The 144179-nt window shown below is 36.7% G+C and overlaps 3 protein-coding genes and 1 long non-coding RNA gene across 5 annotated transcripts; 2 read left to right on the forward strand and 2 right to left on the reverse strand.

The window, feature by feature from the left end:
* The first annotated feature begins 230 nt into the window (after positions 1-230).
* LOC106137444 (hemicentin-1) lies at positions 231-110642 on the forward strand. Its single transcript, XM_060949274.1, has 17 exons — positions 231-491; positions 21854-22144; positions 59180-59303; positions 86292-86500; positions 90715-90828; positions 91618-91803; positions 92348-92496; positions 93444-93588; positions 99932-100068; positions 102635-102794; positions 103434-103591; positions 104332-104488; positions 107236-107399; positions 107760-107952; positions 108725-108899; positions 109272-109450; positions 109831-110642. The coding sequence occupies exons 2-17, from the start codon at positions 22057-22059 to the stop codon at positions 109908-109910; spliced, it is 2418 nt and encodes an 805-aa protein (XP_060805257.1). The 5' UTR covers positions 231-491; positions 21854-22056; the 3' UTR covers positions 109911-110642.
* Positions 41033-102357, reverse strand: LOC132902823 (protein GVQW3-like). Of its 2 annotated transcripts, XM_060949275.1 has the most exons (3): positions 102146-102357; positions 41513-42068; positions 41033-41128 (listed from the first exon to the last, which is right to left on the reverse strand). In XM_060949275.1, the coding sequence occupies exons 1-3, from the start codon at positions 102233-102235 to the stop codon at positions 41085-41087; spliced, it is 690 nt and encodes a 229-aa protein (XP_060805258.1). In that variant the 5' UTR covers positions 102236-102357; the 3' UTR covers positions 41033-41084. The 2 variants fall into 2 exon arrangements, with proteins under 2 accessions (XP_060805258.1, XP_060805259.1); XM_060949276.1 differs by lacking the exon at positions 102146-102357 and having other exon boundaries at positions 41513-42277.
* Positions 110643-131131: 20489 nt separating the features above from the next.
* Positions 131132-133641, reverse strand: LOC106137415 (ATP-sensitive inward rectifier potassium channel 12). The gene is made up of 3 exons (XM_013338234.2): positions 133525-133641; positions 132707-132821; positions 131132-132438 (listed from the first exon to the last, which is right to left on the reverse strand). The coding sequence occupies exons 1-3, from the start codon at positions 133528-133530 to the stop codon at positions 131372-131374; spliced, it is 1188 nt and encodes a 395-aa protein (XP_013193688.1). The 5' UTR covers positions 133531-133641; the 3' UTR covers positions 131132-131371.
* Positions 133642-138488: 4847 nt separating this feature from the next.
* LOC132902835 (uncharacterized) lies at positions 138489-139774 on the forward strand. Its single transcript, XR_009657259.1, has 2 exons — positions 138489-138818; positions 139165-139774. It is a non-coding gene; the product is annotated as an uncharacterized LOC132902835 (long non-coding RNA).
* The last annotated feature ends 4405 nt before the right edge of the window (positions 139775-144179 follow it).

The raw sequence follows: 144179 nt of genomic DNA on the forward strand, positions 1-144179 counted from the left end.
TAGGGGTTATAAATACACAGAATCGCCTTTTTTCTGGAAAGGGTAAAAAGATACTACAGCTTTCCAGCTTGAGTAGGTACTCATCCATACAAACTGTTATACTTTATTTGCGTAAAATTTCCTACGGTCTAGGTCACCACAGCTGGTAACTAGACTAACTAACTATGCAATTTATTTATAGTGTCAACCCGCGCCGTGTGAATCAGGATGGTAGTTTTGTAACGCGCAGCGGCGCGCGCGCTCGTCTCGAACGGAAACGGTGTTCGGAATTTGAATCACAGTACGGAATTTCGAATATTTTCATCGATGTTTTAAACGTGCGGCAAATTTTGAAACTATGTGGAATCCGAACATGCACTAGGTGTTCCAAATTTGAAACTGTTCGGTATTTCGAATACTTTCTTGTTTTAAATGTGCTCGAATTAGTGTGTGCTTTTATTTATTTATTTATGTGATTGTGTACAAATTTGGATGAGGCTTATACTATACAGGTTTGTCCCTTTTTTATTTTGGATGATTTGGATTTATAATATTTTACTGCAAATTTTTTCATACAAAAAAGTTATTTAAGTATGTAACTGATTTTACATACATAAAATTACGTCTACATCTCTTAAGGGATAGACAAAACCAACAGTCTTGAAAAGACTGAAAGGCTACGTTCAGCTGTTTGGCTATAAACGACGGAATTGAGATTTAAATAGTGACAGAGTGCTAACCCATCGCCTGAAAGGCAAATCTCGAGTTTTGAAGCCTATTCCCTAATCGCCTTTTACGACATTCATGACATAGAAATGGAGTGGTCCTATTCTTTTTTCTATTGGTGCTGGGAACCACACGGCGCTACGGTTACTGATTTTGTTAGGAAAATGTTGCATAAAAATTAAATCAACTTGTTCTTACTGATTCATGCTTATTATACGAGCCAGGGCGAACAGCTAGTTATCATCGTAATAATTCGAGGGACTTTGTTAAGTTCTTCATCTTCATTATTAAAGTTTAACTTGCATTGAGCTAACTTGTTTGACTGAATTTATTAGGAGATTTTCTTACTTTTACTTAATTAATAAGGATTAAGTGTTTTGAGAATTAAGTTTTTTAGTTTAAAAGGCAAATCTGTGAATCATTAACACTCAGTAAACATAAATATGACGACACCATATTGTTCAGCTGTTAGCTTACAAACTTGGGATTCTTTTTTAGGCGATGGGCTAGCAACCTGTCACTATTTGAATCTTAATTCTATCATTAAGCTAAATAGCTTAACGTGGCCATTCAGTGTTTTCAAGACTGTTGACTCTGTCTACCCGGCAACGGATATAGACGTGACCATATATATGTATGTACTATATTGGATTACTATATTAGATTAGTGCCGTGTGGTTCCCGGCACCTTTACAAAAAAGAATAGGACCACTCCATCTCTTTCCCATGGATGTCGTAAAAGGCGACTAAGGGATAGGCTTACAAACTTGGGATTCTTTTTAGGCGATGGGCTAGCAACCTGTCACTATTTGAATCTCAATTCTATCACTAAGCCAAATAGCTGAATGTGGCCATTCAGTCTTTTCAAGACTGTTGGTTCTGTCTACCCCGCAAGGGATATAGACGTGACCATATATATGTATGTACTATATTGGATGTTAAGGTTTATTCACGATGTTTTCCCTCAACGTTTAAGCGTGTCTACTTACTTTCTTAAGACTGACTGACTCGACTGGTAGAGAATGCCAAACGGCATTAATTGCTTTTTGTATATTAAGTTTTTTGTACAATAAAGTTTTAAATAAATAAAATACTATATATGACGTACATAATTGTACATCTTAAGGGTCAGGTCAAGAGTACCCGAAACCGGCGAGCTAGCATAAAGAGAGTTATGAATGTGGATGAAGCGAAGGAAGTGTGCAGAGATCGTGGCAAGTGGAAAGATGTAGTCTCTGCCTACCCCTCCGGGAAAGAGGCGTAATTTTATTTATGTATGTATGACGTACATAATTGTACATCTTAAGGGTCAGGTCAAGAGTACCCGAAACCGCCGAGCTAGCATAAAGAGAGTTATGAATGTGGATGAAGCGAAGGAAGTATGCAGATATCGTGGCAAGTGGAAAGATGAAGTCTCTGCCTATCCCTCCGGGAAAGAGGCGTAATTTTATGTATGTATGTATGACGTACATACAATCAAGTCTCAGGGGTAAACAAAGCTAACACAAACAACATAAATCATGTACAAAAAAGAACATATATCTCAACAGTACCTTCAAAGTTTCCATTTCGAACTCACACCTGATACTTCGGAGACCGGATATGGATGTATTGTACCTGATGCGTTCAAGTCAAGTCAATTTTCGTCAAGGGCGATCCCAGAATGTTGTCACTGACACGTCACAGCGATCATAACACGCCTGTCAGATTGATGTATTGAGATCAAGGGGCCTGCGCAGATATGATATTGTTTAGACAACGAATGTGTAACTTAAAAAGTAATTGTAAGAGCATATTTTGAAAGGTATAGCTAATGATGTGCTGTGTGGTTCCAGGCACCAAAAGAAAAAAGAATAGGACCACTCCATCTCGTTCCCATGGATGTCGTGAAAGGCGACTAAGGGGTAGGCTTATAAACATGGGATTCTTCTTATAGGCGATGGGGTAGCAACCTGTCACTATTTGAATCTCAATTCTATCTTGAAGCCAAATAGCTGAACGTGGCCTATCAGTCTTTAAAATACTGTTGGCTCTGTCTACACCGCAAGGGATATAGACGTGATTAAATGTATGATTGTATAGCTAAAGGTTCGGTTTGAATCTCTATTCCAACATAAAGCCATACAGCTGAACTTGGCCATAAGTCTTTTGGTTTCATTCAGTCGACCATGTCATATCTCTATCCTTTTACGGGGAAGACGGAGCCAACAATCTTAATAGACTGGAAAGTCGCATTTGGCTGTACCTATTCATAAAAAGACACGTCAACCCTTGCAGGATAGACAGAGTTAGCAATCTTAAAAGACTGACAGGCCCCGTTCAGCTGTTGTGACAGGTTTCTAGCTCATGACCTGAAAGAAGTATCTCAAGCTTTTAATAATATTTCTTACATTTTTTTTGCACATGCCTTTTACGACATCCATAGGAAAGAGATGGAGTGTTCCTATTATTTTTGTATTCGTGCTGGGAACCAAACGGCATGGTGTTCTGTCCCGTATATATTTATTTATTTATTATACACTAGGGGCCACACGCGACTTCGTCCGCATGGAAACCCTATCAATCCCGCGGGAACTCCGAGATAAAAAATGTAGCCTATATGTTATTCTGGGTCTTCAGCTACCTACATACCAAATTTCATCGTAATCGGTTCAGAAGTTTTTGCGTGAAAGAGTAACAAACATACTCACATCCTGACATACTCACAAACTTTCTCATTTATAATATTAGTAGGATATGTCAATGTTCTAGTCAGATTAAATGGATTATAAAACTATGCGAGATCTATTTAAGAGTTTGTATGTAGGGGTTCAAGTTGCATGAACTCAATTTCTAGACTTCAATGGACTAACAAATATGGGGCGACCGTAACACGGCAGTTTCGGGACAGGCCCTCTTATCTTGTACTAGCTGTGCCCGCGACTTCGTCCGCGTGGAATAGTTATTTTGGGCATCATTGAATCCCTCAAGGATGAATAATTTTCCCCGTGTTTTCTTTTTCTCCCTATAGTTGCAGCGTGATGTTAGGTATATAGCCCAAAGCCTTTCTCGATAAATGTTCTATTCAACGCAAAAATAATTTTTCAATTCGAACCAGTAGTTCTCGAGATAAGCGTGTTCTAACAAACAAACAAAAAACTCTTCAGCTTAATAATATTAGTATAGATAGGTCTAGATAGATAGATAGATAAAACTCTTTATTGCACCATAAGGGTAAAACAGCACAAAAGAGACAGAGACGGTTTAACCCAAAGACACATCGAAAATAGATAGATAATAATAAAGTCTATTAATGTCTGCAATATTTAAGATTTTATTATGTTACACAGACTTGGGAGATTTTGGGACATCTGCAAAAGAAAAATCATTAGTTTAAAAGCATTTTTTCTTGATTTTGACTAATATATAATATTATAATAATATCTTTATTGCATTCATTAAATGCCATATCAGAAAAAATTAATTATAATTGTCTAAGGTCTTAATTAAAAAAAAGTGTATTTTCTTAACCTAGTTTACATTATTCTTTCTTGTTTACTTATTCTTCTTATAATTTATGTAGTTATTCTATGAATCTTTAAATTATTTAAAATCTCTCTTACTTGTGACGTTTTACCTTTTTTTGCCACACGCAATCTAGGAATGACAGAGAAAAGTATAACAAGGTAACAGACATTATGACAGGAAAAGTCAACGGAGTAATCTAATGAAACCCTACGATATAAATCGTCCGAACCAAAGCAATAAATCGAATGAGCCTGTAAAATGGACGTAAACCTCTGAATTTGATGTAGTTACCGTCTCAACGCAAACAAAGTTTGTTCATTTAGAATTGAATTAAATGATTGGTACATTGACCTTGTAAATTTAGTTTTGAAGTACAGTCAACGGCAGAGTAACCTATAATTCACTGCAAAATTTTTATTGGCGATGGGCTAGCAACCAGTCAAAATTTGAATATCCATCTTTATTAAGCCTAACAGCTGAACGTGGTCATTCAGTCTTTTCAAGAGAGATTTCTTCTTGCAATAATGTGAACATTATTATTCACAAATATTTTTACGTGTGGTTCCCGGCACCAATACAAAAAAGGATAGGACCACTCCATCTCTTTCCCATAGATATCGTAAAACGCGACTAAGGGATATACTTACAAACTTGGGATTCTTTTTTAGGCGATGGGCTAGCAACCTGTCACTGTTTGAATCTCAATTCTATCATTAAGCCAAATACTCGTAGCTGAACGAGACCATTCAGTCTTTTCAAGACTGTTGGCTCTGTCTACCCCGCCAGGGATATAGACGTGACCATATGTATGTATGTCTTCTAAGCTAATAGATTTCATAACAAAATCAGATAGTAGACAAAACCAGGTGCCGAAGCTAGCCAAAGTATTTAGCGGGCGATCGCCATCCGATGGCCCGGATAGGTTCATTAAATGTTGATGGGCGTTTCCTATCGCAGATTGCCACTTCAAAATGAGATACCGTCTATACGTTCTCTAGCATCTGTTCCTTAGTTTTTGATGAGGAAATAATTGTATTTTGAAACTTATTTTGTAGCTATGCCGTGCCTAAAAATAATAAATAAATATGTACAGGACAAATTACACAGATTGAGTTAGCCTCGAAGTAAGTTCGAGACTTGTGTTACGAGATAACTAACTCAACGATACTATATTTTATAATAAAAACTTAGACAGATAAAAAAATAAATAGATAAACATCCAAGATCCAGACCAATCAGAGAAAGTTCGTTTTCTCATCATGCCCTGGCCGGGATTCGAACCCGGGAAACATCATCATCACACAGATTACATCTTTCCACTTGCGACTTCATGCACATTCATAACTCCCTTACATACAAACATACCTACATACTTATGGTCACGTCTATGTCCCTTGCGGGGTAGACCGAGCCAACAGTCTTGAAAAAACTAAATGGCCACATTCAGCTATTTGGCTTAATGATATAATTGAGATTCAAATAGTGACAGGTTGCTAGCCCGCCGCCTAAAAAGGAATCCCAAGTTTGTAAGCCCATCCCTTTAACGACATCCATGGGAAAGAGATAAAGCTCCTATTATTATTTGTATTGGTGCCGGGAACCACACGGCACCGTCGTCGTCGTGACAATTGAAAAGATTTACTCTCTGCCTACTCCTCCGGGAAAGACACGTGATTTAAGTATCAACTAGGTCCCTAACGTGGTATCTAGTTACATTCAAAACCCCAATTCTCGTCTCGCGCGTGGGGGACCATCTGATTAACTCACGGCTTCCTTCCATCGCTAACCGGCGAATTCCAATCACGTGAGGTGGTTTGAACTGTGATAGTTCCAGCTGTTGTTCAGATCTCATCAAGGTACCGGCTTTTACCCGCGACTTCGTCCGGTATAAAATAAATAAAATTGCTGTTCTTGAAAGGTCTGGACAGCAATTTGTGAATACCACTTTTGAAATACTACAGTCATTAAATGCGTAGGCGTATGAAGTTGGGATTCTTATAGGCGATGGGCTAGCAACCTATCTTTATTTGAATCTCAATTCTGTCATCAAGCCAAATAGCTGAACGTGGCCTATCAGTCTTTTCAATACTGTTGGCTCTGTCTACCCCGCAAGGGATATAAACGTGACTATACTCGTATGTATGTATATATTGGGACTATATGTATGAATGTGGCCAAAGCGAAGAAAGTATGCAGAGATCGTAGCAAGTGGAAAGATATAGTCTCTGTCTACCCTGCAAGGGATATAGACGTGACTATATGTAAATGCGCACGTGTAACGTACCTTTATTTTATCTTGGAAGTCTCGAATCGTGTTACAATGGACCTCGATCAGCGAGCGACTGAGACCCAGCGGGCTCATTCAGCACGAGAATTCTGCTGCAGGCTGGTTGACTAAGCAATCATGCCGTGTGGTTCCCGACACTATAGAATTGGACCACTCCGTAATTCCAATGGATATCGTAAAAGGCAACTAACGGAAGAGCAACAACCTTGGGATTCGTCTCTGGCTAGCAACCGTTTCAAGGCAACGAACGAACATCTATACCTAATATTATTGTAAATTAAGTACTCATGTAAGTGACAACTTGTCTTTATGAGAATAAATGTCTTTAAACCAAAACCATAACCTGTCCTATTTGAATCTCAATTCCATCACTGCTATACAATTGAATGCGTATTTGTAGGTACATTTCAACAAAAAATAGGAACTTATCAATATTTATTCTAAATACAGAAGATACCTAAATAAATGGACTATGATTTCAATACGAATTATTTAATGTCAAGCCTCGAGTTTTAAATAAAACATATTAAAATGAACAGGTCAACGGCGCTAAGCCGGATTTGTCTCAGACAAACAAAATATTTTTGTAAGGCTCCAACTTAATGGACTGACGACTTATCTTCCAACAGTTTTATATTAATGCACGGTGTTAACGCCTCACTTTATTTTGTCGTTGTAACAAAAAAAAAATACTTTTGTTTTCAGCTCATTTTCGACTTAAATGTTTTGCTTTGAAATGTTTTTGTTAATAGTGCTATTAATAATTCTGTTACTTTGTCATGTACTATTGTTTGAATTGGATTTGATTTGTGTTATAAATTGCCGAATATAAGTGGATGTCAGGAGGTCTGTTTATTTCAATTCTCTTTTTTGACAAATTCAATTCTCTTTTTTTCGCTTTTTTTCCTTTAGCTTGACAATATCCTCTATAAATACATGTATATTATAACGTGTTTATCCCTTGCGGGTACGACAGAGCCTTAAGTCTCATTCAGTGAACAAAATAAATTTTCCAAGTTGATATATTTTGTATACTGTAGTCCAAAGATACCCAACGTAGAAATTTCGCAAACTTTTAAAAAACGAAATCATTTCTTTTTTATGGTAATCATAGTGCGCCGTGTGGTTTCCAGAACTCATACAAAAAAGAGAAAAGGACCACTCCATATCTTTCTCATGAATATCGTAAAAGACGACTAAGGAATAGGCTTATAAACTTAAGATTCTTTTTGTACGCGATAGGCTTTCAACGTGCCACTATTTGAATCTCGATTCCATTATTAAGCCATACAGCTAAACATAGCCTTTCAGTATTTTCAAGACTAGTGGCTCTGTCTACTTGCCAAGGGATATAGACGTGATAATATGTAAGTTGTATGTAATATTATCGCATGGAGAGTCTAGTGATAGTAACAAATAATTAATAGCAGGAAAAAAATCTTACGATTCTCACATTTTAATTATGTCTCACGACAATTACAAGATAACCAACAATTAGTTATGATCAGAGATTGTAATAGTCATGTATTAGTGTTGTCATTGATGAGATTTCTAGAAATTGTCCCAGCATTGTTCTCATTATAGGAAGTTTGTTTACGAGGAACAGTTTCGCACTTTAGATCATTTCTAGATCCTGTTAGTATAAATAAGTTTGTAATCTTAAAGGTTTATTATAATGGACAACGTAGTATATGACCAGATGAAATATTTAAGTGCCGTGCGGTTCCTGGCAGTGCCGTGTGGTTGCCACCAATAAATCTCATTTCCATGGATGTCGTAAAAGGCGACTAAGGGATAGGGATAACTTGGGATTCTTCTTTTAGGCGATGGGCTAGCAAACTGTCACTTAATGAATCTCAATTCTATTAGGTATTATTTATTATACCAGACAGCTAAATGACGCCTATCAGTCTTTTCGAGATTGTTGGCTCTGTCTGACCCCAAGGGATATAGATGAGATAATATGTATTTATGTAGAAATATAGACATATACATATATATAATATCTTTATCTCTTATAGGCTAGACAAGGTCAACAGTCTTGAAAAGACTGAAGAGCCACGTTCAGCTGTACCGCACAATAATGGAATTGAGATTCAAATAGTGACAGGTTTCTAGTCCATCGCCTAAAAGAATAATCCCAAGTTTATATGCGTTACTCGTAATTTACTTTTCAATCTCGGTTTTTTCTTCGCTATTAGACAATTAGAAGCTAAAAATGGAATAAATGAATAGAGAAAATACTTACATAAAACTGGTTACATTTCTTAGAATTATCACATACTCTTAAACGTTTTGCGACATAGCTTCTAATTAATGGCGCCATCTGAAGACAAAGCAACAGTTAAGACGGCAATAAAATTGCACATTCCATTTACATGAAGCCGAGTGCATAGCATTGGGTTTGCTATGCGAAATGTTGTTGTTTATCTTAAGCAATATAGAAGTAACATACATACATACATATAATCACGTCTTTATGCCTTGCGAGGTAGACATAGCTGACAGTCTTGAAAAGACTGATAGGCCACGTTCAGCTGTCTGGCTTTAAGATAGAATTGAGATTCAAATAGAGACAGGTTGCTAGCCCATCGCCTAGAAAAGAATCTCAAGTTTGTAAGCCTATCCCTTAGTCGTCTTCAACTACATCCATGGGAAAGAGATGCGAGTGGTCCTATTCTTTTTTTTTGTACTGGTCCCGGGAACCACACGGCACTATTACATGAAGATGATGAATTAATTTCACAATGATCTAGTACCGTAAAATGGGGGTACTTTGATCGATTTTGAAATTAAAATGACCATATTTTCTCAAAAATAGTCATACCGGACACGAAAAAAAAATGAGAATATCGGTTTTTTATTTCCTATTATTGGTGTATAGTAAAAAAAAAATATAGCTCATTTTTCTAAAATAAAAAAATCAAATTCACCTGATCAACTTTAAACCGTTTTTGGGGCTTCTTTGATCACCCTATACTTTATAACTGGATTCGAAAGTAAACCCATAGCTAACAACAATAAAAAAGAAATCAGAAGTATCTTCTAAAACAATTTTATTTTATAGAAAACACCGGCACGATGCAAACAATATGAACGCCATTTGCTTTTCGCACTATCAATTCTGCTAACCTAATAAAAAAATCCTGTCGGGTGCGTTCAGAAACCGATATATTTAAGTTTTATTTTAATTTGAAGTTGTTATCAATGTAACCCCGTAATGTCAAAGTAACCCCATTTTACGGTACCATAGCAATGTTGTAATTACCTACAATCTGTAAGATAATCCGCCTCCATTGGGCCCAATTGGTGCCGCGCGCGAGGTCGATCCCTTAATTGTGGTTATCTTTCGCGTTGACAACGACCTTTATGTAACTAACTAGACACGCCATGTCGTGGATTGACACGCGAGAATCGCGTTTCAGCGTTTGTAGTCGTATGTATGTGACGATAACAGTTTTGTCATTAACGAATCAAGCTTTTTGCATTGCGTTATTTTCTTTCAATTATAATTTTTTTAATACAAATATTAGATTACTGATAATAATGTGGAGTACGTTTAATCACGGACCAATAATTTTGTTTAACTTGATTTTGATCAATTGATTGTATATGCGAAAGATGCTGCTGTAAAAAATAACTAGTAACAAAATATGTACTTTCAGTAATCAACAGTTAATTTTTGAACACAAATTAACTCATCATAACACAAGTTTAATATTAATTATTGTTTTAATTGATGTGCATTAAAAAAGTTTTATTGAATTTATTATGATAACATTCATACATACATACATATAATCACGTCTATTTCCCTTGCTGACTAGATAGAGCCACTAGTCTTAAAAAGACTGATAGGCCACTTTCAGCTGTTTGGCTTAGTGATAAAATTAAGATTCAAATAGTGATAGGTTGCTAGCCCATCGTCTTGTACGATAGCCAAGGAATATCCCTTAGTCGCCTTGTACGACGTCCATGGGAACAAGTTGGGAGTGGTCCTATTCTTTTTTATTGGTGTCGGGAATCACACGGCATAATTATTTTAGTAACAGCCGTCCATTTTAATTTTGTTGCTACAAAATACATTATGTATTAAGACAAAAAAAAATCATTTTAAGCTATAAATAAAGTTTGGATTTCATACATAAAAAAAAACTGATGCCAATTTCACGATGATTATTGGATGATTAGTCTAGTGTAAATTTTGTAAGGTCCTTACAATAATATTTGTGAACATGTTCTTTTTATTTTGACACTGATAGCTTTATTGTGGTGAGTTAAAGAGTCATTTATCATTTTGTGGTATTTGCAAATCATCTTAGCTTCCTATGTTATGGTTGTGAAGCATTCGCCTCTCTGACCAACCATGAAATTGCTCTATTTTATCTGTGACTGAATCTTAATTGTTCTCCCTAGATTATGAGTTCAGTGCAATCAGTGTAGTGAGATTATTCTTACTAGTAATTTACTAACCATCTTTAACACCAGAATAGTTAGATAGAGTAAAATTATTGATATCATGTGCTATCTAAATAAATGATAAAGAAGAAGCTGGTCATTTTTTTTTATTTATTTTGATTGACTGACTTATCAATGCATAGTCTAAATGGCTTGGTCAAGAGATTTGAAATTGAATTATTCTGGTTCTGTTTTCCAAAATGTTATACGCCAGTGAATCCATTTTATTTTAATTATTTTCTATTTCATTCTGGTTCTCCCTCCCCATTGAATGAGGGAAAAGAACGGACTGTAAAATATTTTTTAATGGATCATCGGACAAAAGTAAAATAATTAGAAGAGTGGATCCGTTTGGGAGATCAGACCGGAATAACTCTAAACATTTGGTATAAAGATTCATATCTAAAGGTGTACTGAACTTGGATTTTCCTATGGGAATGGAAATTCACAGAAACATCTTGATATGCAATGTATAAATTGTAGAGCATTGACAATTTATACATTGCAATTAAGCGGATTCCCTGTTTTACGTTGTCTCCCCTGACGGCTGTCTAAACTGGCTTGACGTGACCACGATGTCAAATATTGAAATTTCTTTACATACCGTCAACGGTATCTCATCTACAGTTATTTCCTCTGTGAAATTTGAAAACGAGCATCGTGCTTGACCTATTTAGTCAACATTTGTGAACCAGACAAGGACATTTACATGTGAAAGGGATTCCACGTCTTTCAAGCTATTTTTGACCAAGATTTTATTCTTAATGTTTTCGTGGCTTAGTGTCAGTTAAATTGTCGTTTAGAAATTCGCAGTGTATTCTTTGTTTGTTGAATATTTTTAAGAGTTTTGCGGATGAAAACGTGATGGAAATTCTTCATTAGACAGGGTAAAGTCGGTATTTACATTTTTAATGCGAGAGTGTCCGTGTTATTTTTGCTGAAATCCATACTAATATTCGAAAGAGAAAAGATTTATATTACTATTTCTTTCTTCTGGATTTAGTCCCGGTTGCATTCTCACCTTTTTTGAGAGGTGCCCGGGGTATGCCTTTGACCATGGATCCTGGATTGGGTGAGTCAGAAGCGACTCCCATCCGACCTCCGCAATCCAATTCCATGATTACACATCCAGTTGTCTGAATGTGCACGTTTCTTCACATTGTTTTCGCTCACCGTAAGATCATCTAACCGATGATATTCAAACTAATGAACATAATTTTGAACAGTCATCGGTACATGGCCGAGATTAGATTTAAACCTGTGGCTTTCTGCGCATCACGCATTTTAACCAGGCACCTTACCAATTCGACCATCCAGCTTTAATATATTAACACCTAAAGCTTTATCTACTGATATTGGTATGAAGACGTGACTGTTTGTTTGTACGAAACGACAACTAAAAATAGTAGATCCCAAAAAACACGTAATAACGACAGACAGCCGTCAAGGGCGCACTAAACATCAGATCATTAGGGAATTCTATGCACCATCAAACCTAAAAAAAAGTAGGAATAAATATAACAAACCTAAACAACATTGCAATATAGGAAAGTGAACCTAAAGCTCATGTTCTTAAAGATATATTTAATGCAAATGAGATATCACACCAAGTTGTGGCAACGTTTGATGTTGATTCCTTTGATCCAAGTGACACTCTGTAAACTGAATATGATTTGCTTCGGTCGGTAGCACTTTCCACGGCTGGAATTGTTGTTCTTCTAATTATAGAGCAAAATTTAAAAGTCAGCGTGATTGATAGTGTGTTGAGGGACGAGGGTGTCATGCTTTTTGGAAGAGTTATGTAGAAAGGGTGAAAGAAATAGTATGATTGATAATTCTTATGTTTGCTGAAGATTGATTAGGTGCTTTTGGGCTACTGGAATAGATAGTTTGATTTAGATGCTTTTAATGTGGCCACATATGTTTTCAATTAGTTAGGTACTGAAAACAAAGGAACTCGTATTAAGATTGTATCTAGTTCCACGACAAAACTGCACCAAAAGTATTTCTTCGGCTATTAGTTTCTTTTTAAGTTTATTTTTTGTACAGTATAGTTTTCTATCCCATGGATGTCGTAAAAGGCGACTAAGGGATAGGCTTAAAAACCGAGGTTTTGCTTGTAGGCAATGGGCTAACAATCTGTGGCTATTTGAATCTCAATTCTATCATCAAGCCAAACATCTGAACGTGGCTTTTTTGTATGTACTACTCTGTCAAGAAAGTATCGGGAATGGATTATTTATTTATGGTTCCAAATTCAAATTTTTGTTTTTTTTGTTGTTGTTAGATTGGCACAACTGTTTTCCATTTTGGCGCGGAGTTTGAGTTGCATCTGTTGTTTACATTAAATACAGTGCTATTTTTAGTTATATCATATCTAGTGTGTATTGCTAATTTCATAATGGATAAAAACATCGAACAAAGAGTTTGTCTTAAATTTTGCATTGCCAATGGAATATCGTGTTCGGAGTCACTGAAAATGTTACAGAAGGCTTACGGTGAATCGACTTTATCAAAAACTCGTGCTTATGAGTGGTACAAAGCGTTCAAAAGCGGTCGAGATGTGATGGAAGATTTGCCTCGCTCTGGTAGGCCATCAACGTCTGCAACTGAAGTTAACATCGCAAAAGTGAAGGAAATAGTGACTGAAAATCCTCATTCAACTTTGAGAGAGATAGCCACCGAACTTTCTGTATCTCACGAGTCGATCCGTACCATTTTAACTAATAATTTGGGTATGAAACATGTTGCCGCTCGGCTAGTCCCAAAAGACCTGAATTTTTTTCAAAAACTCAATCGCATGAGAGTCGCTGAGGACATGCTAGAACGAGTCAATTCCGACCCAACATTCATGAAACGCATTGTTACTGGTGACGAGACGTGGGTTTACGAGTTTGACATGCAAACTAGTCAACAAGCTTCGGAGTGGCGCCTTCCAACTGAACCGAAACCGAAAAAACCACGCCAAAGTCGTTCAAAAGTCAAAGTCATTTTGACTGTTTTCTTTGACTATCGCGGTGTTGTGCACTCGGAATTCTTGCCGGAAGGTCAAACGGTAAATAAGGAATATTATTTGAGCGTTATGCGGCGTGTAAGAGAGCAAATCCGACGAAAAAGGCCAGATTTGTGGAAAGAAAATTCTTGGATTTTGCACCATGATAATGCACCTTCGCACAAGGCCATCATTGTGAACGAATTTTTAACCAAACACTCAACAAATACCATCGAGCAACCACCATATTCACCAGATATGGCTCCAGCCGACTTTTTTCTTTTTCCTAAACTCAAATTACCACTTCGTGGCACCCGTTTTCAATGGGTAGAAGACATAAAAGAGAATTCGCGGCGAGAACTGACCTCAATTCCGGAAACAGCGTTTAAAAAATGTTTTGATGATTGGATTATTCGTTGGCGTAAGTGTATCGTTTCTAAAGGAGCATATTTTGAAGGTGATAAAATAAATTTGGATGAATAACAAACAGTTTGTGTATTATTGATCTTTTCCTGCTACTTTCTTGACAGAGTAGTATATATTTTTAAGCGATTAATCCGCCTTATATACCACATAGCCTGTCCTTTTTTGGAAGCTCAGATTTATTATTTGGTGCATAATGAACTTTAATAATGAACTTTATGACAAGTCTTTTTTTCAAGGACCATATATATTTTCTTTCCAATTTTATTTAGATAATTATTTTCGATGATTGAAATGTCAGTCAGATTTGACAGGTTTCTTAAATGACATCATGTCATTTTGGAAAATTAAAGTTCATTAACCGTAACTAAAAACGGATGTGTTAAAACATTTACAAACCCGAAACTGTTTCGTCTAATTAGCGTCAAGCACGTCTATTTTGATCTGAAAGGGGATTTGAAATGTATTCCTTTTAACTATTAAATTTATACTCTGGAAATAGTTCGGATTCCAGATTGGCGCCAGCACAATTAGAGTTGATATGACAGGGCCTTAGTGGAATGTTGTGTCAGTACGTATTTGGATAAATAAAGAAAGTTTCAGTGAGTTTATTGAAACCATACATACATACATATGGTCACGTCTATATCCCTTGTGGGGTAGACAGAGATAACATTGAAACCATTAATGTTATTATATTATTAACATCCGAAGCCTCTTTCGCAAAAGGATAGGCAGATCCCAGCGCACTTCTAATGTTTTAATCTACATTCATCAATAATAATTTTTGATAGATCTAATTTCTGGTACTCGTGGCCCTTAAGTGCTATATTCTATAAAGAAAAACCCCAGTACTGCACTTTCATATATTCATTGACTCAATAAGAAAATCATTTTAATTTTACTATCTACACCAGCTGTTTACAAACTGGTTTTTTTTAAAACTAAAATATCAATTAATTACATCTTTGAGCAACAAATTAGTATAACACTCCAAAATATAAAATTTTTAGGGTCAGCAATGACTTGGTAGACCATAATAATTTGGGATACAATAAAATACATATAAATAACACTAAATTTAATAGAACCGACATTGGTGCAATGAATACAGATGACCGCAATAAAACAAATCACATAGTAATTGTTTATGACATCTCTATCCAATTTCCCTCAAACTTATGCCGCCCTCATGTTATTTATTTATCTGTAATTGTAAATTTATGGTGCCTTTGATGTGCTGATGATGCCGGTTGGGGGTTGAAAGGTCTTGTTTAAACAATAAAGCGAAAACCTTGGTGAATTCTTGTTTTTGAACGGTTTTATTTGGGGATTTATTTGATAATGTGCAGTGCGGTTTACAGCACATATAGAAAAAAGAATAGGACCACTCCATCTCTTTCCTATGGATGTCGCAAAAGGTGATTTAGAGACAGGGTTATAAATTTAGGATTCTTCTTTTAGGCGACGGGTTAGCAACCTGTCACTATTTGAATATCAATTCTATCATTCAGGGACTCTAACTAGATATAAATATGTATGTATGAGGACAAAAAATAAATACATTAATTCGTTCTAAATTTTTATCTTTATATAGATAACAATCAACATATTTCCGGAAATATAATTAGTACTTAAAAACAGGGGACAGACCAGTAGTAAAGCGCAATCGAAGTTAACAACGTTAATCGGAATAGATAACGGTTAACAGTTATAGTCACGCTATTAGTAAGTCACTAGGAAGTGGTTTAAAACTCAATTATTGATAACTTACTTTTACGTGTGACGTGTGGTTCCCGGCACCAATAAAAAAAAAGATAGGGTCAATTTCCCATGGATGTCGTAAAAGGCGACTAAGGGAAAGGCTTGTAAATTTGGGATTATTCTTTTGGGCGATAAGCTAGCAACCTGTCACTATTCTATCACTAAGGAAGACTGTAGGTTGTTGGTTGTAGACTGTCTACTCCGCAAGCTATATAGATATGCTTATATGTATGTGCATGTATGTATGTACTTTTAGGTACTTCTTCCTCTTTTTCCATTATTTTTATTTATAGGTACGAGTAGTTTAAAAAAATGTCGAATTAAATGGCCTATGCATTTAATTAATGCTTTAAGAATGCTTTGGCTTCCTCTCATAGACTATTTCGGGGAATGTCACAGGCTAAATTAGACATTGAAATCTGTAATTGGAGCGGCTAATTCGTCGGCCGGCCGCCATTGTTTTGGGAACTCACAAAAGGACATCATTAGAGCTTGCTATGTAATTCAACTGATTAGGACAAATACTGCCTAGTTCCTAACTATATTTGGGATTGTATGAATATTGTTAATAGGTATTACAACTTTTTACTGAATTATCTAGTTCCTAGGAAGAGACCCTTTCATGGGATAAGTCCGCCATTGCAAGTGATTTGTTTCTTTTATAACTATGTACTATTTTCTTGTTACTGTGTAAATTTCTATGCAATAAAGATATTACAAAGAAACAAACAAATATTTTGGAGCTATTAAGTAAATGCCGTGTGGTTCCCAGCACTGAATAATAGGATCACTCTATCGGTTTCTCATGTATGTCGTAAAAGGCGACTAAGGGATAGGTTATAAACTGTCTTTATTTGAATCTGAATTCTATGATTAAACCATACAGTGTAGCCTTTCAGCCTTTTGATGACTGTTGGCTCTGTCTATTCCGCAAGGGATAAAGACGTGATTACATGTATGTATTGTATGCAGGTCTTAATTATCTAGGTACAGTTTTTTTCACACATATTCTACCTCTCAAGGCGTCGGAATTAAATAGTCCAGTCAGTCAAGAAGTATATTACGTTCCTTTTTTTTAAAATAATATTGTTTGAAGACTTTTTTATTTTCATTAGTGACACCCTTAACACAGCTAAGAAACTTAATTTACGTAATGTTTATATAAAAAATAACGGCAAAGTCGGATTCGTATTGAAGTTTTTTTTTTGGACAAATTACACAGATTGAGTTAGCCTCGAGTAAGTTCGAGACTTGTGTTACGAGATACTAACTCAACGATACTAAATTTTATAATAAAAACTTATATAGATAAACATCCAACACCCAGGCCAATCAGAAAAAGTTCTTTCTCATCATGCCCTGGCCGGGATTCGAACCCGGGACCTCCGGTGTCACAGACAAGCGTACTACCGCTGCGCCACAGAGGCCGTTAAAAACAAAAGAAAGTGTTACAAAAAACAAAAGAATGCAAGTTTAAAAGTGTATTTCAATAGTAAACATACCATTTCTCAAGGCACACAATAAAACTCACCACACGCCGAGCATTTCGGCGGACAGACGGAAATACTAACATCTATTTATATAGTAATACCATGTTTACAAATACGGGATACCTTTTATTTGTATTTAAATACTTTTTATGGGATTTATTCCTTAAGGATTTAGTTAGGTGGCGTGTGGTTCCCGGCACTAATGAAAAAAAGAATAGGACCACTCCATCTCTTTCCCATGGATATCGTAAAAGGCGACTAAGGGATAGGCTCACAAACTTGGGATTCTTCTTTAGGCGATGGGCTAGCAGAGTCAACAGTCATGGAAAAACTGAATGGCCACGTTCAGCTATTTGGCTCAATAATAGAATTGAGATTCAAATAGTGACAGGTTGCTAGCCCATCGCCTTAAAAAGGAATCCCAAGTTTATAAGCCTATCCCTAAGGGGCCTTTTACGATATCCATAGAAACTTGGTGTTTTTATATTGGTGATGTTTTTATATATAATGCCGTGCGGTTACCATATATAATGTATATGTATAAATAAATAACGTATATGTATATATAATTTTCTTATATATTAGGTAAATTCTCGTGTCAAAGTGTTCGTTCCCGTACTTCTTTGAAACGGCTTGACCGATTCTCATGAAATTTCGTGAGCACCTTGATTAGGTCTGAGAATCGACTAACATCTATTTTTCACCCTTAACATTTTTTTTTAACTAGAAATTACTTAAAAAATATTTATATGGCAAAACAACGTTTGCCGGTACGGCTAGTGTAATCTATATTTTATTATTTATACAACTTATCATACAAAACGCCATCTGTTGACTGCAATAAAAGTGGTTGTCTGTTTGCATGTTATGAGAACAAAAACAGCCCTACACTCTAGGGTTCTCCACTGACGTTGATGATTGATTAGAAGCCTTATTAAACCGAACTAGGGTGAGGAAGTATTCGCTATGGTGTTACGACACATTCCTTTTTTTTTCACACAACTTTTATTATATATTTTTTTTGTATAAATATTTTCGTATGTCGTGTGGTTCCTGGTACCAATACAAAAAAGAAAAGGACCGCTCCATCTCTTTCCCATGGATGTCGTAAAAGGCGACTAAGGGATAGGCTTACAAACTTGGGATTCTTTTTTTTTTGGCGATGGGCTAGCAACCTGTCACTATTTGAATCTCAATTCTATCATAAAGTCAAAAAGCTGAACGTGGCCATTCAGTCTTTTCAAGACTGTTGGCTCTGTCTACCAAGCAAGGGATATATACGTGACCGTATGTATGTATGTATATATGTATGCAACTTATAATTGTGTTGAACAAATATTCTCGTATGTATCAAAAGTAATTGATTTTGAAGGGTTATTCCGGTCTGATCTCCCAAACTGATCAACGCTTCATTTATTATTTGTATGTTTGTTTGTTAACTGTTTATTAGTAATAAACATAACAAAACAATTAATATTTCTTTTGATTTTTTTTTTAATTTAAGTCCTCTTTTTCCGATCTGATCTGATCCACTCTGAAATATTTTCTGTTCCGTTCTGTTTCCCCGTTTAATGGGGACGGGGGATAAGAATGGAATGAAAAATATTTGAAATAAAACGATTTTACTAGTGCATCAGATTTTGGAGATCAGCCGAAATAAGTAATTTCAAAAATCGGTCTACTTTTTTTTGGGTTTTGTTTTTACACTCCACTAAACTATAGGAAAAAAAATTAAGACATTTTCCAGCTTTCTGTATAGATTGTAGGGGCCAATTAAGGGACTGGCTTTTAAATTTGGGAAATTATGTATGTATATGTAGACAAAGACAACTGCCTCAATAGCATTAAACGTATGTATATATATATATATATAGTATAGTGACAGTACCTGACAAATTGCTATTGAGGCAGTTGTTTTTGTCTACCCCTTAAGGGAAATAGACGTGAAATATGTAAGTACTAAACTACTCGGTCACCAATTCACCAAATTTCTGTATTATCTTACCTGAATAGAAAATAATAGATTTATTTTCTAAATTAGATACAAGGAATCACTTATTGACTTAAGTCTTATTATATATACTACCTCTTCTTCAGCGCATGTGTAGAAGAAGTTGCGGAACAAACTACACTGCAGCATTTTCACTGAGACTGGAACTATTCAAATTAACTAAAATAATATACACGGAAAGCAAATAAAATGCACAAAACAAACTTGGTGCCACCAACAGCTCATTTTTAACGTAGACATTGACCAAAGTATAAATAAATAGACGTAAAAATAAGGTTTATTTGACTATGATTTTAATTAATATTTAAATTGATTGTGCCCTATGGTTCACGTCACTTTAGAATAGACACCACATGTCGTAAAAAGCGACTAAGGGATAGGCCAGTAAATATGGGATTCTTCTTGTGGGTGATGGGCTAGCAACCTGTTAGTATTTGTATGTCAATTCATCATTTAGCCACACAGTTGAATCCTTTCCATCTTTTCAAGACTGTTGGCTCTGTTTGCTCCGCATGAAATATAAACGTGGTTCGTTATGTGTATAACATTTATCTAAGTTCAACGTTGTTACTATCAAGTATAAAATATGTAAATATACACAAACTTATCACCTTTTTTTTTATTTAAGGTTTTAAAAGTCGTAAGACTCGAATTGCGTATCTATTTCAACATATATCTGTCGCTCAAACTTTGTACACTAGAATGACAACCGCGCACATTTGTTCTCGCGCTAATTAAAAACATAGGAATGAGTTGTCAACTAAAAATAAATACAACTGCATTTCGCCTTTAGGGCATTTCTGTTGTTGTCTACGTGCGTTTGAAATGTTGACTGTTGTTCTTTAAAAAAAAAAGTAATAAAATGTTCTTTATACAAATTCAAAATAAAATGCAAACTGAAAAGAATTGGACGTCTTGTTTTTTTTTCTAAATTGCATTTATGTTTTTGAAATTTAAAATTAGAATTCAAAATTTTTAATCATTCTTATAAAATACTTCATACATACATACATACATAAAATCACGCCTCTTTCCCGGAGGGGTAGGCAGAGACTACCTCTTTCCACTTGCCACGATTTCTGCATACTTCCTTCGCTTCATCCACATTCATAACTCTCTTTATGCAAGCTCGGCGGGTTCGGGTACTTTTGACCTGACCCTTTACCAGGACGTCCTTAATTTGACCAAGATACGTAAGAATAGAATACTTCATATCACTTATTCTCATAATTTGAAAAAACAATACGATGCGCGCGATAAAATTAAAATTTAACCAACTAGGTGTGTGTGTTCTTTGAAAAAATATAAAATATGATTTTTCATGAACCTCATTATTTTGGTTTGAGGTACAAACATTATTTAAACATTGTAAAACAATTAAATTATGTGACTACTTAATTTCTTTTATGCTTTTATAATTTTTTTCTAAATTCAAAACCACAAAGGTTACAGACGTTATATTTAAATTAAAAAAAAACTAACTACCAAAAAAAAATTGACAACGTTCAATTAAAATTATCACACCCCTTAATTAACTTAAGATTAGCTTAATTAACTGACCCACAGACATTAAATGAAACTCGTAAAGTTAACACCAAACAATGACATGGAATTTTGGACAATTGGTGTCGGTTAAAAACCCGTTAATTAAATCAGTTAATTGCGTTTTCAAGGCAAAGGAAGCCCATCCGTTTGCCCCGGAAATGGGAGTTATTGCGCTTTTAGACAACAATTTAGATTAAAATTTGTAATGACTAAAATTCTCTTGACTAATTGAAAAAATGGAGGTGGAAAGATTTCTTCTAGAAATAAAATGAACGTGCCGTGTGGTTCCTGGCACCAGTACAGTGCCGTGTGGTTCCCGGCACCAATACAAAAATTAAAAGGACCACTCTTATTAGCCATGGATGTCGTAAAAGGCGACTAAGGGATAGGCTTACAACGGGATTCTTTTTTTAGGCGATGGGCTAGCAAACTGTCACTATTTGAATCTCAATTCTATCATTAAGCAAAATGGATTAACGTGGCCTATCAGTCTTTTCAAGACTGTTGGCTCTGTCTACCCCACAATGGATATAGACTTGACCATATGTATGTATGTATTTTTAGATAAAAAAATATAGTCATTATCTTTTAACCCTTTATTAAGTTTGTTTACAGTATCATAAAATGTCAAGAATTGTTTACATAATTAAAGATAATATTTTTCTTTGCAGGTTGCCGCTCCAGCCTACAAGAAATTTTGCCTAAGAAAAATATGTTTGGACGGTGTCCAAACAATATGAGAGTGGAGACAAAAATAGTGTGGTATTTTTGTCCAATGTAGTTGGTATTAGAAAAGTTAAAACAACATCAATGTTTTCGAACTGTGCGAGCGAGAAGGAAAATGTGATACGGACGTCGCGCGCGAGTTTTGAAAATGGCGGTAGACGCAAATTTTTGTGTTCTCGTGATTGTGTTCTTGGTGCAGACTTTGATACATACGAGTTTGGAGGTTGTGGATTCACGTGAGTATTAGTTGTTTTTATTATTTTTAATTATGTCTATCCTGGCGTTATCCCAATTGCACCCTCTGCCACTAAACTGATTTATTAGCTGATTCCATGGTCAACATTTTGTTTCATGGCATACTTAAATGTTAGTTGGAATTCAGTCCCGCTGACGCCGCATTCCATGCGTGTAAAAAAAAAAATTTCGTTCATACGAATTTTTGCCATTGACAGGGCTCATATGACAGGCACGTTGCATCAAGAACGTAGATATTCGAAGCTTTAGATGTGGCATATTTCTGATATGATTATGAAATATTTACATAAAATATCTTCTTAATTTAAAACACGGGTATTGTGACGGACACATCATGAGAAGAGAGGAAGGTCATGTTACTAAAAGAGCCTTAAATTTGGAAGTGTAAGGTTTAAGAAATAGGGGAAGACCGAAAAAGAGATGGACGGATGGCGTAAAGGATAGTTTGAGGAGAAAGGGAGTAACTAGTGAGATGGCAATTGAGAGAAGTAATTGGAAAAAACTAACATACTGTGCCGACCCCACGTAGAAAGTGGGAAATGGTGAAAATGACGATGATTGTGCAAATACTAACTTAATTATTAGGAACTTTGTATATTTATTTGACATAAGAAAAATGCGAAAAACAAAACTTGCTCCAAAAATAAAAAAAAATTAATATGATTATGTTGTGTTACAAAAAAGTACCTTATTATTGAAACTAAAGGTGATGCAAAGTTTATCAGATCTAGGTATTTTCTGAACAGCTTAATACGTCGTAGGTTGTGTTAGGTAGACCTAGATACTGTAAAATATTAACAAGTAAAACCTCATATTCACAGCTTATTTCTCCAAGAAGTAAAGCGACGAAAAACAAAACTTGCTCCGAAAAATAATTCGAGTAAAATTAGAAAAAGAAAGATATATAACAATAACAACCCCTAAACGATAAAATAGAAATGCCACGTCCAATATAAGTCATATCGTTCGGCAATTTTTCTAACATGATCTCAGCCAGAGCAGTTCAATTTGGCCGAAGTCCAGAATCGGGAATCGGGTCACCACTCGCGCTCCTGGGGAAGTTCACGGCGTGTTTACTACCGCTAAATTGGTGTGTCTTACTGTGAGATTTATAACTCTATGATTAGCTTTATTAAAGTGTCAAACAAACTTAAAAACTTGAACATAAATTTCAATTTGTTATATATATTATATTAATATACATTAATGCATAGGATCACTCCATCTCTTTCCCGTGGATGTTGTAAAAGGCGACTAAGTTGTAACTTATAAACTTGAAATTCTTCATTTAGGCGATGAGCTAGCAACCTGTCACTATTTGAATCTCAATTCTATCATTAAGCCAAACAGCTGAACGTGGACTTTCATTTTTTCAAGACTGTTGGCTCTGTCTACCCCGCAAGGGATATAGACGTGACTCTATGTATGCATGCAATTGATAACTTAAATTTCCAACATCCTGAGCACTATTTGGTCTCTTCACCCCTATAAATGCTTATTTGTCTCCAATTCTCAACAACACACGTAGAAAATGGACACAAAATTCCCTGCTGCCAACAATGATAGTTCGTTAGCCGCCTAGAAAATGGTTGCAGAGTTGACAAATTAGCAATACGCAGGCCACAATTAGACGGGGTTTACGACCTAGCTCCGCTTTTAGCTCAGTTCACACCTGTCCCGATGTTTGGTTTAGACGTGTTAGGGCGTGTTAAGACACGTTTACGCTTGGCATTTGGAGTTTCGTCGTTTGCAGAATGGATTGCAAGTGGAATTGGGGCGTTGAAAATTGAAACAGTGTAGGAGTAGATTAAGGGATGACTTTGATGTAACGTAGTTTAGCTATCATGTTACATTGGACTTTAATGAAATTTAGAAAAAAAAATCTAAATGGAGTTTAACCCTGTACCACCTACCACCTATATTTGTCACTTAACCACCTACGTGCGGTCTCACAGACTCCAGCAAAATTTGACCTTATTATTTAAAACTTAAAGGAATAATGAAATAACTGATAACATTTACGAACTGTGTTTATTCTTAACTTTAATTTTAGAGCCACAGCCAACAAAAATTACGTAAAAATCTAGCCATATACTCAAAAAACTAAATAAAAACATTATTATAAATTTTTCTTGACTTATCATAGAAAATGAGATCTAGAATCTTAGGAACATAAATGTTTAACATCTCTTTATTATTTTTAGTAACTTCAATCGTCCAACTATAATACTAAACAAAAAAAGTAAGTAAAAGTATGAAAATAAACAAAAATTGCAATGCCGTAACATTTAAATTTTTTCGATGCAATTGCAGCACATTTTATTGGAACACTCTAAACAAATTGGTTTCTTACACATGAAACATAAGAAAGCAGTCTTGCGCTTTTTTTTCGGATCACAGGTGATGCATGTTTTGCGAACTTCAAGTTTTTCCGTCGTGAAAGAGGTTGGTAGGTCTTCTGATATCTGCAGAACACGACGGATAGAATTTTTGACATCTCGTGGAATGTGATCATTTTTTACGCGACGTTCCATGTGTGGTTTCGTAAGCTGTTCGGCCAACTTCTTTATGAATTTAAATCGACTTTCAGTCTTCTGTGCTTGGTTGCTACAATTGATGACGTAAGCGTTTGAAACAGAGATGTCCAGCATTCTATAAAATATAGCCAAAGGCCACCTGCGCGTCCGACGAGCAGTGGAGTAATTTGAACATCTTTGGTCCAGTAGATCTACTCCAATTTTAGTTTGATTGTAGTATAATATATTTTCAGGCTTCTTTGTACTTTCATCAACACTTGCAGTGTGATGCATGCTTGACACCATAACTACTGCCTTGTTTTTCTTTGGTACGTAAGAAGACAACGTGATATCTTTGGTGAAACCGAAAATTGAAGAGCCTGTTGCCCGCGCTCGAGATGGTTTAAATTCTGGCGGTATTTCTCGCTTATTTTTTTTCAAAGTACCCACGAAACTAAGGTGCTTCTCTTTCAAAACATTGACCAGCTCGATCGAAGAAAACCAGTTGTCAGCAGTGACGTTTCTATTTGAGTTTTCGATTGGCGGAATCAGACGTAAAACCGCTTGAGTTGGTTTTGATAGACGCTTTTGTTCTTGGGTCAAAGTAAGCCCATCAGAATCTTTGCCGAGATATATATAGGCATTAATAAGGTAGCCATTTCTTGCATCTGTAATGCACATAATTTTTAGGCCATATTTAGCTGGCTTTTTTGGCATAAACATTTTGAATTTACAGCGCCCACGGAAAGCCACTAGCATCTCATCTATACAAGCGCATGTTCCAATTGAGTAAACGTCTTGAAAGTTCTGTATTAAAGACTGAAAGAGCTCTGAAACAGGAGCAGCCAAATCCTGTTCACGACGTTGTTCTCTTGTTTCTGCATCGTCAAATCGAATAGTATTTAGCAGAACTTCCAATCGATTCTTACTCAAAATACATCGGAAAATCTCTCTCCCAGTGCCATCACTACTATACCATGACGTGTAATGCTCATGATTTTCCTTAAAAATCGCTGTGTAAAACAAAAGCCCAATGAAAGCTTTTAGTTCTATAAGGTCCAAGTCTTGAACACACGTCTGTTTTTTGTATTTCGGCCTAATTCTTCTTATTTTCTCATTAGTATGAAGCACTATTTTTTCCAGCATCTCATCGGTAAACAAAAGACTCCATATATCCAATGGCATGGTAGAATTATTGAGCATTGCACGGAAAACTGGTTTTAGACCTGGCGTTTGATTTACAATATTATGCTGTGGTGTCCTTGAGCGAGCGATACTAGGCACAGAAGCCCACCGAAACCGATTTTTCCCAAAATAATTTTTCTTTCTTGGCCTACTTCTGGATTGTAATTGCGCAAGCGGAATATCATCTGAAGAGTCACTATCAACTTGAGGCGTCCTGGAACGCGAACGTGACCTTGAAGCAACTGTTGGTTCAGAATGAACTGTATTGTTGTCCTCTTCATCTCCTTCCAATTCCGATTCAGATTCACAGTCTTCAACCTGAGCGTAATCCTCACTTACATTATCTTCCACATCACTACAATCTTCATTTGGTAAATCTTCTTCATCTGATATCTCCTGCTGTAGCCACCTTTGAATATTCTCGTCGTTTTTATTCATATTGCCACTAAAACAGATAAAATGTATAAGTACAGTAAAATCCCGCAACCACCTACGTGCGGTCTCTGAGACCGCTGGCAAAAGATTTTCACTTACCTAGAGCGAACGCGCGCACATGTTCCCTCGCCGAGCGCAAGCGCGATACTAAGTGACATGTAGAAAAGGTACTTGGAAGCACGCGGCCGTACGATACCAACACAAAGAAAAAAAATGGTTCAAAAATACGTTGCGGTCTGAGAGACCGCACGTAGGTGGTTAAGGGTTAAATTAATAAGAGCAAAACAACGTAGTATGAGAAATAAGTATCGTAGTAGAAAAACAGATTAAACGGCAATATATTTTTTATTAATGATAGGTACATTTTCGTCCGCGTGGAATAGTTATTTTGGACATCATTGAAGCCCTCAAGGATGAATAATTTTTCCCGCTTTTTTCCACACTTTCAATTATTTCTTTGCTTCTTATAATTGCAGCGTCCATCTTCAAAATCAATCAAACATCCATACTGACATCCCGACATACTCACAAACTTTCGCATTTATAATATTAGTAGGATCTCGAAGTTTGTAAATAGTCAGCATTCCATTATACAGTCCACAGGTGTATCAACGGTGTGAATTGTGTTAAATTATCCTTTCAATGTTTAACAACTATCAAATATTCAGTATCACAAGATGGACGCCAATTTATATAGCATTCTAAACCCAACAACGTTGAACCCACGATAACTAAACCTTACAGTTTATGAACTAATTCGGAGGTATCTTACACAATGCGGTAAGACAAGTGTCGATAATTAAATTTATCTTTTGATAGATCCATTGAGTTCTGGTGTACATAGAGTTGACGTTAATGCGTTTGCAGATTATTATTTATGATAACTAGCTGTGCCAGCGACTTCGTCTGCGTGGATATTTATTTTGGGCATCATTGAAGTCCTCAAGAATGAATAATTTTCCCCGTTGTTTTTTTTCGCATTTTCCGTTATTTCTTCGCTCTTAATAGTTGCACCGTAATGTTTTATAGCCTAAAGCCTTCCTCGATAAATGGCCTATTCAACACATAAATATTTTTTTTATTCGAACCAGTAGTTTCTGAGGTTAGCGCGTTCAAACAAACAAACAAACTCTTTAGCTTTATAATATTAGTATAGATATTTATTATATTGACAGTCCCGGTCCACTCTATGAGCCAGAAATGATGTCACAATTTGGCTTACGTCCGTACCCAATATACGGTTAGTGTGTGAAATTAGCCGCAATGTACAAGTGCCTTTAGACTATCCCATGACGTCGTTAAAGGCAACTGAGGGATAGGCACATATTGGTATTAACTGTATCTCTGCCCGTGCAGATTGTAGTAATCATAAAAGGGTAAGGCTTTTAAGCTTTAACCAATCCATTAAAAATTAAATCTTAATCAATTAATCTGAACAATGTATTCTCTCGTCCACATTTCTATTTTAAGTTTGGACAGTTGTGAAGTTGACGTTGTTGAATAAAATGCTACAATGCAGTTGGTTATCTTCCACACCGTACCGCATCTTCTACACTGACGCTTTGGAAGCAGCAGTAAACTTAGTTTTAAGTAATTTATTTCATATCAACCAATGTTGTGAAACCAAAAGATATGAAAATTATTAAGTGATAAGAAGATGGTAGTCTGACCACAGCTACCTTTCCAGAGGAACCCGTTGAATTACTTCACATCCAGTTGCTTGAATATCCAGATTTCCTCACGGTGTTTCCCTTCATCGAATGAGAATCGTTCAGCATTAAATCAATGTACTTAGTGCAGAAAAGAATCATTGTTGCCTTAACACGTACGCATTTTAGACCGACGCTCTGATGCATTAATAGAACCTTCTAAGGCAAACATACATACATACATATGGTCACGTCTATATCCCTTGTGGGGTAGACAGAGCCAACAGTCTTGAAAAGACTGATAGGCCACGCTCAACTATTTGGCTTAATGATAGAATTGAGATTCAAATAGTGACAGAATGCTAGCCCATCGCCTAAAAAAGAATCTCAAGTTTGTAAGCCTATCTCTTAGTCGCCTTTTACGATATCTATGGGAAAGAGATGGAGTGGTCCTATTCTTTTTTGTCTTGTGTTTGTGCCGGGAACCACACGGCACCTTCTAAGGCACACGAGGAAATTACTATAAAAACAAAAAATGGAATAATTAAAAACATAAGGTTAAAAATAAAGTTTAGAATCGTAACTAAAATAGACTATGTGACAGCCATGAAAAGACACGTGACATCTACTCTTGGAGCAAAAGTTCTTTCTAAAAGTGCTGTCTAATTTTTCATCTTTCTGTAGTTTTAAAGAACAGTTCCATAGCTGTACACGGTTTCATTGAATCTCATATGTTTTGGATGCCATCTGAATATTATGGAATAAAATATACTTAGTTGGTATTAATATCGAGTTTATTATAGTATATTTTCTGTTACGAAATCATAAAAATAATTCAATAATTTTTAAACAAAATTTCATATTTTTCAATCGGCTTACAACACTCATGTTTTGCCGATTTCCTTTACATATAGTGAAGTCTCGCAAAGGGATATTGCGTGGTAGAGCCAATAGTCTCGACCAAATACAGAAAGGTCACGTTTAGCTGTATAACTTTGTGATCAAATATTGACAGTTGCTACCTCGTGGTCTACAAAAAGAGTTCCAAGATTATAAGCCTATTCCTTAGTCGTCTAAAAGGCGACATCTATGTGAAAGTTATAGGGTGGTTCCATTCTAAAATGCCGGAAATCACACGGCACTTTTGTGTTTTTTTTAATCTTCATAATCATAATGATTTCTCACGCAAGCTCAAATACCTATTCACTCTTATCTTGACAGACAGACAGACGCATTAAGAGTCTTACACACACTTGCTCACTTTACCTCTCTGTACGCATCCATGGAACTGTAGCTTAGCACGTCGATCGTTATACACCAACATGTGTCATATTCCAAAGATAATTGGGGATATGAACCCTTCAAACTGCTAATCCCTTTCAACCCCTTTTCCAATCAATATTTTTAATTTAAACCCCACGTCATACGACTTTGGGACACGCGCCAAAAATAGAAAAGTAATGAGTTATGGTATTTCTGCTTCCGCTGTTTAAACTTTTAGTGTCGTCACGCGGTAGGTAATTTTAGAAGTGTCGATCGCTTTGACGTTGATTGGTAACTAGGCACTTCTATTTTAGTGATTAGATTTTAATTTTTTCCTGCAAACAACTCTCAAGACCATATAATTACATCGTAAAGGTCGACTAAGGGATAGGCTCATAAACTTCGGATGATTCTGTTAGGCGATGGACCATCAACCTGTCACTATTTGAATCTCAATTCCATCTTTAAGTCATACAACAAAACGTGGGATTTTAGTATTTTTAAGACTGTTGGCTCTACCTACCCCGTAAGGGATAAATAATGATTATATGTATAAGAAATTAATGTAACTAGTAGTTCTTAGAACTTTTTTTTGTTAAAGCGATTTTTTTTTTAATTATCCTTTCAAAAATAAGAAGTTAAATTTTTGACAAACATAACATAACATATTATCACATTTGTTTGTCTTGCGGCATAGACAGAGGCAACAGTCATCAAAAGACTGAAAGGCCACATTCGGCTTCTTGGCTTAATGATAGAGAAACATAACACCTCTTTATTGGGCAGTTGCGTAAAGCCAAGTTTACGTGCCTGCTAGTTTCCGCTTGTATCTATTCCGCGCCCGCTTGAGGTTATATTGGAAATCTGGCTTAAAGCCAAATACTTACCGAACGTTTGCTTATAAATGGCAAGTTTGTACGATTTTATAAGATTGATTGATGGTTTTCAAGGATTTTCTATTTATTTGGTGTAAGTGCAAGATGTGTAACAATACAACATATGTACATACATACATTCATACATACATACAATCACGCCTTGAAAAGACTTGTCAGTCTCGGCCACGTTCAGCTGTATGGTTTAAATATGTAACACATACATGTAGTCACGTCTATTCCTTGCGGGGAAGACAGAGCCAACAGTCCCCATAGGCCACGTTCAGCTTTTTGGCTTGACGATAGAATTGAGACCAAAATAGTGACAGGTTGCTAGCCCATCGCCTAAAAGAAGAATCCCAAATTTAAAAGCCTATCCCTTAAAATGTAATTGAGATTCAAATAGTGACAGGTTGCTAGCCCATCGCCTAAAAGTAGAATCCCAAGTTTATAAGCTCGACCCTTAGTCGCTTTTTACGATATCCATGAGAAAAGATGGAGTAGTCGTTTCCTTTTTTTATTGGTGCCTCCCACCGTCTACTCTGGAGAGGAGCCCTGGGTTTGCCTTCGACCATGGATCCTGGATTGGGTGGGTCAGGTTTTTACACGAAGCGACTTTCGTCTGACCTCCGCAACCTTTGGTGGGAAACCTAACACATATAGGATCATGGTTACACATTCAGTTGCCTGAATGTGCAGGTTAATTACTCTAGCTTAACACAGCGTCCCTAAAAAAGTATATAACCTTCTACTTCGTCACATTTCTCAATTTTTTGAGACAACGGCAGAGTTTAAAATCGAGATTGATGAAATAAATTTAATTTTTATCACTGATAATCTATTTGTGTGTGTACCGTGTGGTTCTCGGCACAAATACAAAAAAGAATAGGACCACTCCATCTCTCTCCCATGGATGTCGTAAAAAGCGACTAAGGGATAGGCTTACTAACTTGGGATTCTTTTTTAGGCGATGGGCTAGCAACCTGTCACTATTTGAATCTCAATTTTATCTTACAGCCAAATAGCTGAACGTGGCCTATCAGTCTTTGCAAGACTGTTGGCTCTGTCTACCCCTCAAGGGATATAGACGTGATTATATGTATGTATGTATGTATATAATCTATTTCGGCGTCCCTCCTTCTGTCCTAAATACGGAATTGCACACAGCGACATCATATTTAGGGATCAGTATGCCTTGGCCCGAAGCCAAAGATCAATGTGACGAAATTAGCTACTATACTAAGCGCCATCTAAAAAAAAAAAAACAATATTGCTTAGAAGAACGTCTGAAACTGTACCGTATGGTTCCCAGAACCAATAGAAAAGAGAATAGGACCACTCCGTCTCTTTCCCATGGATATTGTAAAAGGCGACTAAGGGATAGGATTATAAACTTGGGATTCCTACTTTAGGCGACAGGCTAGCAGCCTGTCACTATTTGAATCTAAATTCTACCATTAAGCCGAGCAGCTGAACGTGGCCTATTAGTCCTTTTCAGACTGTAGGCTCTGTCTACCCCGCAAGGGATATAGACGTGATTATATGTATGTGTTTGATATCAAACTCAGACTTACATACATACATAAAATCACGTCTATATGCCTTGCGGGATAGACAGAGCCTACAATCTGAAAAAGACTAATAGGCCATGTTCAGCTGCTTGGCTTTATGGTAGACAAAGCCGACAGTCTTGAAAAGACTGAGAAGGGTTCAGCTGTTTGGCTTTATGATAAAATTGAGATTTTTATAGTGACAGGCTGCTAGCTCATCGTCTAAAAGAAGAATCGCAAATTTGTTAGCCTTTGTCGTCTTTTACAACATCCATTTTATGGTTGCATACACATATATAAAACACAGCTTATCCTTTACAGGGTAGACAGAGCCAACAGTCTGGAAAATACTTCTTCTTAAATTTAAGAGGTAGTAGGCTAGGTGTCTCTTGTCGATATAGCTAAGTGGATCTTCTTCCATTCATCTCTTTTCTCGGATATTTTTATAGTTGCTGGTATGGTGTTACGTTTACTTTTTGCTTTATTTGATCAAAATATTTCATTCTTGTTCTTCCTCTTCTTTTCTTTTTATATTTCCCAAAAATACTGAAATGCCTGATAGGTATGTCTCCAATATTCTTAAGCAAATTACAGTTCATGGCAAAATTTAAGCCCAAAAACCAAATGACTCATCTACATAATTATCTTTTACATACAGTCCATAAATCAATTAAATATTCCACAAAGTATGATTCACAATAAAACGCGGTGCTTAGCAATTTTTTACGACACCTAATTCGGTAAGCTTCGCATCTGTCAGCGATAAATTTTAATTACTGTAAGACCATCAACCTATTTAAATGAATTGATAGGATATCGTTAAATTTATTATGGTTTTAGTAGCGATATTCAGTAGCTGATATTTGGGGAAAGCATGGATAAATCTCTTAATAGATAATCACGTCTATATCCGTTGCGGAGTTGACAAAGCTAACAGTCTTGAAACGATTGGTAGGCCACGTTCGGCTGTTTGGCTAAATGATAGAATTGAGATTCGTATAGTGACAGGTTGCTAGCCCGTCGTCTAATAAAAATAATACCAATTTTATTAGCCTTACCTTTAGTCGCCTTTTACGACATCCGTGACAAAGATCGAGAAGAAGAGAAAGATATTTTTTTTCTAATAGTGCTGGGAACCACACGGCACCATCCTTTTCTTTGATTCTTGGTGTACATAAATAAACCTTTTTTTTTATTTTGTTATCAAAGATGAAACCTTCATACGGACAATCCCCCCGGGTCTTCACCCGGGAGAGTGTGGGACTCCTGGTACCTAATGTGTCAGCCTACACACTAAAACCCATCCATGCGTCATTTTGAGGGCATCCGAGTCCAAATAAAAGGATAAATTTGGGCTTGACCACGCGAGGGACGATATGAACCCAGGGTGTGCCTTTATAGTAAGTATTACATACATACATATAATCACGTCTATATCCCTTGCGGGGTAGACAAAGCCTACATTCTTGTAAAGACTGATAGGCCACATTCAGTTATTTGGCTTTAAGATAGGATTGAGATTCAAATAGTGACAGGTTGCTAGCCCATCGCCTAAAAGAAGAATCCCAAGTTTATAAGCCTACCGCTTAGTCGCCTTTTACGACATCCATGGGAAAGAGATGAAGTGGTCCTTTTCTTTTTTGTATTGGTGCCGGAAACCACACGGCATAGTAAGTATTCCAAGGAAAAAATAAGAATAGAACTCAAACTAAAAAGAAATTTAGTGCAAGGTCACTACTTGGGCCCACGACAGGAAAATGTTAAGAAAGGCTTATAGTCTGTGGACTTCCGCATGAATTAGCCTTACTACGATACGAAGTCATATGACGACGTAGCATAAGCGGTTTTTCCTAACATTAGGGTCAAAATAATTCAAAAAGACATACGTATAATAAGTGTAGTAGAACGTGGTATACATAAAACATAGCCCTTTACCGCGTACCGCTCTCGGATCTAATAACGTTCGTAGTGGTTGATGGGTTTCCATTGTTCCATACGACACGATAATATTTTAAAGTTCCTTTTTAGTTCCTGATATTGAATCTTAAGTATTGATAGTGTCGCTAATGATACTTATCACGCTTATACGCTATCGCTAAGCGATTGTCGCTGCTATCGATAGGTGAAAACTATCGACAGTATTGATCGAAGTTACTATCGGTAGTATTGATCGAAGTTACTATCGATAGTTTTGTAGTCTACGATATTATTGTACCAAACTAAGCTAGGGCTATCGATAGGAAAATTTCAGTGACACGACAATGGAGAATTCCAGTGACACGACAATAAAAAATTTCAGTGACACGACAATGGAACTTTCCAGTGACACGACAATGGAAACGAACTGCCTGTAACTGTATTCTCGGCGTATCCTTTTGATGTAACCGTGTAGACACGACCCTTTATGCGACGTCTCTTAGCAGCTCCTGCTAATGCGGCTCCAGTGACAATACAATACACAGACATAATCACGTCTTTATCCCTAACGGGGTAGACAGAGACGACTTTAAAAATTGGTGTTAACTATATTTTTAGATTTTATTTTTGTCAGAGATTAAGTGATTTGCGTATTGTTAAAAATTAACAAATATTTGTATAAAAAATTAATACATACATCATGCTGCAACTATAAGGAGCGAAGAAATAATGGAAAATGCGAAAAAAAAACGAGGAAAATTTGTCATCTTTGAGGGCTTTAATGATGCCCAAAATAACTATTTTACGCGGACGAATTTGCGGGCACAGCTAGTATTTGATATAATTATTACTGTGTCAAAACAATAACTGGGTTCTTAGAATCATGCCATTTCTGTATCGCTAATTTTCTCAAGTGAATCATATTGCTTCGTCACTTTGATATTTAGAGTCTCTGTTTAATTAGTAAACTATTTTAAATTGTCTTCTCATAACGGGACGTGAGTATATTGATTTGACAATGACTTTCAGTGCGAATATAGAGGAAGACTGTACATCAGTATATTTTTTTAACAATTTCCTAATTATAAGAACAAGTAATAAATCTACCTAATTAACTGTCTTCTCTGTAGTGATGGGATTTTTCTGTGACATGTAAAAAAATCTCAAAGAATCGAAGACCTAGAATTTATTACGTTACGATAAGACCTAGATTTGACTAGCTCCCGGTAGAAAGGCACGCGCGACGCCGTTTTTATCGAGGTGCCGGGAACCACACGGCACGTTCATCTCTAATGCTGTTATACTAAAATAGACTTCATCATATTCCTGAAAGATAATATCCAGTACAATTTCACCTGGATATGACTACGGGTAAAATCAGAAACGGCAATTTACTTCCAAGTAATGCGTATCTACGCATTGCGACTCGACCATAGATTGGTTATTGGATAGATTTGGCTTTAACTAATGATAACATTATTTGTTATTATTTTGAAAATTTCAAAAATCCGTTGGAGTTAATAAAAGAGAAGAAAATTTCGACACAAATTGTGATAAACATAGAAGTATTTTTTTTTTATTTTACAGGGCCATGGTTTCTTGACACATTACAAATAATCACGTCTATACCCTTGCGGGATAAACAGAGCCAACAATATCGAAAAGACTAATTGGCCACGTTCAGCTGTTTGGCTTAATGTTAGAATTGAGATTAAAATTGTGACAGCTCATCGCCTACAAGGACAATCGTAAACTTTATAAGCCTAAGGGATAGGTTTCTTGTTTCTTATTCTTATGAATGTCGCCTTTTACGACATTCATAAGAAAGAGATTGAGTCGTCCTATTCTTTTTTCTATTGGTGCCGGGAACCACACGGCACCTTATTATGAAGGTCTCAAATTTTGTTTGTTAGATTGTACTCATGTCACATAGAATTGAGTGAGAGCTAAATAAATTATCTTCTCTTACAAACGCAAGAAGCAGTTGATCTGATTATGCGCTTCGAGGAATGATAATAAATTAAATAAGCAGCAATTTTGGTGTAAGTAACACTTTCCCGACTCCATTTGCCTGATTGTCGGTATGTAGGTAACATTATTTTTGATATGCATTTTGTAAGACCACCAGTCAATAAAAAAAAAATCTGGTGTCAATTTTAATTCGAACACAGAATTCATTCATTCATTTGCCCATCACAAACGAATGGGAGCTGTAACTAGTAGCTTTCATAATTTATGAACCGAATATTCCTCCTCGGATTTGGACTCTCTGTCTGTAGCTCGTATTATTGAGTGCAGCGCTGATGAGATCAAAGAACATATATCTTGCGATAGCCGGTCTTTAAACATAATTTCCCAAAATATTCGCAGCTTAAACTGCAATATGCAAGATTTCACCGCCTTACTTCAAGCATCCGAGGTCCCCTGGGATGTTATAGTCCTATCGGAGTGTTGGCTACCAAGTACTAAACACATACCGAAGCTAGATAACTATATGCAGTTTACCACGTCCCGGAATTTCACACAAAACGAAGGAGTCACGATATACTACCACAAATCCCTAAATGCAACGATCGAAGAGCCCCCTGTGGAAGATGCAAACTGCCTTATATTAAAAATCGACCAATCCACCTGTGTTATAGGAATTTACAGACCCCCGGCTCACAAAGACGTCTCAAATTTCTTACAGTCACTTGATAAAGCCCTGTCCAATTTAAAGACATTTAAAAACATTATTTTATGTGGAGACATTAACATTGATATATTACCTAACAACCCCAACAAAACTCACCATGACTACTTAAATATTCTCGCTGGCCATGGTGTGCTCTCCTGCCACTCCCTCCCCACCCACGGACGCACCTGTTATGACCACATGATGTTAAAATCTAAACACGATGCTTCTTGCCTGGTCATTAACTCCACCCTAACAGATCACTTCACGGTGGCCCTTAATCTACAGATGCAATATAACCTTACATCCACCCATAGCAAAAATGAATACCGAATTGATTTTAAGGTTCTAGATCAAAACATGTCTGAGCTAAACTTCGAACCTATCCTAAACTGCACTAACCCAAATGCAGCCGCCAACCTCTTTATTGAAACTGTTTACTTGGCCATTAAAAGCAGCTCCTATAGGTCAAAAACTCCCAAACGGAAAATAATACACAAGCCTTGGATAACTAAAGGGCTTCTCCGATGCATTAAAAACCGGGACAACTTACATAAAAAACATAAAAAGAACCCGACAAACGAAGTTCTGGCCTCGACATACAAACGCTACAGGAGTTTCTGTTCGGCGGTCCTTAAAAAGTCAAAAAGAAAATACGAAAGGCTACAAATTCAAGCATCTCAAAATAACTGCAAACAGCTTTGGAAGGTTATTAAAGATATAAGTGGCACCAATCGCTCACCCGATCATTCCCTGTCCCTAATTACCCCTGAGGCCCCAAGTGAAAGCATAAACCAGGTAAACAGATTTTTTGCTGACGTGGGAGGGAAATTGGCTGGCAAAATCCCCTCTAGCTACAAATCTCCCATGTATACGCTCCCTTCTACATGCTCATGTCTACATAGCCTTCAAATGACCCCAGTACTTGAAGAGGATGTCTTTAGCATCATAATAAGCCTAAAAGAAAGATGTGCGGTTGGCCCGGATCAAATTCCAAACAAAGTTATCAAAAGATATGCCCTTTTGCTGACTAAACCTATTACCCACATATGTAACCTGTCTTTAGAACAAGGCACCTTCCCCGCTCCCTTTAAAAAGGCCCTTATCAAGCCTATCCATAAAGACGGAGATAAAAATAGGGTAGACAATTATCGACCAATTTCTTTACTCTCTTCTCTTTCAAAGATTCTAGAACGAATTATGAACAACAAACTCATAAGCTTCTTGGAAACAAACAACTTGCTTTCAAACACTCAGTTTGGGTTTCGAACCGGTAAGTCCACTGGCGAGGCGGTCCACGAGCTTGTCCACTCAGTTATCACCTCACTGGACGGGAAAAAGAAGTGTCTAACTATATTTCTGGACCTCAAAAAAGCCTTCGACACAGTGTCCATTCCCATTCTATTGGACAAGCTGGAAAGGGTTGGAGTTAGAGGAATCCCGCTTAAACTATTTTCAGACTTCCTCAGCAACAGAACTCAACAAACCATGATAGGTGAGTGGACGAGTGACGAGGTATGTCTCACTTTTGGCCTCCCACAGGGAAGCATAATCTCTCCCACCCTCTTTCTCGTCTACATTGACAGCCTTTGCCAACTCCAACTCGAAGATGCAAAAATCCTTGCGTTTGCTGATGACACAGCTCTGTTCTTCTCTGGCGACTCCTGGGAGGACACCTTCTCCAAAGCCCAGGTTGGCTTCGACACTGTGAAAGATTGGCTAAACTTCAACTCTCTAACACTGAATATAAACAAAACCGCTTACATCCCTTTTGCTCTCAAAACTAGTTATCTACCTCCTGCCACCCTCAGTATAAAATCCCATATCTCCGACTGTAACCAAGCTCAAAACTGCCACTGTCCTGCCCTCCATAAAACAGATCAAACCAAATACTTGGGTGTCATAATTGACCATACCTTGTCGTTTGCTTCACATATCGAATCACTAACGGCCAGGCTCCGCAAACTTATATATATTTTTAAAACCCTACGGCACATTTCAAACCGCAAAATAATAAAGATTGTATATAATGCCTTATGCCAGTCGTTAGTGAATTACTGCATCACATCCTGGGGCGGAACAGCCAAAACTCACCTCCTGGTGGTGGAGAGAGCCCAACGTGCCATTCTCAAGGTTGCGGCGGGCCTTTCTTACCTCCATCCAACGACTGATTTGTACAGAACCTGGGACGTGCTCACAGTTAGACAGTCCTTTGTGCTGTACACGATACTTAAACAGCACTCCCAAGTCCAATACGATCCCAACTTACGAAGATTTCAGCGTAGAAGGGGACCAGTCTGCACACGGTACCGATTTAACACGGCAACTTCTCACAATTTTTTCTGTTTCCTCGGTCCATATTTATACAACAAACTTAATGCATTGCTCAATATTTACCCTCTCCATAAATTCTCTTGTAAAAAAACTGTTACTCAATACCTCAAATCTCTTGACTATCCCAGCACCGAAAACCTTCTAATACCGATAAACTGACCTCCTCCTTCACTAAATTATTGCTTTCATCTACAATTTTACTATCCAACCATCCTACCACATACTCAAAATTTACCTGGAATACACCCACCTCGCCCTATCTCTTTTTTTTTTGTTTTTTTATCACTACCTCATCATCGTGCCTTAAACACTCCAGTCACTCACCAAACACAACAACACACAACACATCATACACACAAACATACATACACATGAACATTTCCTCTAATTCCCCTTCCATTTCTTATCTCGATCCCTCATAAATTCATCCTATTATTTTCCACCATTCCTTTGTACGTAGGTACCTATTTAGTTAATTCTCCCTATATTTAAGACTTTACTCCTAGCATTTACTTATATCCGAGGAGGAGGCCTAGCTACCCGTAGCACAGGTTCGCAAGATCCTATTTCAGGAACTAGCCTCTCCTCAAAGATTGATGTAACATGCCAACTTACCTGAGTACTAGCATTAAGAAACCATGTTAAGTCTTTGTTAATTGAGGAAATAAACGATTTTTATTTTTTTTATTATTATTATTCCTAATTTAGTTTTACTAAAGTACTCGTCTAGGATTTTTTTTTCTTATTTCCTAGACTACATAATAAACCTAAATTTTGAAATATGTATATTGATCAATAAAAAAAGAATAGGATTACTTCATCTCGTTCCCATAATTGTTGTAAAAGGCGATTACGGGATAGGCTTAGAAACTTGGGATTCTTCTTTTAGGCTAGCAACCTATTTGAATCCCAATTCTATCATTAAGCCAAACAGCTGAACGTGGCCTATCAGTATTTTCAAGACTATTGGCTCTGTCTAACCTGCAAAGGAAATAGACGTGATTATATATATGTATACTCCTGAATTTCATAATCCGTCTGTGAAAAAATGTCTAAAAATATATAAACAAAAATTCCACCCAACTTTAGTATTCCGACAACGTATCTTACCCTTTTACCGAGAATAACATCATTGTCAGCGTAATTTCCTGCCTCCAATGCCCAGCTGTATCTAGTCTATGCAGATTTAGCAATCGATCATGTTCAGCCGTGACAATTTGTGTCATATGCACAATGTCTTAGAGATCATTATCGAAGAACACAATTTAAAGAGATGTGATGAGCGTAGATTTAATTTTGAACTCGCAAAGGACGTGAAACAATTCTTGTTATAGTATGGAAATTATAGTGGATGTAGAAATGTGTATGTGTGAGGTGAAAACTTGAGGAAATCTCGTAAACTCATAATAATCTATCATGTCTAATAATGTAAAACTAGCTGTGCCCGAGACTTCGTCCGCGTGGAATAGTTATTTTGGGCATCATTGAATAATTTTTTCCGTTTTTTTTTTCACTTTTTCCATTATTATCTTCACCCCTAAAAGTTGCAGCGTGATGTTATTCAAACCCAAAGCCTTCCTCGATAAATGGTCGTTGAATAGCAACGCAAAAATAATTTTTCAATTCGAACCAGTAGTTCCTGAGGTTTACCGAACCGAAAGGTTTATTTATTTATTTATTTAAAACTTTATTGCACAAAAAAAATGATTTATTTATTTAAGACTGGCATTCTCTGCCAGACTACCAGCTGACCGAACAGAAAAACTTTAAGTTGGTGGTGCGATGCATACTGCAAAATACATACATTACAAACAAAATGCAAAAATACATACAAGATACATAAACATACATACAAAAAACATAAACATACATAAAATATCAAATTAGGACGACCCATTATTGATTTGCCGAAGACAGAACACATTCACAGCATCTTTCACATCATCAAAAAAATTCCTACGCGCTAACCAGCAAGCAGTCACGAATTTTAAGTTTCCAAAAAAGATTTTCGTTTTTAGTTTGCGAATATCATTATCATGTTCTTGTTCCGGTCTATTTAACTTATTCGCTTCATCACCGTGAATACTTCAATGATCTCATCAAGAAACTTTCAATATCAACGTAATTCAACTCTTACGAGTTATATGTCGCAGTCAGTTCATAAAATAAGACATTTCACGTCATATGCCGCTAGGAAATTGCGCTAGTATGAGTGGATGAGCACGGCGACACAAATTATATAATTTACAGATATGAAACAAAACCGTATGTACCGAAACCGAACCGTAAAAAGAAAAAGGTAAAAATGTAAAAAAAGACGTGGTCATTCCAATGAATAAATGAATGAATGAATAACTCTTTTTTGCACACAAAATAAAAAAACTAATTTTGTAGATATTGCAAATACGTATATGCAGTACGATGGTCTGTCTTATCGCTTTTAGCGAATAATGACTTTTGAAAAGAACATACTACTCTGTCAAGAAAGTAGCAGGAAAAGATCAATAATACACAAACTGTTTGTTATTCATCCAAATTTATTTTATCACCTTCAAAATATGCTCCTTTAGAAACGATACACTTACGCCAACGAATAATCCAATCATCAAAACATTTTTTAAACCCTGTTTCCGGAATTGAGGTCAGTTCTCGCCGCTAATTCTCTTTTATGTCTTCTACCGATTGAAAACGGGTGCCACGAAGTGGTAATTTGAGTTTAGGAAAAAGAAAAAGGTCGGCTGGAGCCATATCTGGTGAATATGGTGGTTGCTCGATGGTATTTGTTGAGTGTTTGGTTAAAAATTCGTTCACAATGATGGCCTTGTGCGAAGGTGCATTATCATGGTGCAAAATCCAAGAATTTTCTTTCCACAAATCTGGCCTTTTTCGTCGGATTTGTTCTCTTAAACGCCGCATAACACTCAAATAATATTCCTTATTTACCGTTTGACCTTCCGGCAAGAATTCCGAGTGCACAACACCGCGATAGTCAAAGAAAACAGTCAACATGACTTTGACTTTTGAACGACTTTGGCGTGGTTTTTTCGGTTTTGGTTCAGTTGGAAGGCGCCACTCCGAAGCTTGTTGACTAGTTTGCATGTCAAACTCGTAAACCCACGTCTCGTCACCAGTAACAATGCGTTTCATGAATGTTGGGTCGGAATTGACTCGTTCTAGCATGTCCTCAGCGACTCTCATGCGATTGAGTTTTTGAAAAAAATTCAGGTCTTTTGGGACTAGCCGAGCGGCAACATGTTTCATACCCAAATTATTAGTTAAAATGGTACGGATCGACTCGTGAGATACAGAAAGTTCGGTGGCTATCTCTCTCAAAGTTGAATGAGGATTTTCAGTCACTATTTCCTTCACTTTTGCGATGTTAACTTCAGTTGCAGACGTTGATGGCCTACCAGAGCGAGGCAAATCTTCCATCACATCTCGACCGCTTTTGAACGCTTTGTACCACTCATAAGCACGAGTTTTTGATAAAGTCGATTCACCGTAAGCCTTCTGTAACTTTTTCAGTGACTCCGAACACGATATTCCATTGGCAATGCAAAATTTAAGACAAACTCTTTGTTCGATGTTTTTATCCATTATGAAATTAGCAATACACACTAGATATGATATAACTAAAAATAGCACTGTATTTAATGTAAACAACAGATGCAACTCAAACTCCGCGCCAAAATGGAAAACAGTTGTGCCAATCTAACAACAACAAAAACAAACAAAAATTTGAATTTGGAACCATAAATAAATAATCCATTCCCGATACTTTTCTGACTGAATGTATAACATCATTTACAGGTCACAAGATGTAGTCTCTGCCTACCCCTCCAGAAAAAGGCCAACCAGGCCTTCTTATGTATGCACGAGTATGTATGTATGTACAAAAATGGGAAGTTAACAGGGAGTTAACACTCCATCACTTTCCCATGGATGTCGTAAAAGGCGACTAAGGGATTGGCTTATGAACTTGGGATTCTTCTTTTAGGCGATGCGCTAGCAACCTGTCACTATTTGAAACTCAATTCTATCACTAAGCCAAACAGATGAGCGTGGCCTATCAGTCTTTTCTAGACTGGTGGCTCTGTCTACCCCGCTAGGGATATAGACGTGATCATATGTATGTATGTATGTAAAAATGGGAAGTTAACAAGGAGGATTTTTCTGTTACCATCACATTTGTCACGGCACCGTATGGCGACGCCATTCTCTATTCCAATTTCATGATTCCCACTTGAATAACGAGCAACTGTTATAGACAACATAAAACTTATTCATTTGAGTTGCGGCAAAGATAAGGAATGTAGAAACATTTTACTGGACCTATCTAAATCTCTCCCTCCTTCCCATGGATTCTGACGGCCTCTGTGGCGCAGCGGTAGTACGCTTGTCTGTGACAATGGAGGTCCCGGGTTCGAATCTCGGCCAGGTTTAGATGGGAAAAGAAACTTTTCTGATTGGCCTAGGTCTTGGATGTTTCTCTATAAGTATTTATTTTAAAATATCTTTGAGTTAGTATCTCGTAACACAAGTCTCGAACTTAATTCGAGGCTAACTCAATTAGTGTCATTTGTTTAAAAAAAAATGGATGTCGTAAAGTAACGTAAGTAATGGATGGCGACTAAAGACTTATAAACTTGGGATTCTCCTTTCAGGCGATGGGTTAGCAACCTGTCACTATTTCAATCTCAATTCTATCACTAAGCTGAACCTGGCTTATCAGTTTTTTCAAAACTGTTGGCTCTGTCTACCCCGCAAGGGATATAGACTTGATCACATATATCTATGTATATATCAGACAATTAACGGATGATAACAAAGATGAAAAATTACGCAAACGAAGTTTCAAATGACTACAACACACTGAATTGTCAGCAAATTGTCACAATGTCCATTCGTACTTGCGTCCCGTGAATGACAGTGTTACAAGGTTGTTTTCAATATCTTTCTTTAACAATCCATTGTGGTTGGATTGTGAGAAAATTAATTGTACATACATACACATAATCAGGTCCATATCCCTTGCCGGGTAGACAAACAACAGTCTTGAAAAGACTGATAGGCTACGTTCAGCTGTTTGGCTTAATGATAGAATTAAGTGACAGGTTGCTAGCCCATCGCTTAAAGAAGAATCCCAAGTCTATCAGCCAATCCCTTTGTCGCCTTTTACGACATCCATGGGAAAGAGATGGAGTGGTCTTATTCTTTTTTGTACTGGTGCCGGGAACCACACGGCACCACACTACCTACACATTAAATTAATTCAAAAATCTGTCTATAGATAGGATTAATGTACTTTATTTTTTTTATTTTAATAGGCCACCTATTGGTCTTTTCGAGACTGTTGGCTCTGTCTACCCCGCAAGGGATATAGAAGTAACGACATGTATGTATGTATGTTGTAGGTAGTGCCATAATTTGCACTTGCACAGCTGACGCTTTTGCGTGGCTGGGTCGAATCCTCAGCGTCTATGATCAGACGTACGTCTTGTCGGCAAACTACATTATATATTAACTACATTATGTGATACTACTAACTACATTATAAATACCTACCCGCTACTTCCTATAAAGGTTTATAAATTTAATCTAAATACGGTCGGATTGAGAAACTCCTCCTCTTTTAAAGTCGGTCAAAAAAAATACGTTGGGATTTAAATTCAATAGGATCTCACACTTAGGTATATGTCTCTTTTGACCACTCGTTTCGTAAGCTCTTTGTCCAATCCAATCCATTTGGAGCAAGCAAAGATTTCACGGATTGGAGCATATATACAACCTCCGATACAACATCGTTGGAGCCGCGGTTCCCCAGGCATCACACCTAGCCTGGCGGAAGATCTTCCCTTTGATGGTGGTCGAGCCGAATCATAGCTACACTCTCTCATCTCTGCTCATTCCCGGTTGCACCCTCCACAGAAGAGTTTCGGGGCCCGGGAGCCTTCCGACCTTTCTCTCTCCACTTGTTCCGCTTTTCGGCGTCCTTAGATTAGATAAGACTAGCTGTGCCCGCGACTTTGTCGTTGAATAGTTGTTTTGGGCATAATTGGAACCCTCAAGGATGTCACATTTTCCATTATTTCTTCGCTCCTAATAGTTGCAGCGTAATGTTATATAGCCTAAAGTCTTCCTCGATAAATGGTCTTTTCAACACATAAAGAATTTTCCAATTCGAATCAGCAGTTTCTGAGATTAGCGCGTTCAAACAAACAAACTCTTCAGCTTTATAATATAAGTATAGATTTGTCCAATCCATTCCCATATCTAAGCAAGAAATACCTTCCCGTCTTATCAGTTTTAATTTAGCCAAAGATCTGAGTAGCCGAGGGGACAGCTGAACTTCGCTCCATTAATTGAGTTCGTCCCAAACTTGCCCCAATTAATTTGTAGTCATTTCTGAATGGATCTCGAATGGAAGTTTATATCTCAATCTGCTGCTTAAAGATTTAACTGTTTATAAGTGCTTTAAGTTTTAAGTTAGTTGCGTAATTTAATTAGTGTACAGATTATACGTGGGATCAGAGAAAGGTGTTGAAATTAGTACTAATAAAGATTGGAAGTTTATTTTTAATGAGGCTTTAGAATTGGACAAATGGATTGTTGAGTTTGTAAGCTTCTTCATAGATTTATAATCTCTTAATGTTAGTCCCGGTTAATTATCTTACTTACCTCTTCCATCTGGCTTTAGTCCCGGTTGCATCCTCACCACTCTGGAGGGAAACCCGGGACATGCCTTTGACCATGGATCCTGGATTGGATGAGTCGGGTTTTTACATGAAACGACGTCCATCGGACCTCTACAACCTTTGCAGGTAAACCCAACCCGTATTGGATCGGTCATGGTTACACATCCAGTTGCCTGAATGTGCAGGTTATCTCACGATGATTTCCCTCACCGTAAGAGCATCGGTTAGTATTAATGTGCATAACTTTGAAAATAGTCATTGGGCTTTGAAGCTGTGCCTTTTTGCACTACACGCATTTCAACCGGGCGTCTCACCGATTCGATCCCCGACGCTTTAATACTCATTTTTTTTGTATTTTAACTAAAAATGCGAATGTACCTAATTTTAAAAGAAAGTAGATGTAGTTACAGGAATAGAAAAGGGTATGTTGAGATGGTTCGGTCATGTGGAGAGGATGAATGAAAACAGGTTGACTAAGCAGATATACAAGGAGAGTGTGGAGGGAAAGGTCGGAGTGGGAAGACCTAGACGAACGTATCTTGATCAAATTAAGGACGTCCTGGTAAAGGGTCTGGTCAAAAGTACCCGAAACCGCCGAGCTTGCATGAAGAGAGTTATGAATGTGGATGAAGCGAAGGAAATATTCAGAGATCGTGGCAAGTGGAAAGAGGTAGTCTCTGCCTACCCCTCCGGGAAAGAAGCGTGATTTTATGTATGTATGTACCAAATTTTTTGTTTGTTTGTTTGTTTCTGTTCCCGTGGGATTTACGAAATAACTGTGTTCTTTTGCATTGAATTCGGGCATGTAGATGATGCTTAATTCGCGCGGGCGGATTCATATGCTTATAAAATCTAGAATGTAAATAAGTAAAATACTTAGTGCGTGCTAGCCGCTTCTCTTTCCTTCAGATTGTAAAAACAATCAAGGGAAGGGATAATACACTAGGGATCCATCTCTTAGACGAGTGACTAGCAACCTGTCAGTATCACTTGAATCTCAATAGCTAAACGTGGCCTTTCATTTCTTCAAGAATATTGACTCTGTCCAACACGTAAGGGATAATAACGTGATTTAAGTTTTTACGTACAGGTTTCCTCACGATATTACTGCACCGTAACATCATCTCTTACTAATTCTCTTAATGATTGAATCATGGCATTTCTACTGAAATCGTGTCACGTCCCCCATAACGGCCATTGTCTTAGAGTCACCCATATGTTTTACAATACAAATCAATATTCAGCCCTTTCAGCGTCACTCCGTCCCAGTTTGCTGCAAAAATGACTGCTGCAGTGAATGCAAATTGAATGCGCAACTTGAAGTGCTCGAACAATCGTATCGAGAGGCGTAGATGGAGTAATTGTTAGAGCGGGCTTTAATAATATTATTGACTAGCTGTGCCCGCGACTCGCGTCCGCGTGGAATAATTATTTTGGGCATCATTGAAACCCTCTAGGGCGATTATTTCTTCGCTCCTAATAGTTGAAGCGTGATGTTATATAGCCTAAAGCCTTCCTCGATAAATGGTCTATTCAACACAAAAATAATGTTTTAATGCGAACCAGTAGTTCCTGAGATTAGCGCGTTCAAACAAACAAACAAACAAACTCTTCAGCTTTATAATATTACACAGACTATTAAAACAAAAATGACTACCAATTTTTTTTTTGGTGTATTGAAGTAATTTGGTTAAAAGTATTGTTCATTCACGTAAGATTTTCAATAAGTACACCAGTAAAGTTGTAAAAAAAGCTCACAAAGTCAACATGAATGTAGTCAACATCGTCTTTATCTCTAGTGAGAGAGATCAATAGCCACAATTCTAGGCAGGACAGATTCTTACACGAATTGACTCCAGTCTCTCCTTTGCAATTTGTAATAATAATAATATCAAAGTTACACATCCATTCTCCTTCCTTACCTAATCCGTAAAAGCATCGATAAGTAACCAAACTAATGTACGTTAACCACAAAAAAAAAAGAATCATTAATACGCGGCCGGTGTATGATTTGAACATGCGCACGCATTTTAATCAGGCTCTATCTTAAACACAAATTCAATGTACAAATACGAGACAAATTACACAGATAAGCAATAGTTCTGTCTATTACGTTTCTATATCTATGTGCCGAGAACAATGATATCGACGGGCGGGTAACTTTGAATACTATCTTTGTAAATGAATATTGTCATACAATGTAGGCGTAGTTATCGCTCCGTTTATCCTTCGACAATTGTATTTGGATCTTGTAATTTAATTGTATAACTGTTTACGTAAACGAAGGTCTACATATGTAAACCTTACATATACTATATTATATACATATACTATACGCTGTCATGTCGTTCCCAGCGCCAACAAAAAAGAATAGGACCACTCCATCTCGTTCCCTTGGATGTCGTAAAGCTTCCCAAGCTTGTTAGCCTATCCCTTAGTCGCATTTTACGACATCCACGGGAAAGAGATGGAGTGATCCTATTCTTTTTTTTATTGGTGCCGGGAACCACACGGTACATTTAATATCAAACAGTATCTTAATATAATTGCAAATCTCAAACAGTTAAATTGACCGCGGTTCGATAAAAAATAAAAGGAAATATAGAGCATTAACAAAAGAGCATCACAATTTAATTTTGTAAGCTCCAGTATCGCGCCATACAAGTGAATATCGGATTGAATAATAAATAAAAATATATATTCGTAAAATTTTTACATAAAAAGTAATGTGAACCCTAGAATTATATCGCAAAAACCCGGCCGGGGCCAAATTCCATAGTATATTGTTTCCTGGTCGCATCCACATCGGATTCCTCAGATTAATTAACCGTTTAAGCCCGAACTTTGATTCCGAGCAAACGAACTCTGTATGCAAATCATGCGTGGATTTACCAAAGGCCCGTAACCCGTAACGTAGATATTGGAAATATTGAAGTGACATTTTTGTGTGTGACAGTTGACTCTCTTCTCTTCCCATGCTTATTGTTAAAGTAAATCAAGACTAATAAAATTGGAATTATTTTAGGCGGTCAGTTAGTAACAAACATTTATATACATATAATCACGTCTATATCCCTTGCGGGGTAGACAGAGCTAACAGTCTTGAAAAGACTGATAGGTCACGTTCAGTTGTTTGGCTTTGTGATGGAATTGAGATGATCATATAAAGTGACAGGTTGCTAGCCCGTCGCCCAAAAGAAAAATCCCAAGTTTATAAGCCTATCCCTTAGTCGCCTTTTACGACATCCATGGGAAATAGATGGGGCGGTCCTATTCTTTTTATCTATTGGTGCCGGGAACCACACGGCATTAACTTTATCGTTAACATTATAATTTTTTTATATAACTAACTGAGTCATATCTAGTATTATAAAATCCGTGATTTACCTTTACCGTGGCACGGTAAACGAAATGGAAAAGTCTAATTTCGGGAAGCATTCGATATGTGAATTGTTTATATCGAGAACAGGTTTCGCTCAGACTTTTAGTGAATTTTATCGGCTATTGTTTTTGCCATTGCGCAAGATTGAGAGTAATAGATATAGGTATGTGGTTTTCATACATACTCGTACATACATACATACTCGTATATAAACAGACAGATGGTTTTCATTTAATAAATGCTTTTTTACTCTTTGTTTAACTGTGCCGTGTGGTTCCTAGCGCAAATCTAAAAAAAGAATAGGATCACTCCATCTATTTCCCATGGAAGTCGTATTTAAATGGCGACTAAGGGATAGGTTTCTTTCCAATGGATACCTACCGTAAAAGTATCCACTTTAACAAGTATATAAGCATATCCCTTAGTTGCCTTTTACGACATCTATGGGAAAGAGATGGAGTGGTCCCATTCTTTTTCTATTGGTGCCGGGAACCGCACGGCGTTAACAATGATACGAAACAAACAAAATACGATCGTTATTATTATTTTAGGATATTAGTTTAACGGCATTTGTTTTTTGTGCCGTGTGGTTCCCGGCACCAATCCAAAAATGTATAGGACCACTCCATCTCTTACCCATGGATGTCGTAAAAGGCGGCTAAGGGATAGGCTTACAAACTTGGGATTCTTTTTAGGCGATGGGCTAGCAACCTGTCACTATTTGAATCTCAATTCTATCATTAAGCCAAATAGCTGAACGTGACCGTTCAGTCTAGTCTAAGACTAATGGCTCTGTCTACCCCGCAAGGGATATAGACGTATCCATGTGTGTGTGTGCATTTGTTTTTTTTTAGTCTGATCTAAAATTAGGCCCTGCTCCAGACTATTTTAGACGAGACTAAAAGGGCACATTAAATCAATATGTCCTCTAAATAGCTGTACTGACTTCTAGCACTGTAATAGAGCATCGACTGTCGCTACAAACCTTTTTTAAACGGTTTTATTTAGCTCACCCCGTTTGTTTTATTCTTGGGTCAAATTTAGTAATTCAAATTTCACCCTCTTCCTGTCAACCGATTAATCTGAAATTTTGTATACACTTTGGATTTTGGTGACAATATAATTATGTTTATTCATTATCATTATAAATTCAAGATGGCCGCCGTTACAAAATGGCGGATAATTTAGGTTTCATTAATCCCATCAATATGGGTATCAAATGAAAGAGCTCAACAAGCAGAATACAATATACTATAAAAAATTGAAATCCAAGATGGCGGCCTCTACAAAATGGCGGATAACTTAGGTTTTATCAATCCCATCAACATGGGTATCAAATGAAAGGTCTCAACAAGTAGAATACAATTTACTATTCAAAATTAAAATCTAAGCAGTGGGATAAAATGTGAATTAAACAGAATGCGAAATAAAAACTAAAAACTAGAAAATAAAAATAGGTAAAAAAACTTTTTAAGTTAAACGGTTTTATGTTAAACATACATTGCAATGTCTAGTCTATGCATATGTTTATAATTCCCACGACTGTATCTATTTTATTATTTTTTGGTTTTTAGTACATTTATTAAATGTATTGAAACATACACTGTGCCGTGTGGTTCCCGGCACCAATACAGAAAAGAATAGTACCGTTCCATCTTTTTCCCATGGTTGTCGTAAAAGGCGATTAAGGGATAGGCCAGATGGGCCAGCAACCTGCCACTATTTGAATCTCAATTCTATTATTAAGCCAAACAGCTGAACGTCCTGTCAGTCTTTTCAAGACTGTTGGTTCTGTCTTTAGGATAGATAGACGTGATTATACGTATGTGTGTATGCTTTGAAAATGAATAACATTTTGACTTCAGCTGACACCGCAAATTTGCTATAAACGGGTTGTAGAGAATATCTTACTTACAACCAGTCTCCGATAATATTTTAACCATAATTTCCCGGACAGAAGCATGAAAACTTAATTGAAGCGCTGAAAATTGGAAGATAGCTTTGTAACAAGCATGTCAAAGGGAATTGAGTGCGCTTCATCGATTATTTATTTAATATTTCGTGCAGTTCACAAGGACAATATTGGTTTTGTATGTTAACCCTTTACAGGACAGAATACTGAACTCAAATTACACAGGGTGACACTCCGGTTTTTCATACAAAAAATCACCACGTCTATAGCAGTACTTATTAAAATGACTACTAAAATATCAATATACGTCTGTAGCTACTGGCATACCCTCTGTACGGATACAACCGGACTGTTATTATAAATAGAAACTTAAACCAACAAGACGGTTAGTTAGCCTCAAAAGGGTCTGTTTCAGTATTTTCTGATGTTTCAAATAATCTATCATCGTCGGTATCTTCCGGGGTCGACACATCCTCCAACAGTTTTTTGATTATTCTCTTCGTCTTTATTCATCTAGACAAAAAGTGAACTTGAGCAAATCACACAAATTGAGCTAGCCCCAAAGTAAGTTCGAGATTTGTGTAATGGCATTAGTATCGATACTATATTTTATAACAACATATGTACATATGAATCTTATAAGAATGAGTAAAATACTTATGTTTTCTGTCACAAATTTTTGCGACACTGACTTGATATTTCAAAGAATGTTCTAGGCGAACTAAACGGCTATTGCCGTGGTGTCACTATATCAACTACTTTTTTGTGGTTCTACACGATGTAAATATGTATGTATTTTAGTTCTTAGATTTGACAGTAACAATGTTTGAATAACTTGTAGATAGACAGTAAATCTTGTTCTTTACAATGATAGTATGAACGTAGCACGGTGCCCACCGTAGCGCTCTTTACGCTATCTTTTAAAACGACTGCGGTGCCCGGGCTGTCAACCTTCTAAGTTTTTAGCACACTGCTATAACCGTACTGTCCTGTAAAGTGTTAAAGGTATTTATAACTATGCAATGTTTTTTTTTTTAATTTTTTCCATCATAGACTCATCGTGATCTAGATTGCGAAGTTCTTACCTTCATAAGTGACACGGGTGCTCGTTTGAGTAAGATTCTAGCCGTTTTTATAGCGCGATAAACTAACTCTGTTTCGCTTTGTATTATGACGTGAAAAGGGACAGCGATAGTTTTTCGCGCGATAAAAACGGCGTTGCGCGTGCGATGCTACGTGGGTTGGTTTTGGTAAATAAGATTTTTTACATGAAGCGTCTCCCATTAGACCTAGGTACCTTATGAAGAGAAGTGTTGCTCAATGTTGGAGCATTTGTAAGCCCTCAACATACATATATTCACGTCTATATCCCTTGCGGGGTAGACAGAGCCAACAGCCTTGAAAAGACTGATAGGCCGTGAGCCTTAAAACTTATCCCTAACTCAGAAAAGAGTAATTGGAACATGAGATTTGAACCTGTCTGTGCATGAAATGAATGAATTAATTAATTTTTTTTACATATACAAAATAGTAGGCTATGTAACAGACGTGACTATGTGTATTATGTATTATATATAAATATATATTCTGGTTTAAACATTTATTTATCTCGCTCTGCGCCAACGCCAATCTCCTGTTTGGTTTCCTTCCACCCAAAGGTTGCCTGGAAGATATTGCTTTAGCGATAAGTCCGCCTTTGTACCATCTCTATCTGTTTTGAGTTGTTTTGTATGTTTTACTCTTATGGTGCAATAAAGAGTTTTATCTATATATATATATATATACCTATATATATATGATTCTCAAATAGTGTGTACAAACATTTGCAAAGACTGAACTGTGCTTTTACTTAAAATTAAAAGCCGATGAAACCACTTAAGCTGTTTAAGTTAAAATGATAACATCGCGATTCAATCCTTGATTGGTAGTCCCAATGCTTAGTTCGTATGGGTGGTCCGTTCAATGTATGGGTTAGCATTTAGCATTTTCTGTGACTAATATATTGATAATGGCCGCTGTGGCGCAGCGGTAATACGCTTGTCTGCAACGCAGGAGGTCCCGGGTTCGAATCCCGGCCAGGGCATGATGAGAAAGGAACTTTTTCTGATTGGCCTGGGTCTTGGATTTTGATTTATATAGGTAAGTATTTATTATAAAATATAGTATAGTTGAGGTAGTATCTCGTAACACTAGTCTCGAATTTACTTCCAGGCTAACTCAATATGTGTAATTTGTTCCGTATACTCGTATATTTATTATCAGCTGTATGGCTTCTGGATGGAATTGAGATTCAAATAGTGACATGTTGCTATCCCATCGTCTACAAGAAGAATCCCACGTTTATTAGCCTATCCCTTAGTCGCCTTTTACGACATCCATGGGAAAGAGATGGAGTGGTCCTATTCTTTAGTGTCGGGAAACACACGGCATAACAAACAAATAAAATTACTTTCCCATTTATAATATAAGTTGAAATAACAAAATGCTATTGTAATACGTAGTATATTTAGAAAAGTATCTTCAGTCTAGTCCTTTGATCGACTTCAACGATCTGTGAGGGGAGAAAGCAGCTGGAACATTCGACAAAGATGTTGTATTAAGATTTCCCCTAAATAATATATTTGTGAGAATCTCATAGATCTATCTCCATTTATTATTTCTATATCAATGAGCCGAATATTAATAATGTTGTATTTGTATGAAGTTTTCAAATACATTGACCTTTATTTCACCAGTACGTGATATTTTGAATTTCATCTTGCTTAGGTATCGATTACTGAAATGATCATAATTACCTTAAAGGTGATAAAGAAGTTGATGATGTGGATAAAGGAAAAAAGGCCGAGCACGGGAAAATAAGTCTTCCTTTAAAACCCATGTCACTATTCGAATCTCAATTCTATCATTGAGCTAAACAGCTGACATTTTCCTTTCAGTCTTTTCACGACAATTGGCTCTGCCTACCCCGCAAGGGATATATACGTGACCAAATGTACGTATGTATATGTGTATGTAAATGCAGATTTATCTGATTACCTTAAATAAACAGAACACCATCAAATACTCAGCTACTGAAACAATAAGACGAATGTGTCCGCATTTCATCAAATACCAAATACTCAGCTACTGAAACAATAAGACGAACGAGTCCGCATTTCGCCGAAACTCACACATCTGTCACATAATAATAATAAAACTCACACATGTGCAAATGAGTATAATTTCGAATAATTGTATACATTGTATACCCTTTGTCACGCATAGACCACCTTCGTACATCAGAAACGCACTACGTAGAACGACATTTGCTGTGTAAACGTTATTATAGCTATTAGGAGACGCGAAAACGTGTGGTACAAGTGATGCGATGTCGCGGATAAGTTTGATAAAATTCAAAAATTCTGAAATTCAAAATTTTTATTTATTATTATAGGATACTTGATATCGCTTAATAATTGTCAAATCTTTTCATGTCACAATATTGGTTGACGTAAAATAAATTACTTAAAACTAAGTTTACTGCCGCTTCCAAGGCGTCAGTGCAGAAGAAGCGGTAACAAACGGCACTGCAGAATTTTCTTCAATAACGTCAACTTGATGATACTGTAGCGACAACACAACATGATACTGTAGCGATAGCGATAATTTGAGCGTGATTCCGACCTAACTGAAGATTTTTCACTAGGGCAGGTGTAATGATTGAAGAATTTGCTAGATGCTAAGATATTATAAGAGAAAAAAGATGGTCCTATTCTTTTTCATTTGGTGCCGGGAACCACACGGCACAATATTTTAGTTTTTTTCAAATACTTCTGTCACTTGCCATCTTACTGGTCACTCCTTTTCTACTCATGCTTTTCTTTTACGCTGTCTATCCATTCATTAATACTAAGACTGGGAGTTGTGTTATTGGTGTGCTATATTAATAATAGGCCTAAGGCCTAGACGAACGTATCTTGATCAAATTAAGGACGTCCTGGCAAAGGGTCAGGTCAAAAGTATCCGAAACCGCCGAGCTTGCATGAAGAGACTTATGAATGTGGATGACGCGAAAAAAGTATGCAGTGATCATGGCAAGGGGAAAGATGTAATCTCTGCCTACCGGAGAAGAGGCGGGATTTTATGTATGTATGTCCAATTATGAGCAGAATTCTTTTGACTTGTACCAAGCACGGCAACAGCTTTATCTAATTTGTATTACGAACATTTATAGATGAAGACGGACAAAAAGCATCATGGCTTTCAGATCTACCACAATTTTATTAGCGTCTTCACATTCACTATTATAATTATATATGATAATAACTGTAATAAAAAAAATGTGACAGGTTGCTAGCCCATTGCCTAAAAGAATCTCAAGTTTATAAGCATATCCCTTAGTCGCTTTATACAACATCCGTGGGAAAGATGGAGTGCTCCTATTCGTTTTTCTATTGGTGCCACGTTGAAAGATGGAATAAATTAAAATAGAAATTTTCCTTTCCGAATTTAGTATATATACATACATACATAAAATCACGCCTCTTTCCCGGAGGGGTAGGCAGAGACTACCTCTTTCCACTTGCCACGCTCTCTGCATATTTCCTTTGCTTCATCCACATTCATAACTCTCTTCATGCAAGCTCGGCGGTTTCGGGTACTTTTGACCTGACCCTTTACCAGGACGTCCTTAATTTGATCACTTAATTTAGTATATATACATTAGGTGATCAAATTAAGGACGTCCTGAATATAATTAATATATTTAGTATATATACATATATTAATTATATTTAGGTACAATACAATGTAAGAAACATGAAAAAAAAGTCAAATTTCAAAGCTACAAACCAATTTGGAGAACAGTTTGCCTGATCCAACGGAGGTACGTGGAATACAAAGGGTATTTTCAATTACCCAAAAACAATTGGGGTATAATCAAAGGTCCGAATGTCCCTTAAGTAAGGTCTGCGTAATGCGTTGTAATGACTGTTAGACAGACGATAGGGTGACCATGTAGAAGGTAAAATTAGTATTTCCATTACATTAATTTCTTATGACGTGTGGTTTCCAGCACTTTGGAATAGAACCACTTCCTATCTTCCAATGGATGTGGTAAAACGCGACTAAGGGATAGGCTTATTACATTATTAACTTGCGATTCCTCTTATAGGCGATGTACTGGCAACCTGTCACTATTTGAGTCGCAAGGGATATAGACGTGACTATATGAACGATATTAGCCACAAAACCGGTTTTGTTCTTATCTTTTGATTTAATTTTGTCAAAAAATAAAAGGTCTACGTTCTTAGCGAACAACTATTTTTTAGAAGTTCAAATAAAAAAAATAAAACAAACTTGTAATCCATGATTTTGCGATTTACCTGGTCACCCTAAACAGTCAGAATCAAGAGATCAAAGGCGCTGAAATGTGTGAACCAAGTTACCGGGTTCGCGAAAGCTTTCGTCATTAAATCCTGCTTTTCTGCAAGGTCGGTTTATAAGTTCAGATACAGTGTGCTTTTGGAGATGAGGTTTTAAGCAAGTTTGACAGATTCGGGATGGATAACTACAAAATAAGGCATAAGGGATAGGCTTAAAACTTGGAATTCCTATTAAAGGCGATGGGCCAGCAACCTGTCACTATTTGAATCTCAATTCTATCATCAAGCCTAACAGCTGAACGTAGCCTATCAGTCTTTTCGAGGCTTTGGGCTCTGTCTACTCCGCAAGGGATACAGACGTGATTATGTATGTATGTTCAGAGGTAAACATGATTCTTGATGACTTAAGCCTAAGCCAATTGTTACAAGATTATGTTGGTAAGATTATAAGGTTATCTGTCAACCCTATCAGGATTAAACATACTACATACATATTAACATACATAAAATCACGCCTTTTTCCCGGAGGGAGGCAGATATTACATCTTTCCACTTGCCATAATCTCTGCATACTTCCTTCGCTTCATCCACATTCATAACTCTCTTCATGCAAGCTCGGCGGTTTCGGGTACTCTTAACCTGACCCTTTACCAGGACGTCCTTAATTTGATCAAGATACGTTCGTCTAGTCTTGCTCACTCCAATCTTTCCACACTCTCCTTGTATATCTGCTTAGTCAACCTGCTTTCATTCATCCTCTCCACATCAAATTAACAAATGTTTAAACATATAATTTTAGAATTATATTTATATTTGCAGAATTGAACTTTGTCCCTTATAAATGCACCTTAAAAGCATCGTATATACACATCTACACGCCCCAACTGGACAATGAGAGAATGATCCTTTTCAGGCAACTTGAGCGATATTTCGATGATTACTCTTGAAAAATCTTTTATCTTTCCAACGGGATTTCGAAAATAATGAGCGCGGTTTCGTACAAAGGAACGCTGTCGAAATGTCACATGGATGAAATATTATTTTCTCTGTTCTGCAAATTTACTCTATAAATTTTTCTCGCCTTTCCGAAAAGGCTGACTTTGTTGTATGGTTCTCGACACCAATAGAAAAAAGAGTAGGACCACTCCATCTCTTTCCCATGGATGCCGTAAAGGGTGACCAAGGAATAGAGTTATAAACTTTGGATTCCTCTTGCAAGCGGTGGGTTAGCAACCTGACACTATTTTAATCTCAATTCCAACATTAAGCCATATAGGTGGACGTAGCATTTCCGTCATTCCAAGAATTTTGACTTTCTCTACCCCGCAAGGGATTTAAACGTGACTATATGTAACTAAGTAACTAATACTTATTCGTTAATTTTGTTATGAATTATATAAAATTTACGTAGGTATGTATGTTTATCCTAACCCTTTTGATAACCGCCCCGGATCGTATGGGTCAGACGCCGTACGCCCTCTAGCGGAAAATGAAGCAATCACAAAATCTAGGATAATAAATAATGGGACCGTTTCTAATAAACCCTTTGCCATAGTATAATTTCAGGAGTTCATGTTTTCAGTTTATTTAATTATTATTACATAGCGTACGTAGGTAAGGTATGTAATGAACTGAATGCGTCTATATTCCCAGACAAGTACTGTCCGCGGACATTCAAAAGTAGAATAAATGGGTTTGTATTGGATAGACATAAAAATGTGAATCTTAATAAGTTACATTTATAAGTTACTTTATAAGTAACTAAACTGAAAGGTCAGGAATTAACCGTATAATTTAATGATGGAATTTAGATTCAAATAGTGGCAGTACAAGAAGAAACCCAAGGTTATTAAACTTTGGAAAACTAATAACATTGGCCTTTCCCTAAGTCGCCTTTAACGATATCCGAGGAAACGATATGGAGAGGTTCTATTCTACCCTAAAGTACCAGAAGCCATGTGCTTTTCATAATTCATTTAGGAATTAATTGAGAGATCGCTTTTTAAAATTCTCTTTTAGATAAACTTCTGTCAATATTTTACTGTGGTATTTCTGGTGAATAATTACTATAAAATTAATTTAACATTTTGAAGAGTAATGCGTTTAGAATTATTTTGTTTTGATCAAGTTAATGATACTTGAATATGCATAATTATTAGTTAATGCGAAATAGCGGAATGGTGTTACTATACCAACAAACATGTTTAGGTAATATAATATAATATAATGTTAGTAAGTAATTTTGATTGTTTGTTTGTAAGTACCTATCTTCGAAAATTACTGAACCGATATCGAATAAAATATCATCGTTATCTTATATATAAAATTTTCATGACACAATGTTCGTTACCGTAATCCTCCGAAACGACTTGACCGATTCTCATGAAATTTTTTAAGCATATTGAGTAGGTCTGAGAATCGCCTCGGCGAACATCTCTCCATTTTCATACCCTATGGGATAAGGGTTGTCCACCCTTAACTTATTTTTTTAACTAGTAATTACTTAAAGTGCCGTGTGATTTCCGGCACAATACAAAAAAGAATAAGACCACTCCATCTCTTTCTCATGGATGTCGTAAAAGGCGACTAAGGGATAGGCTTACAAACTTGGGATTCTTTTTGGGCGATGGGCTAGCAACCTGTCACTATTTGAATCTCAATTCTGTCATTAAGCCAAATATCTGAACGTGGCCATTTATTCTTTTGAAAATTATTTATATGGCAAAACAACATTTGCCGGGACAGCTAGTAAAGGTACATATTACTTCCAGGTGTTACAGGCAAGATGAGTGTATAAAGTTTAAGAGTCACCGAAACCGCCGAGCTTGCATGAAGAGAGTTATGAATGTGGATGAAGCGAAAGAAGTATGCAGAGATCGTGGCAAGTGGAAAGATGTAGTCTCTGCCTACCTCTCCGAGGCGTATGTTACACGGGTGAAGCCTGTAGTATTATATACAAACCAACATACATACGTATAATCACGTCTATATCCGTTGCGGGGTTGACAGAGCCAACAGTCTTGAAAATACTGAAAGGCCGCGTTTAGGTGTATGGCTTAATAAAAGAATTGAGATTCAAATTGTAAATCGCCTACAAGAGGAATCCCAAGATTATAACCATTTCACTTAGTCGCCTTTTACAACATGACGATATAGAACGTTCCTATTCCAAATTGCTTGGAGCCACACTATGAAGTGCAGATTTAAATCCTATCGCGACCATGCAGTATTGACGTATTTCTGAATGGACTTTCCTGTGTTTTCAGATGTCATACAAGTGTGGTCGGCACCGGGTAGCGCGACAAGGCTGCCTTGCGACCTCGCGGCTTCGGTGAGAGACGTCGCGATGACATTGTGGTTTAAAGATGGCGACAGAATGCCTATTTACACGTAAGTGTTTAATAATCTCATATATAAAATTCTCGTGTCACAATGTTAGTTCCCGTACTCCTGCGAAACGGCTTGACCGATTCTCATGAAACTGTGAGCATATTGAGTAGGTCTGAGAATCAGCCAACAACTATTTTTCATACCCCTTTAGTAATAAGGATTGTTTTTTTTTTACACTAGAATTTACTTTAAAAATATTTATATGGCAAAACAACGTTTGCCGGGACAGCTAGTAATATATATAAAACAAAGGACAAAACAAAAGAAAAAAACGTCTAGCCCAACAACCGAATACCAAATGAATGGTTCCCCACCCCCACCAGAAATGATCCCCATATCCCCATCTCTAATCAGGGAAATGTACGCCATTAAACAAATGAACGAAGAAGGAAGATCGTACTATCGTGTGGCCAAATGTACGTATTCTGTGGGACTGGACAGAGTTTTTTCATTCATTCATCACAATGGTGTGTGTGGTTCCCGGCACCAATATTAAAAAAGAATAGGACCACTCCATCTCGTTCCCATGGATGTCGTAAAAGGCGACTAAGGGATAGGCTTAAACTTGGGATTCTTCTTTTAGGCGATGTATGCGATAGCAACCTGTCACTATTTGAATTTCAATACTATCATCGAGCCAAAAAGCTGAACGTGTGTCTTTTCAAGACTGTTGGCTCTGTCTAGTCCGCAAGGGATAAAGACGTGAGTATATGTATGTATATATGTCATCAAAATGAATGTATTCTCTCGTCCACATTTCTTATTCTAAATATGGATTCAATTCAAAAAATAAAAAAAATAATTTCATCTCATACCATTTCTCAGTAGGTACATGAGTATACGAGTGGCAAGATTTCATTATTTTAAGTTTACAAAAACCTGTGTTTGATAAAGCCCGCTCTTCAAATTACATGCCAAATTAATTACTTATTATAATGCAGGATACTAATTATTACCGTGCCGTGTGGTTCCCGGCACCATTACAAAAGAATAGGACCACTCCATCTCTTTCCCACGGATGTCGTAAGAGCCGACTAAGGGATAGACTTGGGATTCCTCTTTAATGTAAATCCCTGCCAATCTAAGGTCTGCCGCGCCGATGGATGCATGGCTAGGGGCGAGCCTAGTCTCGAGCGTGCCACTTCCGCCATGGGGTTGGGCGACCCCCAGGTAATGGCTAGCCTTACCCTGGCATGCGGGGCTCTGCTGGGGCGGACAAAATTGTTCCCTTGCGTCTCGTGGGAATCGCATGGATGCAAATTTTTTAAAAGAGCACCTAAATGGCGGCGATGGTGTCCGCACCCCATCACGTCTCGTTCCCGGCGGGAGCGGTATGCGGTCTGCTGAAAGCCGCTTTGCGACGATGAATGTAAGAGGAGGAATGAAGGATAAGATTGAGGAAGTATGCCAGATGATGGATGAAAGACGTTTGGATGTGTTGTGCGTGAATGAAACGAAGCGGAAAGGATGCGACGCGACGCAGCACGGCCCTTACACGGCGTATTGGTCTGGAATTTCCAGTACCAGCCGAGGCTGTCAAGGGGTCGGTCTAATTCTTTCTGAACGAATGGCTGAGTGCGTGAATGAGTATGAGTGTGTCAGCCCTCGTCTTCTATGGATTAGGCTGAAAGTTGGAATCACTCGGATCTTCGTTCTAGGTGTTTATGCACCTTGGGATGTGGGTTCGAGGGGTACAACATCAGCAAAAAGCGAAAACGAGGAGTTCTGGAATAGTGTAAGAGAAGTATTGAAAGTTACCAAGCCAAATGAGAAGATTATTATGTTAGGTGATTTTAATGGATGGGTGGGTGTAAAGCGTGATGGATATGAGAAGGTGCTTGGTGCGTTTGGTGACGAAAAGGTGAATGATAATGGAAGAAGTGTATTAGAAATTTGTCTAGAGTGGGATCTTTTTGTGTCGAACTCAATGTTTCAACATAAAGAGATCCACACCTACACAAGAGTGGAAGGTATTTTAAAAAGTATGATAGACTTTGTGATTGTAGATGAAAGATTGAAGAACAAAGTGCTGGATACCCGTGCATATCGCGGTGCTGGCATTGACTCGGACCATTTACTGGTGATATCCCGGATAAGGGGTATCTTCAATCGCTGGCGGCACAGGGTAAGGGAGCAAACCAGCGCTTTGGAAAGAGTAAAAGTAGAAAATTTGCAAGATATGGATGTAGGTAAGAAGTATATTAATAGACTGAAGGATGAATTTGAAGATTTAGAGGAAATGAGCGATATTGAAGATGGATGGAAGGAATTTAAAGAAAGAATTGTGAAAGTAGCTGTTGAAGTGTGTGGTGTAAGTAGAAGAAGGAAAGGAAAAAATCACAAAAATGCGTGGATGAGTAAAGATGTGCAAGAACTTGTGCGATTAAAGAAGAAAGCATGGCTGGATTTGTTAGCAGCAAAAGCTAACTTAAGAATGCAAGAGGTTATAGATGAAGATGTGAATGAAGCACGTAAGGAATATAAGAAAATGAAAGATTTGGTTAAGAAAGCTGTGATTAGAAAGAAAGAAGAGTATAAAGAGGATTTTGATAAAAGGCTATCAGAAGACTTTCAGTCAAATCTGAAAGTATTCTGGAAATCCGTAAGGTCAGCCCGAGGAAATACTATAACCAGAGAGCTGACTAGGATCAGATGCCAGGATGGTAGCGTTGTGAAAGGAGAAGAATGTGTACTAAAGATATGGAAGGACTATTTTGAAAGTTTATTTGAAAAAAAGGAAGGAAATAAGAAAGATTTCTGCTATAGCGAAGAAAAAGAGAATGAGATGGAAGGCGAAATTGAAATGTTCGAAATTGTGGAAGCACTTAAGAGTATGAAAGCGGGAAAGGCTGCTGGGTGTGATAGAGTGTCGGTCGAGATGCTTAAAGCAGGAAAAGGCGTAGTAGCTAGTCAGTTGTACTGCCTTTTCAATTTGTGTTGGAGAAGCGGCCGAGTACCAAAAGATTGGTGTAAGGCTGTTATCGTGCCACTTTACAAAGGAAAAGGGTCACAGCTGGACTGCAAAAATTATCGTGGTATAAGCCTGCTTAGCGTCGTCGGCAAATTGTATGCTAAGGTATTGATTAATAGAGTCAGGAATGAAACTGATGACAAAATATGGGATGCTCAAGCGGGATTTCGAAAGGGAATGGGATGTACTGATCAGGTCTTTTCCTTGCGGTGCATAGCCGAAAAGTTTTTGGCCAAGAGTCAAAAAGTCTATTGCACATTCGTAGATCTGGAAAAGGCCTATGACAGAGTTGAGAGGAATGAATTGTGGTCAGCACTTTCTATGCATGGGGTGAGCAGTCTCTTAATACGAGCACTGAAATCCTTATATGAGGATTCGAGTGCTTGTGTCAGGATAAACGGAGCGCACACTGAGTGGTTTAAGATTGAGAAAGGCGTTAGGCAAGGATGTGTTGCGTCACCGTGGCTGTTCAACCTATTTATGGATAGCTGCTTGACAGATTTGAAAGAGTCTAAAAGTGGATTAAGGATGAATGAGTTACTCGTCAAATGTCTGCTCTATGCCGACGATCAGGTTATACTGGCGTCATCAGCGGAGGAGTTACAGGAGATGGTAAACTGTATGCATGAAGCTTTAAAAGAGAAAGGAATGAAAGTGAACGTAAGTAAAACTAAAACACTGGTTTTTGAAATGGAGAAAGAAATGACAGCATGTAATATTTTGATTGGAGGAGAAAAAGTGGAGCAAGTGAAAGAGTTTGTATATCTAGGATCAAAGTTTACATCAGATGGCAAGTATGATAGTGATATTGAAAGGAGAGTGAACGCGGGGAACATGGTGAATGGAGCTTTGCATGCCTTTATGAGCAGTCAGAAACTATCCAAAAAGGCTCGACTGGCTGTGCACAGGGGCGTGTTGGTCCCGACATTAATGTATGGGAGTGAAAGTTGGGTATGGCAAAAGAAGCATGAAAGCAGAATAAATGCAGTGGAAATGAGAGCGTTAAGGAGTATGATGGGTGTGAAATTGAGTGACAGGATAAGGAACAGCGTGATAAGGGAATGTTGTGATGTGAAAGAAGATGTAGTTACAGGAATAGAAAAGGGTATGTTAAGATGGTTCGGTCATGTGGAGAGGATGAATGAAAGCAGGTTGACTAAGCAGATATACAAGGAGAGTGTGGAGGGAAAGGTCGGAGTGGGAAGACCTAGACGAACGTATCTTGATCAAATTAAGGACGTCCTGGTAAAGGGTCAGGTCAAAAGTACCCGAAACCGCCGAGCTTGTATGAAGAGAGTTATGAATGTGGACGAAGCGAAAGAAGTATGCAGAGATCGTGGCAAGTGGAAAGAGGTAGTCTCTGCCTACCCCTCCGGGAAAGAGGCGTGATTTTATGTATGTATGTATGTATGTACTAATTATTAAGTACTAGAGGCCGCCCGCGACTTTGTCCACATGGAAACCCTATTAATCCCGCGGGAACTCCGGGATTACATGTAGCCTATATGTTATTCTGGGTCTTCAACTACCTACATATTAAATTTCATCATAATCGGTTCAGTAGTTTTTGCGTGAAAGAGTAACAAACATCCATACTGATATACCCACAAAATTTCGTATTTATAATACTAGAGGCCGCCCGCGACTTCGTCCGCATGGAAACAGTATCAATCCCGCGGGAACTCTGGGATAAAAAGTAGCCTATGTGTTATTCTGGGTCTTCAGCTACCTACATATCAAATTTCATGGTAATCGGTTCAGTAGTTTTTGCGTGAAAGAGTAACAAACATCCATACATCCATACAAACTTTCGCCTTTATAATAGTAGTAGGATTAGTAGGATTATGTCATGTTATATACCTACATATATAAAGTAAGTAAATCAGTGTATTCATATATGTATGTAAAATATGGTAAAAAGAGAACCGCCACCAATTGTCATCCACCTTTTATGAAATCGGTTTAACTTTTAAAAACAAAACGCTCCTGAAAACCGTATCAAAATCAGTACAGCGAAACGCGTGATAATCGCCGCAAAACATACATAATCACAGGTTAAAATTAGAACAATTTGTTTTTTTTAAAGTTACAAATAGTTTCAATATCGGCTCAATAGTTTTCCGGTAGTTTTACCCTCAATTTGTTGTCACCACGTGGCACCATGGGGCCTGAGCTCAGAAAAAATACACGGCATTACGTTCGTGGGCAGTGAGTAAGTTTATATTGTATATTTACTTTATAAATTGCTTAGGAAAGGTTGTTTTTTTTTTGTTTTCATTTTGTTCCCTTTTTTTTCTCTAGAGAATTTTAAACTAACATTGTCTCACTTTTGTAATGCACTAGATTATGCCCGCATCGTCGCTCGCGTATTTTAATTTATTTTTTTTCGACTCCATAAGCATTTACAAGCCGTGTGGTTCCCGGCACCAATACAAAAAAGAACAGGACCACTCCATCTTTTTCCTATGGATGTCGTAAAAGGCGACTAAGGGATAGGCTTACAAACTTGGGATTCTTTTATTAGGCAATGGGCTAGCAACCTGTCACTATTTGAATCTCAATGCAGTCATAAGGCCATACAGCTTTTCAGTATTTTCATAACTGTTGGCTCTGTCTACCCCGCAAGGGATATAGACGTGACTATGTGCAGGAGTGTGTGTAGAGTTTCAACTCTCTGCTGAAGATCCCGGTTTTGACCCATTTGACCATGATCCAGGATGTGTAAGTCAGGTTTTATACGAAGCGACTCCTGTCTGAACTCCGTAACCTTTGCAGGGGAACCCATATCGGGGCCGGGAACCACACGGCATGCAAGCTCCGCGGTTTCGGGTAAGTACTCTTGACCTGACCCTTTGCCAGGACGTCCCGGACGTCCAATTTGACTCCATGTGATTAATTATTGCATTTTGCAATCCTCGCCCGAACTATTGGACCAATTTCCATACAATTATGGACATTCATAAAATATGAATGACCAATTATATCCGTCCCGAATTGGATAGGAAATAAAGTTTGTTATGGGAGTCTTTAAATTTTATTCTTGAATTAACCGATTTACCGTGAACCACACGGCAACAATAGAAAAAAATATATAGGACTACTCCATTTCTTTCTCATGGATGTCGTAAAAGGCGAATAAGGGATAGGCTTATAAACTTGGGATTCTCCTTTTAGGCGATTGGCTAGCAACCTGTCACTATTTGAATCTCATTTATAGCAACTGATTGAGGCCTTTCAGTATCTACAAGACTGTTGGCTCTGTCTACCCCGCTAGGGATATAGACGCGACTATATGTATGTATGTTATAAAATAGGTAAGAACAAAGAACTGCTTCAATTCAAATCTTTTTGACTGAACGAAGTCTGTCGGGTCCGCTATTAAAAATTAAGTCTTTGCATTGTTTATAATATAACTTCACTTACCGGTACGAACATATATATATATATATATACATATATATCTATATTAATATCAATAACATAGGTATATCTTCATATGACAGTACAAAGGGAATACCAATTTGATAAGCTCAGTCATTTCCAGTCTCAGTACCTCAATATATTGCGTATTTGGTTAGTGTTAATTTTCAAAGACCGAATTTTCGTGACACCTTGCTGTCTGTATTAATTACTCTGCATTCGGATATGTACAAGCGATAACTCAAGTTAAATAATATTTGTTGAAAGAATAAAAAATAAAATTAAATAATTAAAATCGACTTTCCATAAAGCGGGTTGGAGTAAGGGGAATCGTGAAAAATATTGCCAGCATGGCTCTTTATGTGTTACTAGCTGTGCCCGTGACTTCGTCTGCGTATAATAGTTGTTTCTGGCATCATTGAAGCCCTCAAGGATGAATAATTATCGCCATTTTTTTTTTTTCACATTTTCCATTATGTATTCGCCCCTAATAGTTGCAGCGTGATGTTATATAGCCTAAAGCCTTCCTCGATAAATGGTCTATTCAACACAAAAAGAATTTTTCAATTCGAACCAGTAGTTCCTGAGATTAGCTAATTCAAACAAACAAACCCTTCAGTTTTATAATATTACTATAGATGTCTATCACGGGGCTGACTTCAAAGGTAGATCGAACATACAGCTCAAGAAGAAAGCCCACTATCAGATTAATGATGGAACTAATATTCAATACATACATACATACGTTTGGTCACGTCTATATCCCTAGCGGGATAGACAGAGCCAACAGTCTTGAAAAGACTGAATGGCCACGTTCAGCTATTTGGCTTAATGATAGAATTGAGATTCAAATAGTGACAGGTTGCTAGCCCATCGCCTAATAATATTCAAAAAGGTGACAAAAAGTATTCTACATGGTTATGCTTGATTTTAGTCCCGGTTACATCCTCACCATTCTAGACAGGAGCCCGGGGTATGCCTTCGACCATGGACCCTGGATTGGGTGAGTCAGCTTTTTACACGAAGCGACTCCCATCTGTCCTCCGCAACCTTTGCTGGTAAACCTAATTCGCATTGGATCGATCATGGCTACGCATCTAGTTTACTGAATGTGCAGGTTTCCCCACGATGTTTTCCCTCACCGTAAGATGACGAAAAGTATGACTGCAGTGTATGTATTAAATAACTTGCCGTGCCGTGCTTGAGCCGTGTGGTTACCGGCACCAATAAAAAAAGAAAAGGACCACTTCATCGCCTCTTGCCCATGGATGTTGTAAAATGCGACTAAGGGATAGGCTTATAATCTTGGAATTCTTCTTTTAGGCGATGGGCTAACTGTCACTATTTGAATCTCAATTCTATCTTAAAGCCAAACGGCTGAACGTGGCCTATCAGACTTTTCAATACGGTTGGCCCTGTCTTCTCCGCAAGGGAAATAGACGTAACTATATGTATGTATGTATAAATAACTTCTGTCACCGACTGTACCGTTGGCGCGTACGATTGAGATGTTAATCTGCAAAATGTGTAATTAGTCAACGACTATACCGCGGCGTTTGACATTCGTGATGGATGAAGTGCAGTACGATATACAAGCTCTCAACTACGGCTTTGCTTGAGTGATTATGGCAAATTGTAAAGGGTTTTTTCGCTACAATATTTTTGTTTGTAATAAAAGGAAAGGTGGGCTCAAGAGACAAGAGGAATATATGAAAATTTTGTTCCTACGCTTTACGTAAATTAATTATCATTAAATTATTACTTCAAAAAATTTGATTTAGGTTAGTTTATGAAAGCATAATGGACGGACGGGCACGTCACATCTTTATCTCTTACGGGGTAGAAATAAATTAGCAAAATGAATCGAAACAAAAAAAAACGTTTTATTTCAAAAGATAGTTAAAATGTTTAGAATGAAATAACCATGTTTTCAAAGATTTGCGTATTATATTATTGTTTTACACGATTTAATGTACTAAGGATACATACGTACAAAAAAATCACGCCTCTTTCCCGGAGGAGTAGGCAGAGACTACATCTTGCCACTTGCCACGATCTTTGCATACTTCCTTCGCTTCATCCACATTAATTACTCTCTTAATGCAAGCTCGGCGATTTCGGGTACTTTTTACCTAACCCTTTGCCAGGACGTCCTTAATTTGATCACTTTGACTAACTCAATCTGTGAAATTTGTATCGTTTATATTTTTATTTATTTATGTTTTATCATTATACTATTGATAAACGTTTGTGCTTTCAAAATTTGAAGGAGATAAATTGATATTGAAATTGATAAGCCCGCTAATCTGTTATTGAGACGTAAGCTATGAATAATTAGTCACCGAGTGTATTGGCATGGTGTCTGAATATATGATTGATGTACATTATTCAACATTGTCTATTCATTCATTCATATAATCAGTTCTTTATCCTTTGCGGGGAAGACAGAACCGACAGTCTTGAAAAGACTGATAGGCCACGTTCAGCTATTTGGCTTAATGATAGGATTGAGATTCAAATAGTGACAGGTTGCTAGCCCATCGCCGAAAATGAAAAAACCCAGTTTATACGCCTATCTCTTAATCGCCTTTTACGATATCCATGAAAAAGAGTGTCCTATTCTTTTTTCTGTTGGTGTCGGGAACCACACGGCTGTTTCGCTTATTATATACATATATCACGTTTACATCACTTGCGGGGTAGACAGAGCTAACAGTTTCGAAAATAGGCCACGTTCAGCTATTTGGCTTACTGATAGAATTGAGATTCATATAAAGTGACAGGTTGCTAGCCCAAAGTCATATTATTATCATCGCTATTTATTTTGACGTAAAACGGGTCAGCGCTCGTATGTCGCGCGATGAAAACGACATCGCGCGTGTCATGCATGAAGGCAGAAGAAACCATACAAACATACATACTTAAAATCACGCCTCTTTCCCGGAGGGGTAGGCAAAGATACATCTTGCCACGATCTCTGCATACTTCCTTCGCTTCATCCATACTCATAACTCTCTTCATGCAAGCTCGGCGGTTTCGTGTACCTGAAGAAACTACACAAGGTAAAACTGGTTGAAAGTCGCACTTGACCTTTCTCCGAAGCACTTAGTAATAGGTACCTCATGAACATTTATTCTGAATCGCATTGTTCGCGCTGGCTTCGTCTGCGGTACAAATAACAGTGTCATTTCTCACTAGAGCACACAGACTGTACTGTACACTCAGGCACAAAAATGTTGTTGAATTATTTTTTTTAAATCTAGAATCAAATAACTATTTTTTTTTCTTCTAAGTATATTATTGGTACATACATAAAGTCACGCCTATATCCCTTGCGGGGTAGTCAGAGCCATCAAACAATCGTGAAAAGACTGACAGGCCACGTTCAACTTTTTGGCTTGATGATAGAATTGAGACAACTGAGAAATGTACTTTGTACATATATAGGTACGTGGATTAATTCAGGCCCCTTTTTCGGAGGGGTAGGCAGAGACGACATGTTTCCACCTTCCACGATCCCAATTTTGTTTATTAATTTCTTTGTGTAAGCTGACTATTTGACTTGTTCAAGGTACATTTGAATTGACCTTCCGTCTTTCTCTGTTTCAATAAATAATGATTACCTACTTACAAGATATTTTATCTCTGTAACCAAAAGTAGACTAAAGAATAAAATAATATTGGGTACCTACTTATTGTTTTGGAAAATATATTTTTGCTGTAGGACAAACGTTTGTGCACACGAGTAAATCCGCGGGCAAAGCTAGTGTTGTATAAATATAAAAATCAATTCGTTTTTATTGTGAAAGTTAAAAAAAAATCATAAAAGACTTAACCAACTCCGAATGGCAACACCGGAACGGGGTCAAACTAACTGACTAACTGGCTTTTTGCCGATTCGTTACTAACTCGGCCAACATGAGCCGGCGGGGAATTACCGCGTAATTTGTTCACAATTACACTGTGAGAAAGTGCGAACTTGTACATTGGCCGAAGTTAGTTTTAGATTCTAGTCTACTTTTTATTACACCACTAACTCGTGCCCGCAGCTTCGTCCGCGAAAATTTAGCGCCATCTACAATAGAATTATAGAATCCCACCTTTTTTCCCACGGGTATAAATCAATTAAACACAACAATGTATTCTATCGTCCACATTTCTGTTCTAAGTTTGGAGAATTGTGAAGTTGACGTTATTGGAGAAAATGCTGCAGTGCAGTTTGTTACCGCTTCTTTTGCACTGACGCTTTGGAAGCGGCAGTAAAAAACATAACATAACATAAAATCACACCTCTTTCCCGGAGGGGTAGGCAGAGACTACCTCTTTCAACTTGCCACGATCTCTGCATACTTCCTTCGCTTCATCCACAAAATTGGTTTCATCGCCAAAACAATTTGCGAAAATTTTCCTAACGAATAAAATTCCTCCCTGTATGTCATGTTATTTATTTTTACTTTTCAACGCGACTGTACTAAAGCAAGTGTTCATTCATGTCACGTGTGTGAAAACATTGCAATTTTTATAACATAACTGGCTCAATAAACGGAAAAATACAGGTAAAATACTTACTTACAAGGGTGAGTAAGTAATATAAGAAAAGTAATTGAATCTCTTAAGTTATAACCAAAGGGAGACTAGCTTTTGCTTGCAAATTTGCCCGCGTTAAACTGAAATTCCTGTTTTACACGCTCGCCTTAAAGTTTGCAAAAGCGCCTTCATTATTCCAGACTGTAAGCTCTGTCTACCCCGCAAAGAGCAAATAAGATACCAAGAATTTTCCAGGGCATTAAAGCTAAATACACGGTCTAGACTTAATCTTAGTCTAGACTAGTCTAGATATGTATGTAAAATAATATGCAAAATAATTATGGGATTGAGTGCCTTGTGGTTCCCAGTACTGTAGAATAGAACCACTCCATCTTTTTCTTCGTCAAAGGCGATTAAGGGAAAAGCACCATCATCTTATAAAAGCTTCCATTCTGGTCTGGTAGCAAAAAAAAAAATGGTATGTGTCAACTGCTTCTCTTGCCATGCAGATGTGTAAAAGTCTATCAAAGGAAAAGCTCATAAACTTGGGATCCTCTTTTAGGCAATGGGCTAGCAACATGTTAGTTAGCTCATTCTAACCCGTTACGTACATACGTACATACATATATTCACGTCTATATCCCCTGCGGAGTAGACACAGTCAACAGTATTGAAGTGACTTTCCATACCCCCTAGGAAAGAGGCGTGATTTTATGATAGTATGTAAATGATTATATGTCATAAGAAGGGCTAAAATAAATTATCGATTCAGGGATTTTTCTAAATAAAGTCTAGAAGATTCGAAACCACGTCCCAATGAACCCAAAACAAACCACAAGAAGACAGAGGGAACTCTATTTAATTATCAATATTTCACAAAATCGAGGCATGCCGGAACATCTAAAGTACAAATTGAGTTAAATTTCGCTTTGAAGATTGTAATATTTTGAAGGCTTCTGTTTGGCGAGGACGTTATGAAAACAGTAAATTATTTTCATCAAACAATTACTTGATAACTTTTAAGCTATTTTAAACGAGTTATGCAGGGATCGTGGCAAATAAATTGAAGAATTCTCTGTCTGAAAAATACACATATGTACATACATACATATGGTCAAGTCTATATCCCTTGCTGGGTAGACAGAGCCAACAGTCTTGAAAAGACTGAATGGCCACGTTCAGCTATTTGGCTAAATGATAGAATTGAGATTCAAATAGTGACAGGTTGCTAGCCCATCGCCTTAAATAAATAATCTCAAGTTTGCAAGCCTATCCCTTAGTCGCCTTTAACGACATCCATGGGAACGAGATGGAGTGGTCATATTCTTTTTTGTATTGGTGCCGGGAACCACACGGCTAACGGCGTTCTACCTTATCCATGTTATCTGGAATACAAAGCGTGTTCCCGCTATATCGTTCCTTGATCCGGCACTTAGCTGATTACCAGCGATAATGTTAATTTGCAGGTGCCGACCGCCCGTTGAAATAATACAGCGAGTCAACATATTTCTCTTTATACTCGCATTATTTTGGGGAAAAATCCCTTATCCTTGATAATTTAATTATATATTAACTTGCTCTTACCCGCATGCGAATTTATTTATTTAAACTTCATTGCACAAAATACAAATTTATAGCACAATTGGCGGACTTAATGCTAGAAGTAGAAGCGAATTTAGCGCCATTTACGTCATTTTTATCTAAGAAGACTCATTCAGGGTATGTTAAGATGGTTCGGTCATGTGGAGAGGATGAATGAAAGCAGGTTGACTAAGCAGATATACAAGGAGAGTGTGGAGGGAAAGGTCGGAGTGGGAAGACCTAGACGAACGTATCTTGATCAAATTAAGGACGTCCTGGTAAAGGGTCAGGTCAAAAGTACCCGAAACCGCCGAGCTTGTATGAAGAGAGTTATGAATGTGGACGAAGCGAAAGAAGTATGCAGAGATCGTGGCAAGTGGAAAGAGGTAGTCTCTGCCTACCCCTCCGGGAAAGAGGCGTGATTTTATGTATGTATGTATGTAAGACTCATTCATGATAGACATGAAGCTATACATTTGAACGTGGTCTTTCAGACTTTTCAAATAGGTTTTGTCTACCCCGCAAGGGATATAGACGTGATTGTATGTTGTTTTAGTATTTCTCGGTGGCGCAGCGGTAGTGCACGTGTTTGTAAAACAGCAGTTTGGATTCGAATCCTGGCCAGGACATGATGATACGTGCTTTTTCTGATTGACCTGGGTCTTAAATATTTATTAAAAAAATATAATATCGTGAAGGTAGTATCATAAGACATAAATATCGAACTTACTTCGAGGCTGATTAAATTTGTGTGATATAGGTATCTCGTATATATTGACGGCATCTGTGGCGCAGCGGTAGTATGCTTGTCTGTGGCATCGGAAGTCCCGGGTTCGAATGCCGGCCAGGGCATGAAGAAGATAAAATAACTTTTTCTGATTGGCCTGGGTCTTGGATGGTCATCTATATAAGTATTTATTATAAAATGTAGTATCGTTGAGTTAGTATCTCGTAACACAAGTCTCGAACTTACTTCGAGGCAAACTCAATCTGTGTAATTTGTCCCGTATATAGGTATTTATTTATTTTTTCACTAAAGCTTGCAAAATAAGAACATTGTTGGTCTGACCGCACTCCTTAAGTATCTAAGCTTACAACTGAAAGCTGTAAATAGAACTTACATACATACATATGGTCACGTCTATATCCCTTGCGGGGTAGACAGAGCCAACAGTCTTGTAAACACTGAATGGCCACGTTCAGTTAATGATAGAATTGAGATTCAAATAGTGACAGGTTGCTAGCCCATCGCCTGAAAAAAGAATCCCAAGTTTATAAGCCTACACCTTAGTCGGCGTTTACGACATCCATGGGAAAGAGATGGAGTGGTACTATTCTTTTTTGTATTGGTGCCGGGAACCACACGGCACTTTTCTCAACAATTTTTTTCGACAATTTTTCCTGTATATTTATTTATACCTATTTATTTACATTTATTTATTTATTTTGTCACTTAAGCTTGCAAAATAAGAACATTGTTGGTCTGACCGCACTTCTTAAGTATCTAAGCTTACAACTTGAAGCTGTAAATAAGAACTTTGAGCACTGAATCTAGTGCTTGTTAAGCTATGTCTCGTAGCTGTCTCCTGAACCTAAAATGTAAGCTAGTTGGACACTCGCCAAGCGAGTAACTATTGTAATTTTTTAATCAATCATACATATAGGTATTCACGTTTATATTCCATGCGGGGTGGACAGAGCCAGTCTTTATAAGACTGATTGGCCACGTTCAGGTGTTTGGTAGAATTTAGATTTAAATAGTGACAGGTCGCTAGCCCATCGCCTAAAACAAGAATCTCAAGTTTATAAACCTATCCCTTAGTCACCTTTTACGACATCAATGGGAATGAGAGGTAGTGGTCCTATTCTTTTATTTTAATTTATTGGTGCCGAGAACCACACGGCACTCAATCAATCTCAATTATATCATTAAGCCTAACAGCTGAACGTGGCATGTCTGTGTTTCAAGACTACTGGCTCTGTCTACCACACAAGGGATATTGACGTGATTTTATGAATGAATGATACAAACGTTTTTATCACTTACGGGGTAGACCGAGTCTGCAGTTTTAAAAAGACTTTAATGCCACGTTCAGCTGTATGGTTCAATTATGATAATGTTTCTTTCAAAGCGTATTCTTAATCTAAATCTGTTTGTAATTTTCTAAAAGTTTGACAAATATTCACTTTTTGTCTAACAATTTTTGCATTTTAAGCATTTCATTTACCTATTGTAACTTAGGTATCGACTCAAAAAAGTTTCAAAAAACATTCATTCATATCATCACGTCTATATCCCGTTCGGGGTAGACAGAGCCAGCAGTTCACATAAATATATACATATAATACATCTAAAAATAAGCTTCATACATATTTTTCCCTTCGAAAATCGGTTTAAATTCCCACGCCACCTGCCTCTAAATTATAAAAGCCAATTTCAGGATACCGGTAATTACTCCCAGGCAAAAGCTATCTATTGGCCCATCGCCAACCGTATAACTTACCCGTAGCAATGTGTACGTGGCTTTATTTGTCTTAATTGACCGGTTTCTTAACGTTAGTGGAATATTTTTCGTTATTGAAAACAGGCCTGTAATTTTTTTTATTTTTTATTTATAATAAATACTTATATAGATAAACATCCAAGACCCAGGCCAATCAGAAAAAGTTCTTTTCTCATCATGCCCTGGCCGGGATTCGAACCCGGGACCTCCGGTGTCACACACGAGCGTACTACCACTGCGCCACTGAGGCCGACAAAATTCTCTGTTTTTGACGTGACAACGTATTATAATTCGACTGAGCCGGCTGCACGTACGAAAAAACATGACTCATGCGGCGTTACCTCGCTCTGAGGCGTTCCATGTAAACCTTGAAGTGCAAGCGAGAGCGCGGAACGAGCGACAAAGAGAGACAATCGGCCTTCGCGTTCGGCAGCGTTCGACATCCGTCTCTCTCCAACTTGAGCGATGCGTTTGCGTGGACAGTTGCTATACCATAGTACATTTATTTTTTTGTTTTTGAGATAAGTTTTGTGGAAATCTTTTGAAAACACTAAGGATAAGGATAGGCTTATAAACTTGGGATTCTTCTTTTAGGCGATAAGCTAGCAACCTGTCACTATTTGAATCTCAATTCTATCATTAAGCCGAACAGCTGAACGTGACGTGAACGTATCAGTATTTTCAAGACTGTTGGCTCTGTCTACCCCGCAAGAGATATTGACGTGATTGTATGTACCTATGTGTGTATATTTGTTAGAAAAAAGTTAAATTTTTGATATGTATTTCTCCGGAACTTGGCTGAAGAAATGAGAATAAGAAAATAATTAACTCATTAATATAAATGCATAAATCGTAAGAATGTATGTATGTTTATGAGCATTTCACACAAGAACTTATGGATAGATTAAGATAAATTTGTACGTACAGTAATTAAATAACCTTACAATTTACAAGCAAGCGAAGTCACAAATGGAAGCTAGTATAGAACATAATTATATTTTAAAATACAGATAAAATTACTATAATGCCTTGTGGTTTCTGGCGCTCTAGATATAACCACTCCATTTTCTTCCCTTCTTATAGCTGAAAGAGGCCTGACAGTGTTGAAGACTGTTGACTCTGCCTTCCCCGCAAAGTGACACGTGACTTTATGCATGTTATTATAAGCAAAGATCAAGAAAGCTACCTAGAATTTTCCACGGCATTAAAGCTAAATACACGGTCTAGACTTAATCTTAGTCTAGACTTTAAAAACCAGAATGCCTGGCACGCGCACAAACAGATTTATATTCATTTAAACATTGTTTATTACAGTTGTACATATTTCAGTGAGACATAAATGAGTAAAAGTTGTTTTTATTATATTTATTCACGATATTTTTCCTACTGAACGTGGCCACCCAACAAACATTTAGGCGACGATTAGAGCTTATTTTGTTACTTAGTGGGCTAGAAAGGCATTACAGTAGCAGCACTTATGACTTTTGGCGATAAAGTGGCGTAAGCAAGTAACGTATATCACTTCTACTTATAATACAGAGTTACAAGCGCGACAATTAGGCGAGCTTAAAGGTTATGGATGTATTATGGCAAATCTTAACACTGTTGTACATGCACAGCATTTTGTGTTATAGCTTTAAGTGAATCTTAGAACTTCAAGATCTAAATAAGAATAAGGATTAGTTACTACCTCCAAAAGTGCTATGCAGGTGATATTAAACTCTTTACAAGAACCTAAAGTTGCACAATAGCGTTAATAAGCGCTACCAGCCTTACAATAGTGTTAATTTAATCTTATATAGAACCAAATGCTTGAAATTATACAAAACTCTCTTGCATTACCTTAAGTCAAATAGGAGTATAATTTTTCGCTATAACAGATCCTCTAGCGACTATTGTTACTTTTTTGTGACTAAAGGTAAAGTAATAGCGCTTAAGGTCACTACTGTATTTCTTATATTGACAACTTGTTTTTGACAATGGCGTCGCAACCAAAACAAAAAACAAAAATTGTTGTAAATACTTGGAAAAATCAATGTAGGACTGGTGGAAATACGCAGAAATTGATCAGAGAATATTATCGCATTTTGAACTCCTCTATTCCTATTGAAAATACGTCCTCTTTCCTATGGAAAGCAGTGAAGTGCGAGTTTCCTTTGAGCTTGAAGGTTCCGTACATGATTTTCAAAATGATGATTGTGCTATTACTACAAGTGATAATGAAGATTCCTATGGAAAGCAGTGAATCGCAAGATCGCATCGCGCATCGACTAAATCAAAAGATAAATACTGTCTCACGAAAGATAATGATATTGTAGAAATTAAAGAAATTCAGTCATTGTCACCATTTATTATTATTCATATTCATGGCTATAAAATTAAGAACAAGCTCGATATTTTTGTGCTTCCCATGAAGTCATCGTATCTAAATATGTATTTAGTTGAAGACAGTGCTGTTCTAGTTGATCGTGTTCAGCACTTCCGAAATGCTGCTGGCCTGCGCTGGAACATTCCTCATTTTCAATATTGTTATTTTCTACTCTCTGTTCATCTCCTTGTACTTTTGGGTTTTCATTTTTTTTGCGTTTTTTGTAAGTTTTATACGCTTTCGTCTTATCTGTAAACAAACACGATATTTAATAGTCTTATAGTCAGGTTTATAAACCTAATATTGTATTTAAATCATAATATAATATTAATTGTTAAAACAATATAATAATTTATATCTACCTACTTCTTTGTATTCTACTCGTCTAAAACAGTTAACAGGTGAATAATAACATCAATACATGGTTTAAAGTTTTGAGCACTACGGATCCCTAAATTCGTTTGCTCGCCATGTTAAGATAATGATATATTAGATTATGGTTATAAAAACAAATATTTACAAGGTTTCCATGAAGTATTTTGCTTTAGTATGTATTTATATTACTAGTACAGTATTATAAGATCAATAAGGCAATATTTTAGAACTTTTTTACAAGAAAAATGTGTCACTCCATATTAGACAAAACATTTATTTTCAGTAAGTAGACAACATACATCGGGCGCTCGAATTATTTGCCAATAAATATGTAACATATTCACAGTGTACTTACCTTCGCAGCAAAAATACGCTTCCTTTCGCACCATAAAACAATTTCACTTTTTCTTGTTTAATATAAACATCATTAGGATTATTTTAGCCATTGGAAATAGTATTATATATTATTAGATCGTAAAATTAGAAACAATATTTTCCGGGTATCAAAACATCGTGCGGGAAAGAACTTTATGCCCTTTGTGGATCTTGAATAGCGTTCAGACCGTTACAAAACACCTATTTACCTCCCTTTTAGCGCTTGAAAATATAATTAACGCCTTTGTATCTCTACTGTACCGCTTAAGGAGTCAGTTGACGCCTACCTGTAGCCCGCTTAGCACCCGTAGAGGTAATATAAAACCATTTTTGCCATTTTACCGCTAACAGAGTTAATTTTCGCTTATTTACCACTCTTGTATCGCTAAGAGATCCTGTTACCGCTATCATAACTTTCTTATAGCACTGATTGTACCTCTTAGCCAATTACCATAACTCTTGTATACCGTCATTATACAACCTTAAGTAATATAAAAATTGTGCCTAATTCGGGGGTAAAGTAGGGTTAGAGCGCGCTCTAACACTAATTTGAAACACCCATAAACCACTTTAGAATCTAGTTAGCGCTTTTATAGACTTATTATAAATCTTACTTTAGCGCCTAATTGTTACTTGGGCAAGTCTTTTTTAAGGCTGTTGACTCTGTCTACCCCACAATGGATATAGACGTGACTATATGTATGTATTTGTTTGTATCATAATCATCGTAGGTAATTAAAAAAAACACAGATTGAGCTAACCTCAAATTAGGTAATAAAAATAAATATTATGGGATACAAAATAAACTTTAAACTTTTTCACTGAAAGTAGCTCAGTATTCTAAAATTCCGACATTTTAGAATAGAACCACTCCATATCCTTTCCATTAATGTCGTAAAGGGCGACTAAGGGATAGGCTTATAAACTTGTGATTCCTCTTGTAGGCGATGGGCTAGCAACCTGTCATTATTTGAATCTCTATTCCATCATGAAACCATATAACTGAACGTGACTCTTCATTCTTTTCGTGACTGTTGGCTCTGTCTACACCGAAAGTGATATAAAAGTGACTTTAGTATGTATAAGAAATTAACCACTACGCTCAACAATTTGGTAAACCATTTTTAAATAAGTTTAGAACCTAAAATGTCGTCACCCCAAAAAGGTGCGTTTCGAAAACAAAAGAATTTAAGGGCAAACAATTCATTATTACTTTTTAATAAGTTTGTTTTTCATCTGATTGCCAATTAAGAAGTTCAAGCAGTCACTTGAAAGTTGAGATTATTTGACAAATCACTTTCTTTAACTTATAATTACATTTTTTTTTAAACAAACTTACTTACTTACGTGTTGATTTTCTTTGACAACTTTGAAAAAATATCACAGCAAATATGTAATTTAAGGAAAGTGAGATAAGAATAAAGTGTGCCGTGTGGTTACCGGCACCACTACAAAAAAGAAAAGGAGTACTCCATCTATATCCAATGGATGTGGTTAAAGCGACTCCCGTCTGACCTCCGCAAGCTTCGCAGGGTAACCTAACCCGTATAAGATCGATCATGGTTACACATCTCAATTCTATCTCCGTTCTATCATAAAGCCAAACAGCTGAACGTGGCCTACCAGTCTCTTCAAGACTTTTGGCTCTGTCTACCCCGGGCTCTTATCCAGAGAGGTGAAGATGCAACCGGAACTTAAGCCAGGAGGAAGTGACAGGTCGCTAGTCTGTCGCCTAAAAGAAGAATCCCAAGTTTATAAGCCCAACACCTATCTTTGTGTCTAAAATTAGTATAACTACTTACAAAGGTGACCAAATGCGTGTGGTTTGCGGTACCAGCGGTCAGGAGTTGACCAAGTCAACATTGTTAATTCGTGGAGTTTAATTATAATGCGGTTTAAGTACTAAAACATAACTGTGTGCTGCCTCTTTGATTTTGAATTTTACTTTTATATTTTGGTTACATACATAAAATCACGTCTCTTTCCCGGAGGGGTAGGCAGAGACTACCTTTTTCCACTCGCCACGACCTCTGCATACTTCCTTCGCCTCATCCACATTCATAACTCTCTTCATGCAAAAGTGTGGAGGGAAGGGTCGGAGTGGGAAGACCTAGACGAACGTATCTTGATCAAATTAAGTACGTCCTGGTAAAGGGTCAGGTCAAAAGTACCAGAAACCGCCGAACTTAGAAATCCAAACACAAATTATAGTATAGTCGTCCTACTTAAAAGTGCTAGAAAGACGGCATCCGGAAATAATCATACAGCTATTCAGTAAATTCTATATGATAACCAGACTTCTTAAATTAGTTGCGTAATGATATAAAACAACTATATCTCATTCGAAACGAGCCGCTTTACATTCATAAGGCAATAACAAAAAGTTGAATTACGCGGCTGAAATAAATTGTACGGTGGAGCCGGCTAGGGTTGAATAGGGTTACCATGCTTTTCAGTTTTGTTCAGGGACATTTTTAATTTAATCATTATAAAAACAAAAAATGAATTTACGGCCCCTGTAGCGCAGCGGTAGTTCGCTTGTCTGTGATGCCGTAGGTCCCGGGCTCTAATCCCGGTCATCTTATCCCGGCCACAGCGTGGTGAGAAACGAACTTTCTCTGATTGTGCTGGGTCTTGGATATATGTCAAAACACAAGTCTTGAACTTATTTCGAGGCTAAGTCACTCTGTGTAATCTGTCCTGTATATATTTATTTACTAGCTGACCCGGCAAACGCTGTTTTGGCAATTATTTTTATATATTATTACGGAACCCTATTTTTTTCCAATATAAAATATAGTCTATGTTACTCGTGGATAATGTAGCTTTCGAATGGTGAAAGAATTTTTAAAATCGGTCCAGTAGTTTTTGAGCCTATTCATTACAACCAAACAAACAAAGTTTTCCTCTTTATAATATTAGTGTAGATTTTATATGTTGAACAGTAACTGGGATTGTCATATCAAAATCAGCATTATAATATGTCGGTTACATCATCTTTTTAAGAGTGCGCTTTTGGATTGGGCGAGTCTGGTTTTTATATGAAACGACTCCGCAACTTTTGCAGGGGAACCTAACCCATATTAAAACATGGTAACACATTCAGTTCCTTTAAAGTGAAGTGAATGAAAACACCTGATGTTTTGCTTCTCCATAAGAGCATCAGTTAGCACACAAACTAATGTACATAATTCAGAAAAAAGTAATCGGTACATCGCCGCATTTAAATTCAAAATTTAGCCTTCCCAGTGCATTGCTTATGCGTTTTAGCCGGCCCACCGATTCTCAATTTATTTATGTATGTTATTTAAAAATACTTGAGTCCGAATTCTCCCAAAACTCTGGTAACACTACTGGCAGTAAGAATTTGGCGGTTCGCCAACAGGCAGCGGGTTCGAAGCCAGTTTAGCATGGATGTTTCATTACTAATGACCACCTGATCTCCGAGGGATTGCTAATTAATCTTCTTGGATCAATTCGACGTTTCATATTTGGGTTCTGATGGCTAATGTCGGATGCATACATACATAAAATCACGTCTCTTTCCCTCCGGGAAAGAGGTTAGGCAGAGACTACCTCTTTCCACTTGCCACGATCTCTGCACACTTCCTTCGCTTCATCTACATTCATAACTCTCTTCATGCAAGCTCGGCGGTTTCAGATGTATTGATGTCAATAATCAAAAAGGCTGGTCCAAAGGTTCGACTGGCAGAGAATATCTTGTGGCAGTAAGCGTGTGATATCCACTTGTTGTTCATTTTACGTGCATAATGTTGAAATAAATAAATAATTTTTGGTAGTAGTAGGACTGTCAGTCTTTTCAAGACTGTTAGCTCTGTCTACCCTGCTAGGGATAAAGACGTGACTATATGTATGTATGTTTATTTGGTCGTGGTCATTTTATGACCTTGATATTTTTCCATACACACCGTATTCTAGACAAAGTGTAAGAAATAACTGTCAATAGAAACATCAAAATAGTTTTTACTAGAATTTTTAACATAAAATAGTGACATTTGATAACTTTCAAAGCGCCACTTCAGAGGAATAACTTAATTAGCGAATTTCGTATAACTGTAGTTTACCAATGACATAAAATGACAAGAATGCACAAAACATTTGAAATATGTTGACTCACTTACTAGATACCTATCCTTTAACTATTTAATTGTGCTATTTATTTGTGTACAGCTATTCAATGTTAATTTGAAGTGCCAAAACCACGAAGCTTACATGAAGTGAGTTGTGAATGTGGATGAAGCGGAAGAAGTATGCAGAGATCGATTGTATCAAGTGGAAAGATGTATTCTCTGTCTACCCCTCTGGGAGGAAGGCGAATGTATGTATGTAATGTGTCTAGTTTATGAGGTGTGCATATGTGACTTTGTAATAAGATATAATAATGTCAGTGCCGTGTGGTTCCCGGCACCATTACAAAAAATAATAGGACCACTCTATCTCTTTCCCATGAATGTCGTAAAAGGCGACTAAGGGATAGGCTTATAAACTTAAGATTCCTCTTTTAGGCGATGGGCTAGCAACCTGTCACTCTTTGAATCTCAGTTCTATCATTAAGCCAAATAGCTGAACGTGGCCATTCAGTCTTTTCAAGACTGTTGGCTCTGTCTACCCCGCAAGGGATATAGACGTGACCATATGTATGTATGTATGTAATGTCAGTTCTATGTATATACACTCTATGCAGCAGTATACCGGGCTCTAAATTAAATTCTGACACAGGGCAGTTTCTTACAATTAAACAGTCAGACATTAACTGAATTTCGAAATTTAAAGATTCCACCGCGGTTCCTGCAACGGTCCGCGGGCGAGTTTCATACGAAACGGAATTTGATTAAATTTTCCAGCAAATTTTGGTTGACTGACTGACTATATAGTGTTTTGTAATGTTGCTTGAATTTAATACACAATAGATTTTGGGTGAACGCGAATTTAAGAGTGTAGGGAGTGATAATGTTTATGTGAATCTTATGTTAAATCTATACTAATATTATAAAGCTGAAGAGTTTGTTTGTTTGTTTGTTTGAATGCGCTAATCTCAGGAACTACTGATTCGAATTAAAAAAATATTTTTATGTTGAATAGACCATTTATCGAGAAAGGCTTTAGGTTATATATAAAAACGGGGAAAATTATTCATCCTTGAGGGCTTCAATGTTGCCTAAACTGTGTGGAATACACACAGCACAGCTATATCACTTGCAGGGTAGACAGAGCCAACAGTCTTGTAAAGACTGATATGCCACGTTTAGCTAAATTGGCTTTAAAATTGAATTGAGATTCAAATAGTGACAGGTTGCTAGCACCTCGCCTAAAAGAAGAATCCCAAGTTTATAAGCCTACCACTTAGTCGCCTTTTATAATATCCATGGGAGAGAGATGGAGTGGTCCTATTCTTTTTTCTATTGGTGCCGGGAATCGCACGGCATATTCATGACAGGTCATCTTATTTAAAAAGTTTAAAACACAAGTCAGTGTTGTAAGTCCTACTACCCATTACACTAAGATTTGCACATAAATCAGATGCCACAAAGGGTTCGCATGCATTGCAAATGAATTCTTATATTTAATTCATGGTTACAGACACAGTAAAATCTACAATACTCGAAATAGTCTGGTGACTCACACATTTTAAAACAACTCTGCACTTGGGGTGTGGCGTCACAATCAGCGGGTCTAAATTTAAGTAAAACATTTTTTTTTCATATTGCCATGTCTATAATTTTCATTGCTCTTGCGGGGTAAACCTATATTCTTTTGTAAGTGACGCCATTTACCACGCTTTTTTTAGATGTCGTTTAATCCATTGCTTTTTGTAGGAGTAGTTAATTTATTTTTGTAGATCTTCGGCGTTACATTCGTCGCCTTTTTGTAGATGGCACTAATTTCGCGCGAGCGAAACTAGGGGCTAATGCTAGTAACACATTAAAATTCCGGGTAAAATTCTAACAATATTGTAACGGGAGCGATGGTTCGGGCTCGACCGCTACCAAAGGGAAGATCTTCCTCCAGGCTAGGTGTGATGCCTGGGGAACCGCGGCTCCTACGATGTTGCGTCGGAGATTGTATTTTTGCTCCAATACTTGAAATCTTTATTTGCGCGATTTAGACTCTTCGCTGCTATTGGCTGAGCGCGTCATTTTCTTCGCTATGATTGACAGTTGGTTTGTGACATTAGTGATGTCGCCACGATAAAAAAAACGGTTTTTATTGTAAAATTTAATAATATTAAATGGGAACTATATTTTCTATCACCAAAATTTATATTTGTCATCAAGTTGTATCACCTAATAAATAGATCTATCGCCACGAAATATTTTCGTTCTCAGATAAACAAAAATTGTTCCCAGGTATGAATTATCAAATTAATGTTAATATAAGTATGTGTAAAATAAGAGATCGATAACCAATAAAATTATATTGAATTACATGAATATAAACTTCGTTCTTATAATAATAGTTTTGTTACTTAAATAATAGCTCTGTGCTCAGAATGGTAGATCTGTCACCAAATAAATCGATTATCGATCCCTGACTGCGACTCCTTTTTATTTGATATTTTGTCACCAATACAGTAGTAACATTTTATTTCGTTCAGATATTAAATTAATAGTATTCGTTACCAATTTAATACATCAATTTATAATTTTAATGGAAAAATGATCAAAGGGGCGGAGACAAATTGGCGCGCTTTAAAAATTGACCAATCCGGCCTCAACGATGGGTAGTAGTTAACTATTGATTATTTTAACTTTAATTAAGTGTTTTATCTACTATTCTGCTAGCCATAAGCCAGCTATTTTAAACCAGCGCTGATTGTTCAGTGGTTTTTATTTTTAAGAATAAATATTGATTATTTTAACTTTAATTAAGTGTTTTATCTACTATTCTGCTAGCCATAAGCCAGCTATTTTAAACCAGCGCTGATTGTTCAGTGGTAATTATTTTCAACAATAAATATTGATTATTTTAACTTTAATTGTTTTATTTACTACTCTGCTAAAAATTTATTTAAATATAATTTATACTACCAGTGGAAATTTAGAACCTTGGGAGTCTAGTTAAGTAGCAGAATCTTTTGGTTGAAACGATGATGACAACCCTAATTTTTTATTTGAACTTAATGCAATTTTCTAGTAACATAATATGATTTATTGGTGATCTCTTTAAATTAGTTTGCTTAAATACTTATTAGGACACACCTATTATAATACATACAAAAACATTTATTTGGTACTATACCTTATATCTCAGGATTTTAGGTGATTTATTGTGGAACTGATTTTGCATTGTTTGGTGACTACATTTTGGTGACAGATCTACTATGTTGAGGACAAACTCTATTATTTAAGAAACACAAAACTAATTAAATTGGTGATAGCTTAAATGATACCCATATTAAATACGCTTTAAAAGAGGACCTACTAACGGAAGGAAACGATGCAGTGAAAGATTCCGCCCATCTTCCTTTTGGAACTCGTCCAGACTCTCTGAATCAAAACGGAGATATTTGCTTAGTCTGTTTGCTACACTCAATGGATTTAGTCTCAAGGAATTAATGTAGTGCATACCAATAAAAGCGTTAAAGAAATAAACTTGTTCAATGATTTTGAATAATATACATCTTTTACGATATTATCATACATACATACATACATATGGTCACGTCTATATCCCTTGTGGGGTAGATAGAGCCAACAGTCTTGAAAAGACTGATAGGCCACGCTCAGCTATTTGACTTAATGATAGAATTGAGATTTAAATAGTGACAGGTTGCTAGCCCATTGCCTAAAAAAAGAATCCCAAGTTTGTAAGCCTATCCCTTAGTCGCCTTTTACGACACCCATAGGAAAGAGATGGAGTGTTCTTATTCTTTTTCGTACTGGTGCCGGGAACCACACGGCATATGATATTATCATAGACGTATAAAAAAAGGCGGACAGAGTGTGGCTTAAAAAAAGGGAAGCATTATAATGCCTGCTTTGTACTTATGTGTGAGTGACAAAACTTGCCATTTTGTGTGATAATCTGTGACGCGTCTATGATGTAATGGCGGCTGACTGTCACAGTAATAGTGATAGTGTATGCGTGAAGCGTGTAATACTTCATTTTGCCGTATAGTAAAACTCCGTCCATCTTTTTTTCTACGCTTATGGCTATTATTTTAAATATTATTAAATAAATAAATACATTAACACTTTCATGACTAGTGTCATGAAAGCTAAATATTTATTTTATTTATAAATTTTATTTGATGCATCCACATCTAATTTTGCTAACGAGGAGTTTCCAAAGTTACATTAAAACTACGTAGATACCATTTTCTCAGTAGATGGCGTTGATACAAGTGTCAATTAAATGCCAAATTGTACTAACGATTTGTCCTTTATTTTAGCAGCTTTTCAATATACATGGGCTATCAATGATTTAAACGTATTAGTATTGTGTTTGTTAGATTATTTGGCAAACAATAAAAATTACTGTAATATGTACATATTCATAAAGTGACAATTGATGTTCTTGACATTAACACTTGTTAAGTTTTTCATTTTTAATTTACCCTTTGAAAATTTATCATTGTTTATTAAATATAGATAGATAATTTAATTTGAATATTTCCCCGGTAATAATATAAAAAATCTGAGCGAAGTCACGGGCTTGTACCTAAATAATATAATATGATATAATTTAATTAATAATAATTAATTAATTTAATTAATTAATATCATAATTAAAAAAATGTAATATAATTCAAGCTACCTATCATTTTGGATGTCCCACATTACCGAGCATGACCTTTATTAATTTATTTCTTTCCAACAATTTATTTTTTTTATTCTTTTTTACAGAGTGGACTTCAGAAACGGCCCTCCCGTCCACTGGGCGGTCGCTGGGGAATTCGGGAGTCGAACCCACTTCGTTTTGAACGAGTCTGATCCGTCATCAGCTCACCTCGCCATCGATAAAGCAGCGAGACAAGATGATGGCCTGTATCGATGTAGAATCGATTATGTTGATTCGCCAACGAGAAATTATCGAGTTAATTTGACTGTCATTGGTAAGTTTATCAGTTATTTTCTCCTAAATGAAGGAAAACGCTAAATAAATGTGGGATTCATCTTTTGAAGCGATGTGCTGATGATCTGATAATATCTGAATCTCGGTCTCATCTTTCCATCATTATTAACAATGATTAAAATCTGTAGAAGGAGCGATGATTCGGGCTTGACCGCTACCAAAGGGAAGATTTTCCGCTAGGCTAGGTGCAATGCCTGGGGAACTGCGGCTCCGACGATGTTGAGTCGGAGGTTGTATTTATGCTCCAATCCGTGAAATCTTTGTAATCGCGATTTAGACTCTTCGCTGCTATTGGCTGAGCGTGTCATTTCTCCACTTCTTTATCACATTTGCTGTTTTTTTCAGCCTCAATATTGTTAGAGGATTGTGAACCTTAGTTTCCCGCACTTTAAAATAGAACCACTCCATATCTATCCCATCGATTTTGTAAAAGGCGACTAAGAGCTAAGCTTATTAACTTGGGATTCTTCTTGTAGGCGATGGGCCAGCGAGCTGTCACTATTTTTATCTCAATTCCACCATGAAGCTACAGCTGAACGTGGCCTTTCAGTATTTTCGAGACTGTTGTCTCTGTCTTCCTCGCAAGAGATGTAGACGTGACTTTATGAATGTATGTATACCTACACCTATTATTTTGCACAGTAAAATACATCATGGTTTGGTAACAAAGAATTAAGACTGTTGGCTCTGTCTACCCTGCATTGGATATAGACGTGAATATACTATGTATGTATGTAACAAAGTATTAACATAGCGCGTGTCAGTTGTTATTGACAGAAACACGAAAAATACGAAATAAAGCATTATTTATGAGTTTGTGTTTTGTATTGGCAATAAATAATATGTTGATCAAAATAAGTTCCACGAAATATATAAAACCTGAACAAATTCCAGATAATTTATTTGGGTTCTCTTTAATCGGTTTATAGGCAGCTTTAGTATAACAAAATACGCAAATCTATTATTTAGTTTTAGAAAGAAAATACATTTTGCTGAATATAGGACTAAGACGTAAGAATAAGCAGTAATGGGACTAGAATATAGGACGTGTGGTTCCCGGCACCAATGGAAAAAATAATAGGACCAGTCCATCTCTTTTACATGGATGTCGTAAAAGGCGACTAAGGGATAGGCTTATATATTTGGAATTCCTTTTTAGGCGATGATCTAGCGACCTATCACTATATGAATCTCAATTTTATCATAAAGCCAAACAGCTGGACGTCGCCTTTCAGTCTTTTGAAGACTGTTGGCTCTATCTATTCCGTTTATTATAATATAACATAAAAAATAATCACTTCTATATCCCTTATATACGTTATTGTATGTTATGTTATAATAATACTATTTTTTATCTACTATGGGCGTTTTATAAACCTAGCCAGAATCTGGAAGTGACATCTTGTCCAAGGTCCATTTTTATCTTACTCCAATCTCAATGAGGCCTTCAGGCCATCTAAATGCATACACATACCAACATATAATGACGTATATACATATATGCCTTGCGGGGTAGACTGATATGCCACGTGCGAGCCATCAATGCGACAATATTATTTATTTAACTCATATTCCTGCACCCAATTTAAAAATGATTCAAGACAAAATCCAAATAGTTCATAGCTCGAGAAACTTCATGAAATGATCTCGTTACACTCTCTAACTGGGAGGGGAATGAAAAAACTTTATTCAATATAAGTGCTCAGCTGGAAAAATGGCGATGTTATCGGCCCTCTCACATGTCAAAGTGGAAAGTTTGTTCATTTCGAAATACGTATAAACTGGAGAGTAACAAGATCTTTTATATCGTTCAAGAATTTCGAACTCGACAGAATTGTTCCCGGCACCAATGCCGGCACGAGTATCGTGTGGTTCCCGGCACCAAATACAAAAAAGAATAGGACCACTCCATTTCTTCCCCGTGGATGTCTTTAAAGGCGACTAATAGATAGGGTTACAAACTTGGGATTCTTTTTTAGGCGATGGGCTAGCAACCTGTCACTATTTGAATCTCAATTCTATCATTAAGCCAAATAGCTTAACGTGGCCATTCAGTCTTTTCAAGACTGTTGGCTCTGTTTACACCGCAGGGGATATAGACGTGACCATATGTATGTATGTAAAGAATTGTTTTGTACAGAAAACTTTGATGTTGTTAGCGAATAGAATTTTTTTTTTAATAATTTTCCCCGTTTTGTCACATATTCCATTATTTCTTCGCTCCTAATAGTTGCAGCGTGATGTATTATAGCCTAAATTCCTTCCTTCCTCGATAAGTAGTCAATTCAACACAAAAATATTTTTTTTAATCGAACCAGTAGTTCTTGAGATTAGCGCGTTCAAAGAAATAAACAAACAAACCAACACTTCAGCTTTACAATATAAGTGTAGATAATTTACGATTGATATTATTGTTAAAATATTTATATCTCATCTGTTCATCGCTTTAATTTGTAATCATTTGAAACTGAATACGTTTTGGAAATTTATAAGGCTTTGAAGTTCATAATATTTAGAATATTAATCACTAGGAGGGAAATTAGTTCGTAATTATAACTAGCTATTAACCCTAGATCCGCCTACGTAATCTTTTGTTGTATTCATTACTGGTTAAGAAACACATTTCGTATACTACTTACCTTAAGAAGTTTTACTGTTTGGTCAGCTGGTAGACTGGTAGCCTTTTGTAAATTTTTTTTTGTGTAATAAATTTAAATAAATAAAGCCTTTGGAAGGAAATGTTTCCAAATAACGATAGAAATTGAATGAAAACCCGTTGCTTAGTTACAAAGCAGGTATTAGAAATTACTTTCTACCCTGAGTTATAAATTACTCAGTAATATACATAATTTTATTTTATATCATATCTTTTCAATGGATGTCGTACAGGGCGATTAAGGGATATACTTAAAAACTTGGGATTTCTCTTGTAGCCGATGGGCTATCCTATCCTACCTATTACTATTTGAATCTCAATTCCGTCATAAAGCCATAATATAACTAACTGAACGTGGCGTTTCAGTCTTTTCAAGATCGTTGGCTCTGTCTACTCCGCAAGGGATACAAACGTGACTATATGTATGTTATGTAATTTTATTCAATCCAGAATTATTCAACACCTACGGTCGAGTGTCACTGATAATAAGTAAAATAGTCTCAGGAATTTATTTTTGAAATTCCCACAAGACTGACCACGCGTGCAAAAGCTAGTCTAACCATATTATTCGGTCATGTCCAAGCAATTATCACGCTGGATCTACGGGGGAAATTGATATTATTGGTACATTTTCTGTTCGCAAAGAAAAGTTGGATACTTCTCGTAATCCCTGGGGATGAGAGGTGGCTAATATCCGAATTGGCCCAAAATATACCGACATCAAACGAGGTATTCAAGATGAGTGCTTATTACCGTGATTATCTTTCTGAGTGTTTGTCCTATATATCTTAGACAAATGTTTGGGTGTACGATGAGGAACGAAATTAGAGATGTATAATAAAGATCTGTTATCACGCAGATTTTGACTTTAGCTCGAAGTAAAATAAATAAATAAAGGCCGTGTGGCACCAATTAAAAAAATATGATAGGACCACTATCACTCACACATTCACCTTTTACGACATCCATGGCAAAGAGCCTTCTTTTAATGTCGTAAAAGGCGAATAGGGGATAAGCTTACAAACCTGGGATTCTTCTTGCAGGCGATGAGCCAACAGTTTTGAAAAGACTAATAGGCTACATTCAGCTGTTTGGCCTCATGATACTATTGAGATTCATATAGTGACAGGTTGCTAGCCCGTCGTCTGAAAGAAGAATCTAAGGTTATAAAAAATATAACAAAAATTAGATGATATAATAAGGAATAGAAAAGGGTATGTTAAGATGGTTCGGTCATGTGGAGAGGATGAATGAAAGCAGGTTGACTAAGCAGATATACAAGGAGATTGTGGAGGGAAAGGTCGGAGTGGGAAGACCTAGACGAACGTATTTTGATCAAATTAAGGACGTCCTGGTGAAGGGTCAGGTCAAAAGTACCCGAATGAATTTTGGTTTGAGTTTGAATTATTGTTGAATGTGGATGAAGCGAAGGAAGTATGCAGAGATCGTGGCAAGTGGAAAGACGTAGTCTCTGCCTACCCCTCCGGGAAAGAGGCGTGATTTTATGTATGTATGTAATAAATATTTTTTGTCAACAGAACCACCAGAATCGCCTCGGATATATGACTCTGAGGGTAAGGAGATCATCGGTGCCATGGCAGGCCCTTTCAGGGAAGGGCAGGATGTGCTGTTGTCTTGTCAGGCTTCTGGTGGTAAGTCTTGTGACGTCGTCCCGCTTTGGGCTCCCCTGCACCCCTCTTCTCAGCCCGGGAGCCCTATATAAGACGCGCGCCCTTGGTCTTCGCCTCTTACGGCCGCCCCATTGACCTGCCTACAGCTGTAGGCAGCGAAGAAGCCAATGAAGAGGGCCAAAAGCCCTGACCATTCACTCCGACTCCTCCTTAGGAGTTTGGGAAGACCCCTTGTCTTCGCCTCTGGACTACTACCGCGCACACTATCCTCTGGTGGCTTCTTACTGAATGTCAACTATATAGCTAAACCCACGCCCGGCAACTTGTTAAACTAGTCATAATAAAGATTGTATTTATTCTATCAATTTTTAAATTATCTCTCTCTGTAACTGACTCATCCATAATATAATAAACCATAGTAGCTGTGCCGTGTGGTTCAGGCACCAATAAAAAAATAATAATAGGAACACTCCATCTCGTTCCCATGGATGTCGTAAAAGGCGACTAAGGGATAGGCTTATAAACTTGGAATTCTTCTTTTAGGCGATGGGCTAGCAACCTGTCACTATTTGAATCTCAATTCCATCATCATGCCAAAAAGCTGAAATTGGCCTTTCAGTCTTTTGAAGACTGTTGGTTCTGTCTACCCCGCAAGGGATAAAGACGTGATTATATGTATGTATATGCAAACCCATTGGCTTAGAATAATCTTAACCTACCCGTTCGTGACAAACGTCTCCGATTTTAACAAAAATAAGTTACCAGGTATCAGGTAACACCGTATTTTTAATCCCTTTTTCTGTTTCACAGGAAGACCTCCACCAGACGTGTCTTGGTACCAAGGAGACGAGCAGCTAGCCATCACCAAAGAAGGCTCAGTCAGTCAGTTACACCTTCAGAGGCTCTCCAGGGAGATGGCCAATGCGAGATTACAGTGTAGAGTTGAGCCTCCTTTACTCCAGCCAATAAACAGGGAGATTATTCTTAAGTTATACTGTAAGTATTTTTGAATATGATTTTTTCCATGTGACTTAATCTGATCTGACTAACGTACCTTGATCATATCGGAGATGTTCTATCAAAAGGTCTTGTCAAGAGTACCCGAAACCGACGAGCTTTCTTGAAGAGAGTTATGAATGTGAATGAAGCGAAAGAAGTGTGGTGTGTGTATATATATAATCACATCCATATCCCTTACGGGGAAGACAGAGCCAACAGTCCTGAAAAGACTGAATGGCCACGTTCAGCTGCTCGGCTTAATGATGGAATTGAGATCCAAATAGTGACAGGTTGCTAGCTCATCGCCTAAAAAAAGGTTCGCAATTTTATAAGCCTATCCCTTAATCGCCTTTTACGACATCCATGGTTAAGAGATGGAGTGGTCCTATTCTTTTTTGTATTGGTGCCGGGAACCACACGGCACAGAATTAGAATTTTAACCTGCTCATTACGCTTTTACTATTCAGGAATCTTAACCGTTCGTTCACTACTCTACTAAGCTACTTAGTATGGCTGGATTAATCAAACTTTTTGTCCACAGTAAAGCCTCAAATGGTCAGGTTGACCGGGAAAGGTGTGCTGAGAGCTGGTCACGACAGGTCCTTCGTGTGCACCACCAGGGGATCGAAGCCAGCACCAAATATAGACTGGTTCATCAATTCGCAGAAAGTGGATTCCACGTTGACTGAGGTATTTAAATGGACTAGTTGGTTAGTAAGTCATCCTACTATACTATTATAAAGGCGAAAGTTTGTATGGATGTATGGACGAAAGTTTGTATGGATGTATGGATGTTTGTTACTCTTTCACGCAAAAACTACTGAACCGATTACCATAAAATTTGGTATGTAGGTAGCTGAAGACCCAGAATAACACATAGGCTACTTTTTATCCCAGAGTTCCCGCGGGATTGATAGGGTTTCCATGCGGACGAAGTCGCGGGCGGCCTCTAGTGAATGAATATAAATGTACATACATACATACATATGGTCACGTCTATATCCCTTGCGGGGTAGACAGAGCCAACAGTCTTGAAAAGACTGAATGGCCACGTTTAGCTATTTGGCTTAACGATAGAATTGAGATTCAACTAGTGACAGGTTGCTAGCCCATCGCCTAAAAAAGAATCCCAAGTTTGTAAGCCTATCCCTTAGTCGCCTTTTACGACATCCAAATAGCAAATGAATGAATATAAATGTTTGAACAATAAATACCATATTGCAACAATTTTCTGAAATAAATCAAAGTGCCGTGTGGTTCCCGGCACCAACATAAAAAAGAATAGGAACACTCCATCTCTTTTCCCGTGGATGACGTATGAGGCGACTAAGGGATAGGCTTTTATACTTGGGATTCTTATTTTAGGCGATGGGCTAGCAACTATTTGAATCTCAATTTTATCTTAAAGCCGAACGTGGCCTGTCAGTCTCTTCAGGACTGTTGGCTCTGTCTACCCCGCAAGGGATATAGACGTGACTGTATGTATGTATGTATGTTCTTTCTTGCACTATTACGGTCAGCCATAGGCTACTTGTTTTTGGAAATTCATGGCAAAAAAGTATTATTAATGCCAACATTTTTTTTTTAAATTACACTGATTGAGTTAGGCTCGAAGTAAGTTCTTCATTATCTTCTAGATCGAAGTGGACGGAGAAGTCACCAAGAGTATCATGACGTGGCGCGTCAGACGCGAGAACAGCGGTCAACAGCTGGTCTGCCGGGTATCCAACCCCTGGTTCCCCGCTTACACCCTGGAGGATTCCATGACTTTCGATGTCATGTGTAAGTATCACGCGCCGTGTGGTTCCCGGCACCATTACTAAAAAAAAAAAGGAATAGGACCACTCCATCTCTTTCCCGTGGATGTCGTAAAAGGCGACTAAGGGATAGGCACACAAACTTGGGATTCTTTTTTAAGGCGATGGATTAGCAACCTGTCACTATTTGAATCTCAATTATATCATTAAGCCAAATAGCTGAACGTGGCCATTCAGTCTTTTCAAGACTGTTGGCTCTGTCTACCCCGCAAGGGATAAAGACGTGACCATATGTATGTATGTAAGTATCACAAGATTGGAGTGTAGGACGTTTCTTATAGCAGATTCATAGTGCATGCTTTCATGATGGTCTGATAAGGAAGAAAAAGACATTGTGTGGTGTGCCAGTGTATTCTCGTGCAGATTGTTTCATAGCACAACGTATTATCACGTCTAAATCCCTTATATAGATAGATAGATAATTCATTTATTTGATTTGCTACACACAATTTACAATTTCATATGAAATACAAATTAATTTGGGTGTCAGTTGCAGCAATACAAAAAGGTCACAACTCAACGAATTTATTGCTGTAGAGCAAAACGCTGATTTTCAATTATGACCTAGGTGCTAGTGCAGGTCAATCTGCGCACGTAATAAAAAAATAAACATAAACAAACAAAGACTCGTATATATAGACGTCATAATAATATCATAGCACAACGTATAATCACATCTATATAAGGGATATAGACGTGATTATACGTTATGCGGGGTAGACAGAGCCAACAGTCATCAAAAGGCTGAAAGGCCACGTTCAGCTGTTTGGCTTAATGATAGAAGTCAGTATCGATCTTAATTCAATCATCACGCTATCAAACTCAACATGGCCTCCGAGTATTTTGATGGCTCCGAGTATCTGCTGGGATATTTACCAAATTACATCGTGATCAAAGTCTCAGATAAAAGTAATAACGTAATTAAGACACCTCTCACCTTTCAAAACACTATTAAACATTCAAAAACTCAGCAAAAGGTGACACTTCAGTTTAGCGTCTAAAAACTTAAACGGGCTTTCAAGATATCTGAAAGTGTCGGCACTACAGCCTTCTCGACGCGACCTTATCGCGAAGTTATCGTGGAGAGCTTTATCAACTACCGCGTTGAAAAAGCTGTTTAGCTAAGCTTCACCCTTTTAGTTTTTTCTATACTGTGTTCGCTCAAACAGTTTCGTTTTTGGCAAAAAAAGATACAGTAATAACATAGTATTTTGTTTGTTTGTAAATACTTTATTGTACATAACAAATTTTAGGTAGTACATACAAATATATTAAAAATAACGATGTACAAGGGCGGACTTATCCCTGTGAGGGATTTCTTCCAGTAAACCAGGTAATTCAAAGAAACATATTATTTTATTTCGCCAACCAAAATCTTCAGCTTTATAATATTAGTATAGATTTTTGCTTTTAAAACACAAATCTAAAACGTAAAATGGCGGATAATAACAGTATGCATACCTTGCTCGCCTTAACTCAGTTTGACGCCGAGGCGCTGAAAAGTTAAATAAGTTGGTTGCTCTAGCGATTTCATGAGAACACGGATATGCAAACCTTTTGCTGAAGGATCCGAGTTAAAGTTTGTAATAAAACTATTAATCTCCGTGATATTACCACGGAATTAATAAATGTATGTTTCAGTAATATAGTGGAGGTAACAAAGAGGTCAAGAGTATCCGAAACCGCCGAGCTTGCATAAAGAGAGTTATGAATGTGGATGAAGCGAAGGAAGTATGCAGAGATCGTGGCAAGTGGAAAGATGTTGTCTCTGCCTACCCTTCCGGGAAAGACGCGTGATTTTATGTATGTATTTCTAAACGCACAGGTTCAAATCCCACTTCGGCTATGTACCAGTGACCCTTTTCAAAGTTATGTATGTAACAAACATATATTACGTCTTTATCCCTTGCGGGGTAGGCAAGAACAATAGTCTCGAAAATAATTAAAAGTCACGTTCAGCTGAATGTCTTTATGATGGAATTGAGGTTAAGATAATGAAAGGTTACAAGCTCATCGCCTACAGGAAGAATCCTGAGTTTATTAACCTTTCCTTTAGTCGCCTTTTACATAATCGATGGAAAAGATATGGAGTGATCTTACACTGAAGTAGGCACTTCTCTGTAACCACACGGCACATATAATTGTACATAAATACATACATATAATCAAGTCTATATCCATTGCGGGTTAGACAGAGCCAACAGTCTTGAAAAGACTGAATGGCCACGTTCAGCTGTTTGGCTTAAAGATAGAATTGAGATTCAAATAGTGACAGGTTGCTATCCCGTCGCCTAAAAGAAAAATCCCAAGTTTGTAAGCCTATCCCTTAGTCGCCTTTTACGACATCCATGGGAAAGAGATTGAGTGGTCCTATTCTTTTTGTATTGGTGCCGGGAACCATACGGCATATATTTATATATGTATGTAAAATAACAACAATTTTATTATTTTCAATCTACTCCAAATTCAAAAAAAATTCAAAATTCAAAATTTTTTATTCATTATTATAGGATATTATTATATCGCTTAATAATTGTCGTATGGTTTAACAACTTGGTTGACGTCAAATATATTACTTAAAAACTAAGTTTACTGCCGCTTCCAAGGCGTCAGTGCAGAAGAAGCGGTAACAAACTGCACTGCAGCATTTTCTTTAACAACGTCAACTTCACAATATTAAATTATACTTAGAATATAATGTGGACGGGAGAATACATTGTTCACGGGAGATTTATATATTTATGAGATTTAATATTGAAAAAAGAAAAATATATATATATATATATTTTATAGATGATAAATCATGAACACATAGTAAAAACAAGTGACATTAAGCTCAAATTTCACCACAAGATTACGGTCCGATTCCTACACGGAACCAAATCAGATCTACTTATGAAGTCCATTATATATTATTCTTTTTTTTTTTCAGTAAACTTTATAATTACCTAATCACTCAATGTCACATACAGAGTTGGACTAACTTGGGAATTATCTGCCAACTGCCAGCCGTGTTGCGCAAATTCAAGTTCTGTTTGACATAATATAACTTTAGCGAGAACATTGTGTTAAACTTTTGTGAGTTTAGGAGGACATGTTTTTTATGTAGAACATATTCCATGAAGTCATGATAGTTCAGGTTGTATGTTAATAGCACTGGCTAGGAGAGCTCGTCCAGTTCTAAGTGCAGTGTGGTTCCCGGCACCAATAAAAAAAGAAAAGGACCACTCAGTCTTTCGCATAATCGTCGTTAATGGCGACTAAGGGAAATGATTATTAATTTGAAATTCTTTTTTAGGCGATGGGCTAGCAAATTGTCACAATTTGAATCTCAATTCTATCATTAAGCCAAAGAGCTGAATGTGGCATAACAGTCTTTTTAAGTCAGTCGGCTCTGTCTACCCAGCAAAGAATACAGGCGTCATTATATGTATGTATGTATAAAACTTTAAAGCCTGCTGCCTGCCTGACGTCAACTCTAATAGAGAAATGGCAATCGTCGAATAACTTCATCTTTAGTCATCACTTATGACATCCACGGGAACAAAAAGAGTGGTCCCATTATAAAATGTGACCTCTACGCCTCTTAGTAAACACAAGCTGTGCCCACGACTTCGCCCGCGTGGAATTGTTATTTTGGGCATCATTGAAGCCCTCAACGATGAATAATTATTGTCCCCGTTTTTTTTCACATTTTCCATTATTTCTTCGCTCCTTATAGTTGCAGGGTGATGTTCTTAATTGTGATATAGCCTTAAACCTTCCTCGATAAATAGTCTATTCAACGCAAAAATATTTTTTTAATTCGAACCAGTAGTTCCTGAGATCAGCGCGTTGAAACAAACAAACAAACTCTTCAGCTTTATAATATTATTAGTATGGATAAAATCTTTTCGAAACAAATGTAATACTAGTTAACAATCCCAAAATAGTAACAAGGCAATCACGATTTAAAATTTAACAATGCCAAAACTGAATACTATTGAGGGAGACAACTGAATTGTTTATTCAGTACACGTACCTCTGACAAAGTCGCCCGACCGACCGCATTTCGGCCACAGACTAAAATATATAGTGTGTAGAAACTACAATCTTTTGCATGTTGGATGATGGCATGTGTTAGGAAAAATAAGGGGTTTATACATATACACGTATCGTCACGACTGTGCACCCTTGCGGGGTAGACAGAGCAAACAGTCTTGAAAAGACTGATAGGCCACGTTCAGCCGTTCATAATCCATGAAGGGGTAGGGATATAGACGTGATTAGTTGTATGAATGTTATTTCTGTTACGTACTGTATATCTCGTCAGAATTTTGTTGAATTTCAACATTAATTTTAAGAGGGCAATGTGTTTAGATAATTAGGCTGTGATGTAAAATACAATTATTTTTTGGTAAAAATAAAGAAAATTATAATATAAAACTCAACAATCCTAACTTTGATAGCGTCTTAAATCATTGTGAAAATTTACAAAAGAAGATCATGCTTTTTCTTCGACTAAAATAATATCTTTTTTTGGTTAGCGGCCAGTGTGTAAATTAAATAATCAATTTATAAACATTACATATGCTTATTTGCAATAAAAAAAAAGAAACAAAGTTATCTTCGCGTCTCAAAAATAACCGTTGAAGTAAATTTCAAAGTTTGTGACAATTATGTTCAATGCATTTTCTTACACTGTGACAGTTGCCCTCTGGGAGTAGCTAACGGCACAATTATTACGTGTTTGTTTGTTTTGCAACTTCTATTATTGCGTTTCGTACGTGCATAAAATAAGTTTTCCAAAATTAAATTCCATTTCTGTAAGCGCTAATTTTTTTAGTCCAGTTTTTTTTATTTTTGATCACAGTACTAGTTTAGTTACTTATTTCAATTATTATTTCTTCTTCTCCCTTATCCGAATTTGAATATGGCCCTCGTGAAAAATGTGGGGAGTAAGAAGATCTCAACATACTCTTTGCAATTGTTGTCACCACAAAATTGCAAAGAGTATCTATGTTGAGATAAATTTTAGTTAATCATTTATCCAATTATCTCATGGATACTGTACCAACCGGTTTTACAGGTAGAGTCAATTAATTTTTTTAGTTATTTTGCGACTACAACTACTAGATTAGAAGTTATATACATTTTTATGTCGTGTATTTATTCCTACTGGGGGGGACAGAGCCTTAGCCTAAAAAACTAAAGGCAACTTTAAAATGAAGAATTGCCTAATAGATCCTTCATACATATAGTCACGTCTATATCCTTTGTGGGGCAGACAGAGCCAACAGTTTCGAAAAGACCGAAGTTCAGTTCAGCTGTATGGTTTTATGATGAGAAAGTTTGGTAGCTCATCGCCTACATGAGGAACCACAAGTTTATACGCCTACCCCTTTTATCGCCTTCTACGACATCCATGAGAAAGTGCCGGAAACCACACGGCTTTCACATTAGTATTTTATTAATTTATTCAATTTCATATCACGATTCTGGATGGATTTGCATTATTTCAGATATATATAGATAGACTCTTTATTGCACCATAAAAAAAAGAAAAACAGAAAAATCAGATCTTATGATCTAATCAAAACAAACAGATTGACAACCCAACCTTCTAAGTTAATTCTTACTCGTAGAGTTTGCTCAGTCAGTTCTAGGCATCTGCCTGGAAATAAACCTAGATAATGAACAAGGCCGCCCTCGGGAAAGCCTAGTCTGGATTTAGGACTGAATTAGGCAAAGTAAATATAGTGAATCCTAAATCTCTCAAGGGTATAACGTTCAATCGTGTCTAAAATTGTAGAGGTTTGTTGTGATTTTGATTATTTAATTATTTTAAAGTTATATTGTGCCTTGTGGTTTCCAGCACTTTGTTTTATCTAGGTCAAAATCAATAAAGACAAAAACAGCAGTCTCCAATAAATTTTCAGTTTGATATCGGGCTATATTAATAAAATTAACATGTCAATAGGGTACTTTTGTCGTGTGGTTCCCGGCACTAAGTAAAAAAAAGTATAGGACCACTTCATCTCGTTCCTATGGGTCTCGTAAAAGGCGACTAAGGGATGTGTGAAACTTGGGATTCTTCTTTTAGGCAACGGGCTAACAACCTGTCAATATTTGAATCTCAATTCTATCATTAATCCAAACAGCTGAACGTGGCCCATCAGTCTTCGAGACTGTTAGCTCTGTCTACCCAGCAAGCAATAAAGACGTGATAATATGTATGTATGTTTGTACAGGGTACTATAGAAATAATTACACTTAAGTCTATTATAGATCTGCATAATTGTACAATATATAGATATGTTTTGTTACAGATCCCCCCGTAGCCCAGATATCCCTGGTGGAACCGTCTGAACCCAGACTTCTTCGAGAAGACGAGGATGCTGTGCTGATGTGCTCGGCTGATGCTGTTCCGCCTGCTTCTAACTTCACCTTCTTTAAAGGCTCAGAAGTAAGTAACTTCTCTCTTTTTTTTTTAATTAAACCATTCTTTTTAAAGTTTTTACAGAAAAAGTGCCATTAGGTTCCCGGAAATTTAGTCTTCCTTCCTCCTGACTTTAGTCCCGGTTGCATCTTCATCTCTCTGTAGAGGAGCCCGGGGTAAGCCTTTGACTATGGATCCTGGATTGGGTGAGTCCGGTTTTTACACGAAGCGACTCCCACCTGACCTCCGCAACTTTTGCAGGTAAACCTGCAACCCGCCAAACAGCTGAACGTGGCCTACCAGTCTTTTCAACACTTTTGGCTCTGTCTAAAATATATGATATAGACGTGATTATATGTATGTATGTATTTAAAAAAAATATTTTTTTGGCATATTCTTAGTTCTCCTATTTCAAATTTCCTGTCACACTTTCATTAAAAAAAAAACAATTAAACAACAAATCATCCAAATACCTACATGCGGAACCATAAATATTTTATCACCATTTGTTTAATAAAGCTGGCATTTAAACTTTTATTACTTCTCTTGTTAGAAATGCTTTTAATTAAAATACTCTTGCGCATTACTCGCGGATATATTGAGTCATTCGTTTTAATCTAAAATCAGTGAATGTTTCGTGCAAACGTAGAGCTTGTAATAAAAATGGCAAATTTATATACGTGGCGTGGCCAACATTTTCCCCTTAATGCGTTTTTAATTATGATTTCATGAAAAATCAATTTGTCGCTTGTAAAATAACTCTTTATTAACATTAAGTTAAACATCGATTTATGTGGGGTTATTGTCCTGGCCAGAAATAAAGCAATTACTGGTTAAATTATACTGTTATCCTTTATTGCTTGCGAAATATTTTAATTTTTGGTTATAATTTTATATAACGTTAATTGACATGATTATCGTTTCGTTTATCAATTTACATAAATTAATAAATTTATACGAATAAAATTTATGCCAAAAAACGTTATACAAAAGATGATCATAGTTACTACTTGAAACATTTTTTATTTTATTTCTCACACAGTCATATTTTGTTGAAAATCTTGTAATCGGTAATACTACTCTGTCAAGAAAGTAGCAGGAAAAGATCAATAATACACAAACTGTTTGTTATTCATCCAAATTTATTTTATCACCTTCAAAATATGCTCCTTTAGAAACGATACACTTACGCCAACGAATAATCCAATCATCAAAACATTTTTTAAACGCTGTTTCCGGAATTGAGGTCAGTTCTCGCCGCGAATTCTCTTTTATGTCTTCTACCGATTGAAAACGGGTGCCACGAAGTGGTAATTTGAGTTTAGGAAAAAGAAAAAAAGTCGGCTGGAGCCATATCTGGTGAATATGGTGGTTGCTCGATGGTATTTGTTGAGTGTTTGGTTAAAAATTCGTTCACAATGATGGCCTTGTGCGAAGGTGCATTATCATGGTGCAAAATCCAAGAATTTTCTTTCCACAAATCTGGCCTTTTTCGTCGGATTTGCTCTCTTAAACGCCGCATAACACTCAAATAATATTCCTTTTTTACCGTTTGATCTTCCGGCAAGAATTCCGAGTGCACAACACCGCGATAGTCAAAGAAAACAGTCAACATCTTTGACTTTTGAACGACTTTGGCGTGGTTTTTTCGGTTTCGGTTCAGTTGGAAGGCGCCACTCCGAAGCTTGTTGACTAGTTTGCATGTCAAACTCGTAAACCCACGTCTCGTCACCAGTAACAATGCGTTTTATGAATGTTGGGTCGGAATTGACTCGTTCTAGCATGTCCTCAGCGACTCTCATGCGATTGAGTTTTTGAAAAAAATTCAGGTCTTTTGGGACTAGCCGAGCAGCAACATGTTTCATACCCAAATTATTAGTTAAAATGGTACGGATCGACTCGTGAGATACAGAAAGTTCGGTGGCTATCTCTCTCAAAGTTGAATGAGGATTTTCAGTCACTATTTCCTTCACTTTTGCGATGTTAACTTCAGTTGCAGACGTTGATGGCCTACCAGAGCGAGGCAAATCTTCCATCACATCTCGACCGCTTTTGAACGCTTTGTACCACTCATAAGCACGAGTTTTTGATAAAGTCGATTCACCTTCTGTAACATTTTCAGTGACTCCGAACACGATATTCCATTGGCAATGCAAAATTTAAGACAAACTCTTTGTTCGATGTTTTTATCCATTATGAAATTAGCAATACACACTAGATATGATATAACTAAAAATAGCACTGTATTTAATGTAAACAACAGATGCAACTCAAACTCCGCGCCAAAATGGAAAACAGTTGTGCCAATCTAACAACAACAAAAAAAAACTAAAATTTGAATTTGGAACCATAAATAAATAATCCATTCCCGATACTTTTCTGACTGAATGTATTCCTTACACAATAAGTTATTTAAACATAATATTTCAATAAGACAATGAAACTGATTTTCGTATGGAAACATACATTTAGTGTTAGTAAAAGTACGTAGAACTCCTTAAAATGAACATTATTTTTGATAATACATCAATTCCCGGTGTTTTTCATTTCAACAGAGGATGTTTTTACGTATAACAATTTTAATATCTCGCAGATACATCTAATAAGGGATGACCCTATTGGCGGAATATCAGTAGAAGGAGACAAGCTTGTGATAAGAGGATTGAGGAGATATCATTCAGCTTCGTACAGATGCAGAGCGAGAAACTCTGAAGGCAGTGCCTTGAGCGAGCCCTTAAGTTTGAATGTCCTTTGTAAGTATTCTATATTTTGTGCCGTGTGGTTCCCGGCACCAAAACAAAAAAGAATGGGACCACTCCATCTCTTTCCCATGGATGTCGTAAAAGGCGACTAAGGGATAGGCTTACATACTTGGGATTCTTTTTAAGGCGATGAGCTAGCAACCTGTCACTATATGAATCTCAATTCTATCTTAAAGCCAAATAGCTGAACGTGGCCTATCAGTCTTTACAAGACTGTTGGCTCTGTCTACCCCGCAAGGGATATAGACATGATTATATGTATGTTTGTAAGTAATCAATTTTTTTTAATTAAATTTTTAGTTGTTAATTAAGGTTGACAAACAAAGCCTGATTCTTTGGTTTGAATCTGCGTGTTGTATTGTAGTGGTCTAATAATTAATGGTTGCCTTGTATAAAATGCCATAAATCGAAAATTGAAACAAATCATTGAGGCATACTTTCACAGCTGAATCAAAAACTTATGTGTTTTTATGGTAGACCTTCAGGAGTAGAAATAGGCTATTTTGTCTCCTGGAAATTATCGCGTGAGCAAAGCACCACACAAAAACTAGTAATTCATATTTAAAGTTACGAGATAAAGTCTCTTACTTTTGTAATTTCATCTATTTTAAATAACTTATAACTTCCCAGCTCGTCCAGAGTGTGCGTCAGGGAGCGTCATCCAGCAATTAGCTGGAGCGCCAGGAGGCGAAGTCAGGGCACGGTGTTCTATCACCGCGCCGTCATCGAGAGACGCGGGCCCCCTGAGATTCTACTGGACCTACAACGGAACGAAAGATGTGTTGCCGGTAACTGTTTTGTGGTTTTGAGTTTGTCTGTTGTGCTCATCAATTGGATATTTTATCTTTTCGACTAATTATTTTTTAATATGTGCCGTGTGGTTCCCCGGTACCATTACAAAAAAGAATAGGACCACTCCATCTCTTTCCAACGGATGTCGTAAAGGCAACTAAGGGATAGGCCTTTTACGCCAGCCATTTTAATTAACCAATATAAAAAAGAATAGGACCACTCCATCTCTTTGCCAAGGATGTCGTAAAAGGCGACTATGCGATTGGCTTATTAAATTTTTGGGTGATGGGCTAGCAACCTGACACTATTTGAATGTCAATTCTATAACTAAGCCAAACAGCTGAGCGTGGCCTATCAGTCTTTTCAAGACTGGTGGCTCTGTCTACCCCGCTAGGGATATAGACGTAATCATATGTATGTATTTTTTTTAAATGTATTGTATTTTAAAAGTAATTGATTAATTTTTTTAACATCTAATCGTGGCTTTTCAGTTTTTTCGAGACTTCTAGTCTGTTCTTCACGTAAAAGATAGGGACGTGATTTAATGTACTTCTTGTTATTAATTATAAACTACAATTGATTTAAGATGTCAGAAATTTATTTAGAAATTTTTTAAACCGAATTTAAACCGAAAATCCGATTCTACTCAATTACCCTAAAGTTACAAATTGTAACTATGATTAGTTAAAAATATTTTAGACTGATACGTGAATAAACAGTAACTTTTCACCTACAGATACCAGCATCCAATGTAACAGTGACAGGATCTATCAGCACCGTCATTCATGGTCTTCCACAAAACGAAGACGAAGACCTGGGCTGGCTTGCGTGCTGGGCTTCCAATGACGTTGGGAACCAAAGGGCACCTTGTCTATTCAGGATTATGCCTGCAGGTTAGTTTGATATCTAAGTTGGTATTGGTAAATGAAAACATCTTTAGGACTTGCACGTTGCAGATAATTGATCCTGAAGGGTAAGATTCCCTGCAAAGGGTTATGGATTTACTTCGTGTAATCTCCTCTTCACAGAAGAGAAGTAACCAGGACTAACGCTAGAAGATGATGTAGGGATATGTCACTGTAATACATACATACATACATAAAATCACGCCTCTTTCCCGGAGGGGTAGGCAGAGACTACCTCTTTCCACTTGCCACGATCTTTGTATACTTCCTTCGCTTCATCCACATTCATAACTCTCTTCATGCAAGCTCGGTGGTTTCGGGTACTTTTGACCTGACCCTTTACCAGTTTTTCACTGTAATAATGAAAGTAATTAAATACATAAGAGATACTATTATTAGTGAAATGAATCATTATCTCAGACTAGCTGTGCCCGCGACTTCGTCCACGTGGAATAGTTATTTTAGGCATCATTGAAGCCCTCTAGGATGAATTCCCTCGTTTTTTTCACATTTTCCCTTATTTCTTCGTTCCTAATAGTTGCAGCGTGATGTTATATAGCCTAAAGCCTTCCTCGATAAATGGTCTATTGAACACAAAAATAAGTTCTCAATTCGAACTAGTAGTTCCTGAGATTAGTGAAATCAAACAAACAACTCTCCAGCTTTTGGATTTGTTAGCAGCAAAAGCTAACTTAAGAATGCAAGAGGTTATAGATGAGGATGTGAATGAAGCACGTAAGGAATATAAAAAAATGAAAGATTTGGTTAAGAAAGCTGTGATTAGAAAGAAAGAAGAGTATAAAGAGGATTTTGATAAAAGGCTATCAGAAGACTTTCAGTCAAATCTGAAAGTATTCTGGAAATCCGTAAGGTCAGCCCGAGGAAAAACTATAACCAGAGAGCTGACTAGGATCAGATGCCAGGATGGTAGCGTTGTGAAAGGAGAAGAATGTGTGCTAAAGATATGGAAGGACTATTTTGAGAGTTTATTTGAAAAAAAGGAAGAAATTAAGAAAGAGTTCTGCTATAGCGAAGAAAAAGAGAATGAGATGGAAGGCGAAATTGAAATGTTTGAAATTGTGGAAGCACTTAAGAGTATGAAAGCGGGTAAGGCTGCCGGGTATGATAGAGTGTCGGTCGAGATGCTTAAAGCAGGAAAAGGCGTCGTAGCTAGACAGTTGTACTGCCTTTTCAATTTGTGTTGGAGAAGCGGCCGAGTACCAACAGATTGGTGTAAGGCTGTTATTGTGCCACTTTACAAAGGAAAAGGGTCACAACTGGACTGCAAAAATTATCGTGGTATAAGCCTGCTTAGCGTCGTCGGCAAATTGTATGCTACTCGTAAGGTATTGATTAATAGAGTCAGGAATGAAACTGATGACAAAATATGGGATGCTCAAGCGGGATTTCGAAAGGGAATGGGATGTACTGATCAGGTCTTTTCTTTGCGGTGCATAGCCGAAAAGTTTTTGGCCAAGAGTCAAAAAGTCTATTGCACTTTCGTGGATTTGGAAAAGGCCTATGACAGAGTTGAGAGGAATGAATTGTGGTCAGCACTTTCTATGCATGGGGTGAGCAGTCTCTTGATACGAGCACTGAAATCCTTATATGAGGATTCGAGTGCTTGTGTCAGGATAAACGGAGCGCACACTGAGTGGTTTAAGATTGAGAAAGGTGTTAGGCAGGGATGTGTTGCGTCACCGTGGCTGTTCAACCTATTTATGGATAGTTGTTTGACAGATTTGAAAGAGTCTGAAAGTGGATTAAGGATGAATGAATTACTCGTCAAATGTCTGCTCTATGCCGACGATCAGGTTATACTGGCGTCATCAGCGGAGGAGTTACAGGAGATGGTAAACTGTATGCATGAAGCTTTAAAAGAGAAAGGAATGAAAGTGAACGTAAGTAAAACTAAAACACTGGTTTTTGAAATGGAGAAAGAAATGACAGCATGTAATATTTTGATTGGAGGAGAAAAAGTTGAGCAAGTGAAAGAGTTTGTATATCTAGGATCAAAGTTTACATCAGATGGCAAGTGTGATAGTGATATTGAAAGGAGAGTGAACGCGGGGAATATGGTGAATGGAGCTTTGCATGCCTTTATGAGCAGTCAGAAACTATCCAAAAAGGCTCGACTGGCTGTGCACAGGGGCGTGTTGGTCCCGACATTAATGTATGGGAGTGAAAGTTGGGTATGGCAAAAGAAGCACGAAAGCAGAATAAATGCAGTGGAAATGAGAGCGTTAAGGAGTATGTTGGGTGTGAAATTGAGTGACCGGATAAGGAACAGCGTGATAAGGGAATGTTGTGATGTGAAAGAAGATGTAGTTACAGGAATAGAAAAGGGTATGTTGAGATGGTTTGGTCATGTGGAGAGGATGAATGAAAACAGGTTGACTAAGCAGATATACAAGGAGAGTGTGGAGGGAAAGGTCGGGGTGGGAAGACCTAGACGAACATATCTTGATCAAATTAAGGACGTCCTGGTGAAGGGTCAGGTCAAAAGTGCCCGAAACCGCCGAGCTTGCATGAAGAGAGTTATGAATGTGGATGAAGCAAAGGAAGTATGCAGGGATCGTGGCAAGTGGAAAGAGGTAGTCTCTGCCTACCCCTCCGGGAAAGAGGCGTGAGTTTATGTATGTAACTCTCCAGCTTTATAATATTAGTATAGATGATTACGCCACAAATATCAAACACACTTGTGATGGATTCATATCAGATTTCATTATTTTCAGCTCTCCCTGAACCTCCAACAAACTGCGAGTTAAGCAATGAGGTCCTCCATTGCGAACCAGGTCACGACGGCGGGCTTACCCAGAGGTTCCTGTTGGAAGCTTTGGAGGTACGACCCCGGACCGAGCTGAGTGAAGACAATGAAATATCCACCATGAATGATCAGGTGAGCGCGGTTTTCGCGCTTATGCATGTCTAACAAATGTCAGTGCATACTTTTTGGATTCTTCTTTATATTTCTGACCCAATATTTAGCTATTTGCTTTAAACTCCCAAACAATGATGCGTATAGTTTCATTGGCATGGCTAATATAATTTTGCCTGAAGAATATTTGGCGCACTAGACATTAGTTCATTTTCTTATAAAGTCCCCTGTATGGTTTCGTTTCTTAGCAAGAGTAACACTGTACGGAAGAGAAGTCTTTTTATTTCAAAGCTATAATTTATGGTTAAGAGTTAAAATGCTTGAAGTGCAGCATTTAAAGCTTCAGATGTAGCTTTTAAAGCTTGATTTGTATTTTATCAGGGTATAACCGGGAAAGGGTTGACCGAAGCTGTCTATCGAGTAGTCAACGACCGACCTCAGTTTTCCCTCAATACGCTATCTTCTGGAAGATATACTTTCCTGATATATGCTGAAACTCCAAGAGGCAGATCACCAAAGCCTGCAGCTTTATATAGCGTGGATTTCCGATCTTCTTACGATTTGGACGTGCCTGGTAAGTTATACATACATACATACATATGTGCCGTGTGGTTCCCGGCACTATTACAAAAAGAATAGGACCACTCCATCTCTTTCCCATGGATGTCGTAAAAGGCGACTAAGGGATGGGCTTATAAACTTAGGATTCCTCTTTTAGGCGATGGGCTAGCAACCTGTCACTATTTGAATCTCGGTTCTATCATTAAGCCAAATAGCTGAACGTGGCCATTCAGTCTTTTCAAGACTGTTGGCTCTGTCTACCCCGCAAGGGATATAGACGTGATCATATGTATGTATGTATGTACATACATATGGTCACGTCTATATCCCTTGCGGGGCAGACAGAGCCAACAGTCTTGAAAAGACTGAATGGCCACGTTCAGGTATTTGGCTCAATGATATTCAAAGAGAGACAGGTTGCTAGCCCATCGCCTAGAAAAGAATCCCAAGTTTGTAAGCCTATCCCTTAGTCGCCTTTTACGACATCCATGGGAAAGAGATGGAGTGGTTCTATTCTTTTTTTGTATTGGTGCCGGGAAACACTCGGCACCTGGTAAGTTTGTCAGGTTATTAAATTCAAAATTCTGTTTTACCTTATTCTACGAACCAAATTAATCCGCTAATCAATTAAATCTTTAATTTTGTGGATATTTGTTTATACCACCCACAGTATTTCATTTCTCAAACCATAACTCATCAGAATCTGCAATATTGCAACAACTGAATTATGTACAACTTCCACGCATTGTATGTTAAAAAAGCTAACACTAACATTTTCTACTCAGGATCCCTTCAAACCATGACACCAGTACCACCACCTGCTACGCCGAGTGACAACAGCGTGGCCTTGCTAACTGGAGCAGTACTATCAATGATATTGCTAACCATACTGACAACGCTGTGCGTGACATTGGTCGTCATGTGCAAGAAGAAGAGGCCGAGAGGAAATGCAGAGCAGAAGTAAGGGCATGATATTCTGAAATCTCATTTGCGTGATATAGTTTTCCTTCTTCTATATATATACATAATTATATTCATGTCTATATCCCTTGCAGGGTAAACAGAGCCAACAGTCTTGAAAATACTCAAAGGCAACGCTCAGCTGTATAACTTAATGATGGAATTGAGATTCAAACAGTGACAGGTTGCTTGCCCAACGACTACAAGAGGAATCCCATGATTAAAAACCTATCCCTTAGTCGCGTCGACATCCAAGGGAAGATATGGAGTGGTTGTATTCTAAAGTGTCGGTTATCAAACGACTATTAATAGCTAGCATTGTAAGAAGCATAATATGTTGCTTTCTATGTACAAAAATGTAATTGTTTTCAGTACAATAACACGAAGAAACGTTGGTGTATCTATGTATGGTGGTTCATCTTTGACTCAAAGCGTAGTTCCCACCGTAGTAGTAAGAGGACACCGTGGATCCAGGGTTTTGGCTGCAAGATGGTCAGGAGTTCTAGATGAGGCTCCTTTAGCTGTTCTGGCCCTCGATACCAGACCACATGGTAAGCAAGTCTTTAAATTATAAAATTATGAAGTCGAAAAGGAATCTTTTTGATTTGTGATATTTGATGAAGTTAAAACAAGTGAATTAGGGATGCAAATAGGGCATGAACCTCATAAGTCATCATCTGATTTGCTTTGTACATATATCATGACAATGATATTAAGGCTATCCAAGAGAATTAAAGAGATACAAAGGAGGGAGAAGATATGACATATATTATATGCCTTGATAAAGTAAGTAAATAACGACACTTAAAGACAAAGCCAATTTTTCAATACTAGAATGAACAGGAAAATTATGTTTTAGTGTTTATTTATAATAATATTTGTTGTAACGAAGGTATGATCATTTGCATACTTTCTAATCATTCTATTTCAGATGATGTTGATTCGAGCAACAGTGATGCCGACCAAGAGACTGAATTGACGAGTCACATGGAGACACAAACTGATTCTTGAAATATTTCCAAATCTGTTCCTAATAATCAATGTTCCATATAGTACAACACTAAATGATGCCATATTTTGGATTTATGATATTGAAATTAAATCCAAACTAACATTTCTATTAATATAAGTGATAAGAGACACTCAAATTAAAATAATTTATAAGAAATGCATCATTAGTGGAGAAATGCAATAAATGAATTGGACATGAGAAAAATGATATAAAGCAAAAATTTTGCGTAACAATGATTATGCAAAAAAAAGTTATGTAATACGTTTATTATGCCTAATGAATGTCTTAATAAGGTAAGATAATGAACGGTGGTTATCATTTTCCAAAGATTACAATATTACATTAGATTTGTAAAAAATGTAGTTGTGATGTGTGTTTGTTTCAGTATTACTAGAGTTGAAAATAGTAATAAAATTGATTGTAATGTAAAACTAAGTTTTTGGAAAATTTATTCCTCATATCACTTTGAAAGTGAAAATCTGGTGTGCACAAAGATCTTACTATGCAAACCTAAAATATAATTTAAGCTAAAAAAAATCTGAATATTTAATATCTATTAAACAAAATTTAATTAAGTTTCTACGTTTAAGTTGGTACTTATAGTTGTCTAGATTTATATTTACGAACAAACAGCTAACGAAGAAATGGAGCTTAATTATAATTGTTTTTCGGGACTATATTACAAATTTTTAGAACGAGAATGATTCTTATTTTAAAATTTATTCCTGTAATAAAACTTGCAAATAATTATATAAGACTTTATTAATTGTCATAAAATTACTTTTCCTAATTTTTTTTTATTATTATATTGTCTTTAATCAAAAATTTTGCGTAATATTTTTTACCATTTGTATCACAATGTACAGATAATGTCAAATGTAATTATAAACCGATACGGGTATTATTTTGTAGCAACAACTAATACTATCTCATAGTTAATTTAACTGTTAACAATAATGTATTTTTTTTATCTCACCGATTAAATCTATCTAGACAGTATTTACTTGAATTAAGATGACTATCTGAAAAACGAATAACCTAAACTTTAGAAAAAAATAATGGGAATGGAGAAAAATATCGAATTTGTATCTAAATAATTCATACAATAATATGGTATAAAAATAAATATCTCATCTTCGTAGTTTCAAAATAACATTCTTCGGAGATGTTCCTAAAAATATTTGAAGTATTTTTTCTAAAGACTGGGTTTGTTTTATTATTTATAAGACCAAATGAATACTTTCATAAGGACACATTCACACGTTTCATAAAGTGATAGGAATTGCAGTTTAAAGTTTTCAAGACAAGTGAAATAAAACTCTCATGTCTATCTAAAAGTTTTGGATTTCAGAAACCATTAATAATTATTAATTGTCATTTAAATTATCATAATAAATTTGACTTTCTTGTTTTATGAAGTAGTTACTTCAAGAAATCAATTGATAATTAACTCTTAATCTTTAAAAAATCAATCGTGTGATCGGGCCCTTATTACTGAAATAATAAATATAGTCTAGAATAATAAAAGCCAAAGAACAATGCGTAATTAGCAATATTCTTTTAGAAAATGAATAGATATTTCATTATGAGGGTTCAATGAACTTCTTATAACAACGACCTACGTTTTTCTTGTAATATATAGTCAATGAATTGTAAAATGAATACGTTCTAGTATATCATTGTTTCAGAGAAGTCACAGAAATAAACTTTATATTTTATCCATCATGTATTTTTATTTTGGTGCCGTGTGGTTCTCGGCACCAATAAAAAAAAGAAAAGGACTGCTCCATCTCTTTCCCGTGAATGTCGTAAAATGCGAGAAAGTAAATGTCATGTAAACTTGGGATTCTTCTTTTAGGCGATGGGCTAGCAACCTGAAACTATTTAAATCTCAATTCTATCATTAAGTCAGAGTTGAACATAGCCTACTCGTATCAGTCTTTTCAAGACTGTTTGTTGGCTCTATCTATCCCGCAAGGGGTATTTACGTCATTGTATGTATGTATGTATTTTTCATTTAAGTTGTTCATGCCCTGCAGATACTACACAGCTTTCCACTTTCATAGTCAGAGGAATACAGAAACATACATACATATAATCACGTCTTTATCCTTTACGGGGGAGACAGAGACAATAGTCAAAAAGACCACGTTCAGATGTTGAAATTCAAATAGTGGCAACCAGCTCATCGCCGAAGAGAAGACTCCCGAATTTATAAGCCTTTCCTTTACTGGCACACGCTATGTTTCTTCTTTGATACCATACCAGTATAAATAAATAAATATACCTATACGGGACAAATTACACATATTGAGTTAGCCTCGAAGTAAGTACTAGACTTGTGGTACGAGATACTAACTCAACGATACTATATTTTATAATAAATACTTACATATATAGATAAACATCCAAGACTCAGGCCAATCGGAAAAAGTTCTTTTCTCATCATGCCCTGGTCGGGATTAGAACCCGGGACCTCCGGTATCACAGACAAGCGTACTACCGCTGCGCCACAGAGGCCGTCGAGTAATGAGTATGAGTAGAGTATGTAAGCAGGAATGATACCTTTTTATCTAAAATAGAATTATCGAAAAAGAGTCAAGTCACAGGCAAAAGTTATATGCATTATTTGTAAGATAAAAAAAGCGAAATAAACACAGTTTGTAAAATTCTCTCCGCTCTTATTCCATTGCATTGAAATTTGTCGACATGCAAAAATATTTTATTAATATTGAAAAGTTCAAAGCTCCATTCTTACTGGTTCGAAACTCCGCGACTGATTCTAGACGCAGTTTTAAAGCCAGCTATTAACAGGTATAATAAAACTAAAAAAAAAGTTTCTTTTTACTATTTTTTTAATTTACTAATGAAAATTGAAACATTAACGATGAAAATGTATTTGTTTTTTAATATTATTGAACATCGCCTTATGCTCCCGATCAAGAAAAAGATATGACAAAGACATTTTTGAATTTTGGATTGTTGCCGTGTGGTTCTTGGCACCAATTAAAAAAATAGGACCCCTGCATCTCGTTCCCATGACGACGTAAATGGCGACTAAGGGATAGGCTTATCAACTTGGGATTCTTCTTTTAGGCGATGCGCTAGCAACCTGTCACTATTTGAATCTCAATTCTATCATTATTTTAAAGACTGTTGGCTCTGTCTACCCCGCAAGGGATATAGACGTGATTATATGTATTATTCGGTAAAAAAATTGATTGAATAGCCAGCCTTACATGGCCATGCCATCAAGAATATTGGAAAGGGGTAACTTCTGAATCCGTTTTGTGTCATCCCGAGTTATGCCAATTTATCTCGTTACTATGGATTAAGATGGATCATTTCAGCATTTTCCACCATTTTGACCCACACTGAAAAAAGGTGGGTAATGATTTTGAAGATTTATCTATCTGTCTTAGCATTTTGTAATAGGACCACTCCATCTTTTTGCCATGCGGGGTAGACAGAACCAACAGCCTTGACCGATAGGCCACGTTTATCTAAATTGCATTGATGATGTTACCGAATTGAGATTCAAATAGTGACAGGTTGCTAGCCCATCGTTTAAAAGAAGATTTATTATGTTCTAGGGTACCAAATATATGTATTTTTTTCTATTTATTTATTATTTTACGTCATCGTGAGGTTCTCCTTTTTCTTAAATAATCGGTTAATAACTTGGCAGGTAGGCACAAATAACCGTCAAAATGCAACTAACAAACCGTGTTTCTACTTAAGCGCCTGTATTTCATATCAGTCGTAAATTCTGAGCCAGCGGCCAGCTTTTGTTGCGTTTTGTTCGCGTTCCATTTGATTTATATTTCAGTTTAAAATTTGTTCACAAAATAAAAAAAAATATGTAAAAAAAAAGTATTAATTATTAAAGCGCTTGAGTTGAATGGAGGAAGCTCCACTAAACTCCACCGACAAGAGTTAGCTCTTAAATTTTTTGAACGTTGCAAAGTCCGTCGTTTGGCTTGTCAAAAGGATAATACCAATTTTATTAGTCTTCCCCTTGGTCCCTTGGAAAAGCAGCTGGCATATACATACATACCTACATATAATCACCTCTATATCCCTTGCGGGGCAGACAGAGACAACAGTCTTGAAAAGACTGGCTTTGGCTTTATGATAGAATTGAGATTCAAATAGAAACAGGTTGCTAGTCTATCCCTTAGTCGCCTTTAACGACGTCCATGGGAACGAGGTGGAGTGGTCCTATTCTTTTTTCATTGGTGCCGGGAACCACACGGCAGCAGCCGGCGCATACTATGATAACTAGATAATAATTTCACGCGTCGCTCCATCTGCATATTATTGCCCTTATTCCTTTATAAATGACTATTATTACAAATAATCCCTATGGAAATGTTAACTTATGACATAAATTGTTCTAATATTACTCCATACATAATCCAGGCCATTCTTACCCCATAAAAAAGGGATATTTCCCTACTGAAACATACAATAAACAATACGCTATAGTGACACCCTTCCGGAAATTTAACCCTTATTGTTGAAACTGTAACAACCATTTTTGATTGGAGAAACTTCGAAGATGCTCCCGTGGTATAATACCACTAATAAAAGTGGCACACTTTAGTTTATTACAATATAACGTTAATAACTGCTTTGATAACTTGGCGGATTACTTGTGTAATGCCTTTAAGAGTATTTGTGGAATAAGTCATACTCGTGTTAGCAAAAAGGTATATTCGCGCTACATAACTATTATATTTTTACATGCCAGCTAATATTTATTGTAGACAGATTATAATGGAAAATGGTTCTATTTCAAAATGCCGGATACCATACCAAACATTTTTCAAAGATTTGTTTACTCTTAAATAATTTTTCACACAGAAACTGAGTGAGTAAAGTGTAAAATTGCATGTTCAACATTCTTAAAAGGTAAAAACAATTTCAAAACGCTCTTTTGAATGAAAACAAGGTACGTTTTAAACCCAGAAAATACCTATACTTAATGTTTTATTACAGGCACCGATAGAGGTATGTGGTAAGTTATTTTTTTATGGAGTGCGCATTGAGGGAATTGATCTACACATTTGCGTTTCGGAAACGATAGTAGATATAATTAGATTTAAGGAACCACACTGCACTGATATTCATTCATTCATATAATCACGTCGATACTCCTTGCGGGGATGACAGAGCCAGCGGCAGAAATTGGGATTCAAATAGTGACAGGTTACTAGCCCATCGTCTATAAGAGGAATCCCACGTTTACAAGCCTAACCCTCAGTCGCCTTTTACGACATTCTTTGGAAAAAATGGATATATAATGCGCGCTCTATGTTCAATAACTTCTCAATACAACTGACGAGCGTAAGGTTGCAACCTTGTGCAACTGTAAGGTTTCATACCAAGAGGAATGGCGTTCAGTGAGAAATTTCCAGTCCTTAGAATAACATTGTACAGTTTTCTTTATAGCATAAGACTAGGTTTTTCCGGCATCTTCGCCCGGGTTATATATAAATAATGTTTAAGTAGGTAATTTCTAATCAAAAAAAAAATGTTAAGGTTGGACAACCCTTATCACTAAGGGGTATTAAAAATACATGTTGGCCGATTCTCAGACCTACTCAATATGCTCACAAAATTTCAAGAGAATCGAAAAAAACCGTTTAGGAGAAGTACTGGAACGAACATTGTGACACCAGAATTTTATATATCATACTCGTATGTCATGACGTTTTACACACACTTTAAGTCTACAGAGAGTAGTAAGAGTTTATGAGTTGCGGTGACACTGACCGATACAGGTCGTAAAGTTGAATAAATATAAGAATTCTCTCGAGAGAAGTCTTAAGAGCAACACTTACTAAGTAAGGACGGAAAATATAAAGGAAATAGTGAGTAGGTAACAGTCGTTTGGAATCTCAATTCCATCATTAAGACATATACCTGAACGTCTTACAGTGTTTTCGAGACTGTTGGCTCTGTCTACCCCGCAAGGTATATAGCCGTGACTATCTATATGAATTCAACATACATTGAAAAGAGAACGACTGCCTTTTACGACATCCATGGGAAAGAGATGGAGTGGTCCTATTCTTTTTTGTATTGGTTAGTTAAAATGATTGTCGTAAAAGGCGACTAAGGAATAGGTTTTAAAACTTAGGATTGCTCTTGAAAGAGATGGAGGAGTGGTCGTATTCTTTTTTATATTGGTGTCGGGAACCACACGGCACAAATTTGGAATTAATTTTGGAATTCACTTTTTTTTTTGTACAAACTTTAATAATCCACGTTCGAGAGGCAAAAACATCAACTAAGAGGATGTTTTTTCAGAACACGCAAACAATCTGTAGTCCCTTTGACTTGTCCAAACAAATAGCATGCCAATTTTGCTCGGATGAAAACGGGCACCCAAAAAATAAACATGGCGGATAAGGAACTGGGAAAATTAAACTTACTACGGTCAAAAAACGAGTCTATCATGCGAAAAATTATGGTTCTGATTGCTGCTGGAGGTCTGAAAGGATACATCACAGGGCAGGGCAGGCGCAGGCGCAATGGTCTGATCGTGTTTGCTTCAGAATAAGGTTTCGTGCTTATTTTAAAACATACATACATATAGTCATGTGTATATACTTTGCCGTGTGGTTCCCGGCACCAATAGAAAAAAGAATAGGACCACTTTTTCCATCTCTCATTTCATCTCTGTCCCATGGATGTCGTAAAAAGCGACTAAGGGGCAGTCCTATAAACTTGGGATTCTTTTTTTGGGCGACAGGCTAGCGATGTGTCATTATTTGAATCTCAATTCTATTATTAAGCCAAACAGCTGAACGTGGCCTATCAGTATTTTTAAGACCGTTAGCTCTGTCTACCCCGCAAGAGATAGGATGTGAACCTGTGCCGTTGTGCTCATCATCTTTCTTATCCATTCGACCACCGACGCTGAGACTGAACTGATATACCTACTATTTGCAATAAAAAAGTCATCCGGTTAACTTCCACTCATCTGGCGGTAACCTTTTATTTTCATTCGAACTTTTACTGAAAGCTCACAGCTGGGCATTAACATACCTTTACGAAGCTCCAACTTTCCAACTAAAGCTATCCATTTAATCAATGTTTCTAATAAAAATAAGGCAATTAGCTTACCTTCTGTATAATATTTTAGTTACTATCATATTGTATGAGTATTGGATGTGTATTGGATGTGTATTGGACACAGCCAGCCTGAAAGGCCAGGTTCAGTTGTTTGGCTCAATAATAGAATTGAGACTCAAATAGTGACAGGTTGCTAGCCCATCGCCTAAAAGAAGCATCTCTAGTTTAGCCTATCCCTTAGTCGTCTTTTACGACATTCACAGGAACGAGATGGTCCTATAAATTTTTCCTATTGGTACCGGGAACCACACGGAACAAAACAAACATAAACTCCGTGACAAATAGAAAAATAGTCAACATAAATCATGATCAATGAACTGTAATTTCCTTCCTAAGCACTAAGATAGTGGTGTTTCCATCCGAGACATATAAATCATATAGACGATAGATTCCTTGAAATATACACCCAATAAACATCTGAATGTGTGAAGCTCGTCTGTGTTACGGGGAAATACGTTTTCGTCGGGTTTTTTGTTTGTTTGTTTGTCTGTAACTCTTTAATAAAAAGAAATATATCAAGTTACAAAACATTGGATTAAGAAGAACATGTATAATAGCGGATTTATTGCAATTGGCAATATTTTCCAGTCAACCAAAATACAAAGCAAAAACCATATTCAAAAAGGCAGCGCATATGAAAAGCATTGATGTTGCGTTATATTATAATGTGCGTTATTCATATATACATATATAATCACGTCTGTATCCCTTGCGTGGTAGACAGAGCAAATAGTCTAGAAAATATTGTAAGACCACGTTCAGCTGTATGGCTTCATGGTGGAATTGAGATTCAAATAGTCACAGATTGCTAGCCCATCATCTATAAATTTTTAAGTCTATCCCTTAGTCGCCTGCCGGAAACCACACATAGTAATCTAGTAGGTACTCGTGTGACATAACAGTCATTGAACACAGTGTTAGCAGTGTAATGAGAAAATAGAATAGAAATGCCGTTAGCTTTAGGTTCACCTGTTTTAGCTTAAAAACTCAATAGACTTACTTCTTTAATATATTTTAAAAAAAATTACACTTTTACTGTTTATACTACTTACTTTTTTTTATTGGTGCCGTGTGGTTCCCGGCACCAGTAGAAAAAAGAATAGGACCACTCCATCTCTTTTCCATGGATGTCGTAAAAGGCGACTAAGGGGTGCACTTATGAACATGGGATTCTTCTTTTAGCCGATGGGCTTGCAACCTGTCACTATTAGAACCTCAATTCTATCTCAAAGCCTAATAGCTAAACGTGGCCATTCAGTCTTTTCAAGACTGATGGCTCTGTCTTCCTTGCAAGGGATATAGACGTGATTTGGATATGTATGTATGTACTACTTAAACAAGATAAGATTAAAATACATTCCCGTAGGAATCGCGTTAAAAAGTCTTAAAAAAGCTCATATATGTGTATTTTTAATGGAAAATTTATACCTTGGCAATATTAATATGTACTGATTCAACATACTATCTGTCGCATGACGTGTACCGATATAGAATCGTATTGTAGTCGATCGTGAATTATAGTAGGATGCTATAGGCCATAGATGATAGTCTAGACTGTGACAGGAGAAACATGGGTAGGGATATAGATATATATATGTTGCAATATATCCTGTTTACAATTTAATATTATTTACACTTCGACATGAGTAATATGCACTACCTAAATAGTAAGTTACTTATGAGTTAAAGTTAACTTATGAGTTAACAATTTTAATAATTTTGTTACTAAATTAACTAAAACTACAAACAATTTTAAAAAAACATCGAAAAAATTTAAACTATAAAACTTCACGTCGTGACCGTAGCATAAATGGCAAATATCGAAGTGTGAATAATACTTAATGAAATTTAGGTAATTACTTGATCTTACTAAAAGAGCCGTAAATATGGAAGTGAAAGGTTTAAGAAATAGGGGAAGACCGAAAAAGGATCAGGAGAAAGGGAGAGACCAGTGTGATGGCAATTGACAGAAGTAATTGGAAAAAACTGACATACTGTGCCGACCCCGCGTAGAAAGCGGGAAAAGGATATATAAAACAATTAATCATAACAATGTATATTCTGCTGTTAAACGTGTGTTTGACACGCTCATATCAGCTGTATATTTTAAAAAGTTTGCTTATGCTTAAAATATAATTCTTACCGACATCTTGACGTGCCATATCAAGTGTCGTGTGGTTCCCGGCACCAATAAAAATAAGAATAGGAACACTCCATCTCGTTCCTGTCAACCTGTCACTATTTGAATCTCAATTCTATCATAAACTAAACGTGGCATATCAGTCTTTTTGAGATTGTTGGCTCTATCTACCCCACAGGGATATAGACGTAATTATATTTATGTATGTACCCACATCTTTGATTTTCTAAAATGTCATTGTTATACCGTAGTTTTTTATATTGAATTTTCTTTGTCTTATAATTTATGTTTATTGTGAATACAAATTTCATTAAAAGAGTAAAAAACCATAATAAACTAGAACTTTATGGAGTGTAAAATATATTTATTTATTTATGTACAAAAAATAAATACAGGAGCATTTGAAGAGGAATTTATTTTACAAAAGTGCTAATTGTTTCAATAGATATTTCTTCAAGTAGACCCGTTAGAGAAGACATTAATATTGGAGCAGTGTGAGTATATATATTATTTAGCATTATCTTATCTATTCTAATTTTATAAGATTATATATTAATTACTAGCTGTGCCCCCGACTTCGTTCGCGTGGAAAAGTTATTTTTGGCAACATTGAAGCTCTCAAGGATAAATAAATTTCGCCGTATTTTTCACATTTTTTATGATTTCTTCGGTCTTAAAAGTTGCAGCGTGATGTTATATAGCCTAAAGCCTTCCTCGGTGAATGGTCTATTCAACACAAAAAGAATTTTTCAATTCGAACCAGAAGTTCCTGAGATTAGCGCGTTCAAACAAACAAACAAACTCTTCAGCTTTATAATATTAGTATAGATGTATCTTATAATTACAACATAATTTTAACCCTATGACATAGTATAGAGCATCGAGACCGCGATGACCTAACTTCATATCCCGCACTAAATTTTGAAACTTGTACAATACGTCATAGCCAACTATGGGACAACTATTTGTAACAGGCATATTGAAATTGAAACTATTCGAACTAGTCTAATAATAATGTTTTTGTTTCATTACCATTTGGTATAATATTTAGTATTTTAGTCAGACTTAAGTTATAATTTATGACAGTACCCGAAACCGCCGAGCTTGCATGAAGAGAGTTATGAATGTGGATGAAGCGAAGGTAGTATGCAGAGATCGTGGCAAGTGGAAAGAGGTAGTCTCTGCCTACCCCTCAGGGAAAGAGGCGTGATTTTATGTATGTATGTATGTATGTATAAAGGACAAACAATATATCTTTCCCGATACATACAACTTGGGGATTTTCAAGGCAAGAGTGAATAGACATTATTTGATTTCGAATGCACTACCTTAGGCCTCATCTTGTTTATCACCAGGCTGATTGAATATCCCTTACGGGGTAGACAGAGCCAATAGTCCCGACTAAAAAACTGAATGGCCACGTTCAGCTGCTCAGCTTAATGATGGAATTGAGATCCAAATAGTGACAGGTTGCTAGCCCATCGCCTAAAAAAAGGATCGCAATTTTATAAGCCTATCCCTCAGTCGCTTTTTACGACATCCATGGGAAAGAGATGGAGTGGTCCTATTCTTTTTTGTATTGGTGCCGGGAACTATACGGCACAGTATCAGCATCTTAATAAATCAAATAGACTTCCAACTGAGCTACGAAGCACTAATTTCAATATTTTAGCACAACGGCACTCCGTCTCAGTTCGTCGTTTCAATACGCCCCGTTTTTGAATTATCTCATAATATTATCACTCCGGAGTTACACAGTTTGAGTCTAGTCATTTACCTTGTTCAAATTGTTAGTATATCTTGAAAGGTTTTTATTTCATTTGACTATTTTATCATAGGTGAAACTTCGATTAACATTTAAATTTTTGTACTTCAGAAAGAATTAGGTATTGATACAAAAATATACATACATATGGCCACGTCTATATCCCTTGCGGCGTAGACAGAGCCAACAGTCTTGAAAAGACCGAATGGCCACGTTCAGCTATTTGGCTTAATGATATAATTGATATTCAAATAGTGACAGGTTGCTAGCCCATCACTTTAAAAAGAAACCCAAGTTTATAAGCCTATCATTCAGTCGCCTTTTACGACATCCATGGGAAAGAGATGGAGTGGTCCTATTCTTTTTTGTATTGGTGCCGGGAACCACACGGCACAAATATAATTGAGTTTAAAATATTCTGTTCTTGAGTGCTTGACTGACTGACTCACAGCCCTACACGCTGGGTCAAGAAACTTGAAATCCCACCAAAAACATTATGTAAAAACTAGCCAAGTCTCGATGGAGCTGCTTGTTTTTCTCTAAAAAGTAATGAAATTTAGACAAAGGCGGGCCAAGTCTAAGTTGCCTTACTGTGATTTGTTTATACATACACACATACACATGGTCACGTCTATATCCCTTGCGGGGTAGACAGAGCCAACAGTCTTGAAAAGACTGAATGGCCACGTTCAGCTATTTGGCTTAATGATAGAACCGAGATTCAAATAGTGACAGGTTGCTAGCCCATCGCCTAAAAGAGGAATCCTAAGTTGTGTATATATGTCGTAAAAGGCGACTAAGGGATAGGTTTATACTATCCCTTAGTCGCCTTTTACGACATCCATGGGAAAGCGATGGAGTGGTCCTATTCTTTTTTGTAATAGTGCCGGGAACCACACGGCACATGATTTGTTTATTATTTTTCTTAATTTTATATTCGGTACGGTATACTTATATGTTATACGGTCAGTCACCGTTAAACATTCTTTATACGTTAGTGGTAGTACAAGTCAACCGCCAAGTTACACAACATTTTTGCGTTCTGGATGAATTCTATTAATTAATTTTGAATTATTAGAATTATATTAATTAATTATTAATTAATAGAAGTACATACATACATACATACATATCATCACGTCTATATTCCTAACGGGGTAGACAGAGCCAACAGTCTTGAAAAGACTGAAAGGCCACGTTCAGCTATTTGGCTTAATGATAGAATTGAGATTCAATTAATAGAAGTCCTTCTGGATAAGTCAAATAGGGGCCTAAAACCGCGAAATGGTTATAGGATGGTAGGTCAGTGTTTGTTTCGGCCTCGACTTGGCGGAGGCACTGCCGTGCCCTCGGATTTGGCATATAGATTCCTTATGTGGTCTAAGGGTGCACTGAGAAAGGATTTCGGAATAAAAAAAGGGTTATGATGATAAACAAACTTTCTTTGTCTGTGACTTGGATATCTATCTAAATATGTATTTATTAAAAAATACATTATCAATGAGTAAGTAAGGTCTGCTGGAAGAAATTTCTCTAGAAACAAGTAGTGCCCTTGTACTGAATTTCTCTTTATTTTAAGTTTTATTCTTATTTTCCTTGATGTACATAAATATATAAAACTCGAACTTACTTCGAGGCTAACTCAATCTGTGTAATCTCGTACCTATATATTTATTTATTTATATAGATTTTAGTTGAGTGGAATATATATTTATAATGACACTAGCCACGAAAACATATAAGAACATAACAAAATAATATACATCTCAGACAAATCCCACATCACCAAAACGTATTTGCAACGAACACTATTGTGTGAAAGCCCATTTTTCCCATTCAATGTCAGCTTTATTTACATGGGAGATTGGACAGCCGAGACGTTATGGAAATCTAATATTGAATCAGGTTTCTTATGGAATTTTGAGGGTAGCAGCGGTTTACGGTATTATTTATTAAGGTCAACTTACAACCGTACAGATAATCACGTCTTTATATCTTGCGGGGAAGACAGAGACAACAGTATTGAAGAGACTGATAGGCCATGTTCAGCTGTTTGGCTTAATGATGGATTTGAGATTCATATATTGATAGGTTGTTAGCCTAAAATAAGGATTCCAAGGATTTTAAGCATATCCCAATGACTATTTTCGAAGTTATGCACATTAGTTTGAATACTAACCGATACTATGACTATGAGGGAAAAAGTCATGAGGAAACGTTTAATTTCTTCATGATGTCATAAGGGCACTGGTAAGCAAATAATCTATCACTGACCCTTTTATTAATAAGATTCAAATGTTCTGTTTTTTTCCAGTCACTTGCCATCTCACTCCTTTTCTTCTCATACTATCTATCCATCTCTTTTTCGGTCTTTCCCTATTTTTTAACGTTCCACTTCAATATTTAAGGCTCTTTTAGCAACATAACCTTCCTCTCTTATGTATGTATCAAACTTATTTACAATCAGCTTTTCATTTGTAAAGTAAAGTAATGTATTTTTTCCGAAACTCGAATAACCTTTGAAGTACGCCTGTCTGTAACACCGGAGGTTCCTGGTTCGAATCCCGGCCAGGGCACGATGAGAAAATAACTTTTCTGATCGGCCTGAGTATGTGATGTTTATAAGTATTTATTATTAAATATAGTATCCTTGAGTTAGTATCTCGTAACACAAGTCTCGAACTTACCTTATATTTATTTGCCGTGTGGTTCACGGAACCAATATAAAAAAGAATAGGACCACTCCATCTCTTTCCCATGGATGTCGTAAAAGGCGACTAAGGAATAGGCTTACAAACTTGGGATTCTTTTTTAGGCGATGGGTAAGCAACCTGTCACTATTTCAATCTCAATTCTATCATTAAGCCAAGTAGCTGAACGTGGCCATTCAGTATTTTCAAGACTGTTGGCTCTGTCTACCCCGCATGGGATATAGACGTGACATGTATATTTATTTGAAAAAAGAATGCTCCGCTCGCTCGCTCGATAAATCATTTCGAGAAACGCACACGAAATTAAACTACAATATATTATGTATCTAACCGAACGGGTGGAGGAAAAATTTACGATATTTTGTACCAAGTACAGTTCGTAAGTAGCTTTTGATATTTTCGCCGCAGAACTACCAACATAAAATCACTTTAGCTTGTTTAAGTTGGTAGCGTCGTGGTACCAAGTGTGTATCAAGTATGGACTGTGGTCCGAGTGAATTAAAAAGCTGTGTTAAGCTGAAATCAGTAGGGGGAAGTCCCCCAGTGGCGGACACCTAAGGTTATTTCAAAATAAAACATAAAATATTTAAGGAATGTTTATAAAATTATGACTTATATTAGATAACAAAGTTAGAAATCAAATTAATTTAACAAAAATGCAACCTCTGCTAAAAAATAATTAATATTATCAAACAAACTTTGGTAACAAAAAACATAATTTTAAAAAGTGGCACCTAGTACCGGACGAATATTTGTGCACGCAACTGACACCAGTTTCATCACAGTTATAAATTCTTGAGGGTGTGAATGTTGTGCTGTTTCATCAGCTTTTCAAGGTTGTCGTAGAAGAGATCCACTCGTGGTTTGTTAAATCCTACGGGGCGCATCATGCTTGTCGATTCCGGTGTTCTCAACGAAATGTCAGAATGCCTTTTCATGAAGTCGTAATTTTTTATTGCGACTTTTATTTTTTATTTATCAGCACTGCCTTTTTCTTTATTAAATCAATGAGGAATCTTCATGACTTCAGCTAAGTCGTATGCTAATTTAAGAAACTTCTTTTTCATGAGCGGCATGCATCTATTCGATAAATCTTTAATGTGGTCCACCAAGACTTCTTCATACTCTGCTGAGAAGGTGTTAGTGAATCTACCTAACTTTGGTTTCATTTATTTAATGTATAGTGCTTTTAGGAATATTGTATCGCATTGCAGCTTGTCTTACACTCAGTTCTTTTGTCATAACCTTATCAATAGCAGTTTGTAAGCTCTGTGGATCCCAGGATCCTTTCTTTTTCTTCTCTTCCATTTTAACTATCTTCTTTCTTCTTTACTCTTAAACAAAATTAAATAATTAGAATAAAATACGTAATTTCTTAAAAAAAATATCAATATGTTTACTGTCCGGCACTAAGAGACGACTTAGTGTCCGGTGCTAAGGGACACACATTTTCGTTCATTAGATGGTACCTACTTAAATTGTTTAAAAGACGTAATAATATTCTACCATTTTACGGATAACAATCGAGTACTGATTTTATCTTTGAATACCATTCAAATGTAAATGCATAAATATACTAGAATTACTTACATTGATATTTAGGTGACGCCGTGATTTCGAGCCTAAAACAGCAAATTGTTACTCCTGCCGCGGCCGTGTGCGTCACTGGAGAGGCACGGCGCGTGATCTTGTACCTGTGTGCCCCAGCTCCCCTTTCACTTGTATTTTGAAACGAACTGATTTGTACTCGCTTGAATAGTACGAGTGTCCGGCGCTAGGTGCCGTCCGGCGTTACGGGACTTCCCCCTATAAACTCGAAATATTACTTATTAGTGCCGTGTGGTTCCCGGCAGCAAGAGGAAAAGAATAGGACCACTCTATCTCTTTCCCATGGACGGACGTCGTAAAAGGCGACTAAGGGATAGGCTTATAAACTTGGGATTCTTCCTTTAGGCGACAGGCTAGCAACCTGTCACATCATCCTATTTCCTGTCATCTCATTTCTATCATTAAGACAAGCAGCTGAACGTGATCATTCAGTCTTTTCATGACTTGGCTCTGTCTACCCCGCAAGGGATATAGACGTGATTATATGTAGGTATGTATGTATTACTTACCGTAATTTATTACTACGAAATTAATACCAACCAAGACATCTGAATTTACATTTATCAGTAAGATTTGTTTTATACTAAAATTGATATTTATTAATGTATATTCATACATACATACATATAATCACGTCTGTATGCCTCGCGGGGTAGATAAAGCCTTGAAGAGAGTGATAGGCCACGTTCAGCTGTTTCTCTTAGGTAATAAAAGAATTGAGTTTCAAATAGTGACACGTTGCTAGCCCATCGTCTAAAAGAAGAATCCCAAGTTTATAAACCCTGTCTTAGTCGCCTTTTACGACATCCATGAAAACGAGATGGAGTGGACCTAGGTATTTATTTTTTATTGATGCCGGGAACCACACGGCACCGTTTGTATGTAACATGTTTTTTTTTATTACTTGCACGTTTTGTAGGATACGCTCGAAGTTTGTCACTTGTACCACACATAACATGTCTCAACTCGTCTTGTTATCACGACCAACGTAATGCTGTTTTGGACCAAAACCGCTAATTTCTGCTTAAAACTTCTCCCTTGTTAGTGTTTCAGAATTTCCATTCACATACTCAAATACTCACGTCTATATCCCTTGCGGGGTAGACAGAGCCAAAAGTCTTGAAAGACTGATAGGCCACGTTCAGCTTTATGATAGAATTGAGATTCAAAGAGTGACAGGTTGTTAGTCAAACGCTTTAAATAAGAATCCCAAGTTTATAAGCATATAATTTTCTAAACATTAAATCTTTTCATGAGAAAGAAAAAAAAAAATAACAGAATATCAAATTTTTAAATTTAGAATTTTAATTTCATCCGCGTACGTAACGATGAAAGTGTACGTACGTACAGTCACAACGAAACTGCACACGGAAATATTTTCACTAGTTTCAGAAGTCTGAGTGTGACCGCATATGAAATTAACGCAACATGTTTCTACTAATTTGCTTTTAAATTATTTCGAATTAGTTTAGTTTCTGTTACTGTGATTGCGTTCCCGATGTTTGCTAATTACACATGCGCTAGAAAGAGGTAATATAGAACATCATAGAATAGGTAGATCAAGAAGGTCACTGAAGAGATTTTCATTTATGGCGCATAGGTCTGTAAAAAAGTATAAATTTTGTTTTTGCAATTAAGGCATTTTAATACGTCTATATATCTTGCGGGGTAGACAGAGCCAGCAGTCCATAAAGACTGACAGGCCACGTTCAGCTGTTAGGCTTAATGATAGAATTGAGATTCAAATATTGACAGGTCGCTAGCTCATCGCCTAAAAGAAGAATCCCAAGTTTATAAGCCTATTCAGTAGATATAGTGGTTTTATTCTTTTTATATTTATGCCGGGAACCACACTGTATCTTTATAATGTAAAAAGGGAACTTATTGATTGATTGAAAGCATCTAGAGATTAGAAATTTGGAATATAGGTTTTTTAGGTAGTTTAAGGTAGCAAGAAAGGGTTTCCCGGGAATGGAAATTAACGAATAACCTATCTATTTTACGCGAGCGTACTCTAATAGGATAAAAAAGTGGAACACCACATTTAGATCACTATGGTAACTCGAAAAAAAACGAATCTTATTATTGTTAAATTTTCATTTTGTATAATAAATATAAACAACAAGGCAAACTTCATAATTTCTCTCCATCTGCACCGGGTAAAAAGTAAACCATTTTCAAACGATATGACGTAATCTCGGCGAGATGGCTGCGACAAGCGGCGCGTGACGTCACACCACTTGAATTAGCGGCGCGCAATGTTGTACGTGACTGTACCTGCCGACGTGACAGCCGAGACAATGTGTTCTAATTCTGAATTAATTTTTAATTTACTTTTGCTCGCTCGGCTTTGGCGTTGTGAAAGAAAAGAGGTAATATCTGAAATTAAAAAAAAACAAACATTAAAAACGTGAAGTTAAGATTTCAAATGAGTATTTAGTCAGTCACTTAAATTGCAAAAAATATACCATTTTTTAGTTTTGCTCTAATTGGTTTCCTTAATTAATTAAATACCTAATCAACAGTCGTCAGATGAGAGAACAAAATCAGGGTTATAAAAGAAATAAAACAATTTTTTTTTACATACCTACTCAAATGATAAACAATATCGTTCATCCGCGCCGTTGGGAATCGGAAATAAATTTAAAAATAAAACATTAAATATTTTGTGGTCATTGAAAGGCAGTTAGAACGTGCCGGCAGCGGCAGACGCCAGGCAATATCGCACGTGACCAAGCTACCTTAAGGTTTTATTGATAAAGGTATGACCTCCATAGCAAGAGCTAAGCTGCGCATCGCATGTAAAGATATCGCCATGAAACTAATTTGTTTTGCCGAAGCCTGTGCGAGTAAATACTTTTAAATAATTACGAAGCATTTTGTATAGAAGCATAATTATGTTTAATTGAAGAAGCATTTAACGTAGAAGCATATGCTTAATTGATTAAATTGAAATTTTGCAAATAAAAAAATATTCTTATGATGACAATCTAAATATGACTGACATGTCAATGTACAGCCTAAACCGCTGGGTCTGGAGTCCTAAAATTTGGCGTGAAGGTTCTTTCTAGTTTCTAGGGGTGATCTAAAAGGCGATTTCTAGAAATTCTCGCAGGAACGGGTACCTCCGACTCAACATCGTCGGAGGTTGTATTTATCGATCGATGATCATAATACATATTATTATTTTGCCAAGTCACAGTATCCTTAACCGACTTAATAGTACAAACGATTGATAAATGTGGCAACGAAATATGTAAGGATCGTGGCAAATGGGAAGATATCTCTACCTATCACTACAAAAAAACGCGTCTATATTCTTTATTCTTATATTAAATACTAGAGGCCGCCCGCGACTTCGTCCGCACAGAAACCCCATCAATCCCGCGAGAACTCCATGATCAAAAGTAGCCTATATGTTACCCTGAGTCTTCAGCTACCTACAAACCAAATTTAATCTTAATAGGTTCAATAGTATCTGCGTGAAAGAGTAACAAACATCCACACTGACATCCTGACATACAAACTTTCGCATTTATAATATTAGTAGGATGACAAAGTTCACTTTCAGTATGTTTGAGATTGTTAGTTTTTCGTAATATACGATGTATTACTTATACCTATAGCTTAGCTAAGCACACCACTGGAGTGAGACCTTAAAACGCAAGCCGAATGTGCCGTGTGAGGTTCACCTTTTCATGTTTATTGAACACGTTTTCTAGGTCGCAGCATCTATTTCAGCTCGTACATACATATAATCACGTTTATATCCCTTGTGGGGTAGACAGAGCCAACAGTTTTGAAAAGACTGATAGGCAAAGTTCAGCTGTTTGACTTAATGATAAAATTGAGATTTAAATAGTGACAAATTGCTAGCCCATCGCCTAAAAGGAGAATCCCAAGCTTATAAGCTTATCCTTTAGTCACCTTTTTCGACATCCATGAATTTTTTGGATACCTTTTTACCGTCCCAATCTTTACCTATTCTTTACGAGGTAAACAGAGTCAAAATCTTAAAAAGGCCGCGTTCACCTGGATGAATTAGGTGCAGCGTAGCGCCTAGTCAAAAACGAGTTGCAATGTTTTTCACGGCTACGTAATTGCTTTGACAAGATATTTATAATCTTTTCAAGGCCACGTTCATTCAGCTGTAGATATAGCTTAATGAAAATTATGACTATTGGCTCTATCTGCCCCTAAAGTAATAAAGAAGTGGTAGTGAGTGTCGGTGGTCGAATAGGTAGAGTGCCCGGTTGAAACACGTGTCCCCCATGAAGGCACTGGCTCGAATCCCACCGCGGCCATCTATTTTCGAAGTTACGTACATTAGTTTGATTACTCACCGTTTGTCTTGGGGTGAGGGAGAACAGCGTGAATAAACCTGCACATTGAGGCTACTGGATGTGTACCATATGATCCAATTAGGGTAAGGTTCCCCTGCAAAGGAGTCAAAAAGAGGTCAGACGATAGTCGCTTCGTGTAAAAACCTGACTCACCCAATCCAGGATCCATGTTCAAGAGCTGCACTCCTCCTCTACAGAGTGGGAAGGATGAATAGAATAGAATAGATTAATTTTCAAAATTGGATACAAGGTATCACTTATTAACGCCACATCACTCAAATCTAATTATAACTACTACCGCTTCCAAAGCGCATGTGTAGTAGAAACGGCGGAACTAACTACACTGCAGCATTTTCATCGGACGTCAATTTACAAATATAGATCTCTTAAAACTACATCGTGGACGAATTCACATTGTCTATATTAAAGAACATGAATGAGTGTAGAACTACCAATGCAACCAGGACTAGTAAGAAGAAGACGTGATATGAGTGAGTGAGTGAGAGAGAAACAAGATAAAGAAATGAAGTCATTGACCGATAAAGCACTAAACTATATACTTAACTCTGGGTAATTAAAATTTAAAGCCAAGCTTTGTACGGTATTAATCCCGACTTTCTGAAGTAGCAAGTTTTGACATTCACAAGGACTTTGAACGATTGTGCAATTAATTAACTATGAACAACATAGTTTAAAAGTTTAACCAATTAAATAAGAATTCATCTTTAAATTCTGATATAAGTTTGCAACTTGAGATTTGGAGCAACGGTGAAAACATACAAATTTTTTTTTGTGTTAAATAAACAACTAATCTTAAATACTAGGTTTAAACAATTCTTATTAGATTTAAAATTATCATGTGATACTAAGTAGGTACCTATATGTATATGTATGTCTACTAATACATAGTAAATGTTCACAACATCCGAAAGGGTAAATATGATGATCTGGTATAGGTAGGTACATATAAATTTAACGGCCTCTGTGGCGCAGCGGTAGTACGCATGTCTGTGGCATCGGATGTCCCGGGTTCGAATCCCGGCCAGGGCATGATGAGAAACAAACTTTCTCTGATTGGCCTGGGTCTTGGATGTTTATCTATATAAGTATTTATTATAAGATATAGTATCGTTGAGTTAGTATCTCGTAACACAAGTCTCGAACTTACTTCGAGGCTAACTCAATCAGTGTAATTAGTCCCGTATATATTTATTTATTTATTTAGACTTCGTTGTACTCAAATATAATTGCCGTGTGGTTCCCGGCATTGCCGCGTGGTTCCTGGCACCAATACAAAAAAGAATAGGACTAAGAATAGGAATGAGAAAACTATTTTTCTTAAATTATTATTCTTTTACCATTATTTTGAATAGCTGGGATCGCTCCCATAGGGATCGAGAAAAAAGTAGGCTATATTAGAATTGAATAAGGTTTTATTTTCATATTTGTTTATGATCACTATTCATTTTGAAACCATAGGAGTCTGATTCATAAAATAAAATAAAAAAACAATAGTCTGGTTTGTTTTTATTGCATACTCTTTATTGCACTACAAATATGTCCTTCCAAATTTCTATTTTACTTTATACTATATAAGATTTACTCTTGACTAACATGAGTATTAGTTATTAAATGCTTTAAACTCCCACTATGAAGTAAGAACTACAATTATTTTATAGTCGGTCATGACTATAAAAATAAATCAGAAATTTAATGTATGTTGGTAAGGAACCTTCGACAAAAATAAATCTCATCTAATTACATCCCTGTTATTAAAAGTAGGGAAATTCGATGTAGATATAAATGAATAATATTCACTAGCTGAACATAAAGGCGTGTCCACCTGTTCAGTCTCATTCAATTTAGAAAAATCAACAAAGAATTTATCTTTTACATCTATTAGGACCATAGAAACGAATCTGTGACCCCAAATAATATCAGATTCAGTATAACTCGATCTGGCTTGAACCGGTTGACCTGTAGACTCTATTATACCTTCGAATACCACCAAAATTTCCATTTTACCGCCAAAAAGATCTGCCGCTGATAAATTATACAAAGGGCTTGCTGCATCAATGACATGTACCACAGCTATCGGCCACAAAAAGAAACTAGATTCACAACCATCCAATTCAACTTTCATTTCCACTTGTTCCGTATCATCAATATTTTCACAATCCTTATTCAACCTTAAAATAAACATGGACGCTTTAATATTCAGTATCCTCGACTTCCTCATATCACCCACTCTGAAAATCATGCAGAGTTTTTCGTTGCGCAAACTCACAATCGCGTTTTTGCTAAACAATATCGTTTGGGTTCTCGCTTTTGGTCTGGTCAGTTTAGCAAACAGAATGCCGACCATGAATGATTGGAAAATGGAGCTAAAAATGCATTGTAGACACATAGCTAGTATTGCATCGGGGCACTCCAAAGTTATTGCCCTTTCACCGTAAGCAACAGTCGTGTGGACCTCCACGCTGAACAGAAAAGTCGACGTGAACCCGTGGATGTTTTCAATGCACGGCGTCCATTTTGTTATGTTTTGATTCGGCGGGAGATGTTCTGGTAACAAGTCGCCGTGTATCATTGCAATGAGCCAATACAAGAAGCCGAATATGAGCCAATCGCAGGTAAATGCAGCGAAGAAATTCAGCAATGTCCACCTCCATCTTGCTTCGACTAATAGTATGAACCAGTCTGAGAATATTCCGATTTTGTTGCTGATAAACTTAACAATGTTGAATTCACCATTTTTCAGCACGGCACGTTCGCACTTTTGCCTTGTCGTTTTGCGACAAGAGTGAGTGAAGTAACCTAAAAATTAAATTACATTATGTATTGCCGTGTGGTTCCTGGCATCAATGAAAAAAAAAATAGGACCACTCCTCTTTCCTATAGATGTAGTAAAAGGCGACCAAGGGATAGGCTTGGGATTCATCTTTTGGGCGCAACCTGTCACTATTTCAATCTCAATTCTAGCATTAAGCCAAATAGCTGAACGTGGCCTATATGTCTTTTCAAGGCTGTTGGCTCTGTCTAACCCACAAGGGATAAAGACGTGACCATATGTATGTATACTTACGGTTTGAAGGATAATAAATGCCAGGGATTATAACACTGGTATCATTGGACCCACTAATGTTGTCCGCATCAACATGGTTTCTTGCACAATAATTCATATTTTGAGTATTGTTTATCTGAAATACATATAAAATTATATGATAATACATACATACATATAGTGCCGTGTGATTGCCGGCACCAATATAAAAAAGAAAAAGGACCACTCCATCTTTTCCCACGGATGCCTTAAAAGGCGACTAAGAGATAGGCTGATAAACTCGGGATTCTTCTTATAGGCGATGGGCTAGCAACCTGTCACTATTTGAATCTCAATTCTATCTTAAGGCCAAATAGCTGAACGTGGCCTATGATTCTTTCAAGACTGTTAGCCGCAAGGGTTATAGTCGTGACTATACGTACAGCTGTTTGGCTTTAAGATAGAATTGAGATTCAAATAGTGACAGGTTGCTAGCCCATCGCCTAAAAGAAGAATCTCAAATTTATAAGCTTAGTCGCCTTTTACGACATCCATGGGAGAGAGATGGAGTGGTCCTATTCTTTTTTCTATTGGTGCCGGGAACCACATGGCATATGCAGGACCAAAATAGTCTAATAAAGACTCGGAAGCCACGTTCAGCTGTTTGGCTTAATGATAGAATTGAGATTCAAATAGTGACAAGCTTGAATGATGATAAATTATTTTGATTTAACTTCTTAAATTCTAACATACAGAGAGAGTAAAGTACTATAATACCTTACAAATATTAAGGCTTATTTACATCAACATAATAAGCCTTTATGTTTAATTTAAGAACGAAAAAAACATATCAACTTTACCTTCATTTACGTATCCATTACTCATGTAATTTCTTGAATAATTTATAGTATATTCAGGATATATTTCCTATACTTTATTGTACTGCCACTCCGTTTGCATCACACGATGTACTGATAATTTTAATGATTACTAACGTGATGATATTGTTATCATTCAGTGGCTGAGTACATAAAAATTGTTTGCTTGTAAATTTGACTGCGTACTACACGACTCTGTTAATTTGTCTTATTTTGTTACTATGTTATATTCTTATTGTAATATATAATCTTTTTTCTACATGGTTTTAGTTCCAGTCACATCCTCAGCTCTTTGGAGAAGAAACTGCCTTTTATTTCTTGAGAAATGAATATTGCACAAAAGTTTGACATTATCATAAAGTAATTTTAGCAAACTCGATATTTATAAAAAATAACTGAAAATAGCTGGGCTAGCAACGTATCACTATTTGAATCCCAATTCTATCATAAAACCAAACAGTTACACGTGGCCTATCAGTCTTTTCAAGACTGTTAGCTCTGTCTACTCCGCAAGGAATATAGATGTGATAATATGTATGTATGTAGCGATATTTATTACAATGACCTCTGAAACGACCTTAAGTGCAAGGCAATGCTTTTCAAAATCAATTAGGTAGAGTATACAATTTTTAATTGGAGTATATTTATGAATTAAATTCAAATATATAATGCATTTATTTTCATTATTCAAAATCGTGCTGAACAATTTTTTGAAGGTTTATTGAAAACTCCTATCATCCTTCCTAACTATAAACTATAAAAATTACCAACCAAAGTATAAAATAGCTGTGACTTTTTAATATATGTACCTAATTGGTCAAAAGTACCTTTTGGTTTATACCCTTCGGTAACAGAACCCTAAAAATGTTTAAAAATTATATTTTTCACCAAAAGAGCGACACTCTCACTTTCCAATATTGGTTTTTAATCAAAACATATATTTATTTAAATCGACTTCAAACAAATGTTAAATAAATATGTACATGATAATTAAAAATAAATAGACTACTTTGTTGCATGTTTTCGTTTTCATTTCGTCAATTTGTTTTCGACTAGAATAATATTTGCCTGAGAAATTTTTCCAAAAAAATCTGGTTGCGCTGTTATCAATGATGATGTTTGTCGAGTTATATTTGGAATGTGTAATTATGTAATCCATTAAAATCTTTTTAAGCATTCTGTATTCTATTCTGTATTTAAAAGGACTCAGACTGACTGACTTACTGATTGATAGAAATATCAACTTACTGCCAAAACCACTGTGTCTTGAGTTTGAAGTTTGGCGTGGAGAATTTGAATTAAACCTAAATATATTACTACATACATATGTACATACAAACATAAATCATGCCGCTTTCCCGGAGAAGCAAGCAGAGACTACAATGCCACGATCTTTGCATACTTCTTTCGCTTCATCCACATTCATAACTCTCCTCATGCAAGCTCGGCGGTTTCGGGTACTGTTAACCTGATCTTTTGCTAGAACGTCACCGATTTGATCAAAGTACGTTCATCTAGGCTTTCCCACTTCAACAGTCCCATTCACACTCCCTTTTTTATATTAATACATACATATTACATATTTTGATTTTTAAAACTGTTTTGTCAATGTAAATACTGAAACTGTATTTATACGTACGCCAAAATTTTACAAAATCCAATAATTGGTTTTCTTAATGAGATTAAATGATATCAATCTTTGTTTTAAATTTATAGTTACAACAATTTTTAATGGAAAATATAAAAAAGAAACGTATTGTCAAGCTAAATATCTCGATAACAATTCGGCCGTTTTCTTGTCATGTATATAGTCCTGACCCCGCCCGCCTATTGTACTCGTAAGGCATGTAAAATATTTACCACTATTTTCCGTGGAAGCGACCCGTAAAAATTGAAATGCTTACTTACTCCCGTTCGCCCTTGGGGGAGAGAAGGGACCGTGACGAGGTGACAGCCTATCTCATTCGGTATGTTTGTCGTTCTATTAGTGGAAAACATCTGTATACTAGATGTCAACATTAGGGTTGTTTCCGTAGAATTATGAATATCATGAGATGATAGAAGTGGTCTCAAGTTAAATTGCTGATAGTGATTTAAGACTTTTCGATACTGTTAGCTCGCTCTGTCCTACAAGGAATAAAAGTGAGATAAAGCAAATTAACTTAAAGGAAAAACATTTTTTTTTCGTATATACGTACTTTCATTAAAACCGATGATGGTCTGATTTTGATGAAATTTAAAATGTATGTAGAGTCTTCTGTCAATAGAATTTTCAAAATTTAGGGCAATCACAAGAGATTATGCATAGATCAAGTGGAAAGATTTACTCTCTGCCGACCTCGCCGGCAAAGAGACGTGGTTTTATGTAGGTATGCATAGAAGTGGTAAGTACTGGTGAAAGTAATGGCGCAACCATAACATTTTCAAATTGCATCTGATTTGTCTAACAGATTACATAAAAACTTCGTGCGCGACAAGACGACGATACGTCATACTAATAGTTTTAAATAAATTATATGGCATTTCTATGGTCTTATGACATTCCAATTTCTATGGTTGTTTCACGTTTGCAATTGATATTATTAGCTTTGTAATAGGAAACTAAATTAATATTGCAAAGAGAAGTATACAGAGAAAATATTTAGGTTCTTTGAAGCGTTTTAGGTTTACCTCAAAAAGTACTAAACGAATTTTGATTAAAAAAAAAGCTACAGAGATAGGCCGACATCAATTTCTAACTTTTGTTAAAAAAAACATAATATGTACGACAATTCAAATACATTCCCTAAATCCTTCCTCACTGGATAGACAGAGTTTTAAAAAGACTAAAGAACTATGAACATTCATTCATATAATCACGTCTTTATCCTTTGCGGTATAGACAGAGGTAGCGGTCTTAAACGACTGACTGGCCACGTTCAACTGTTAAGCTTAATGATATAATTGAGATTCAAATAGTGACAGATCGCTAGCCCATCGCCTAAAAGAAGAATCCTAAGTTTAAAAGCGACTCCTTTAGTCGCGTAATAAAAATTTCATTTCCCAAAAATCCCTGAGAAAACACATGTTGTATCATTTGAACACTTCAAAAGGAGCGAGATCGAAAATTCTGGAAATCTAACAAATATTTACATACAGATTCCTTGTAAACTGCCAGTGGACGAAATGCAATACATACACCCGGTTTTCATCCTCCAAAGAAATGTTTAGGACAAAGATTATCTATCATTTTGTAGTGCAGAAGTGATATGTCGTATTGTTCCGAAATAATGATACATGTGTGTTAGCCGTGTGGTTCCCGGCACCAATAAAAAAAAAAGAATAGGACCACTCCATCTCTGTCCCATGGATGAGGTAAAAGGCGACTAAGGGATAGGCTTTTAAACTTAGGATTCTTCTTTTAGGCGATGGGCTAGCAACCTGTCACTATTTGGGTCTCAATTCTATCATCAAGCCAAAAAGCTGAACGTGGCCTGTCAGTCTTTTTGGGACTGTTGGCTCTGTCTACCCCGCAAGGGATATAGACGTGACTATATGTAGGTATGTATGTATGTATGTAATGATCCATAGATTGATAGACAGAGACTACCTCTTTCCACTTGCCACGATCTCTGCATACTTCCTTCGCTTCATCCACATTCATATAATCACGTGTGTGTCCCTCGCGGGGTAGACAGAGCCAGGAGTCTTGAAATATTGATGGGCCACGTTGAGCTTTTCGGCCTAATGATAGAATTGATATTTAAATAGTGATAGTTTGCTAGCCCGTCGCATATAAGAAGAATCCCAAGTTTAAAATCCTATCCTTTCGTCACCTCTTACGACATCCATGGAAAATGGATTTGAGTGGTCCTTTCTTTATTATGTTTATATAATAATTTGTCGTTTACAATTATTGATTGCCGTGTGGTTCCCGGCACCAATAGAAAAAAGAATAGGACAATTTCTTGCCCATTTCTGTCGCAAAAGGCGACTTAGTGATAGGCTTATATACTCGGGACTCTTCTTTTGGGCGATGGCTAGCAACATACATACACCACACATAAAATCACACCTTTTTTCCGCAGGGGTAGGCAGAGACAACAACTTTCCACTTGCGACGGCCTAGCATCCTATCATTGAATCTCAATTCTGTCATTATGCCAAACAGCTGTATGTGATCTTTCAGTCATTGCAAGACTGTTGGCTCTGTCTAACTCGCAACGGATATAGACGTGACTTTACATATATATGTAGATATGTAATTCGGTGTAAATTTAAAAAGAATTGGCTCCTCTGTCCGAGAAATCCGACTCTATGATAGTACGGATTCGAGTTTTTAGAATTGGTGACATTGAACGTGTCATTGTGCGTCTGATTGATCTCCCGATACACAGAGCGGATCGCTTGAGATATGATCGCATTCGTTCGCCTATTTTGAGATGTATCACGTCTTTTTTTTTATTGTGTATGTTCTCAGTGCATTTCATCTAGAAAAGAGTTAGCGGAATTCAGTAACACAGATCTAATTTTAAACTATAGAAATAATTGTCTGAAATTGTCTACGATGTGGTAAGTTATGTTAACTAACTGTGCCTTCAAAATGCCTTACATAAGTTGTGCACATAAATTTAAAAAAATAATGACGCGGGTGGGGATTTAACAGTTATAAGGGTCATTCTACTTTTTAGTGCAGGTTTTTGTGTCCCCCCAGCCAAAAATATCTGGATCTGCCATTTTACTAAAAAAATAAAAGGAATTTGCGGGACACGCAAAACTGCCGCATTATTACCTTAATTTCAATAAAGATTTACATTTGAATATTTTACCTATTTTAGGTTATTTATGGTAACAAAGTGGAGTGTTACGGTAACATAGTTGTTTTCCATAGTGTTGCAAAGTGTCCCCGGTCTAATGTACGCGGACTACCTAACCAAAAAAAGTGTGTTTCTTAAAGTGGAGTCCTGCTTCAAAAAATTGGTAAGGTTACTTAATTTGTGGGCATTTATTTCGTTTTTATCATATACTTTTAATAGGTTTAGTTTTTTTTAAAATAAATAATTGGATTTTGTCCCTATAGAACAAGATAAATACAGTACAACTATGTTACCGCTTTTAAAAATACCGTTGTAGTCGCAGAGCACTGCTGGTCGCGTGCTGGATCGGTAGGATGTGCATGAGAAGAACAGGGTGGGGGGGAAAGGTAGCAGGCCGCGCGACGCCATTTTATTCACTGCCATGTTGTGAATCACGACGCGTGTGTTTATTCGGTGTGCACTTTGTTACCCGGCAAAAAGGTAAGTTTCTGAACTTTTACGTTATGTTTTAAACATTGAGACATAGTATTTATGTCACTTAGTTGTATTTTATTGTGTGATTTGGAAATTACTTCATTGTTTCGTAAATATTAGATAAGATCATGTAATTTTACAACTGTGTTACTGGTCCACTTTATTACTCCACTGTGGTAACCCAGTAGTAAAGAAGGTAACAGTTGTAAATATACTCTGCTAATGATACTTTCCAATTTGATTTAACTTTATTTATTCGTACCGGACCCCTACGTTTGTAAATTACCAATTTATTTACTGGCTTACTATTATTACTAAAGGTAAAATTATGTGATCTTTTTATCTTTAACAGAACATCATGCCGCTAACACCAGCCGAAAAACAACGTCGGTACCGAAACAAACTAAAATTAGACCCTGTTAAAGAAGAGGAAGCAAGAAAAAAAGCTTTGGAAAGGTACCACAAAACGAAACGCCTCGGCAAAGACTTATCGTCACGTGAACATCGCCAAATAAAAAAAAATGGCGGGTCGCCAACAGTAAAAGAAGGGACCGTATTCGCGCCCTGGAATCTATTATAAGATATACTCCTGAATTGACACCTCAACCCGTTGTACCTCGTGAGAACACATCACCCACAGGACAAAATGCACCCAATATTCCTGAAAATTATCCGATACCCGATTCTCGTAGGTTGTGTACACTTCTATGTCTATCTCCATTGCCTTCACGCCAGAATGCTCAAGAAAACGTTCAAGAACAGATGCCTAGACAATCACTATTGCAATCATGTATGGCTCTGGAACGATCAACGTCAACGGTGACGTCATCTACATCAGCTTCTGCCTCTGCGAAGAATTGTGGACGAAAACAAGTAACTTGAACAACTGTGTTACCATTGTGTCCCTAATTCTAAGTAAAGGTTTTTCAACTTGAGTTGTACAATTAGCTTATAAATTACATTACAGGTATATGAAAACTAAGATATATATATATATTATAAATGTTAAATACGTTACTAAGATATTTGCAGACATAATATACATTTTATGTCAAATTATTGTAGACAAAAGTGCACAATAGTAACACAGTTGTCTTTTAAATGTGATTTATCAGACTGAATAAAAAATAATATCTAATTTTAGTTATGAAAGAGAAAGATATAGGTTTCTAAAATACGTTTTGTTAATTGTTTCTTTGTAATGAGTGACTAAAAGTACTCAATAAAAATATTTTGATTGGTAACAAAGTGGTATGATTTTCTTACCTTGGCCGACAAAACCCTTATTATCTGAAAAAAATATGTGTAAAATTCGCTGCTGGCAGTTAATTGTAATTGTGTATGTATAATTACGCATAAATGCAGTAAAATTACTTCATTTATCTTTAATCATAAAATTTTTGAAATCTACTTTTATCAGCGCCGAAAACCTGCACTAAAAAGTAGAATGACCCATAAACAATGATTTAAATTTGGGGAAGATCTGTAATAATATCAACTGGATTACATACTTAAAGAACTGAAAATAAAACTGAAGACAATGTGCATTCGTCCACGATTTAGATTTAAGAGATCTACATATATTTGTAAATTGACATTAGGTGAAAATGCTGCAGTGTAGTTTGTTCCGCCGGGTTTAGTGGTTTGGACAGGTTGCTAGCTCATCACCTAAAAAAAATAACCCCAAGTTTGTAAGCCTATCCCTTAGTCGCCTTTTACGACATCCATAGGAAATAGATGGAGTGCCGGGAACCACACGGCACTATTTGAAATACATTATAATTTCGAAAATAACTCAATAAACGTCCCTAATGGATATTATTATTGGAATAAAATTTACGAAAGTACGCGTGATTTCCATAAAATGTTGAATTTTTTAAGATTCAAGTGATAACTTATTCAGAACGGGGATTTCGTCGTTAACGGGCTCACGGCTATTATCGTGCTTTAGAATTTCATTTAACATGGCTTGGGGAGGTTTAGGGCTTATTTTTTACTAGCTTTTACTCGCAACTTCGCCCGCGCTAAATAAAAAAGCGCCACCTACAAAATAATACAGTTATTTGTAAAGATAAGATTGAATTATTAAGAATACCTACGTAAGTTTTTCGCAAATTCAACGGGTACTTTAGTACTGCGATGAAATGTCACGTCTAAATACCTGCGGGGTAGACTGAGTCAATAGTCTTAAAAAAGCTGAATGGCCACGTTCAGCTATTTGGCTTAATGATAGAATTGAGATTCAAATAGTGACAGGTTGCTAGCCCATCGCCTAAAAAAGAATCCCAAGTTTCCGCAAGGGATATAGACGTGACCATATGTATGTATGTATTTTAATTGCGACTAAGTTAATTAAGTTATAAATATATTTAAAGCGTGTCCTATAACATAAAGTCCCATGATATTCACGTTACACCGAACTGCCAAAGATTTCAGTTTCACTTGAACCACGGGCACTTAACGGCCTAACTTGGGAAGATTTTTCGCAAGTTAGAAATTAAAGCCATTAAATGCAGGAAGGTAGATAATTCAGAGACTCGCGTGTAGGGTGACAACGTGTTATATATGAAAATATGTATTCATGCCGCGATTCAAATTCACTCACTTGTTGAAATCTATACATACGAATATAATAAAGGTTTCGGAGTGCAGCCGGGAACCGATGCGTGTAAAAACCTGACTCAACCAATCCGGGATCCACGGTCAAAGGCATACCCCGGGCTTCTCTCCAGAGTGGTGAGGATGCAACCGAGACTAAAGCCAGGAGGAAAAAGATTTTCTATTTTTTTCCCTTTGGCTAAGTTACATAGTCATAAAGTTATTTCTGGTCAGCAATAAAATTTACGTACATACACAAAATCGCCCCTCTTTCCCGGAGGGTTAGGCAAAGACTATCTTTCCACTTATCACGATCCCCGCTTTAAATACATCCTCATTCAAATTCCCTCTTCATTTGAAACGGTTTAATGTATTCCTAAGTTTTCGTAGGAAAGAATATCAAATACTTTTTTTAAAGACTTTTTGTAAAAAAGAATATCAATTTTCACCACACGTCAGAATTATCAAATTCTGCCGTGTGGTTCCCGGCACCAATACAAAAAAGAATAGGACCACTCCATCTCTTTCCGATGGATGTCGTAAAAGGCGACTAAGGGATAGGCTTACAAACTTGAGATTCTTTTTTAGGCGACGGGCTAGCAACCTGTCACTATTTGAATCTCAATTCTATCATTAAGCCAAATAGCTGAACGTGGCCATTCAGTCTTTTCAAGACTGTTGGCTCTGTCTGTCAAGGGATATAGACATGACCATATATATGTATGTATGTAGAATATTAATTCCATTTCTCTCAACAAAATATGTAGTCACCCTACTCACGGCGCACCCGGATATGGGGCTTTAAATAAAATATCGGAGGTATTCCACCGCAGGCGCCATTGTGTAGTACACCGAGTTCTGGAGGTTATATATCACGAGATAAAGAGACGAGTGTTTCTATATATTTTCATGATTTTAGGGTACCGCGTGGTAAAATGCAAATACCTCTATTAGATTCTAAAATATTTGTATAAATATATATATATATCTTTTTTATGATAAAAATTAACAAATAAACATACTTACATAAAGTCACGTCTGTATCCCTAGCGGTGTAGACTGAGCCAATAGTCCTTTTAAAAAAGACTGATAAGCCACATTCTTTGACAGGTTGCTAGCTCACCGCCTAAAAAAAGAATCGCAAGTTAATAAGCCTATCCCGTAGTCACCTTTTACGATGTCTATGGGAAAAAGATAGAGTGTTCCTATTCTTTTTTTTGTGCCGGGAACCACACAGCACAAAAACAAATATAGCTTAAAATTACTTAAATAAGGATGAAATAAAAAGAGAGTAACTAAATGGAAAAACTTGAATTAAAAAGAAATAAAGTTTGTTCGAGATTTACGCAAAGCTTATAATAACGATGAAGCTCAGCATAATTTTACTACTTATATCAAAGTAAATATTAACTTATAAAAACTAATATAGACTGAAAGAAGAGATGATAATTGCCGTTAAGTTCGCAATAAAAAATTTACGTCCGTCGAAGCGTCACAGAAAGATATTTCCTTTTGTTTCAATATCACTATGAAGAACGCCGTGTGGTTCCCGGCACCAATACAAAAAAGAATAGGACCACTCCATCTCTTTCCCATGGATGTCGTAAAAGGCGACTAAGGGATAGGCTTACAAACTTGGCATTCTTTTCTAGGCGATGGGCTGGTAACCTGTCACTATTTGAATCTCAATTCTATCATTAAGCCAAATAGCTGAACATGGCCATTCAGTCTATTCAAGACTGTTGGCTCTGTCTACCCTGCAAGAGATATAGACGTGACCATATGTATCACTATGAAGATTATACACTCTGAGTTTACTTACCTATGTTATATTTAATTAAAGTAATGATTTTATTGTTAATTCACGATATTTTCCTTTAAATATTATCCGATCGTGTCTATCCGACTACAAACTTACGAATTCCATTAAAATTCTGATGTGTTCAACGGATTTAATTACTGTGAAAATTTAATCGAAATTCCGGGACTCTGTGTTCATTATTTCAATACAAGTTTACGAGTTATGGTACCTGCAGATTATATACATACATATGGTCACGTCTATATCCCTTGCGAGGTAGACAGAGCCAACAGCCTTGAAAAGACTGAATGGCCACTATCAGCTATTTGGCTTAATGATACAATTGAGATTCAAATAGTTACAGGTTGCTAGCCCATCGCCTAAAAAGAATCCCATGCCTGCACATTACGTACATATAATCACGTCTTTATCCCTTAAGGGATGGAAAGAGCCAGCAAACTGGAATATACTGAAAGACCGCGTGGCATTGCTTTGAATAATGGTGGAAATTTTAACTAATAATATCTCTGTGTGTGCAGTTATTGGCATCAATACAAAAAGAAAAGGAACACTCCTTCTCTTTCTAATGGATGTCGTCGTAAAAGGCGACTAAGAGATAATCTTATAAACTTGGGATTTTCCTTTTAGGCGATGGACAAGCAACCTGACACTATTTGAATCTCAATTCTACCTTAAAGCCAAATAGAATGAACGCGGCATTTCAGTCTTTTCAAGACTGTTGGCTCTGTCCACCCCGCAAGGGATATAAACGTGTCTATATGTACCTATGTAATAATATCTACCCATTCTCGGATCTGATATAAAAAAATTGAAGAGGTTGGATAACAGTATTTACTCGATGAGTTATGATTCATTAGGTCAACTAATGCGAATTTTACTCTGCCGTTAAATACGACCGACCGAATTTATTTACCTCTACCATTTCAGTTAATTGAAATGATGTTTAA

This window comes from Amyelois transitella, chromosome 18, assembly GCF_032362555.1.
Source record: "Amyelois transitella isolate CPQ chromosome 18, ilAmyTran1.1, whole genome shotgun sequence".
Classification (NCBI taxonomy): domain Eukaryota; kingdom Metazoa; phylum Arthropoda; class Insecta; order Lepidoptera; family Pyralidae; genus Amyelois; species Amyelois transitella.

Excerpts from the sequence above, each read along its gene's own strand:
- LOC106137444 (XM_060949274.1), top strand. The coding sequence starts at position 22,057 with ATGGCGGTAGACGCAAATTTTTGTGTTCTCGTGATTGTGTTCTTGGTG. Across the intron at positions 90,829-91,617 it reads GTCTTGTCAGGCTTCTGGTG|GAAGACCTCCACCAGACGTG; the intron begins GTAAGTCTTGTG and ends TCTGTTTCACAG. Across the intron at positions 100,069-102,634 it reads CCTTCTTTAAAGGCTCAGAA|ATACATCTAATAAGGGATGA; the intron begins GTAAGTAACTTC and ends AATATCTCGCAG.
- LOC132902823 (XM_060949275.1), bottom strand. The coding sequence starts at position 102,235 with ATGGATAAAAACATCGAACAAAGAGTTTGTCTTAAATTTTGCATTGCC. Across the intron at positions 42,069-102,145 it reads CACTGAAAATGTTACAGAAG|GCTTACGGTGAATCGACTTT; the intron begins GTGAATCGACTT and ends AAGTTACAGAAG. Across the intron at positions 41,129-41,512 it reads CTCGGAATTCTTGCCGGAAG|AAGGAGCATATTTTGAAGGT; the intron begins GTCAAACGGTAA and ends GTATCGTTTCTA.
- LOC106137415 (XM_013338234.2), bottom strand. Across the intron at positions 132,439-132,706 it reads CATTTATTATCCTTCAAACC|GTTACTTCACTCACTCTTGT; the intron begins GTAAGTATACAT and ends TTTAATTTTTAG.